The sequence below is a fragment of the Sesamum indicum genome, linkage group LG1 (assembly GCF_026168435.1).
Source record: "Sesamum indicum cultivar Baizhima isolate 11 linkage group LG1, ASM2616843v1, whole genome shotgun sequence".
Taxonomy (NCBI): domain Eukaryota; kingdom Viridiplantae; phylum Streptophyta; class Magnoliopsida; order Lamiales; family Pedaliaceae; genus Sesamum; species Sesamum indicum.
In genome coordinates, this window is record NC_142657.1 from 13,090,243 (window position 1) to 13,213,002 (window position 122,760).

Sequence of the window (122,760 nt, forward strand, 5' to 3'; positions counted from 1 at the left end):
GGGAAAATTGCCAATTAAGCCTAGTTCAATTGACGGAATTGAAGTCTTGTAAGATTATGAGTTCAACCCTATCAATTTGTGAAATGTTATTTTACTTTAATAAAAGTTGTTGATTAGATATAGTTTCTTGATATTGATAATCGTTAATGTACTCAAAAAATAATAATTCATCGCTTTCACCTCAAAAAATAAAAGAAAGTAAATCAATCCTCCTTATCTAAATTACATATCAAAATTTCATAATAAAATTCAAAATAATTAGATAGTTTTGTATTCTTAGATAAAGATGAGCCTAATTATTGTCAAATTAAGTAGAAAGTAGTTGGATTGCCTAGCTATCATCAAACATAATGTATTAATTAATTTCTTTGACTTGGAGGATTTAGGGACTAAATATAGATTATAAACACATTGATTTTCTATTTCAAATTTTTATTAAATTTTTTATTTTATTTAATATATACAAGTTACGTGTAAATTTTTTTTTTCTAAATAAAATATATGATGTCATCTTTATACATGTGATATTTACACACAACACAAGTTGTGCTCCGAATCGGATTTTTTTTTTTTTTTTATTTCAAACCATGTTGTATTTTCTATTTCATTTAATATATGCGCGCTACGTATATAAAGATACATAATTTCTTTTGCTAACGTCAGCATTTACCATCTAAACAGTGACGAAATGGGCTCAATGTAAATGAAGAATTTTTAAAGGGGTATAAGTGTAATTTTAAATTTTTTTGAAAAAACGTGTAATTTTTATATTTTCAATGAGGTGTTACACGTAAATAATTATTCATAATTATGACAAACCTGACAAGCCCCTTCTAAATCACGTTAAGACCTAAATTATGCTCACGTTACTGACAAACCATGTTCAAATCCAGACAAAGATGAGAACATATGATAGGTAACTGGCTAACAGGGTAACCTGGAACTTCTCTTTAGATTACACTGTGACTTAGAACAATGACAAAACAGACAACATCCATAAAATTCAAACGATTGGCTTATTGGTAATGACATTCATGCACACTATTGTCATCTCCAGGTGATGCATAACTGTTCACAGAGCAAGTACCGAACCAATGACTGACGATCAGGTCGCCTTCGATGAATTTATTGTGATGAAATTTTTAGTATCAAGTTAAGGTACTTACACTCATGCTGGATCGTTGCTTCGACTTTTCAGTAATCTCATGGTCAGACAAGTTTATGGTATTCCTGTTACCTCGTACTCATGAGATATTCCGAGGGGAGATTCCTTGGAGACCGGCCTGTCTTCGGACCATAGCTCTAAATTTACGGTACCTGTTCCCCAATGTATCAGACATTTGTACACCTGACTGATATTGAACCGGTTTACTAGCGCCACACCAACACATTTATCGACAAGCTTCCATTCACCTGAAAAGTAATTTTGAAAATTATTACAACTTCATTAACTTATGCAAGAATAGAACACTTCTTGTAAAAGCAACAGCTGAAGTTTTTATCTTATTTATGGTAAACAAGTCTGTAGTAAAACTTTGGTCATACGCATCCCATGAGAAATAGTCTGTGAATAACGAATGATGTAATGAGGATGTAAGAAGGATGGATACTGTAATAGCTATAGTGAAAATTACTAAAACTTACCGTTCGGGCGAAGATCCCCTTCCAAAACCCATTCACCGGATTCCGGCCAAACCTCATGTTTCGACCCGTCGACGGCAGTAAACGACACGTATGATTCAGTAGGGTGAAGCAAATTGAACATTGGGTGCACCCGCAAACAGACGAGCCTGAAAAACAAAATAACATGAACATATAGATGTCTAGGGACAATCATAAAAAGAAAAACACAAGTGAATTCGAATGTCCGTTTCATGGAACAAGCGCAGAAATATTTGTTAATGTCAGTAACAGGTCAATAGTAAGAGTTCATGAAGTATTTCTCAATGACAACCTTGAAAATCCTCCAGAGCCAGCACCAACTTTGCGAGCTACAATGCCAGAATCGATCCGGAAAATTTTTGGATTGTCTTTTGAGATATATATCTGGCGTTCAAGGACTAAACCACCTCCAATATCACCTTCTAATTGCAGTGACTCCACTTCTCCTGCCTGCTCCAGATCCCGTCTGTGAAGCAAAGGTAGCAGTACATATTGAGGATCGAGTCTTTGAGACAGTATTATATTTAAACTTATTAATATGTCTAAAGCTTATGCATGTAAATATTTATCAAGTTCACAAAAATAATGTTTAATTAGTAAGCGATTATCTCTAACATCTATGTACTTACCCAATGACAGAATACTCCTCCGAGCATCCAGCAGACCGATACTCCACGCCGCTGTATTCTTCATAGCCATTAACGTCAACTCGACTATGAAGCCACTGAGTTCCTGTTATACATTCAAGTACAGAAGAAAAAGACGGGATCAACTACCTTCGGTATATAGCATTGTACTATTCAGTGCTCGGATTTGAGTATGCATGGCCACAGAAAATTCTTTGCCCCAAGTCATGCCGTTTTAAATATAGCCAAACACACAGACACAGACTCAGACACCCCAAAAAAAAAAGAGAGAGGCAAACACACATAAAACACAACATATACATAATAGACACACGCACAAGCACACACAGACACACAACCATACACATCCACACAAAAACAGACGCCAATTGACGCACACAAGCATGCAAACATAGACATACAAAGACACAGACACAAGTAGGCACACACGCATAACACCCAAAAGCTACTTGCTTCAATAACTGTTTCTTTTATTTGATTTTCAGAACAGCGGTCTAGTTTTAATTTTTTTTAACTAATGTACACAATGCGGTTCTATTATTTGTTTCTTTCCAGAACTTGTTAAAGAACCAGGCTCTTTGCAAATAATAATGGTACAACTTCTAGCATCCTATTAGTTACCAAATAAAATATTGGAAATAATTCAGTTTAAACACAGAACAATAAACATCTTATATACTACTATTTAGAATGTGAATGTAAAGACAAATTCAAGTCGTATAAACCAATGTGGTAAAATCGGATGAACCCAACTTAAGGTCTATCTTGGAGAACCAAACTGAATTCAAGCACTCTTCCAAATTGCAAATTCTAAATTTCTCTGCTAGAGTGTCTGTGTTGACTTGTATCTATCTTTTCATCTTTGTTTGTAGTTATCACTTATCTTATTTATCACTTAATTCCATCTCTATACATTGGAAGGTGGAAGAATCAATAGCACACACTCCAAATCTCTTTGCTTTGTGTTAGAATATTTAGGATTTGTGCATATCTTTTCTTATTAGTTTTGGATAAATATCTTTGATTGTTATCCACTAAGTTGTAATTATCACTTAATTCCACGACTATATATAGAAGTGGAATAATGAGTAATAAACATAACATTCTCTTTTCGTTTTCTATTTTCTACATGGTATAAGAGCACGTTCAACAAAAAAGAGAAGTGAGAGAAATTATATATAAATATATACTTATTTATATATATTTCTTATTAAAAGAAAGAGAGACTTAAACCCTAAATTACACAAACCCCCATCTGACCCGCTTCCACACCCAACCTCAGCTGTCAACCCTTCTCCCCTCGCCCCGCTTCTTCCCACGGCACCTTTTGCTCGTTCCACTGCTCCCCATTCCTCTACTTGAGCTGCCGCCCCCATGACGCTTTTGTTTGTGCTCCCACCGTGAGCGCCGCTGCCAGTCAGCCATTCTTCAACAGGTCATGGCCAAAGTGCTCTATTCTCCATTGTTGTTTTTGTTCTCTGCCCTCATGATGTTCCCTTAAGATTTGTTCTCTATTCCCTCCGTGTGTGTGTGTGTGTGTGTTTCTTCCCTTTTTTTTCCTAACGGCTACTTCTGAACAAAAAAATGCTCTTGGCACCACTAACTTGACTCTGGTGGCAAGCCTTTAAATTATTTCTGGAACATATACTGACTTCTCCACCCACCCACCCGCTGATACTACTTTCTCTACCTGGCAACAAGCTGATTACTCAATCATGACTTAGCTTCTAAACAGTATGGAGGAATCTGTTAGTTCAAATGTTACGCTTCTAACTTTTGCTAAGGCAATGTGGGATGCGTTACATGATATGTATTCTTATGATAAGAACATATCTCGTGTTTGTGAACTATATGAGAGACTTTTCGCCCTCAAACAAGATGGTTGTACAGTTCCCCGACTATTTTACCTTGTTAAAGGGGCCAACTAATGAAATTTTGTTATACCACTCATTGAGTTGTGATGCTTAGACTCGTACGGCTCAAGGGGAAGAGTTTTTGGTGGCGAAATTCTTGTATGGCCTTGACAATAATCTGAAAGTAGTTTGTGATCATCTCCTAGCCAATTACTCAGTCCCCACATCATCCAATGCTCTGTCTTGTGTCCTTCGTGTTGCTGCTGATTCTTTTGAGTCTTCATTGAGTTCTCAGCCATGGCAGTGCATGATTGGGGTCGCGGCTCTTCCCGGGAGGCCGTGGTGGTCGTGGTCGAGGCTCCAATACCTCTACTACCTCTCGCTACACACCTATTGTGGTCGAACCAATCATGCAGCAGAAAAATGTTGGATCAAATATGGGAAACTAGAATGGGCTAATACAGTTAAATGTGGTGGTGAGCCGACAACGCCGAAGCTTTCTACAAATGAATCAAACTCAGTCACCCTAAATCGGCTATCGCCCTGTCGCTAATTCAGCCACCCGGCCAAAACTTCCTCTCTGATTGTTTTTGTTGCATCTCACGATGAGTCTTGGATGCTAGATTCAGGTGCCACTACCCACCTTACTGGTAATCGATCTCAATTTTCTTCTCTATCTACTTCTCATACCTCCCTCCCCAAAACATCTCACGACTACCACGCTTGCCGATCAGCCTGGTTTTCCTTTCACTGCAGCTCCGGGCACCCATTGCTACATTTGACAATGATCTCCCCATCAGGTGCGGTCGTTCTTGCAGTCTATGTTGATGATATTCTAATCACTGGTAGTGATGATGTTGGAATAGAAGAGGCCAAAGAGATACCTAGGGAAGCACTTCGTCATTAAAGATTTGGGAAGGCCAAGGTAATTATTGGGGATTGAAATCACTCATAGCAAGCATGGGATCTCTCATCTCAGGGAAAATATGCTTGTGATCTCCTTTAAGAAGTAGGCTTATTGGCACTAAACTGGTGGACACATCCATGGATACTAATCCTGATTTTCTGGAATGATGATTTGGAAGACAAGACAAAGTATAGAAGACTTGTTGTCAAACTAATCTACTGAACTGTGATTAGCCTGATATCTCTTTTGCCATCGGCTTGGTTAGTCTATTTATGGATAAGCCAGATCAGTTCATTGGGAAGCTGCTCTAAGGATCTTGGAGTATAAAGGCATCCCCTGGTAAAAGGTTATTATTCAAGCAACATGGACACGTAAAGATATAAGTTTAGTCTGATGCAGACTATGCTGGGTCATAGATGATAGGAAATACACTTTTGGATATTGCACCTATGTTGGTGTGAACCTTGTGACTTGGCGTAGTAAAAAATAAAAAAACTAAAGTTGCTAGTTGAGTGCAGAGGTTGAATATCGAGCTATGGCTACACCACTAGTGAAGTTTTCTGGTTAAATAATCTGCTGAAAGAGTTGGGTTTCACGTAACCTATGCATTGTGACAATCAAGCACCTATTTCATATTACCAATAATCCTATTTTCCATGAGAGGACAAAACATATTGAGGTCGATGATGTTCACAAATCCTAGATATTCTAACACTCCCCCTCAACCTGGAGCAAATATATCAATCATGTCTAGCTTGTTACAAAATATCAAACTGCTTTGCTCCCAAAGCCTTGGTAAAAATATGTGCTCTTTGCTATGAAGGAGTAAAGGGAGTGCAGATCTTCTGACTCATGAGAGCATCACAAACGAAGTGATTGTTAAGTTGTAGTTATCACTTAATTCCACCACTATATATAAAACACAACATTCTCTTTTCTTTTTCCTATTTTCTACAATCTTCTCCCATATTCGCGTCCAGTATAGTTCACCCTACTAAACATCTAACCCTCGCTAATGTTCTCTTTGATTTAAAATTTTTATTAGCTTGCTCTGTATTAGTTAACTTACTAAATCACATAACTGCTCCATTACATTCTTTTCTTCCTATTTTATCAACAAAGTGGTGGTCTCTACAATCTGAATACAACTATACATGTGGATGCTCGTGCTCTCTGTGTGTCTATCTCCCCTTTTCAGTGGCATTATCATATTGTTCATCCGTCCTTACCCAAATCAAAGAAAGTTTTACCATTTGAGTCCTCTACTTCTACTTTGGAGTATGAAAGTGGTGGTCTCTACTATGTGGTTACAACTACAACTGTGGATGCTCGTGCTCTCTCTGTGCCTATCTCCCCCCTTTGAGTGGCGTTGTCATTTTGTTCATCCATCCTTACACAACTTAAAGAAAGTTTTACCATTTGATTCCTCTATTTCTACTTTAGAGAGTGAATGTGGTCATGATTCATGCAAAGCTTTATTACTGCATTAGTCGAGACATGGCGTCTCGAGACATATACTTTTGTAGGCGACTGTTACACTTCACGATGTCGCCATCATATGGGCCCTTCTGCTTGAAGGTAATCATATTACAAGAATTACTTAATAGTGGCAAGCTTAATGCTATCAATGATTGGGATTCCACCCAGACGAAAATTTTTCTAAATATTCCAGAATACTCATTGTCTTCATGACTGGTTGCTTGGCAACACATGTGATGGTGATAGCGAATTTGGAAGAGGTATTGCAAGAGGCATGATGTATTTACGACACCGTCTAGCTGTTGTATTTACGACATATGGAGGACATTCATGAAGGTTGTACCTCAAATTGGGATACATCAGAGTTGGCATATCTATTCAATCTATTCAGAGAGTTGCATAGGGAAACCCAATGTAGATGGTAAATGCAGTTGTTACAAATCTGGGCATGGAGAATCTTCTATGAGGAGTCAAATTCAAGATGTGTTCAGGTGCTCTCTCTAATTGCAAATGGGCAGACTCGGCTCAATTTTTCAACATAAAATTTCAGAAGAACATGTATCATAGGCATTACCTGTAGGAAGGTGCTCCATGGAAATAATTCTACCACCAATCCACGGTACAACTTTGAGAGCCCAGTCCCCACTTTTTACTTCAACAGGTGTCCTTGATAGTTCTGTTCCCTTGTGTCCAGGAATGTTGTCCAAGTCTGGAATGGGTTTTGCATTTTCTGCAATCAACAGAAGATATTTTATGTCACAAAGGCAGTCTCCATTTGGTTTCAAAGACACTATAAATGTAATATGAAGAGAGAAATGTTATGGTCTAAAACTATAAATCAAATATTTTTGGGATGAAATAAAGAGATTCATTCCCCAGAGATGTGAGATAAAGAAATAATTAATAGGTAAGTTTCAAGTACTGTGTAATATTAGACATTTGCATCATTAAGGGGAAGAGAACAGAACTGGTATGGCAAATCACCTATACGAGTTTTGAGTTGCTTTTCACTGGCCAGCACTAAATCTGACACTTCAGTTTCTGAAGGCATTGGAATTGGCAGATCCTCTCCATCAACACCCCACGCATCAATCTATATAACATAGCCCACATATAAATAACAATTGAATCCATAGATCTGATATTCTACTGATGCGACATTTAGATGAAATAGTTACACACCTTAGCACCTTTGCCAAGCAGTAGTTGCACATGTAAGCAACGGTCTGGCCTCTTCCAAGATCCTTCTGTTTTTAGAACCTTCACAGTAACCACGGAATACTGCTTTTCAGCAACATATGTTGTCAAGAGATACCCTCCTTTAGTGTATTCATATCCATCACCATCATCTTCAAAGAGCATACCTTCAGCTTTACCTGCAATTTAAGAAATTCAATGTGCATCAGTTAACATTATGATGAAATCATGAATGGAATTAAATTACCATCATCAATTATTACTTTTGATCTTTAAAAATTAATTTCAGAAAATACTGAACATTTTTTGTAGTTTTTGGAGCATGTGCATGAATATAATTTGTTGCCTGCAAGTATGTATCTGTCATGCTAATTTGTGCCATTGTAAATTGTAGATGAGAAGAACAAATAGAAGAAATTGCAGAAGTGGTCAGTATTATTATCAGTAACAATGAGCATCACCCTTGCCTCCATCACATTTGACCTTGAGCAGAAAAGCTACCACCTTTGTTGTAATCAGCAACTACGCTAATTAGTCTTCTTTTTTACCATGAAAGCACAGAGTAGAAAACGTTTTCACTTAAAATACATAGCTCACTCAAGCTTTCATAATCGATACAACTTAATGGTGTGTGTGCATCTAATTTCTTTACTAGTGTCATACTGAATGACCTTTCATTACCCTGGTAGTCTTGTTCCTGTCGTTTACGCCAATTAAATCACAAGGTTTTTATCTGCAATTCACTCTAATAATCATCAGTTTTTTTAACAGTTCACAGACTATCCAAGTTTAAAGGATGGCGACAAGAACTCATTCCAAGAAGAATGGAGACTGTTGAAGTGAACAATCATCTTGAAGTGATAACTCTAGTGAAATGTGAAAGGATGTTACATCATGCAAACTGAAATGTTCCAAATGGAAAATAACATTTCGGTAAAGACAAATTGGAAATACCAAGTAAATGTTTGATTGCTTAGGCATCCATCCAACTAATGCCCTTCAAAACGTATTTAGCTGCATCAATAAATGCAAAGGCAGAAACATTACCCTTTTCATTTAGAGCCACTAGCAGCAACACATCGTCCGTAGGATTAGCCTCACCAACATGTTGATAAGGTGGGGCCACAGGAATAATGGATCCACCTTGAAGATATAATGCAGGCAAATCCTAGGTGAGATAAAAGGGGGACAATGTTGGAGAAGAGACAAATTAGTGAATGGTGTTGATTATTAAAGAAAAAACAGGGAAGTTGTATGGAAATCTTTAAGGAAATAGTACCGGATGACTGTCTTCAAAGTCAAAACTGAACCAGACGCCTTTTGGCAACTTGTGCTCCATTTGATATAACTCCTGATCTCGTCCTGTGCTGCAACATGATGGACATGCAATGTACAATTTAGGCAGGAGGAAAATATGCCGCTATAAGGGGATGGTGTCAAGTACTTCAAATGCAATGCACTAGAAAATCTATTAATCTGTTTTCAGGGAAGAGAATCAGAACCTTGCATATACGAGAAGTGGTCCCAAGAGAAATGAATTTTCATGCGTTCTTAACCCCAAATTTTTAGGATCTGAGAATATTTGAAATTTTATCACCTACAGATATTCGGAGAATGTAGTGTAATATCAATGCTAACACCAACTCATTCATTATGAGAACATACCAGCAAAAAATGTGGGAGTTGCCACTGGAATACCCCTTGTATGAGCCATGTAAAAGAGAGTATATATGTGAGGCAAAAACCGATATCGCCTCCTTAATGCCAGTCTGCAAACTTCTTCACACTGTAAAGGAGCAAGTGACGGTGTTAGAAGGACATGAATAATGTACATCTGGGAAAAGCGTCAAACCTTCAATCACTTGTCACCAGCAATATATTACTCACATAAAGATATAGCCACAAGATTAAGAAACCTGATTATCACCCAGCAAATACGAGAACTTCTTTGATCAGTTAAAAACTAGGTCTAGATACTATTAAAGATAGTAAACCAGTTAATGCATTACATAGAACGATAGGACTCCTCGTCACATATGGATTCTTCTTCAGGTCTCCAGTACAACACTTAGAGATATTAATTCAACTTGCATATTCATATATGGAACCCGATGTTTATGGGACATTTTCTCAAACTATTCGTTTTGCACCGAAAGTAAGTCCTTCAGGTTGATCTGACATTATTGATTATAGATACTTGCTCATGCCACACTCCTGAACCCTGAAGGATCTCCCTCCTTAATTCCTCTACAAGCATTTTGACCCAAAAAAGTGGCTAACCAGAAAATTCTCACGCCATCTCTGAGAGCAGCCAACTTTGGCTACATGTTTATCACTCTGCTTGGACCATGACCATTTGAGCTCAGCTTCTGCAGACGATATAAAGAAAAGACTAGTATATTTGTCCTCTTAACATTAAAAGAAAACACATCCTACAGTCTAAAAGAAAGAAAGTAAACATCATTGGTTCCTTCGAACTCTATGACACAGCAGCAGCCACCATGAAAAGCTTATAAGAAGCAATAATGTCAAAGGACTTGGTACCTGCAACTCAATTATCTGATGGCGAGCTATCAGAATGCTATTCTTCTACAGTGAATCTACCACAGGCTGGTACTCAACTACGGTGTCAATGTGAACTTGAGAACCTTACTACACTCAGGTGTGACATTGTTTCAGCATGCTCCCAAAATACAGCAACTTCTTGAGGGCTATGTTTTTTACTTTTCATATTTTTAGACATGAGGAAATGAAAAACTTCAGAAGCAAAGATCTAAACTCAGGTTGTTCTGGAATCATTTTACTTATCACAATTTTTTGGTGTTGCAAGAAAACGGCATGTCCGTGTTGTAGGTAAGAAAATAAGACACAACAGAAAAGGAAAGCTTCTCTCTACTCTCAGTTGTATCACTTAGGCTCCAAGCAGCTGTCATAATTAAAAAAAGACTGGTGCATTTCACATGTAGGCCACTTTTAGCAGATTCAAAATCTTTTGAGAGCATTCATTCAAGAAATTGTATATTATTTTACTATGACAAGAAACCAAACCTCTTCCCCGAAGGACCAGGGTTCATGATCAATAGTGTCAGTCTCAGAATGTCCACGGCAAAATGGAAACATTGAGCCCACTCCCATCCATCTTCCAAACAGCTTTGGTGTGGCATTACCAGCAAAACCACCAATATCTGGTCCAGAGAGCGGCTGACCACTGAGCCCCTAAAGAAAAGCACATCCCTCATCAAAGCACTCAATTGTGCAACAAAATGGTCAATATTATTAGCATAATTATATCAATGGCATTTAAGTGATATGTTCTTCTGAGAATCAAGACTCATAAATCTGGAAAGTGACACCACAGACAAATGCTGAATTCCCAAGTGCAGAATTTAGAAAAAATTATTTTGTGCTATCTGCAACTCTTACCAATTGAACAACCATGGAGATACTCATATGGAGGTGTTCCCAAGTGGAAAGATTATCTCCTGTCCATGTTGCAGCATACCTTTGACTACCCACAAATCCAGCTCGAGTCAGAACAAATGGTCGTTTTTGTTCATTTGCTAGTTTCATGCCTTCATATGTAGATCTAGCCATCAGCATGCCATAAACCTTAAGAAAACAAGATAATAATAATAAAAGTGATTATCATTGCCATACAGAAATTATAAGTTCAAAAAATTTACTAGCCCATATGAGGTTTCTGACAACAGTCTTATAGTACTGAACCAAACTTAATGACTACAATTGCAGCATCAAACGAACAGCAAAACCAACAAGTAGTACATTGTGATAGTGAGAATGGTTCTGACAGCCTCCAAGTTCTGAATCTCCTCTATGAATATTGCTCTCAGGCATCGTCTTTGTTACAGTCTGCGACAAAATAAGGTTAGAAAGATGAATGGAAATATATTATGGCCAAACAGTTGCGACTTTTTCCCATCTCACCTTGAAGACAGCTGGTTCATTCATATCATTCCATATACCATCCACACCATTAGAGATAAAGTCTTTAACTAGATTAGCCCACCATGAACGAGCACTTGATTGTGTGAAATCAGGAAATACACAAGGGCCCGGCCACACATCCCCTAAAGATTGCAGTAAATAATTAATGAAATGCATGAAATCAAACTTGAGTAAACTACAAGTGCAATAAAAATATGTTCTGTGCCCAAAGAATGTAAACAAGTCCATTTCTCTCTCTATGTTATCATCAACACTCTTTTTCCAATTTTTTTTCACTTGTGGTGACAGCATTAAGAATATAAGAGTAACATGTACCAACAAAAGGTTTTCCATCAGCAGTTTGAATCCAGATATCTCTTTTAGAACCACTATCATACACGAAATAGCCCTCTTCCTTTTTTATCCCTGGGTCAAGCATCCAGATTGCTTTGAAACCATGTTGATGAAGATCATCTGCCAGAGTCTTTGGATCTGGAAATCGCTCCTGTGAAAAAGAATCTTATCTGTTTGATCATTCATTAATGGAACAAATTATCATGGCAAGCTGTCAACAACTAGAAAGAAAAAATGAATATTATGTGGATATCTCAGAAAATAAATGAGGGCTTCCATCTTAGAAAGTGGAAGTAACATTGAATTATTTAATGAACCAAAGATTCGCAGACACCCAAAAGAAGGGAGAAAAGAAACCTAAACAAAAGGGAAAAGACAGAGAGAGAGAGAGAGAGAGAGAGAGAAACAGCAGAAAAAAATTATCAGACTTCATGCCTTCTTGATTATGTAAAAATAAACCCAAAAGGCAAAGGCAAGACAAGAAAGATTGACTTTTGAGGTCCACGTCAAATGAATGCAAGAATGCAGTTAACAAATTTCTGATGTCCATGGAAGTGGTGCAAAATTTATCAACAGAAGGCTGGAAAACTAAAATTGATAGAAATGGCTAAAAGTCATGTTCTTTTAAGATAATCACCTTTCATAACCTTTATATACCTATTTCTTATGAAATAGTAGTCTGCAACAAGCAACTATTTTCTTCTCTGCTATTTTTACAGAACATTTCTTGCAAGGCTAATAAACAAGCAAATAGGCATTGACCCCATATATCTTAAATGAACACATCAGCCACACTCATCTCTACAACAAAACTTCCTCCATAGGAAATAAATGGCTTATTGCATACAAGATACAACAATGAAAGAGTCACTGGCTATGGAAAAGAAAGGTTATAATATGAATGTGAAGAAATGGTGTTTGTTGAACGGGTGTGTTAGATATCACCGTAAGCCACGTAACATATTTATGATACCATTATGCACATAGTTTGTAAGAATTGACTGGGTGAAAAACTTGCCTGGTCAAAAGTGAAACAACGGAAACCATCCATGTAATCTATGTCCATCCATATGACATCACAAGGTATACCTTTTTCCCTAAATGTCTTTACAATCTGCAACAGTAAGAGAAACAAATAAAGCAGTCAAGCCAAATATTAGAAGTTGAGACAATATTATATTATGTTTCTGATCCATTGACAAACTAAGCTTCAAGTAACAAAAAAATAGGATAAAAATTTTAATATTCATGAGAGGAGTTAAGACAAACTTGCAAGCATACCTAAATTTCCTAATACATGAACATAACACCCACACACAAAGTACAATTCCTCAGCCCAAACAGATATGATTGAGAGGGAAATATAATTTGTGGTGTATGCATGAGCTACAGCCTCCATCTCAAATTGAATGAAGGCCTGATAGGAATTGTCAGAATAACAGGTGCCAAATTACTGTGATGCTTTTCTTATAGTGCTATAGTTTGTAATATATGGCCTATGATGACGTTATGTCTGGAAGCGCTGAGCTTATTTACAAGGATTGTTGGTGGAGAATTAGATAATTGTTTGAACATCAGCAGGAAATTCCAGACAGGAAAAAGGGGCTCAGATTTGCAAACAACAGAAGCATAGAAAAACAGATATAAGCAAATATGAAATTATAACAAAATAAATATCAACCTCACGAACTCGTGCATCAGAGTCATAGCTCCAACGGCACTGATGATAGCCCAAGGACCACTTTGGTGGCATAAAAACAGTTCCTGATGTCAAAACGTCATACAAGTAACCATCATGTGCAACCAACGAAGATAGGGAGAATATGAAGAAACAAGCAACTGTAGTAGCATAAGCTTAGTATTAATCTCCAATTGCGCAATGGCAAAGGAAAACTGGACCTATGCCAGTCATGAAGGAATCAATAAGCAAACATCCTTGGTTCACAAAGTCCATTTTGCAGTCTATAGTTCTTTACACCTAAAGCTTACAACATGAAACAGGCAACACTGAACATCTCTTGTATCTGCTAAACGCAAGAAAACGGAGTCATTTTTCTGAAAAACTCACTATCGCAGTGCTGTAAAAAGCAAGATGATCTCGAGATGTCAGATTGCAAATCTTCATGTGTTTCATGCCACACAGCATCTTAAAAATTTCAAAGGCTCTAAAAACATAGAAATACTTTATGTTATTAGCAAGGTACTTAACAACTAAACTTAAATAATCATTAACCTAAATTCATATCTGAGCAGAAACATAATCTAACTGTCCCTAGCTGTTTGTACCTTCTGATTTTGTTTAATTATTTCCCAAATGATAGAGCCAGGTATTTCATATTGCTTACTTCCAAATGATAGCAAGATAATCTAGGAGCAGATACCGGGGATGATCTCAAAATCTATTGAAATAAATTATAGCAAATGATGAGCAAAAGTTGCAGAATAGTGAAGGATTTCTTAGACAATGAATTTATTAGACTTCACAAACAAATTGTGAAGGATTTCTATTTGCAGAATAGTGAAGGATTTCTTAGAGGGTATGGGGAAGGATTTCTTAGACTTCACAAACAAATTTGATAGCTGGAGCTCCATTTGCAATTTCATCAATGTAAAGAGAGATATATCTAAGTATGCAGGAAGACAATGAATGCAAATAGCATATTACCAACTGCTCTTGAGAAAGAGGCAAGAACATCGACTGGTGAAGCAAATGGGCCAAATGTGATGACCGGATAGGGTGACGAAGAACTGAGCTTTACATTTGCTCCTTTCCGCAGATCAATCTGCTCAGACAATGCTATGTCACTGCAACAGCCAATTCATTTAAAGACAAACCTCATAGACCAAGAGATAACAAATACCTCACAACGTCGAGTTGTATCTGCAAGAACTCCTAATGCCTCTCCATTTGGAAGAACTGCTAGAACCCAGGGGTGTGATTGGTACAAGGAAGTAGTTCCAGCGCCATAGCCCCAGGCATCGGTATTCCAAGTAAATATCTATGACAAATCAAAAGTGTACGGATAAAAGTTTTTTCATGGATTTAGATAGCTTAACTATTAACCTTAAAAAAACAGACGCTAATAAGATAGCAGATCTAACGGGCTCACCCTCTTCCCTGTTCGCTCGAGCTGCCCGCTGACTTCTCCAGTTCCATAAAATGAGGTATTTAGTGGAAACTAAATTAAAGCCAGATTGAACCAGATTAATGAATTAGTTTCTGAAATTTGAAAACAAAAATGCAAGTGGTCTAAAAGCAAGGACGTAAGGAAATGTATATTGCTACTAGCTGGAGGCAATAGTACATACCTCTATAGTAACTATTTGTTGTCCCAGTGCACATTCAAACCTCGGAATGTAGGTTGGAACTTTATGGACATTCACTAATGGTGTGTCCCTAACTTCTGAATTTTCAAAAGAAATGCTTGGAAATGCAGCATTCCTATCATCCGCAGAACAATCAAAGCGGAACACTCCTTCCTCAAGAATCGGCTCAAAAATCATTTTCCCGGATCGCTTCTCTGTCCCGTCATATCCAGCCATCTTAGATACTACCAATGATCTTTGATCGCTCAACGTGTTTTTAACTTTCGTCTTTCTATATGCGAAACAATTATAATAATTAACTTCTCCAGATCATATAACTTGATAAATGATCAAGAACAGTCGAGAGTTAAACCAGTCATTTGAAAGGAATAAATACATTCAGAGACTTGAATGTAAGACCCTTTTCCACCGTATAATTAAGAAGTTAGGACTCAACCAATACATGAAAAAAATCAAGAAACACTGAAGATATTTCCTGCCACATGTTTCTTCACTTCAATACAGATATACTTATACCAGATGGAAAAACAATCAAGAAACTCTAAAGATATTCGACACTTCAGTTCGAAACAAAAAAATTACACCAAAGAGAAAAAATATCAAGAAACTCCAAAGATATTTCTTGATGTCGTTGGAGTTTCTTGGTACATATTTTGCAATTCAAAAAACTTACACCAATGAGGAAAGAAACAAAAGCACAAAACTATCGAGAAACTCTAAAGATATTTCTTGATGTGGTTAGAGTTTCTTGATACATATTTTGCAATTTAAAGCAAATATGTGATACCAATGAGGAAAAAAACAAGAGGATAAAGCCATCAAGAAACTCCAAAGATATTCTTGAAACAAACTTCTTGCATTCAAAACAAATAAAATCAAACGCAAGAGAAAAAGAAACCATCAAAAGATCTCTATACACTTTTCTTGAATCCAAAACACATAAAATTACACAAAGGGGAAAAACTCAAGAAACCAAGAAAACTTTCGGAAAATGTCACATGGAGCTAACCTGATCCAGTGAGGCAGAAGAGTTCTTGGAACACCCCTGCTACTGAGATGGGATTCCCAATAGGAAAAATACAAAGACGTGAGTTTTCTCAATGACCCATTTGAAGTCCTGGAAATACTACTGCAAGAAGAACTGCATTGTCGCCTGTGAGATACAAACGACGCCCTGCTTATATAATAATCCATTGGGGTTCGAGACAATGACATAATAATCCAACAGTCACTACACTCAATTTGATTATTTTAAATTACTGGAAAACTGTCAAGACAGATTTTTACTCGTGGGAATGGTAGGGATTCTCATCGGGTAGTGGGGCAACGAGGGATCATGGTTTTGTTATCATGATTGAACGGATGAATGATGACGGCCCACTTCTGTGCATGCGAAAAAGTGAAAAGTGCTAAAATATACGAGGTAATATTTCTGTCCTTTTGTGGCAAAAATAACTTTATTTTTAATCTTAATCTACAAATATTACAACAATATATTACATTTACAGCCCCACAATTAGACAAAATAAACGAGCATCTCATATTTTTTATAAAACTAGTAGTTTAAGTGTTGGAAATTTTCAGTTTTGTATAAAGAAACAATGTTGTTATTTACGACAAGATAATTAAATAGAAAACTTATCACGAGAATTGTATTTTAAATATTCTCAATCTCGAAATAATTATTTTAATCGCATCGTAAATTTCACTGGTTGTCTTGAAAAAAAATATATATCCCCTATCAATAATGCACTGTGTATTACGTAATTTTTCTTATAATAAGACGGTTGCAATTCTTTCGATTATAATACTATATTGAAAAACACCTCAATCAAACAGTCAAAATTTAAAATAATTATTTTTAAATAAAACACAACGAAAATCTAATATATTATTGGTCTTACCACGCCACTAATATGAGTTTAACTATGTCATCTATCAATTAAGATTTATTTTGATTCTCGATATCATATTTGAAGGAAATTTCATATTGTTTATTCGAATATTTTTAAATAAAAATATTGAATATGTTAAAGTAAAATATTTATAATTATTTAAGATGTCAAGTGGGTCGATCCGATCTAAAAGGATCGGATCCTGCAGGGTTGTCAATCCAATGGGCCCATTAAAAACTGGTCTGGGCCTGAGGGTATTTTTAAACACTTACATCTAGCCCAGACCACTGATCTAGTACTATTGGGCCGGCCCAAATCCGTAGCAGGCCCACAGGCTTGGCTGGTTGGGCTAGAAATTTTATTTCCTAAGTTTTTTCCAACATAAATAAAAAAAATCAATCATGGTCCGGTGATTTGGTTCTCATTTATATTAACTAATCGTTGTTGCACGTTGTTTTTATCGTGAGTATATAAAAAAGAATTTGTCATGGTGTGTGATAGAGAGAGAAAAAATTGTGATTTTGTGACAAAAATAAAAAATTTACAGATAGCGAAACATGGAGTAGTGGATGTAAGGAAAAAATTATAAAATTTCGAGATTATTAAAAAAACCCTGAAATTATTGTTTCTGATCAAATTTGTTTTAAAGGAAAAAATGAATTTAAGGGTAAATTTGAGTATTCAAAAATTGATACGACAAAAAATTTTCTTTTATAATAGTATAAATATATAAAAAAAAGGTCATCTGAACTCATAAACGATAAACTAGTGACATCGTCCGTATCAAATTTTAGATATAACAAATATACCCTTAATTAGATAGTTTTAAAGATTAATTGTAATTATTATTATTATTTTTTTGACAAAAATGATTCCACGTCATTTTAACACCACTACACCAATTCCTTTTTTTTTTTTTTCTGAAATCTAATTATTGAATTATATATTTTATTTTTATTTATAATATATCTTAAAATATAAAAAATTATTTATTCTATGCACGCAAGGACGTGGCTAATTTTAATTAACGTTTTAACATATTTTTTTACAAAAATATGTGAATATACAAAATAATAAAAACAAATAAATTCAAATAACAAAACAAGTATCTTATTGGACAGGCCTGCTAGTACTATGTGTGCGGTTAGTGGGCTTGTCCAGCCCACTTGAGATGGTGTCATCCTTCGATAGCCCATTAACAAACCCGAACAATAATTAATTAGCCCAATAAATTAATATTTTATATTTTTTCCGTGAATAGACTAAAATTACATAAAAAAAAAGTTGATATTAACAAATATAATAATTAATATATATTATCAATATTAACTTAATAATTTAAAAGAACTAAAAAAATATTGTCAAAATAGATAAATAATATAATTTCTTATCTTATATACAATTATATGAAAAAAACATAATATTATATGGAAAAAAAACGTGTGTATATTCGAGTCAAAAATAATGTCTACGAATATCATCAGTTTGCAAGAAAATGACAAGCAACCAATCTTGAAAGGCCTTTTGGTCTTTTTGGTTTGGATTTTCACAAGAGTTGTTCTCATTCCAGATTAAAAACAAAAATAATCCCATTCAGAGTGAGAGCGAAAGAATTAAACTCCTTTTAATAAATTTAAAAGATGATTACACTTTTTTTTTTTTTTTTTAAGGTTTGGTATAATTAGACGTAGGCCATTTGGGATTTGAGAAATTACATTTATTAGTCTTGAGGTTTGCGTTCGTCTAATAAATAAGTTCCTACATTAGTCAAAATTCATCGAATTTGTTGATACTAATAAAATAATTGAAAAACGAATCTGTATTTTTCTCTGATTGACTTATTACTGGTTTGTTGCAGGTCAATTAAATATTTTTATGACCAAATTGCCCTATACGTCTTCACATCTTAATGCATTTGATGAAGTATATTTTTCACCGTTATAAGGGTGGTTTAGTCGGAAAAAATTATTTGACCTGCAATAAATCAGTAATTAGTCAATAAAGGGTAAATATCAATTTTTATTTAGGTATTTAGTCAATATCTGCAAATTTGGTGAACTTTGACTAACGGAGGAATTTATTTATTAGACCAAAGCAAATTCCAAGGGTGTTAAATGTAATTTTCTAAAATTATGAGAAATTTACGTGTAATTACACCAAATTTCAATAAATAAAAGTGTAATATTCCTAAATTTAATTCTAAAATTTCAACTCTTTTCATTAATAAGAATCTGCTGTAAAATTCAACTGAGACTGATGTGGGAGTAGTAGCCTATATCCAGAGGTGTTCTCCCCTAAAGAAAAATGAAGAACATGTTGATCTCACTATTGTATCAGGAGAAAATGAGTGGTGACAAATGAGAGGTCAAGTCTTGGAATGTCAAATCGCAGTTTCATTTTGAAATGGAAGTGGGAATAGTATATATATACATATATATATATCTATTATATGATGTTTTTGCCAACCTTTTATGAACCTAAATTTTGATCCGATTATTAAATATTAGGATAATTATATTTTTTTTTTTGAGTTTTGATAAAATTATACGTACATTTTTTTATAGTTTGAAAAATCATATATAATATTTATGAGGTTTGCTTTCATTTAAAAATAAGTTTATTCTTTAGTTAAAATTCATCAAATTTGATAATATTAACAAAAAAAAGAATAAAAATTCATATTTATCTCGATTGATTTATTATACCTACAATAAATCTTTTTATGAGCAAATTGTCCTTGTACATCTTCACACATTAATGCTTGTGAGGAGGTATATCTTCTCCGTTATAAGTGCAGTTTAATCATAAAAGATTCATTTGACCTGCAATAAGTAAGTAATAAGTCAATCGATGGTAAATATCAATATTTATTCAGTTTTGTTGTTAATATCAATGAATTTAGACAGTGAATTCTGCCTAACGGAGGAATCTATTTGTTAGACGAAAGCAAATTTTAGGAGTGCTAGATATAATTTTCCAACCATAGGGATCTACATGTAATAATTACACTAAGCCTTAGAAAAGATGAGTATAATTATCCTTAAATATTTGTGATCCAGTGATTAAGGCTGTCATATCAATAATTTGGAATTAAATTCTTGTTAAGATGTTTGGTGAGATCAAATGTACGTTTTAATTTGCATTTTTCTTCTAACATATGTTCGATAGTTGATTTCTGACAGATGCGTATGCTTCCAGAGGTCTGTTATACTGATGGTATAATGCCTCCACGGATTATGTATGTATCATCTACTTATCATATATACAAATGTAAATGAGGTCTGAGAGGGTGTTTGGTTAAATTTATTTAAGAAAATAGTATAAGATGTAATTTTTTGAACTTATAAATAAAATTTATTTTAAAATAAACTCTTGAATCTTTCGAATAAATAAAATTATGAAATTTATATAATGTTAGTAATAATTATTAGAATAGGTGACTAAAAAATCAATTAGATTGATTATTTTGTAATCTATTTACGTAATTTCTTTTCATTTTGTAATATTGAATTTAAATGAATAAGAGTAAGTATTCATTTGGCCTTACTTTGTTGTTCTTACTCATATAATTTTCATACATTGCAACAAAGCTGGCAGATCACTAATCAACCAATGAAGTTGGATTGTGCATTTGACGATAATTATAAAACCAACTTCCAAGGTATTGCGTCTATAAGATGGGTGCCGTGTTTCTTAGACGACAGACGTATGACGTCTATGCAATTTTAATTGGTGGTTGACAAAGATTGTCAAGCCGACTGAACTGACTCGCGGGGAGTCGTTATATGGAAGCCCATAAGACTTGTCAGTATGATTTGAACTCATCAGCTTCGATAGTGTGGGATTTAGTCCTCAAACTTGAGGATCCACGCAGTCTCATATACAAGACGACTATATCTAGGGCCTGGTAAAAGATGACCATATTCTAATGTAGTTATTATAAGCCTTGTTCCAATGCAATTAGAACGTGTATGCAGATAGATGAATTCCAAGAGAGGATCCGTCCACTATCATGAGATGATAGCGATCTCCTATGCGTTATGATGTGTGTTGTACTCTCGGGAGTCTGTGGCCACAACGAGTGATCAAATAGAAAAGTGTTTTTCTATATTGATGAAGTGGAGAAACATAATCAGAATATTATGCATAAATGTCTAGTCCACGATGGGAATCAATGAATAATTCCATGCCCTAGACTAAGACCGGGAGATGACCGATGGAAGGACCGTACCCGTACGACACTCAATAGCCTTAAGGTTTACGCCATTTTCACCTATTCTCTGGTGTCATGGACCGTTGCTAGACAACCACCCATGGTGACGGGTGCTTTCGAATTAAGTGTTAATAGAAAGTGATTAATTAAATATAATTTAATTAATTTAGTGCAAATATATTTGCCAATTAAATTATATATCGACATAAGCCCAAGTCTATCTAAGGGTGAACCTATAGAATCACACAAAACACCACTCAAATAAGTAGTAGAATTAATTATGATTTAACTCTAGAAGGAGTGATTAATTTAAAGAGTTTAAATGATATGACCATTTAAATAGGAGAATCCATGTGATGGTAAACTCAAAGATTTAATTAAGTAGATAAAATTTTAATTGAATCGGATGAATTAATTGATAGGATCAATTAATAGAGTTTTGACTTGGTAATATTAAATAAATCCGGTTAGGCTCAATTATTTGATGAATTAATTAATTAGGCTATGGGCTAGGATTTATTTGATAAGATCAAATAAATTTTATTTGGGCTTTTAAGAATTGATTGGATTAATTCTATGAAGGCGCAAGCCTATGTGTTTAATTTATTTTTGAATTAAGTCTAATAGGGAATATATATGTGTAGCCCTAGCTTGAATATATATATATATATATATATATGTGATATACATATAGATGTGAAGTTGTAAGATGAGGGAGTTATTGTTTGAGTACTTATGATACTAGTAGGTTGTGTACTATGGGAACACACATTGTACCTATTTTTGAGTTGACATGCAATGTAGCTGTATACATACAACAAGTATATATGGGATGTCTCTTATGTGTGTGTATAGTGTATAGACTTGTGTATAAATTATTTTGTATATAATATAAAAGACAATACTACTCCTACACACTTATCATCTTGACTCTCTTCTCCCTCTTTTTCTCTCTATTTTGTTCTTCTTGAACTAATTTCAAGTTAGAGCAAGATTCTCTTGAGTCTGATATACTAAGTTAATGGTATAATCAAGTCTCTTATACTACATATACTTTACCTCTAGTAAGGTTTGGTGTAGACCATCTTGTGGTGTAATGTGTATTCCCCCTGGAGGAGATCTAAATTGATCTTTGCGTGAGCACACGGTTGGAGGAGAAAAGCTTGAAGAAAGTCTTTAAATCGAAAATGTAAATTTCGTGATTACATTTTCGTCATACTATATTGCAATAGCCACTTGTTTTATTTTAAACTTGTTTTATGCTTGTTGAGTGCCCATTGTCCGGGCTAAGAGACTAGTTCTTTTTCGGTTCAAAATTTAAATATGCTTATTTTCATGCTTCCGTTGCATTCTTGCCAAGTCGCGAGCTGTATTGATTCTTTCAATAATAAGATTATAGTACAACTAATATGATCAGAATTATAGAAACTTGTTAAAGATTGTTTTTCTTTCTTTTTTTTTTTTTAAAAAAAAAAGTTAAGAACTCCTTACTTTTTTTCAAATACGCTTATAGGCTTCTGAAATCTTATTTTTGAATTTTATAAATTTATTTTTAAAAAATTATCAAACACCTTTTAACATGTTATAAACTCTTAGAATTTGATTGGGTAGTTTCAAATTTAAAGAATTTTTCAAATCTTTCAATTCTAATTTAAATTACGTATTATTGAATATTTATGGATTTCAAATTCATTTCAAATGCAATTATTTTAATTTTTTTTCCCCAAATCCTTCCATTGAATCCAAATTCATCAAGCTAAATACACTCTTAAACATCTTATAAGATATTTTAAAAAGATTATAAGTTCACCTAAGCACACTCGAAATAACACTAAATTTCTTCTATATATTCTTTTATTTAAGCTGCATTTGAACGGAAGAATTTGAAATAAAACTTTCAAATGACTTTATATTTGATGGAAAAGAAATCCGTTACAAACCACCAAATATAGTTCAAAATGAAAGTTCAATGATTTGAAATTTTTTCTGGCGTGTATTTATCCAGTCAAGTTTGACGAATTTGTTATTATAAATTTAAAACCCTTAAACCAAATTCAACGATTCAAACACAATTAGCAATCTGGACACGTTAATTTTGTAATAGATCCATAAAAAAAATATCAACTTGATCCCACCATGAGCAAAAAAAGGGCAAAAAAAAAAAATGAATCACTACAGAACTATAAAAACATATGGAGCTAACCTCGGACACATAAATAAAGTTCATTAGGCATTACATGTGACATGCACATATTGCACCAAGAGTTAAAGGAAAATAATACAACCTAAACACATGTTTATGTACCTTAATCATGTGATCTAAGTTTGGCCTGTCCCTCTCCATCCAAATAATTTTGAGCTTAATTATGATTATTGATGTTATAATATAGGCATTGTTCCCCTTTGAACCAAGATTAATTGAATCTGGTCAGAGAAAAAATAAATAAATTATGCTTTATAAAATACTCCGACAAATTGTACAAATAAAAAAAAAGAGAAAAAAAAAATAAAATCAGCATAAGTGATCATTTGATAAGTGATCATTCATAAGTTAATAAGACGAGATCTCCAACATGGATAGCGAACCTTCCATGTAAGGTCATGTGAAATGTCGTATATGCATGCCCTTCTTCTATATACTCCCGAAATATGGATAGAATAATTGTGGATACTGATGAGGTAAAATTTATTCGTGTCGATTTAAATATGAACTCGTTTCGGATAATACGTAGATTTTGATCCACTCTGCATTTCAGAGGATCTATGTCCGACAAGCTTATTGTTCTGACAAAATTCATGATCCAAATCGATCATTTGATAATAATATTACGCCCCATAAAAATTAACATACTGGTCATCCCTTCTCCTGTATTAATAAAGTAAGATTTAATTAATTTTTATTATTAAATATCCTTATACTAAAAAAAGAAAAGAAAAGAAAAAGGGGGATGATCCCTCATGATGATGTGCCTCGAAAGAGTTGATCAAGCCATGGAATATTCTCTTGCATTCTCCCATAAAATCCTCACCGTGTATGAACAATTTCATATGTCATCATCTATATATATTCATGATATAGGTAAATATTCCATATTAATTATAAACGAGACGTTTAAACAGTTTATAAGTTTTACAGCCTCATCTCTCTAGCAAAGCACATTTTTAGGATAAAATCGTAAGATCCATTTGAAATCAGAGCGGCTAATATTCTCGTAACAAAACACCTATCGTGTTGCAAATCACGTCGATTCGTATTCGAGTCGATTCCTTAACTATAACTTTAAATTAAGAAACGTATGATGTGTGTATTCTTTTTGACAGAATAATTGTATATATTTAACTAAGGGTTGGTACGTTTTTGGTCTTGGTTTTCGGAGTTGTTTAACAACTATTATTATATTTGACTAAAAAACGTATCATGCCATCTCCATGCTGTTAGGCTAAAGCTAACATGTAACTAATTACATACTCAGCATAATTAATTTTTATAATAAAGCCTAGAAGTGCTGGCTAAATGAGTCAGCATATGACCTAACTTTTCTACTTAAAAACTCAAAATTTTTGATGAAAATACTTTACTTTTTGAGAATAAATTTTGAAAAAATAAATAATGATTCCAAATTTTAATAAATTTGGATTAATTAAATAACGAGTGTGTTGCACATTCTATGTGTTTAATGTGTAATTAAAAAAAGATTTAGATGTATTTTTTGATCCGTAACTGAGGTTATTTGGCTTATTCCTTCTTTACTTTTTTAGGGTAGTATTTTGATCCCGTAACTTATTAATTTGCACGATTTCAGTCCTTATTTTCCCGAAGTTCACCCTTCTCCTTGGAAAAATGCTTGTGTATCTCACATGATCTTTTAAAATTGGGGCTACTGTTTCTATTGGTTCATTTTTTGGTCTTTAACTTTCTACGGTAGCATTTTGATCTTACATCTTTTTAAGGGAAAAGTATTATTTTAGTCCGCTAAATATGCCTAATTTTAATTTTAGTCCGATAACTATGTTCATTTTTGTTGAGGTCCAGCAACTTACGAAATTGCTTACTTTTAGTCCTCTGGCTGATTTTCAGACAATTTTATCCCTATGCAACTTTTGAAAGGCAGTTTTAGTCCATATGCACTCATAGGGGTAAAATTGTTCGAAAATCAGCCAGAGGACTAAAAGTAAGCAATTTCGTAAGTTACTAGACTTAAATAAAAATGTACATAGTTATCAGACTAAAATTAAAATTAGACATACTTAGCGGACTAAAATAATACTTTTCCCTCTTTTTAATATTCACAAGTTCAATATTTGTTCTTCACGGGAGTTCACTCTTTCCTTCCGAGGAGGTGAACTCCGACGAAATAAAAAAAATTGAAATTGCTAAAATTAAAAATATGTAGAAATAAAATGTTACCCTAAAGAGTAAAAAGACGAGATCGCCAAATGAACTAAATTACATGACTAAAAGTGCATTTAATCCTTGAAAATATAAGCACATAGAAAGAGGTTGAATGTAACAGCTGAACAATACATTAGTTCGATCAATATAACTATAAACTATGAGATAAATACTAAAATAAAGAGATATTAATACTCTCACTTCTGTTGATACTCGAACTCATAACCTTAAACTTATTTATGGAATCTCAGCTTTAACCATTGAATTTAAACATTATTGATTTATCTTGTGTTTGTTTACTAATATAAAAACACAACATTTCAATTTGAAAGTCAAATTTGAGTTTACTGCAGTTAAATGTAAAAAAGAGTGATGTATATACAAGGACAGTTTTATCCTCATGAAAGTATAAAATACTTATATCAAGTAGCGAGGCGGTGAGCAATTTTTGAAAAAGCTAATGGGGCATGTTGTCATTTTAAAGGTTCTTTGGCCCATTAAAATTCTCGCGAGGGAAGAAAATGCTATTAACTTATGGAAAGTGTTAAACATTTACAGAAATAACGGATTCAGTTTGATCAAATTTAATTTGTTTATAAGAATTAAATAAAATCTACATAATACAATTGGATAAATTATAGCTACATCTCTCGACATTTATTATAATTATAAATACTCTCTTATTGTTTGGAAAATTATAAATACTCCATTCAAATGAAAAATAATTATGCAGTCCACCAGACGGTGAAATAAAAATTACTATTTTACCCTTATTGAATTTTTTAAAAAATATTTTTTTTTGAAAAAATATAAAAAAATTAGAGTGGAAAAATAAATATTTCCAACGAATGTTAGTTTATAAAATATATAAAATTTTAGTTTATAATGTAAAAGAATATTTTGGTCATATCAACACAAAATTTGGATGGAAACCTAACGGAATTGGCTTGCTGTTAAACTGAGGTTAAGATCAAGAGGGGGGATATTTGTAATTTTTCATACAATGAAAAAGCATTTGTAATTATACCAAACTTTAGGGAAGACGAGTGTAATTTACCCTAATAAAATTATAAGAGTGGTGAAGGTTGAAGTACTATTAACAATTTTGAGATTATAGATTTCAGTCTCACCAAATATATGAGTATTTTTTTCTTTAATTCAGTTTATTAAGATAAAGATGTAATAATGTAATCACTGCTTCAGAAAAAAAAAAAATTACAAGAATAGCATCAATAGGAAAACTTAAAACGGTTTCTATAATTTTACGCTGAACGGTACCTCAATTTAATAAATACTTTAATATGCTAACGGCGAGAATTAAATTACTATTACAGACAAATATTCACATAAAATGAGACAAATACCAATGCATTTTATGAAACTTAAATGCATATTCTCGAACTTATTTATGATACCTCAATTATAAACTTTAATTACCAGAATAAAACATATTTTGGGAAAAATATTTAGGTTGTGAAGTATAAATCCACTTGCTTTTTCTCTTTAATCCCTATGAGCAAATTGGGGAAAAGACAATTTAATGATCAAAATTAATGTCTTTTCTAGAAAACACACACACACACACACACACTCTTTCATTAACTGGACTCCAATTTCAGACATATGCACCTAGACAACATTTTGGCTACTATAGCAGTAAAAAACAGAAGAATTAGATAATAGAGGAGGAGAGCCCCTTTCCTTACCCCTGAAAAAGTATATACTATTCCTCCTCTACTGTATCAGCAACACATTTGTTTGTAGTATATACAGAGACCCCAGAAAGAGAGAGAGAGAGAGAGAGAGAGAGAGAGAGAGAGAGTAAAAAGTGGAGTGAGTTGGGGTTTGATTATATTTGCTGATGTTAGAATTGAGAACGTCCAATACTATGGATCTTGGGAATTTTAGCAGTATTAGTAGTGTCAGCTTCCACTATAATTCCTGTACTGGTTGCAGTTGCAGCTATTTCCATTCATCATCAGCACCCTTGTCTTTTGGGAGTTCCAATTCAATGCTCAAAATGGTGTCTTTCAACCCCTCCATTAATTCTCTCACCTGTTTAATTCCAAGGCTTTTCTCTTCACCTGTTTGTGAAGAAGAGAAAGCTTGATTCTTGAATTCTGGATCATCCCCCCTCCTCCCTCTTTAATTCAATTTTTCGCTTTGTTCCCCCCTTTAGCGGTGTGTTTTTCTTGCTGATTTTTGGCGGCTTTTGGGGGTGTACTGACAAAAGCTGTTGCCTCTTGGCCGGATTTCAGCGAACGTTTTGTTCTTTTCTTAGAAGTTTGGGAGCTTCTCATTCAATTCGCAACAACCATTTTGTGATATAGGCTGGAGTCTTGAACGATTCTTCATCATCTTTCAAGAGGGAAAAAAAAAAGAAAGAAAGAAATTCAAGAAAATGCTGTGTGTTTCATTGCCTGGGTTGAGTAATCAGCAGATGACAATGATGATGGCTGCTGGGATTGGTGCATCTTCCACAGCAATGGCGATGAAGCCTTTGGCAACTTGTGGGCGGTACCTTCATCTGCTTCAGTTCAAGAATTTCAATGGGCTTGCTTTCATTTCTTGTACAATTTCATGCAATTTGATATTCTTTGTGGATTAGCGGTTTGATGGATGCATATATGAATTTGAATTTAATTTACTTGTTCATGTAAAGTTAAAGTAAGTGGATTGGAGAAGCATATGTTCTACTACTAATAATTGATCATCAGGTATGATTTTGACGGTCGTGGTGGATGTTGGAGTGATTGTGGCAAAGGGAGGAGGAACTATGTTGTCGATGCAGCAACAGGAAATGCTTCCTCTGCTCTGACGGAATACTCTAAGAAGTCGAGAGCTGATTTTTACAAGGAGGTGGGAATTGATTTCTGATCCGGTCCTCTGTTATAATCCGTTTCTCTGTTGTTGTAGTGACAATTTTGGATTGTGCTTTTTACTGACGTATGAAATCTTCACTTTGTTTAAATAAGCTGTTCGTAACATTGATATTGATAGTTTACTGTGAATGTGGAGAATTCGTTGAGTTTGTGAAGTCTTGATCTTCATTCTTGTATGATCTGTCAGGTCCTTGAAGCTGCTAGAGATAAATTTACTAGGGAGATATCTTTTCAGTCGAAGGACAAAGATATCTCACTTGCAAAGGTAATTTTTAGTTCTTCATTTGAATGACTAATGTACCTTTCTTGATCGTGGAGACTGCACATTGAAAGTTATCGCAGTCTTCGTGATTTGGGTTTTGTGATAAATATGAATAGATGCAAAACTTAGGGAACCCTGTATGAAGCAGCATAAGTTGTTGGGTTTCCTTTTTGGTGATCCCGGCTGCTCTTTTTCCTAATTTGCTGCCACCAATAAGTGAATAGTTGTGTGAGTGGCAGTATCGCCGCAATATCTTTGATGATTACAAAAATATATGATTCTTGAAGTCAAAAGTTCTTCAGTTGTTTTGTTTTCGACTTAAAAGCTATGAGTTTGTCGGGATTGGTTATTATTTGTCGCCATTGCTTTAATCACTTTGTCGCGAATCCATTATGGCAGACTTTACTTTATGTTGCTGCTGAAGATGAAGCATTCTTGGCTTTCAACGGTGAGATGGATGCCCGTTCAATCCGGAACGAGAGGAAAGATACGTTATCATTGGAAGACGCCCAAGAGTGGGGCTGTGTGGAGACTATGCCAATGGCTGGAAAGAATATAAATGAGTGGTTGGCCGAGCTAGATGCCATAGCAAAAGAAGTTGAAGCTGAGCTAGTTCCAAGAGAGATAGGATGTGACTTGGTAGAAGTTCTCGATGCAGTGAACAAAGTCCTCTTTGAGACTAGGGGTTTTGAGAGGTTACCCGTTTTAGTAGATTCGAAATGTTCATATTTGCACTCAGTGTTAAGCTCTGGACGTGCCAGCGGTATATCTTCAACAGTCTTCATATTTACATATCAAAATCCCTTTTCCTTAGTTTCTTTGAGTTAATTTTCGTTGGATGTCGGCTGACTTTGTGCCTCAACTTTTGACAGCAATTTTGCTTAGCGTGATTTATATTGAGGTTTGCAGAAGACTTAATCTGACCATTGTGGGATCTCGAGTCGGGGAAGATTTTTTGATATGGCCCCTGACGGGGAACCCTGAAGTACGTTGATCTCCAAAGTCCAAACTGTTAAATAATGTCGCCACTCGCCAATCATGCTAGCTTTCTGATGTCTGATGTTGAAATTTTTGCCATCTTATAGGAGTTATTCAAGGTGACTTCTGGACACAGCTTGTTTGGTGTTGTTAACGGGAAGTGCGTGGATGATCCGCGATCTAGGGCCTCGGACATAACCAGCAACTCACTGTTAGGCCTAGACATCGCGACGAACAGAGATATCATTGGGATTGCTTTGGCCAATTTAATAGTGAGCTCCTGCCAAAATTTTACGCTTTCTTACATCTTGGAACTTTTACTTTTGCTTCTTGAAGAATCTTTTGCTTCCAACAATGGGAATAAAATGGAAACATATATTGCAGCGGCTTCATTGGAAACGTGCTTCGAGAACAAATTACGGGTTGATGCTGACTTCTCCACTCAGGTCCTTTAACAAATATGACGAGAAGTTCAACAAGAACAGTGGTTCAAATACGCCTTTGTTGCGGCGTCAGGAGCTTAGGTATATATCTCCTGCTCTCTTTGTGAATTGATTACAGCTACTTTGGCTTTTTGTCCTGATTTTTTAGGTGCCTATTTGTCTTGTCCTACAGGTTTGAGATGCTTATATTGCAAGATTGGCATGAGATTGAGGAAATTGTGAATTCGGACTCATAAATTATCTCCACATATATTCTAAATCTAGCCGAACGGCTTATTTCTAGATTATATAATCCTAACTTATATTTAATGAGTTGGGTTGCCTGCTTCTTACTTTATAAGTTGCGGGTATATAGTTCCCTACTTAATTACGGATCGTTACATGCCGTTGGGTAGTAGGGCTTGTTTTCTGCTCGAGGAATACCTACATTTGTACATTTCTATCTGTTATCAACGTCGGGACATGCATACATTCATGCATTTCAGTGACAAATGTAGCAAGCATCAAATGGTTTTACCATCCTTTGTTGTCGGTCCTAGGAGCATCATAATCTCCAATGAGTGGTTTAAATCTTTGTGTCACATTGTCCAAATCTTGAGAGACGGAACTGAGGCACGGGGTCTATGTTCCATAAAGGACTCGTAAGATTAGGATTTTGCCCATGAATAGTCGCTTCTCGTTGGCTGGATTACCCCTTAGTAGAGACCTTTGCTGTTATGTTTCATCTTAGGTTTGGCCGAAGCAGATATTGTCAGACTCATACAGCATCAGACCTTTGTTCAGGAACATAAGTTGCATGATTTATGCATAACTTTATATGTTGTATTTCCGCATTACTTTTCAGGCTCGCAATCATGGCTTCTGAGCGGCTACTGATCCTTCAGCCGCACAATTGGGCTTTGAGGAGAGACTATGGCATGATGTTGTACTATGACCGGTAACCATTTTTTAAGTCTATTTTGTACATATCTGCATCCAATCAAACTTGTCCTAAATCAGTCAGTTTTTCGTAAACTTGAACTGATTACAGAGAATACGAGGCTGCGGTCCAAGAGCTTAGCATCTGCATGGCCTTTGCACCTGAAGATGAGGCTGAAGTTTTAGAACCTTTTGTCGAGAAATTACACCTGATGCGGCTCGAGACGTCATGGAAATCATTCGGACAAAAGGGCCGGCTAACAGTTCCTTGACTTTTCAGGCCTGTATTAAGTCGTCGTCTTTTCTAGTTCTATAGTTTGTATTAAGTTTGTACTGAGTTGTTGTCTTACCTAGTTGTAGTCTAAGTTTTGTCCTAAGTTGTGTCTTACCCACTCATAGTCTGTGTAAGGAGACCTCTAAAACCTTTTCACCTGTAACTTCTGTGCCCGTACATATTTTTCTTCAACGCTATGTTCCAATTTCTTAGCTCATGCCTTGGAGATCGATATCGATGTCGTTTAAGTTCGTCAGGAGCAGAAGTGTTAATTATGGGAGGTGGGCTGCTGTATATGGAACGAACAGCATTGTTAGGGAGAGAGGAGACGTACTTGAGATATATGTGGTAAAGTTGAAGATTGTCTAGTAGAAAACTAGGGCGAGTGATTTAAAGTTAAAAAATTCTTGTTCGAACTAAGTAGTGAATATTAAGATTATGGCAATGGTCTATGATTTTTCGAGTGCCCGTTATGGCATGTTCTGTTATTATTTCCAATTTCATGTGGAATGACGATTATATCCTTGATCATTCTTGATTCTTCTCTATCATTGTCCGTTCTAAGGTGTTTATATAATTGACTGAATGAATGAACGTCATTCATCTCATGTGAAACTATGATTATATTTTTAATAGATTCAAATTATTTTTGATTTGACATGAAATGACGATTATATCCTGAATAATATGGATGGCCCTCAATCAATGCACGCGGTTGGGGGTGTTAATATAATTGATTCTGAATCATCAAATCATATTAAAAAAAAGTAAAATAGAGCAAAACAAGAGGCAAGACAACAAGTGGGCAGCCATCTCAATCAATCTTGTTCATATTTCTATCTTTATTTTATTGAGTAGAGTAGGAGTGAGTCATTTTAGCAACCTGCGTATGCGAAAGACAAAGTTGGTGAACTTTCTTGACCTAAATAATGGAGTTGGAGATGTGGACAGCAAGTGGATAAGGTTCCAACAGAGCAGTCCCACCAGCGGATTGGCTTTTTCAGTCCCAACAAGAAAGAAAGAACCTCTTTGATGAGGAAACTTTTTTTTTAAAATTAGGTAGTCTTAGCTTCAATCGTCGTAATGAGTTAGTTCGAGAGTCGGGACTATAAGGGTGTGATTGCTATGTAGGAACGAATTGCAGTTAGAATGAGTATTCTCAAATCTATTCCTACATCTTGATTGCTATGTTAGAAGTTTGGGAACTTATTCTAACAGGACTTTTTATTCCCTTAGGCCATGTTTACCAGCAAGGAATAACTCAGATATAAGCTCTTTTCCTGATTAGTATGTTTTTTACTTACAAATTGGGAGGCCTTTGAAAATTAGCCGAGGCCCGATTCTTTCCCCGATTGTGCACGCCACAAGGATCCCGCTCTGGCAGCCTGAATACATATCCCAACAGGCAAGATTTGTGAATTCCCCGAATGTGTTTGACAATAATGCCCCCTAATTTTGATTGTCAAATGTCCTATTTGACCTTCTGCACCTACGAAATTAATTGCATTGTCCCATCTTTTATTATTTTACATCTTTTTCTTCCTCTATTTAAAGTGAGAAGTAGAGACTTGCAGGGCACTACTTTCCGTTGTGGTTCTTAGTTGAGTCCTTCTTCACCAAGACATGGGTCTGCACTGCATAGTTTTCACTATGTTCTTGTTCCTAAATAACTTTTTTTTTCTTCTCAATCTCCACTTATCTGGTATAAAAACTGTAGTTAGGTAACTTGTTTCTTTTTAATTTTTAAAACTTCCTTATGCACGTCTGCATTATCATCCTTTTCTCAGATCTACTTTGCATTGCGGTGTGTCTTCGTTGAAAGTTTAGAAGAAGTCTGGATCTGAAGCTGAGGTATGGTAGACCCCTCTGTTCATTTCTTTCACTATTGCCGCATCCCTTTCAGTTGTTTGTTTCTATTAGTGTGGATTGTTGTATGCTATTGTATAATGTAGGCAGATTGTGGTCTGCTACTGGTTTTTTTTGTTCCAACTCTATTTATTGTCGCTGTTTCTATTAAAATTCCCTCCATTACCCAGATGTTGCATAGTTTATACCCACATTTGTAAATATCAAACTGTTACAATATATGTCGCTGGCATTTACTATTTACTACAAATTTTGGTAACACATATACTTGTTTAGTGTGTGAAAATTGTGGAAATGAAGTTGTCGAATATACCTGCTGTTATGTCTTGTGATTGTGCAAAATTTTTTAGCGTGGACATCTGTGTTTGTGTTATTTAGGATGAGGTCAATTCAAAGAGTTACATTGGTTTTAATAATTTTACAACAAGTTATGAAAGAAATTGCGGTTGCTCTGACTATATTTACTTTTGTAATATACCTTATCTCACATAACCGTACTCACCATCGGGCTCAGCGTCGGAGTTACACGATGAATAGTAGGATACCTAACCAGCTTAGACACTTGCATAGGCTTGTTTCTGCATCTGATGAGTCATGCTTGCGTAACTTACGTATAGACCGTAATGCCTTTGGACGGCTTTGCTATCTACTTGAATATGTCGGAGTTGTTTCATCAACAAAATATCTGATAGTACCAGAGCAAGTCATGATCTTCCTTAGTATGGTGGCCCATCATAAAAAAAATTATATGGTGAAACACATTTCTTATGTTCTGGAAGCACGATTAGCAAACGTTTTCATCAGGTGCTGAATGCAATAGTTAAGTTGTACAATGTTTAGCTAGTGCGGCCTACTCCGATTACAAAAGACTGCATGGACCCTTCTTGGCAATGGTTTAAGGTTCAACTTATAAAATATTTTTCTTTAATGTGTACACATACATTGTAATGTGATGCTGTGTTCCAAAATTTGCTAAATTATCCCTCTTCAATTTATTATTGGAATCCATACGATAGGGACTCAATGTTTTAAATGACACATTCATTGACGTTCGAGTTCTAGAGCATGAAAAGGGACACTACTAAACGCGGAAGGTCAAGTGGACTTGAATGTAATTGGGGTCTGCAACCCCATTATGCAATTCATATATGTCCTTACTTGTTGGGTGGGTAGCACAACGAATAACCGTGTTTTACATGATGCTGTCCATAGACTCGATGGTCTAAGAGTTCCTACAGGTATGCCACTAATCAGAGTCAAAGGACATATGTCAAAGACTATACATGGTATTTTCTGCGTGGGTTGCTAATTGCATTTTCATATCTTCTTTCATGTCGTGTATATTAATAAAAAAAATTGTTAGTATTTTCAACTAATCCTGACATTGTAATCTATGTTGAAACTTTGAGTAGGCAATTATTACTTATGTCACAACGGTTATGCAAATGTGGAAGGCTACTTGACTCCGTACAGAGGTGTTCGCTATTACCTACCAGAATGGAACCGTGGCTCTAGAGGACCGCAAAATCGTCAAGGAGCTGTTCAACCTCAAGCACTCCTTCACGCGTAACATTGTTGAGAGAATGTTTCATCTACTTAAAGTTTGAAAGGGTATTTTACGAAGTCAGTCATTCTACCGCATCAAGGTGCATAAGATAATCTTGGCTTGGTGCCTGTTGCACAATTTCTTAAGGAATGAAATGCGTGATGATCCATTAGAAAATGAGTTATCGAGTCATGCTGAGGGTGGGCGGATGCTGAGTATGAGTGTGTCTCAACAATTAACAGTAAAGAGTTGGAGGGATGCCTTGGAAACATCGATGTATAACGAGTGGATTAATTGCCCATGATCTCATTATGATTTTATCAACACAATTGTTGTTCTCCTAACTTATTATCAATCGTGTAATGATGTGTGTGTCATGTTGTATTTGGTGAGTTAACTGTTGTGACTGTATAATACAACATCTTTCTCGAAAAGAGTTTTTAAAGACATTCTGCTAATGGGTGTGACCTGATATTTTAGAATGAATGCTGATCTTTCTATCAATTTTGAAGTCCAAGTGTTGTAGCTGCTATTAATATGGTTCCACATTTTCCAGTTTTGTTTTACAGTAATTTTTCTGCATTACCTACATAATTTTTTCATTTTGTACCTATTGTATTTCATCGTGAATCATACTTTTGCATTCGAATAATTAACCATGCCACTAATATTTATTGCAGGTTTTACCAAAAAAACTTTAGCCAAACTCCAGGCTAAGATGGATCTCGGACATAATAAGGGGAGCAACAGATAGCGTCGGAGTGGAGGGGAACAAAGAAAGACCTTTTAGTTGGCGAACGTAGACGATAAAAGAAGAGGAATGTCTTATAGCTGGACTGAAGTCTCTAGTTGCTACTAGTTGGAAATGTGAGAATGGCTTTTAGAAATGGTTATCTAACTCAATTGGAGGTTCATATGGCTAGGATTTTTCCACAATGTGATATTAAAACCGAACCACATATCACCTCTAAATTGCACATTTGGATGAAACATTACTCTACACTGAGTAATATGATGACGAAATCTAACCTAGGTTGTAATGAAAGCCGTAATATGGTCACTGTTGAAGACGATAATGCATGGGATGATTACGTGAAGTTATGAATTAAAACAAGGTTTTGGAGAATACTTTCCCAATTACGAATTTCTTGTACAATATGATTTCATTTATTTCATTTGTGGTTTTAGAGGGACCTTACCGCAAAGCGGATGCGTTATAAGTCTTTATTTTTCTTCACAGCATGGAGAGAAATCTTTAGGAAGGACCATGCTAATGGAGATCGTGGGGTGGGCCCTTACAAGGATGCAAATGACAATCAAATTGAGGAGCTGGGCAACATGCAGGATTGTTATGTCTCGACCACTGAATGAAATCTAGAGATAGGTTTCATCGGTGTGGAGGAGGAGCCAACATCGTTATTCAATGTGAACGTGGATCCCACAGTGAACTCATCTAGTGCCACTAAACGGACGAGCAGCACTTCTAGGAAACATAAGGTACGTGAAACTACTGGCGATATTCCAAATTAGTTGAGATGGTCTCAATGTTCCAGAATCAGAATCAACCGGCTCAGTGAAAAGTTGACAAAGCTCCTTCCATATGTTTTTTGTAAGCGTTGACATAACATTTCTCGATCCGTGATTCCTATAAACACATATTAGTTCACCAGTGAAGACGTTGCAACACATTACTAGAATTTGAAATACAAGAAAAAGATAATATTTTGAGCGAAGAGCAGATTAGAAAAAATCACCTTAGAAAGTTCATTCCAAGTTGCATCTAGCGCCGTACGAATATAAGCCAGTTGTTCCAAACCACATCACGAAGACTCACTAGCTTACTAAAGACATCATACATTTCACGCATGAACTTGAGCACGTGTTTTCCGTACCCATAGTCGACTTTACCATCATGGCGCTTCATGACTTTTTCTATTAGAGTTAGAAATAATATTTTTGTTTTCACGGCCAGGGCGGAATTGGCCAATTTTAGCATGCTCCAACAATTTGTCAACAAATATTTTTTTCCAATCCACCTGTAGCAGTAGAACATATAGCGTTGATGGTAGTACCTATCAGGCCACATATTTTGGAATTATAGAAATAGGGGTGTGTGGCAGTAGTGTTGCTTCAGCTGATTTGGGCTTCAATGAAAGAAAACAAGGCAACAAGTCTTACATTTATAGGGCTAAGGAAATACAACTTGTTTGTTGGTTTGGCCAAGGAAAGGAATAAGCAGTACTGCTGGATTGATGTAAAGGCAGTAGTATATTGCCATTAATTGAGTCATTTGGGGTTTACTAATACAGGTTGGTTGCTACAATTAATCCATGTTTCAAGCGGTTAGTTAGGACTCGACATTTGTTAGTGCTAAATGAATTGGCTTAGTGGACAGAAATCGATGCCTCCATTTTCCCACTCTTGGAAAGATTTCTACAAATGCAACGGGTTGTTGATTAATGATAGTTGTTTTGTCAATATTAATGGAGTAGTGGGAGGTGTGGTGGTTGAAAATATTAATTGCTTCACATAAGAGAGCACCCTCTTGACAATGTCCTTAATTATTCTATTATGTATGTAGTTATCTATGAAATGGAGTTTCTACTAATACCTACCACTGTGCAAAATAAGGTCTTACATATAACACTTGTACTAGAAAGAGGTTGCCTAAAAAGATGGTGTAAACACAATTGTTGCTATAAACAAATGGTTTTGTTTCAACAGATCTTGAAAATTAATTTACACCAAAATTGGACATATTACTGAGTAATGTATTAATGTAATGAGTTGAAATGGAGTTTCATGTTGTGGTTGCCTTTAAGGGGAAGAACAAATAACATTAACATTGAATATATAAGAAACGTGCACGGTAACTACAAGATAACACCTGGTTATAGACATCAAGGTGAAAGAAATGGATATAAATTTACCAAAATATGACAATCTTGTATTAAGTCACATTTACAAGTTCACAAGTAACTTATCAAATATTTTGGCCATCACAAGGAGTACAAGTACATATAGCAGAATAGGGGACCTAGTGTATAGCAAGGAACAAAAGATCAAACATTCATATCTAATCCATTTTTTGTGGCTTTGCCTTGCATATGATATTAGCCCCTATAAAAGTTAAAATGAACTTTAGACACCCCGGACTTTCGAAGATAATCCTATGTATAATGATGCAAAACAACCAACCAACAACAACTTTAGCCCAGGAAACTCTTGATAGCAACTGAAAGGGTGATTACCCAAACAAAAACTAAAACGTAATAGTACATTTGTAACCTACGCCTTTGCGTCTGCTCAGCTTTGAGACATTCCTTGGCACGTTTGATAGCAGTATCATATTGTGAGAGCCGGTTAAGCAATTCGGGAATAATTTCTTTGGACCTACGACACATGGGTGTGTCCACCCAATTAGAATGTGGCACAATAACGTCCATGAATATAAACACTATGATGTGTCATGAGGACCTATCTTTAATTAAGACAAACACAACGAATGTATAGTACATTTGTTACCGCAGAGGCTAAGCGTTGACGCTTAGCGACCACTAGTGTTTTGATATCATGGAATTATAAAAAATGCACCTCGCCACTAGGACAACCGCGAAATTGTCTCCCTGGATTTATACTAATCAATGAAGTACGTACAACGACTTCCTTACCACAAGTGCAAATGCGCACAACATTGTCAGAGGACCATGATGAACGTTGCCTATCAATCGATTTACCAGATTGAAGTTAAATATATTGAGCGAACCAATCTTCACCAGGGAGACTTTCAATGAAATGTGGTCATAACTCCTACCCGAATTTAATCCCCATACCTATAAATTTCGCATACTAACTAACTAGGCTTGTAGTTAATAGCTAGAACATAAGATTTGCTTAAACAAATTTTTAGAAATGTGGTGTAAAAGGAGGTATTGACAATGCATAACGAGCTATAAGAATTTAAAACCAGAATAAATGGTATAATATTACCCATAAAATCGAAAAAGATAAAATAAATGGAGACCCAAAATATAGAGATGAATCTCATCAAATCTTAGCAATATAGAGTTAGAAAATATTTATCGCTAACTTACAGTGCTTCAAGAAGACGACGATTGACATCGAGCTGGAGTTGAATGGAGGAGCTACAACTGTGGATGAACAATGAAAATCGGTACGCAGCCGATCAAGAACATTAAGTCAAAGAATCCAAAAAAATGTAGTTTTGGAAAGATATGTGGGTTGGAGATAGACATATGTAAGAGTATGCAACTGACCTAAAATGTAAGAATGCTTCATTACAAGTCTCGGGATGGCAGATCAAAAGACGTATTGTCTTATTGAGGACCCAACATTGGAATTTCACCTTTCAATACATCATGTAATCTGTCCTGGTAAACAAGTTGCCATCTTAATACTTGGGACATTAGTGAATCATAGTAAACTTCTGAGAGTTGAGTCTCACTGAGGCAATACGGGAGATTGTCCTATGTCAATCCTGGTAATGGGATGTCCCAGCAAAGCTAGTAGTCATGGCCTTAGGGTTCGTTTGATTCAAATAAGAGGAAAAGAGAAGTGGAAGGGAAAGGGGAAGTGAAAGGGGGAGGGGAAGAATAATAGTCCTTTAAGTTGTTTGGTATAATTGAAAGGGGAGTAAATCTCAAATACTTTCCCTTGTTTGGTATGAGGAAAATAGATTGAGAAGAAAAGACTAACTCTTATAATTTTATTGAATTACCCTTCTCTTCACTTTGTATCAGAAAATAAATAAAATAATATTATACTAATATAATTTTAGTAAATCAAAAATTTAAAAATCTCATCAATAAAAATATTTATCAAATAAGAATAAGAATAGTTTTTATTAATATAAATATTCATCAAAATGAGTATTGTTCATTTATTCTAAATTATTTAGTTCAAATAAAATAAAAATTACTTACAAGATTGTTGACTTCGATGCAGTAGTTTTTCAGCAATTTTATTATTTTTTCTTTGGCAATTATGTACAGTATTATTAATGAGAAGGAGAAAAGAATTGAAGAAAAATTAGATATATAGATATATATATGTGTAATAGAGTAAATAAAAGTAAAAACTGTACTCTTTTGTCTTTTTGGCCTTATACTTCCACTTTTCCAACCCAATTTTGGACAGAACAAAATTAGACTGTGGAGTAGTTTCATATACATCGAGTTTTACTTCACCTCCATCTCTTCCTTTTAATCAAACACAAGATTATCTCTTATACATCCATTGTTACTTCCACTTCTCTTATGTTCTCCATTTTTCACCGCAACCAAACACACTCTTAGATAAAGGATTAACCATTGCTTCCCTTAAAATGGTATTAGCTATTTTCAATACCCTTTTTTTTTTTCTTGTATTAATTTAATATTTAGTTTTAATTATTATTAATTTTGATTATTTTTTTGGTTCTAGTACTAAAAAATAATTATATACGCATGGTAAGAAAAAAGTGATATTACTTTGATACTTAATTATTTTATTAATTTAAAAAATTTCTTTCATTGAATACTGAATAAATAATAATAGATGTAACGGTTAAGTATATTAGTCCATTTGATTGTTTGAATTACCCTTTTTTTTTTATTTTGTCAGAAAAAATTATCTATATATTTAACAAGTCTATAAATTATTTATTAAATAAATAAATAATATATATATATATATATATTTTCAATAAAATATGAGATGTTTTATAAATTGCTTATAATCTTTTGTAAGTAATTTTGGAAATAATTATTAAATAATTGAATTCAACATATTCAATAAAATATGAATAAATATTTTTTTAAAAAAAATATTAAAGAGCAAATCTATCGTAAAAATAATTTTATTTATTACTAATCATTATTTTTGAATTATCAATTATGTTAATGGAATCAATTGTGAACAAGGAAATGGCAATTCTGTTATTCTATTAAGATGTGATTCCTTTTTCTTCTTTATTTCAGCCCATTTTTACTTAATTCCATTCCTACAAACCAATTATGCCCTAAGTGGGTTACTCGGGTGATTATGATTTACTTGTCAATACAATTGTTACATTATAAGAAAAATGGACAAAAATGCTTAAAATCCCCCAGTATTTTAAAAAGTTGGTTAAAAGTCCCTTTTTATTTTAAAAATAGGCTAAAAAACCTCTCTGTGTTTTGTAAACTCAACAACAAACACTTTTTCCGTTAGTAATTAATGGAAAGTGCATTACATGAGCTCTTTATAAGTGTGAGGGTATTTCTTTAACTGTTTTTGACCTTTTTCTTTGGTGTTTTTTTTACTAAAATGCTATTTTTTTATTTTTATTTTGTTTTTGTATTTTTTTATAATTTAAATTGAATTAATTTATTTAATATTAAATATTAAATTAAAATTATATTTAAATTCAAATAATTTTATAATTATTAATTGTTAAATCTAAAATTATTTTTAATCAATTAAAATATATATTTAACTGCAATAAAATTATTATAATTGTTCTTAATTAGTTAAAATATTTAATTATTAAATTATTTAAAATCTTGTTAATTAACTAAATGATTTTTGCCCCTTTTTAGTTTCCGGCGCCATCGGGATGAGTTTACGACGGCCAATGGTACCACTCGAATCCTCTCTTCAAGACAAACATTTTCATACCTTCAATTTGAGTTTTCAACAATTGGAGAGACTGGGCTCAAGCCACGACCGCCGAGCATGTTTGCCGTTGATTCATCATCATCCGATCGAATCTCAGTATTAGACCACCACCACCAGACTCGTCTCTTCAAGACGATTCTAAAAGACCGATTTCACTCAATTTGGTAAAACATTTACAGAGATATTATGATTTTAAGAATTTGCGCCGCAGCGACGGAAATGGTGGTGGGGTGGTGGGGGTAAGGGAGTGGGGTGGGGTAGTTAGTTTTTTTTTAAATATATAATAATAATATATTTTTTAAATTTTAAATTATTTATATATAATATAAGTTAAATAATTTATTGAATCTAGATCTTTTATTTTTTTTTAAAATTTAACGTTTGAGATTAATCGATTAGATCTAACGATCAATATTTAATAAAAAAAGATCTAAACGATCATTAAAATAGAAAATAATATATATTAAGTAAAAGTATAATGATTATTTTATAAAAAAATTAACACCGTTAGTTAGATTTAACAGAGAGGGAGCGATTGAGTTGAGTTTTATAAAACATAGAGGAGTTTTGGCCTATGTTTAAGATAAAAAAGAGTTTTTAATCAATTTTTTAAAACACAGGAAGTTTTATGTATTTTTTCCTAAGAAAAATTGAACCTATAATTTAAGAGTGGTCCGTTCCTACAAACTAAATATTATTAATTTTAACGGTTATATAATAATTAGCTTAATTTGTTAAGTTTCCGTCCATAAAAAATGATGAACTGATCAAATATGTTATTGAGGATTAAAAATTATAATTTTATTTCTTTTTTATTTCTTTTTTTTATAAATTAAGTGGGTAATTATAAATTGTTATAAGTTTTTAATTTTTAAAAAAAATAAAAAATTACAGTAAGGATAAAATTAAAATTTCATATCTTCGTTCAAAAATTAATAATATCATCAAATATTTATAATTTTTTAAATAATGAGAATATTTATAATTATAATAAATTTTATAGAAGGTCTGTGTGATTTATCCTATAGATATATTTTTTCTGATTCTCATTCAAAATTTTCTTATAAAAAACATAAAATTATGATCAAATCATACAAAATTTGAAAGTACGCAGGAAGACTTGTAAGCCGACGAAATCATGGGCTGTTGCAAGAAATTCTCCCTTAATCCAACTTATATTGAAAATCTGTGCTATATTCTGATAAATTTAATGAATTGCTAAATATCTTAAAATGGGATATAATTATTTGATTCCAGCGAAATCGATTTCAGGGGAGCTGTGATTCTTGAAGTTTACTACAAGAACTTCAACAATCAGTAGGAATTCAATCACAGTGTTCATCAATGGCGGAAAGAATTGAATCCTCAGTTCAGAATCTATGGCAAGAAGTGAGAGAGCTAAGCCTGGGCACCCCACCCCACATAGACCACCTCCCCACCCCACCCACCCCACTCCAATTCCTCCGCCACTACGTTACCCCGAACAAGCCCTGCCTCATCTCCGCCGCCGTCCCCCACTGGCCTGCTCTTTCCTTATGGCGCTCCGCCGCCTATCTCCGTACCACCCTCTCCACTACTTCCGTTTCCCTCCACCTCACTCCCACCGGAAAAGCCGACTCTCTCGCTCCTCACCCCACTTCCCCCTCCGCTCTCTGCTTCGCCTCAGCACATGTCCAAAAGCTCCCTTTTCCTGAAGCGTTGGACTCGGTTCTGGCGTCGGGTGAAGAGAAAACCGTGGCGTATTTGCAGCAGCAGAATGACTGCTTCCGTAGCGAATATGGGGCGCTGGCGGGGGACTGCGAGGAGCATATTCCGTGGGCGACCGAGGCGCTGGGGTGCTCGCCGGAGGCTGTGAATCTGTGGGTCGGGAACCATTTCTCGGAGACTTCGTTTCACAAGGATCAATATGAGAATCTTTATGTTGTGATTACTGGGGAGAAGCGTTTTCTGCTGCTTCCCCCCACCGATGTTCATAGAATGTACATCCGTGAATATCCCGCTGCTCAGTATTGCTATGACCAGGTAGATTTTCTTTTCTGGGATTGAACAATGAGGGGCTCAAATTTATTGTTTTCACGACATTGATTGCTTGTGAGTTTGATTGTTTGGTTGTTATGTGTAATTGATTATATTAGTGGAGGAAATGTAATAGAGTGGTTTGTGCAAACAATCTTGGAGTTAATTACATTGCATCTATATTACACTGTTGTATAATCAGTTGGTAATTTAGAGAGTGTTCTTGCAATGTAAGTGGTTGAGGATGTTGATTCATCAGTGTTCTTTAGTAAGTAGGGACAGAACAAGAGGAACGAAGACACTTTGCTGAATGGACTTTGAAAATGTTTGGTTTTTATAGATTTGTAGAGGTGAGAAATATGCATACTGTTCGGATGTTGTGAGGAAATAATGTTCATTTATAAACGCCTGTTCTTTATATCAGTTATATAGGATCGGGCTTTTATAAATTTGAAGAATGATGATGCTCAAGACGTATCTGTGAACTAAACTCGAGAAGTTTGTGCCGTTGTTGGTGTATCATAGGATAGTGGAGAGTTTACACTGGAGCTAGAGGATCCAGTTGCATATGTACCGTGGTGCAGTGTGGATCCGTACCCTTTGCCTGAGGAGAAACAGAGAGAAGTGGAGAAGTTTCCCTTGTATTTCAATGGACCAAAGCCGTTTGAAGTTACAGTTAAGGCCGGGGAGATGCTTTATTTGTGAGCTTTTCGTTATCCTTGAAATCTTGAATTTTTTGTCTGTTGTTAGAGATTTTGATTTCCCCTATCTTGTGTTCGGATCATTGTATTTGTTATTAAGGATTTGAAATCTTTAAGAACAAATTTCAATGATCCGAACACATGGGGGAAATCAAAATTTGTAACAGACAAAAACTTCTTCAAACTTATTTGAATAAATTGCATCAAATCCTTGAACTTTCATTTTAAACTACGTTTGGTGGCATTGTGATGAACTTCACCACATCCATTTCATGTGGAGTCATTGAAATTCTTGCTTTAAATCCTTCCATCCAATCCAAATTTATCGGTCCAAACACAACATTGAAGAACTTAGTTATGCTTATAAAAACTGTCCATGCTGTTAATTTCTGTGTCATTTGAATGCTTATATTCACACTTCACAAAGAGGGTAGTTGGATTTTGGAGGTCGTGTTGGGGTCTTAATCTTTCATCTTGCTTAGAAGTGATCTTGGATTAAGAAAAAAACGGTGAGGAAATAAATGTTGCCGTAAGGAAAGGAGTATTACTGTAAGAAATAAGAATATTATTTGATGATCGGATGAAATTTGTTGTCAAATTTTTCATATCCTTTATGTGGTTGATTTATGACAAAGTAATATGGTTTTACAGTGGGTATATACAATAACATCGGCCAAACATGATATGACTGAGTTTTAACAATTTGCAAATACAATGGAGATTGGAGAGTATATGCCTTGTCTGTTCAATTTATATGCCTTTTCTGAATACTTAGACTGCATTAATGAATTAAGATTGTCCAAGTCTTGATATGCAGTGTAGTTTGGAATTTCAGCCGAGTCGCTGACGCAATCCACAAGCATCATAATGTACCTTAAACATCAGAGGATTCTACTAGGTTAAATACAAGTTCCTTGAGGTCTATGATATATTATGACATTCGAAATTAATCAGCGGACACTTATTTATCTGATGCATGGTTCAGTATTTTCCAGTTCTCAACTGTCTATATATATTGCTGTAAGAATGAAGTTGGGCCCTTAAACAGAAAACCTGAAACCTCATGTACAAAATTTTCGTGACATCCTTAAACTTTTCTTTCTCTTTTACTTATTTTTATTTTCCATTTTTAGGTTCTGGAATTTCGTCGATACTTTACAGTTGAAGTAACTCTTTTGCACGTCATTTGGTCGATTAGACTAGTTAACGACAGTTTCATTTCGAATATTATGCAGGCCTAGCATGTGGTTTCATCATGTTCTACAAAGCCCAGATGAAACGGGACTCACTATCGCGATAAACTACTGTACTAACATTTAAACCCTTCTTCTAGTTTTTACGCCCCGATTTCAAGATTTAAGTTCCAAAGTTACTTTTTATCTGACAGGGTATGATATGCAGTTCGATATTAAGTATGCGTACTTCAACTTCCTGCAATCTATACCTCATTCATTATCCAGTGATCTGGGATGGTGTGAAACGAGAAATGTGGAATCAAGTCGCAATAGATCTTTTTACAATTCAGGAGATGAATCAGATATTATTGTATCTCAGGCTGTTGGAGACACCAGGGACAATGAAGAGCAACCAGAAAACATGTCTCAGGATTAGGATTTGCCACGACATTTCTCAGGCTATTACACACTTGTCATTTTCTTACTTTGGGTTTGGATAAACCCAATTCAGGCCAAAGTTTCTCGGAGGACTAAATATGAATTTTGACTAGACCGTTGTTGTGGCTGCTGTGACGAGCAGCGGCAAGATTTTCAGAATACATAACAGATTCAAGAGCATATTCCCTATTTTGATGATTTACTGAGGCTGTCTCCCTGCTAGTTGGTCGACAAAGCAGACGTTAGCCCAGTGACACGACCACTACTAATAAAGACAGTAGAAGAGCATTTTTCATAGGAGCAGCAACAAGTGGTCGATGTCATTGGGACGCAACAGTATGGATCGGCTCTCGATTCCTTTTACAGACAGTATTGAGCTGTTGTAGGTCCTCTTTCTGGATACTGAGAAATCTTTGTAGTGCTTTTTTAAGTGAAAAAATAGATTAGATTTTAGTTGCAGTTGCGCTCAAACTGATATTTCGCCAGCGTTCTTCGTTGCTATGGTTATCTAACTATTCGGTATATAAATAGATGTTGCATTCGGTACTTTGTGCGATGGTTATCTAACTCTTTGGCATATACTAAACATCAAGGCAGGCAAGACATATGTTAGGGTCTGTTCAATTTGTCCTATCTGTTACGATTTTCTCGTATTTATAAATTAATTTTTTTTAATTTTAATTTTCACATGTATTTTTTGTTTGATGACTAAAATTTAAAAGAATTTCAACTCTTGCGTGCAATGTGAAAAAAGTTACAATAAATGGAACTATATTTAAAATAATTTTAACATATGTCACCAAAAATAAGATGGTTTTCAAAAACCAAACTACTATAGATCTAGACTTACACCCATATTCTTTCTTCCAATTGAAATTGGATGCTTGATTTTAAAAGCATTATGATTTTTATGGTCATATCAGGATTTGAACTGTAAAACTCAAACAATCAAATATTATTAGGGTTTATTTGGATTAATGAATTTGAATCAAAAAATTAAGTATTATTGGGTTTTAATTGAATTAATGAATTTGAATTTGAATGAAGGATCTGGACAAATAATTAGAAAGATTTTATATTAAATAAATTTGTCTTATATTAGTAAAAATAGTTAAAATGGGATCAAGGATTTCAAATCGTTTGTAAATTATCCATCAACCAAACATGAGATTGCGTAAAAGTGGATAAATCTACGTGCACTTGAACGTGACTTAGTTTTTCTTTATTCAATATACTTACATATTAAAAATTCGAAAATAATTATTAATACTTTAAATTAAGGATAAATTACAATGGCCTTCCCTAAAATATGGTATAATTATGAATATTTTCTTGTTATTTGAAAAATTACTTATATCTTCCTGATTTTAACAGTCGTCTAATAATTAGCCTATTCCCTTAGTTCCCGTTAGGTTTCCATCCATTGTTTGTGATGAACTAACCAAAATGCTCTTGTGAACTAAGAATTATAATTTTATTTATTTTTTAAAAGTTTTTTGTTTTTATTAAATAAGAAGAAAAACTTTTTAAAATTTTTCAAAAATTTTATCCGGCCCATCCGATTTACAAATTTTTTATTTTATTTAAGAAAAATAACAATAAGAGTATAGTTAACAATTTTATACCTTCATCCAAAGATGAAATAATTTAATCAAACATCAGAGGGGTATTTGTAGTTTTTTAAATAATGAGAGGGTATTCGTAATTATGTCAAAACTCATGAAAAATTATTATAATTTACCCTTAAATAATCTCGTAGTACTATAAAATTAGACTTCTGAACACATTCGTGAGATTGGAACTTTTCAATTTTTTTTTTCATTGCGATCTATTATAAATGAAGGGATAATTATATCTGGTTTATGGTTTATTTACACAAAATTTTTATATCTTTAAAAAATATTATACATACATCGATAAAAAAACGTCATAATATTTATACAAAGTACCAATATCTTTTAGAGAATTACATGTATACCCATGATAAACGTCAATATTATTTACATAAATTAGTTACACATACATCCTCCAAAAGCATCAATATGATTGAATGAATTATCTCTATTTTTTTGTTGCCAAAAATAATTTTTGTAATTACATAAAAAATTTGATTCTTCCCAAATTTTAAGTCAAAGTATCTCTCCAAAAATAGATACATGAATGCTACATAACAACTAGGGACGAATGATCATAGATGTCATGTCGCATAAACATGACCTTGAATATTTTCAGTACTACAGTTGTCTTTTAATTGTAATAAATTATGAGTATATATTTGTTCATATACCTTGTTGGAATATTTTGGCCCATAACTTGTTTTGGTATGCTCAGTCCAAGTTCATCTCTTACTTGGAGGACTCAAATTATTGCCTTAGCCCACCTTTGGCCCACTGGTCTGGCTTTGCCCGTCCAATCCTCTTGGCCCATCTACCTGACCGGTAACCTGTCTTATTTATATCTAAAAGCTGAAGCCCTAACCCTAAATTCTCAGTTGTCTTCTTCCCCCTCACCTCTCTGTCTTTCTCTGATTTTTCCCCATCGTTTTCCAATGGCCTCGAAATCCCTTCTCAACCGTCTCTCTCTCTCTCTCTCTCTCTCTCTCTCTCTCTCTCTCTCTCTTCATCTTTAATAGACTTCCTCTATAAAAGCCTCCATGGCTTCTGGTTATTCTCAACTGACTAAAAAGTTATCTTCTTCTCTTCTTCTGATATTGTTATCCTAGAACTGTGATCTGTAAAACTTAGTTGTTTCTTGAGTGGGTCTTCGTGACTAAGGGTTTTCTGTTGTTGGTTGTTTTTGAGCAACTGTGAGAGGTTGGCGGCCTTTTGTGGCCGTGGTCCTCATTCTCTCCGGATCTGGCTCTTTGAGCCTGAACATCTATTTCGGTTTCTTACTTTAGATCTATAAATTTATTTTAAGATCTGTATAATTATTTATATTCTTGTGTATATTTGGTTTGTAAACTAAGAGTTTTGTACGCACCATTATTCTGTAATAGTTTGTTAGGGTTTGAGAAATCCGGGCTCATTACTGGTGGAATTAACTCCCAACAGTGGTATCAGAGCTTAGGCTTTGTCTCCGACACCGACATGGTAACATCTTCTCTAACCCTCTTAGATCTGTTCTGATCTAGCTTTGTGCTATTTTTCTGTTTCTTGAACACTGCTTTGTGCATTCTTAATACTACTATGTGTTTTGGTTTTATTATTTAATTACTGCTTTCTGTTTCTTATAAACCAAGATTAAAACCCCTCGTTAATTCCTCACCTGAGCCCTTGAGGCTGTCGTGTATCTGGTCGAGTGTTAACTTGGGTTTTCCATTAATCTATTGCCTGCTTTGATAATTCTGTTGCTGATATTATTAAGTCTGTTAATATCTCTTGGACTTTTATTCCTGTAATATTTTTCAGCTTCTGTTATTGTAATATGGCTGGTTACAATTTGTAACCTTTTGATGATAAGTCTAATTTTTCAATATGGCAATAAAAATTGGAAGGCATATTAATCCATTATTGCTGGTAGATATGCTGAAAGTATTTGTAAAGAAAAGAAACTTGAAAATGATGAATATACCTATTCTTCTATAATACTAAATCTATCTGATATTGTTCTAAGAAAAGTAGAAAAGTAAGATTCTAGAAAAAAATTATGAAATAAATTAGAGGAACTTTATACTGAAACCTCCTTGCCTAGTAAATTGTTTCTACTTGAATTTTTTTTTTGTTATAAATTAGATTTGTCTAAAAATATTGAGAAAATTTTAGATGACTTTATAAAATTAATTCAGGATATAAAACTAATTGGTGATAAAATATAGATGATTATTCACTAATTGTTTTATTAAATGCTATCTCTGAAGCTTATAGTGTTGTGAAAGAAACAATAATATATGGTAGGGGTAAAGTGAATTTAGATACAGTTATTAATGATCTTAAAAGTAAGAAAATGGACCTTAAAATAAATAAACCTAGTCAAAGTCAAAATAAAGTAAACCATGTAAGAGGTAGGACTAAAAATCGAAATTCAAATTTAAAATATTGCAAAATATAGCAGAGGTAGGAGTAGAAGCAGAAGTAGGAGTAAATCTAAGTCTAAAACAAGAGATGATAAAAGTAGAGATGAAAAAACTAAATAAAGAAGATGTTACAATTGTGGAGAAAAAGGTCACTACATAAAAGACTACATGAAACCAAAAAAGAAAAAATAGGAATAAATAATAACAATAAAAAAAATGCTAATGTTATCACTGAAGAAAATTCTGGTGAAATTTTTATAGTATGTGATGCAAGTACTATTCAGTCTCCTCTTAAGATAAATGAATGGTTGATTGATTCAGGTTGTACTTTTCACTTAAGTCATTTTAAAGAATTTTTCACTAATTATAAAGCTGAAAATTCTAACTCTGTATCCATGGCTACTGAAAAACTTTACGAAATTAAAGGTCTTGGTGGCATTTGTTTAACTTTCAAAGATGGTTATAAATTAACCTAAAAAACTGTTAAGACAGGTTCTTGACTTGAGTCATAATCTGATTTCTCGTTCTGCCCTCAAGGAAGAAGGGCTTGAGGGGTAGATGGGGAAAGGGAATTATGAAAATTATGAAAGGTTACCTAACTGTTTTCAAAGCTAAAAAGAGAAGAAATTTATATATTTGCACTGTGAAGTATGATGTTCTTGCCGCATCTGTTCTGGAAAATGATAAAACTAGTCTGTGGATAAGGGTTAGGCCACATTAATAATAAAGGACTAGAATTACTTCAAAATGAAGGTGTACTAACTGATAAAATAGATAAAATGAAGTTTTGTGATGAATGTATCATGGGAAAACAACATAAAGTACATTTTCCTCCATCACCTTCCCCAATCCCATATCATCATCCTACATTCTTGATTATGTACATGCAGATGTTTGGGGACCAGCTAATATTACTACTCATGGTGGAAATAAATATTTTTTTTTTATCTATAATTGATAATTACTCTAGAAAGGTTTTTGTTTTCTTAATGAAACATAAGTCTGAAGTTTTTGATAAATTTAAGAAATGGTAAATTTTGATTGAAAACCAAACTGGAAAAAAACTGATAGCTTTACGAATTGACAATGATTTGGAATTCTGTAACCAAAATTTTTCTGATCTTTGTGATGAGTATGGCGTCAAAAGGCATAAAACAAATCCTTATACCCCTCAGCAAAATGGTGTTGCTGAACGCATGAATAGGACTTTATTAAACAAAGTTAGTTGCATGTTTGTAAGTTCTGGTCTACCCAAATATTTTTGGGGTGAGGCTATGTTAACTGCTACATACTTAATTAATAGATCTCATTCTGTTTCATGACTTGGTAAAATTCCTGAATCTTTATGGTCTGGTAAAGAGGTCGATATTTCTTCCTTACGGATTTTTGTGTGTTCTACTTTTGTGCTTCAAAATGCTGATAAACTTGATCCCCGCACCCAAAAATGTACTTTTATTGGTTATCTTGAAGGTGTAAAATGATATAGGTTGTGGCTTAGAAGTCAATCAGGTTTTAAAGTCATAATAAGTAGAGATGTTTTTTTTAATAAATCTGAAATGCTATGTCTTGCTAGCTCAACTAGGAAAGATAAAGAACTTGATATAGAATTCACCTTTAATGAGGTGGAGGGAGTACCTGAGGATAACCAATATGAAAAACAATTATTGGAAGAAAATCAACAAATCTCTAAACCTAATAATGAACTTTCAGAGACTCATGATTCAGAAAATAGTTTAGAACACTATCAATGAGCTAGGATAGGGATATACGTGAATCTAGGATTCCCTCTAGGTATAAGAATTTTCATGTTGCACTTAATATTGAAAACTGTTGTGAACCAAGTTTTGTTGAAGAAGCCTTAAATTCTGAAAATTCTAAACAATGGCATAATGCTATGAATGAATAAATAAAATCCTTATGTGATAACAAAATTTGGATTCTTGTACCTAAGCTTAAAACCTGTTCTATTCTGGTTGTAAATGGATTTTCAAAATTAAACAAGAAAACAATACCAATCATTTTAAGGCAAGACTTGTAGCAAAATGTTTCACTCAAAAAGAAGGAATTGATTATACCAAAATTTTTTTCACGAATTGTGAAATTTACTAATATGAGAATTATACTTGCTCTTACTGCTCATTATGATTGGGATCTTAAACAAATGGATGTCAAAACTGCTTTCTTACATGGTGATTTAGAAGAATAAATTTATATGCAGCAACCCACTAGCTTTATTAATAAATATAAACCTGATCATGTTTGCTTACTGAAAAAATCTTTATATGGTTTAAAACAATCACCTAGTCAGTGGAATAAAAAGTTTGACTTGTTCATGCATTCCTTAAATTCAAAAGAAGTATTATGATCATTGTCTTTATTTTAAATATGATCAAGATGTTCCTGTGTTTCTTCTTTTATATGTTAATTTCTAGTCCTGAGCATATTAAAGATAGGTTAGGTTGAGAAAAAACTTTGAAATGAAAGACTTTTCTATGGAAAATTCAAAACCTTCATCCGTGCCCCTAGTAACCTTAAGTGGTTACTTAGGTACTTGAATGGATCCGTTAATTCTGGCATATCTTTATTAAAATGTGCTAAAGGTGCTGATCTGGTTGGTTATGTGGATTCTAATTACGCAAATGATAGAGATAGTAGGAAGTCTACTACTTCTTGTGTTTTCACTTTGTGTAGTGCATGCATTAAATGAAAATCCCAACTATAACACATTATTGCATTACCAACTACTGAAGCGGAATATATAAAGCCACTACTTAGGCTTTTAAATAAGTTATTTGGCTTGAAAGTTTTGATAAAAGAAATCAGTTTTCTTCAACAAAAAGTCATTGTTTATTCTGATAGTCAATATGCTATCCAACTTTGCAAAAATCCAATTTTTCTTGACAGAACTAAGCATATTGATGTTAGATATCATTTCATTAGAGATATAGTTGGAAAGGAAATCATTAACCTTGAAAAGATTAAATCTGAGGAAAACAATGCAGATATGGGGACTAAGTGTCTTCCTATAAAAAAGTTCAAAATATGCCTTAAAATATTGAACTTAGGATAATCTCCAAGCATACATTATTCTTAACCCATTTATGCTTGTATCCTTTCTGTTTTGTAGGTACACTGAGGCATTCTAGCAATGATGAATGCCAGATCCGACTTTGGTCCTGGTTCCCTTTTATGGGTCTTGATCCAAAGTGGAGAATGTTGGAATATTTTAGCCCATGACCTTTTTTGGTATGTCCAACCCAAGCCGATCTATGACTTAGAGGGCTTGAATAATTGTCTTAGCCCACCTTTGGCCCATTGGTCAGGCTTTGCCCACACAATCTACCCCACTACCCCATCTACCCCACTCGGTAAACCATCCTATTTATATCTAAAGCTGAAACCCTAACCCTCATTTCTCAACCGACTTCTCTCCCTTTGTCTCTTCTTCTCCCTCATCTCTCTCTCTCTCTCTCTTCTCTCTCTCTCTCTCTCTCTCTTTCTCTGGTTTCTCTTCATCGTTCTTTGATGGGTTCGAAACCGTTTCTCAACCGTCTCTCACTCTCTCTCTCCATCTTTAATAGACCGCTTCTATAAAAACCTCCATGACTTCTGGTTCTTCTCAACTGACTAAAAAGCTATCTTCTTCTCTCCTTCTTATACTATCCTTAATGGTTTCTTGACTGGGTCTTTGTGACCAAGGGTTTTTTGGTTGTTGGCTGTTTTTCGAGCAACCGTGACCTTTTCGAATCTGACTCTCTGAGCCTGAACATCTATTGTTTATATTTCTTACTTTAGATCTGTAAATTTATTTTAAAATTTGTATAATTGTTTATATTCTTGTGAATATCTAGCTTGTAATCTAAGGATTTTGTACCCAACCATTATTCTGTAATAGTTGATTAGGGTTTGAGAAATCTGAGCTCATCACTGGTGGGAGTAACTTCCAACGTACCTCAAACAAATTATAATAATATATGCTCATGAAATTTAGCTAAAAAGAAAAATACTACGTAATCTCAATTTCATCCTTCAACTTCTCTTGTAGATAATCTTGAATGATGGTGATTCCTCCATCCTGAATTTTCTAAGAATAGACTCAATACGTTAACAAAGAAATAAAGAAGAAAAACCTCTAAGTACAAAATAGGAAAAAATGTGATTTACCATATGTGATATAATATTTGTGCATAATAGCCTTCTATAATAAAAAAAAAAGAAAAAATAAAAAGAAGAAGCAACATCAAAATACCCCTTCTTATTTTTCAAAATGAAACAAAGTACACCCTAACAATGAGTGGGGTAATTGATGTGGCCCTTGCGAATTTTTATGTTTTTTTATAAATAATATTATATATTATAATAATATTTATTGTTTATGATAATACTTAAACATAATTTTATTAAAAAATATTTACTTTATATTATATAAATAAAATTAACAAAATTCAAACCCACCTTGACCACCGCGGTCGCCACCGGCACTGCCGCCCCTCCCCTTCCTATAGTCGCTGCGTCCCCCTCCCCTTCCCCCAGGTTGCCACCCCCGCTTCCCCTTCCCCCTATTAAACATAAAGGCGTTAAACATAAGTATAATTCATTTTAGTCCCTAATATTTGGATTCAATTTTAAAATAGTCCCTATTTTTTGATTAACTTCAAATTAGTCATTTCGACGAGTGATTTTCCCATTTCCACTTATGAAAATTTTTCTTTTTTACAAAACATCATTTTGGTTCCTTACTTTTTATTTTGATTTGCAATTTAGTCCTGTGTACGTAAATTTTGAAAAATATAACTATTTTTAATTAAAAATATTTATTATTGAATAATTATTTAAATATTAAAAAATATAACTATTTTTTAATTAAAATATTTATTATTAAATAATTATTTAAATAATAACTTGATCAATGACATGAACTTCTTGCATTTCAAATAAAAAAAGCTTGACTAAATAAATTGACGAAAAAAATAAATAAATATAGAGCAAAAAATTTTAAACAAAAATAAAAAGATTAATATGTCAGCTACTTGAAAAAATTCCTAGCAAAGCCCTTGCAGTCAATATATATATATATATATATATATATATATAAAACATAGGATAATTTTATGAAGTAAATTTTTTAAAAAGTTATATTGTTTCAAAATCAAACGTTGTGTCATATATACACAATTATATATATATATATATATATATATTAAAGTGAAAAAAACTTTGCCTTCTTATTGAGTAAGCACGGAGTTTTATAGTACCCCATGCAACATTTTAATTTTTGACTGATATATTTATATTATAATTTTAGAAGATTTTTTGTGTAAATATTTTATGATGTTTTTTTTAATTTATATTTTTTTCCATTATTTTTTAAAAAATAAAATCGAGTAATTATTATTAATTGAAATAAATTGATTACAATTACAATCTATTACAATAATCATATCATGTTCAATAATACTTACTATTATAGTAGACAACAACTCCTATTATGCAATAGACAATATCCCATGTGCATGACGGGGTTCGGACTCATGACCTCTAAGATCATGGGGCTTTAGTTTCGGCAATTGAGCTAGGCTTTATTGTATTTTCTTTGTTATTCAAGTGTCCTTTTATTTAAAAAAATAAAAAAAATTTCACAATGAGTATATATTGGTTAAGTTAATATTTAAATAATTACCCAATGATAATTATATTTTTCAAAATTTATGTGCAATGAACCAATTTGCAAATTAAAAATGAGAAGTGAGGACTAAAATATAATGATCACTTACCGGAAGGATTGATAAGCTTGGGATTCTGATAAAAAAAAAAAAAAAAAGGCTTAGGGATTAAATATTTTTTTATTTTATTCAAAGTCTACGCCCAGCTGCTTTAATTCTTCACTCCAATCTATGGTACACATGTTGTTGTCAATTTTACATAAAATTTCAGGATTTAATTAATATACATATACACACAAATATTTATGCGTGAACACAAAATTTTAGCTCGGATTCGATTTGATTAAATGCAAAGTAATTATATGATAAATACAATATATTTGACCTGTGATTGGTATATTTCAGAAAAAGTAACCAATCACATAGTGAGTGTTATATACTTGTTGTGTGATTAATTTGATTTTGTCAAATTTAATTCGGACAAGAATTTTCCTTGAGTACGTATCTGTCCTATCATTAATTGGACTCTTGATAATTATTTTTATCTACCCTCGCAGATATCACGACCAATAATCGTTACATGACGGTGGTTAAAAACTATTTGCTACGATTATTTTATTTTTAATCGTGATAATTAGCTATAATTAAATATGACATTTTTTTAGTGGCATAAAGGAGTAAATTGATATTTTTTTTAATAAAATAATAGTTTGGTCATAGTAAACTATATTAAACCGTGTATTTATCTAGAGTCCAATATATGTGATAGTACAAAATAGCAATTGGAAACAAATACATGTGATAAGCAACTGGGATTAAATTATTTATGTATTTTATTCGAAGTCCACGCCCAACTTCAATCATTTATATATATATATATATATATATATATATACATACATACAGAGCTGAGTTGTAGGATCATGTCCCTGTTTTTTATTACACGTATCTTGAATTGTGTACGTCGCACATGTTTTTGGTCAACTTTACATAAAATTTCAGGATTTAATTAATACACATACACACACACAAATGCTTTTATTTGCACTGTCCTATCATTAAATAGATGTGTGATTAAAAAATCTTGATATTAAATTGTACATATTGTCCTATTCCATTGATTGAAAAATTAATTACTTTATATAAAAAAGATATGACTTTGCAAATGAGTGTAATGTTTGGTTAAACTATTGTACTATTTAGTTTAATATTTTCAAGTCTAGACATAGAAAGGGCTCAAATAGTTTCAAACACTTTGATTCAAATATTAATGTCGGGAGTGACTTGTAAGAAAATGTTTTAATTTGACCGAATTTGATGTTGTAAGCTCAAACCCGTGTCATAAATTCTGAGCTTGAGTTTGAAAAAATTTTAGAATCCTAGTTTGAATTAATTCGTGTAATAAACATCAACTTTGAGGTTAATTCGTCAGCAATTCGACTTATAGTATTCCAAGTTCAAACTCAAAATTGTGTCGAACAATGATCTAGTTTGTTTTTGAGATACACGAACTATAATCGGAAATAAAATTTAACAAACAAACGCAAACATCGTTCCAAACTTTGAAGTTGTCGAGTAATCAAATATACAGTCTTATTGGAGTTTGTTGAGGTCATCTTCCCTGACAAAGAGTCCATGGAAACCGTAGGGCACCCTTTGTGGCAACTTCACAGAAGCAACAATGTCTAGACTGGGGGATTTCGCATCCATCACCAAAAACTTTGATTCTTTCGTATTTTCGTTGTGTACGTAAGTCACTAAGTACCCGTCATCTTCCTCTGCCGCCGGATTGTCGGGCTCTCTTGCCACGAAAAATGGCTCGCTGCCGTAGCAGCCAGGACCATATAGTCGACTAGCCACCACACAATCGTCGGAGTTAGCCGTAGAAAGTGATAGGTCTACCTTCACTAACCCGTTGCTTGAAAATGAATAGCCTTCTGCGGCATATAAATATCTGTATACATGTGAAATTAAATTGGGAGAAGCTAAGCATGTAATATACATAAGATGGTTTGAGAAATATAATACTTAGAATTTTGTGTAAAATAATTAATAATGTTATTCATTAGTCATAGAAGAAAAGGTTATGAGTTTGAGTCTCTATTCATGTGAGTGTGTTTTTCATAATAAATATTTTGTCATAAATTTGAAGCAGTTGTAGTTAACAATGAAGGGACTAATTTCTTTTTTTTTTGGCAAGAATTGTATGAAAACACAAGAAACACACACACACACAGATATATATCAAACGGAATAATTTACTTAATTAATCATTAAATAAATGTTTTTATACTTAAAATTATAATTTTTTTATTTTTGTATTTTGTACTGCATAATTTATTTTTTGAACACGTTTTGAAATATAATAAGCAGTGTAATTTTCTTCAAGTAATATTAGTGCATCGTATGTATTTTTGAGAAAAATAGATTAGTATATTTAGTTCAAATATTATGGTAATTAGTCCTAAAGAAATACATACTTGGTCTTCTTCCCAACATAAGCCGGATTGATAACTGCAAAGTCCAGACTTCTGCCGGAGACCGGCCGCCGCGCCACCGTGTTCGCCTTCAAATTTATTTCAATTCTTTCCATGGATGAATGGACCAAATCCATACGCTCCAAAGCATTCTCCACCGGCAAAAGATTTGGCGCCACCACGACGACAGTGTCGCCACCGTCCTCCTCCCAAGCATTGGTCAGGTGTAACAGATTCAATCCCGGCACCTCAATCCACACCATCCCACTCTCATCCTCTGCGTATCGCGGGATCATCCCTAGCCTCGGCACTTTCGCCGCATCAACCAGCGCTGGCTGCTTCCCTTTGAGAATCTCCTTCGGGTTGATTACCACTTGAGTGTCGGGAAATATAGCGTAGTTTTTTGTAATTGCAAAATCATGGACCAGCGAAGCTTTGGCCATGGAGAAAATCGGCACTTCCGGTTGCTTGACTCCGTCTGCACTGATTCTGAAATACGTGAGGAATGGCCGGGAAATGCTGGGCCTGAACGCAAAGGCTTCGCCGGTTTCTTTGTCTACTTTCGGGTGTGCCGTCATCGACATTAGCGGCTCGCCGAAAGATTCATCGCGGCCCAAAGTGATTATATCCCCATTGGATGTTAGTTTTATTGCGTATGGAAGATCAGATTCGCATAGAGCAAAGAGTTTGCCGCCAAAGAGAGCGACGCTGGTATTCGCATTACCGGTGCCGCGGCGGACGTCGTATTGCCCAGATATCACGCGGCCAAAAGCGACCGTGTAGCGAGCCACGGTCGCCGGTAGGCTAGTGAAAGCGGAAAAGTAGTTGACTACAACGGGCGACCCAAAGTCTCGCTCCACGTTGTACTTATAAGTCTTGACAAAGCGGCTGCAGAACGTGGGTTTGCCTTTGGAGATTCTAATACAATGAAGCATCCCATCTCCGTCGAAGAGGTGGTGCGGGCCACGGGGGATGAACTGAGGATTCGGGCCATTGCGGATGTAAGCGCCGTCGAGGCACGGCGGAAGGGATCCCTCCTCCACCTCACAGACAGTGGGGGGCAGCTCGTCCACGGGAGCATAGTTCCCGGTGAGGACGAGTTTGGGGTCGATGGCGGGGCCAAGAGGAGGGTCGATGAAATCGCATATGAAGCCATCTAAGGACCTGAAAAGACTAGCAAGTAAATTAGAGTGCTTTTTGGTGCCTGTAAATTGTCTGGTTTTGGAGTCTTTTGTGGTGTGAAGTTCAGTTCTTGCGGGAGAAGACGACGAAGAAGAAGAAGAAGCGTTGGCTTTGATCGGACTGTTGAATTGACGGGGTAAAAATCGGAGGGAATGTGTGAGAAGTGAGGGACTTAGGGAATGATTATGAAGGAAAGATGACAAAAGACTATCCATTAATCTTTTCTCTGGAAAAACTAAACCTCTGTCATTGTTGTGGGAAAGGACCGGCCGACGACAGTTATTTATACATGGGCAGCAGCGGCGAGGGATTGATATTTCTGATTCTACAACAATTGATTATCGTAATTTAATCTTGTAATTTTATTATTTTTAATTGAATTCTCCAATTTAATTCTTTTTCTCGAAATATGTATATGTATTGTATTTATTCATCTATATCTATGTTATATATTAATGAATTAATTACACTTAGATTTTATTTGAAAATAAAAAAATTATAATTTTCTTAAGAAAAATTTAAAATTATATCTACATCCTCTTTGAGAATTTACTGTTTATACTTGACCCCATTCGTTAGGCGTTGGACGAAAATGCCAATATTAGTTAAAAAATTACATAAATTTTTAGTTTATCTCTCATTTAATATTTTCATTCATGAAAACGTTAAATGAATGATGAAATTAATAATTTATGTAACATTTTTTGTTAGCTTTAGTATTTTTCGTCAATATCCTCAGCGAAAGTGTTAGGAAAAATTTGTGGAAGAAGTGTAAGTGTAATTTCAAAATATTTTTAGAGAAAGCATAATTTTTTATTTTTTCAAAAAAATTAAATATAATTAGCCCTATATTAATTAAATAAAAGAAGTCTACAATAATTGCTAGGGTTAACATTCCACTTGAAAGAGATAGAAAACCCTTTTAATAAAATAATTTGATGTTGACAAAAATACTCATTCTATTTATCATTTATTTCCTTTTCATTTACCTAACTAAAATATGTTTATTATGAAATTTCTCCACGAACTCTTTTAATGATTTTGAACTTTTATATTAAAATTAAAATTAAAATTAACACAGTTTGTTTGGACCAAAATCAAAGCTATGACAGATGGCTCTATTTTTTTCTTTTTTAACATTTTACGTAATTGATGCGTACAAAAATTTTGGCCACACCTAAGGGTCGAAGGAATTTAAAAGAAGTCTTAGGATTATCAGAGGACTAACCTGCAAAATAGATGCTAGCACTCCAATGCTTAAGTCAGTAATGATTTATGAAGAAATAAAAGGAAAAACTTGAATTAAAATGAAAATAATGGTATAAAATGGTGATAAGATATATGTATTCGTGTGGAGTGCAAAATATAAGTTTAGAATAACTCAAAAACTGAGAGAAAATAATCCAAGGATTAGTGAGGGTTTGAGAGTGAGGAATGACGTCACAAAATGATTGCATAAGACCTCTATTTATAGGCATGTATAAAACAGGATATGGGGTTTGTTGTGGAGTGCCATACGACGTTGGAAAGTCCTTCGAGTTGCTATCATCCAGAACAAACTGTTTGAGATTTGTACTAGATTTGATTGAAATACATTAGGTGGATTGAGTATTGCCATGTATGCTTGAAAATTTGGAAATTGGTTACCTGTTGATTCGTAGCTCATTTGTCATCCATTTACTTCGAACCACCTGAAGATATTTTAGGGTGATGTGGCTAAATGTGTTGGCAGTTATATGATGTGTCTACCCAACTGTATGATGACGTGTCCTATTGGAATGGGCTTGCTTCTTGGTTTGCCAGTTCAATAAAGTACCAGGTAAGCGTAAGGGCTTTATCTGTCCTGCTGATGAGTCAGTTGGACTAGTATGTCTAGATTGTGAGCTTGACCCAATAATTTTAGGGGGCATCATCACTCCCCCCCCCCCCAATCTAGGTGTGCAAATCGTAGAGTTGGACTGCTGGAGTAGATGACTGCTCTGCAAAAAAGAGAAGAATTTTTCTGCTCATAAGCAAGACGAATCCTGCTGAGCTTCTTGAGTAATGCCGACCGGCTGAAGGACTCCAGTTGGAGAGTCCTTTCTACTATGCTTTGTTGTTCCTATAGGTTAATATAAATACTTTGCTGAAAATACTCAATTTATTTGCTATGTAACAATGTTCCCTGTAGGTGTTAGAACAATGCTAAGTAGAATAAGAGTACTAATAATTACTAATATTTTTTTAAAAAAAAAATATTTCTTGATTAAAAGTACTAATAATTTTGTTTGTTTTACAAGAGAAATTTCAGAAGCTGACCTCAGCCTATTGTCGATGACCACCATATCCCTACCGAATCGGAGGCTTCGGTGGGAATGACCGAGCAGCAGACGTGGCTTGCTGCAGTTGGGGGGCAAGAATAAGGACCAAGTATTCGGCCTTGGTTATGAGGCCCATGTCTCTAGCCAAACCTTCACATCACAATCGCCACCCCTACCGACACCGACACAGGCCACCCCAGCAACCAAACGCGACATGGAGGACTACATCGACCGCTTCGAGATGGTGATGACCGAGATGATGGTCATGAAAAGGGAGATGGGCCCAGCACGAGATCGTCACAACCGACTGCCTCCACTAGCACCCCAGCACCGCCTCCGACAGAACCCCCGACCCGAACAAGGACGATGTGGACGTTGCCAATGAAGAGGGTTTAGATTAGGTTTTAATGTTTTTTTTTTAAATTTTGTAATCATATAATATTTTATATTAATATAATATTTTTCTTAATTTCATTTTTCATAATGTTTATTACATTTCTTATTTATTCAATTAATTAAATATATAAGTTAATTAATTAAAAATTTATTAAAATAATTTAATTATATATTAAATTTGATTAAAATTTATAAATTAAATTATTTATTAAAATTTATTAAATATATAAAGAAAATTATTTATTATAATTTAATACATAAATTAAGTTATTTTTTATAATTTATTTTATATTAAATAATTTATAAAAATTTTATTATAAAATAAAAAATTAGGAATGATTTTAGTAATTCTAAAGAAAACGTCACATTTAAATAAATAACCGTTCCTAATACCATTGCTAAAACAGTTCTAAATACGTGTTCCTAAATTACAATGACCGTTCCTAATACTATTGCTAAAATTATTTTAAATACGTGTTCCAAATTAAAGATGACCATTACGTGGTCCTAAATAAAACAACCGTTCCTAACACCATTGCTAAAACAGTTTTATAGTGTTTCTAAATATGTTTGAACGTTCCTAAAACAGTTACAAAAGACTGTTCCAAACAAAAATTTGACCATGCCTAATACTATTGCAAAGATTGACAATCAAACCATTCCAATGACCTTTCTTAATTATATCACCAATACAAATTAATAAAATTTTAAAATTCAGACATAAGTATTACAAAGACGGTTCTAAAAGTAACTCAAAATAAATAATATACCCGTTCCAAATTTCATCCTAACCATTCCAATTAAAAAAAAGAAACTTTTTTTTTTTTTTACACAAATTCGATATTAGGAACGGTCAACAACAATGTGTTACAATGACCGTGCCAATTTGGAACGGTCCATCATTAACTGTTCCTAAATATTTGTAACACCGTCTATAAAGACGGAAGGCGAACCATTCTAAAATTTGGTTCAAATTAATACCATCAATTCCAAACGATAATAATAATAAAAAAACTTTTCTAAACCCATCCTAAGTCCGCTTTTTTTTTTTTTTTTTTTTTTGTAGTGTATGTAAGTACAAAGAAATTCATAATTTTAAGTATAAAAAAAAATTTATATAATGATATATTCTTAACTGAGTACATTATTTCGCTTGATATGTTTCTTTTTTTATATACAATTATTTCCAGAGAAAAGAATTAGTCTTAAAATACTATTACTTAAAAAAAATGACAAAACATTTACCTTGATTTTCATTTATAATTAATATTTTGACTTTTTTGCCCCCAAAAACAAAATTATTCTACAATCATAAATAAATAAATAATATTCATCATCTTTTTTTTTATTTTTTATATGGTAATTAACCCAAAAAAAATTCTAGTGATATATAAAATTATTTATTTTACACAAAATTCTAACTATTATATTCTCAAATCATCTTATGTTATAATGTGTGTGTATATATATAGGGTTAAATGCAAATTACTTATTGTGTTATACGAAATGAGTAAATTACCCCCTGTGAAAAAATAAATAGCAAATTTTCCACTCGTGAAAAGAAAAATAGAGCAATTACACCCCTCACGCGAGTTCGTGTAATTCATGCATTCCTTTAATTTTATATTATGAAACTATATTTTTAGCCTTATTTAATAACCATTGGATCTAATTTGAATCTAAGGTCCAAATTAAACTAGTAAAATACGGTCTATATTTCGATTTATTTCAACCGACGGTTAATAGTTAAACAAATATATAAACTTGAACCATATAAATGAAATATATATAAAAATATCTATTATAGATAACTATAATAGATATGCATTTTTTAAAGTATACATACATACATATATATATATATATTACATGCCCTTTTTCTGATTAATTTCACACTTATACACACATATACATATACAGCAGAGGTTCAAGTAGAGGAAGGTTGGCGAAGATCTATCTAATTGACTATACGGTCCGGGCTGCATGCTACGGCAGTGAGCCATTTTTTGTGGTAAGAGAGCCCGACAATCCGGTTGCCGAGGAAGACGATGAGTACTTGGTAACTTACGAACATAACAAAAATACCAAAGAATCAAAATTTATGGTGATGGATGCGAAATCCTCCAGTCTGAGTGTGAGTGTGAATTAGAGTTTGGTCCGAACAGACCTAATATAAAAATATTTTTTACAAAAAAACCCCTGCATCGATGATTATCTAAGTTTTTTAAAAGTATTTAAGCTGTTTTATATCTAGAGTTGAAAATATTAAAATTAATTAAGTCAAATTAATGATGGGACAGTGCAAATAGAAAACAGAGTCACGATCCTACAACTCACCTCTCTCTATACATACAAATGATGATATAGATTAAGTCAAAAATTAAAGCTGGACTTTGAATAAAATGCAAATAATTTAATCCCATTTGCTTATCATGTATGTGTTTTTAATTCCTATTTTGTGCTTCACGCCTTTATTGTTAATTATGCACGATCACACACACACGCATATATATATATATATATATATATATATTAAAAAAATATATTAAAGTATATAAATTTAAAATGATCTTACTTACTAAAACAAATAAGAATAAGGCAAAAATGAAGACTTTGATCAAATAAGTTATAAGAAAGACAATTGAAAAGGAAAAAATAAAAAATAAAAAAACCACTTTTCTGAATTATTAGATGAATAGAGTGATGATGAGGGTTAGTATGTCATTTATGTAATATAACTTGACTAATTGGTTTTAATATATTCGATGATGGTTAAAACACTTTGATATACATTAATAAAAAATACACATAAAATGGTAAGGGTAAAAAAGTAATTGGACAGGTAAGAGACACACCACAAGCAAATACAACCTATCACATCGTATAATTGCCAATACCACTATAAATACCAAAATACTAATTTTTTAATCCAAGTTACTATTTATTGACAAGACCCCTCATTCTTGAGAATTACACATTTTTGCGGAAATTATATTTCACCTGGTATAAAATTCCGTCGTGGTAAAATCCCGATTTATTCCCTAGCAAAAAAATCTCGACCACATCACACTTATTCTTTAAAACCCAATATATAAGTTTGATTTCTGTCCAAGCCAGCAACCCCAACACCATTTGGTCAGCCCAAGTCCAAATTGTTAGTTGGCCGTTTTAAGATGTGTTCCAAATTTTTACGGTTTTTATTTTACAAAAGATTTATAATGAAAATGAGTATTTGTAACACATAGCCCGATATGAAAAACCCCAAATTCACTAGAAGGACTAGATGACATGAGCATTGAAGATCCATTCAAAAAATATTACAAAAATCGCTATTTTTTGTATGGTAATAACATAGACTTCGGTCTAAACAAACTTAGTCTAACTATGCTGGATGAGAGTAGGGGTGGGCGTCGGGTCGGGTACCCGACCCTGAACCCCAGTAGGGCGGGTACCCGACAGTCGGGTTCGGGTAATTGTACTCAAGTTTAATTTTTTTTTATTATTATTATGAAGCAATGAAATTTTATTCATAAAATAAATTACAATGACAAAGAATCACAAGAAACATTCAGTTTTTGCAAACATCATTAGCAAACAACATGAATAAAATAATCCATCAAGTCATTACATTCTAATCATCAATTTACAATCACAAATTTATAATTTACATGTGAAGTACTAGATCTAAAATAGTCCAAACTCCAAAGTAGTCAAGTCAAATATCAATTATGGTTGAATCGACTCCCAATTTCGTCAGCTCTACAAGAAAACAAAAAAAAATTGAGATTAATATAAATAAAAATATATAGAATTTTATATAAAATAAAGTAAAAAAAATAAAAAATAAAAAGTACCTTGCTCAAACATTTCAATTTCACTTAAATCTTCTTCTATGCTTATTGGCTTGGAATCTTTACGGATCCAATCTTAAGCACAAATAATAGCTTGAACAATTTTAGGAGATAGTGAGCTCCTAAATGCATCAAGAACACGTCCACCAGTGCTAAATGCGGCCTCTAAAGCAACAGTCGAGACAGGAACTGCCAATATATCTCGAGCCATCTTTGGGAGAATCGAAAACCTCTGAGTATTCACTTTCCACCATTTTAATATATCAAACTTTTTTCCCTATACTCCTCGACATTCTCACTGAGATACTTCTCTAACTCTGATTTCACGTAATGTTTTCCCCCTGCCATGTACATCATGTACTCTCGTTGTAAAGAAAATCTGCGAGTCTCGTTCTCTTCATCATGCATAAATATTTCCTTTGATGAGGAAGAAGATGAAGAAACACGACTAGATAATAAACCGGGCTTTCTAAAGTTTCTTGAAGAGCGTGTCCATATCTTAACTTGTAATCATTGAACAACTCATGAAGACCATCCCGTACTCTCTCTTTAATTACATCACTTTGTCCAATACCACCATATAAGTTATCAAAGAAAAATTCTACAAACCCCAATTTGTGATGTGGATCAAATATCACACCATAATACAAAACCATATTCATCTTTTCAATTGATCCCCAATACTTATCAAAATTTTCTTTCATTTTTCTTGCCATATCACTTAATTCAACATCATCACTATTCAACCATCTTCGGAGAAGCAAATCAACTTCACATATTTTATGAAATATAATATTAGATGTGACATATGAAGAACCGGAAATGCACAATGTGAAATTATAAAAATGCTTCAAAAACTTCAATAGCATCTTTGCCCTATCCCAGTCGGATTCAATAGGAACCCCATCAAATGGTTTCTTTGAAAGATCAGTCTTATAAGCAAGATCTATATCTTCATAAGCATCAAATACCCTTTTAAGACATATCGCAGCTTCTAACATCAAGTAGGTGGAGTTCCATCTGGTAGGTACATCAAGAGACAATAACTTTTTTGTTTCTATAAATTCAGTGCATTTTTGAAATTTTTTGTACCTAGCCGGAAGTTTCTCACGTGCCTAACTGCCCCTCTAATACGAGATATTGCCTCATGCTCATCATTCCCTTTCAAACCATCCTGAACCACAAGGTTGATTATATGTGCTATACACCTCATGTGCACATATATTCCACCTAAAATATTTTGACCCAAGTTTTCAAGTTTCTTTTTCAAGTAAACCATAGCTCCATCATTAGAAGATGCATTATTAACAGTAATCGTAAAAATCCTATCGATACCCCATTCAAGCAAACATTTCTCAACATCTCTACTAACTTCTTCACTTTTGTGTCCGATAATTGAACAAAAATTCAAAATTCTCTTATGTAAATTCCAATCATCATCAATAAAATGAGCAGTGAGACACATGTAATTGACTTTTTGAATAGATGTCCAAGTGTTTGTTGTAATGCAAACCCTTTGAGCATGATTTTTAATAAATGACTTCAATTTTGCTCTTTCATTGACATACATATGGAAAATGTCTTTTTTATTGTCCTTCTTGATGGAATAGCAAACATTGGACAAGCCACCGACATAAAATGTCTAAATGCAGAATTCTCAAGCGTTTTAAATGGGAGCTCATCTACAACCAACATATAAGACAAAGCATCTCTAATTTTCTCTTGATCAAATCTCCAATTGACAAGAGGGGCCTCTTTTTCACCTAAACGAATTGATTGAAGACAATCTCGTCTGATTGGTGGAAACATCATGAGGTTTATTCTTGCAAGATTCAAAATGGTTCTTTAGAGGCCTAGTTCCATGTACTTTTGGATCGGCTTTGATTTTCCTACTACAATATTTGCATCTAGCCTTTTGCACTTTATCTTTTTCACACTAAAATTTATGAAAATGATCCCACCAAGGTGATCTCGAAGTCACTACCCTCTTTTTTCTTTTCTTAGAATCAAGTGGAATATCGTCCTCATCCTCTGACATATTCATACCCTTATCAACATCAAAGTCAACATAATCACCACTGACCTGATTATGAACCATGTTCATATTTATACCTTGATCTTGAGCATCTGATAAGTCTATAGTAGGTGAAGATTGAGATTTCCAGCCTGTTAGGCATCAATATCATTAAGTCTAACTTGTTGATTTTCTAGCTTAAATTAATACATCTTGAGGAATTATTCATGCAGCACAATACCAGTGAATCTAAGACTTCTTGTCAACTTAAATATGCTCTCAAGTCTCAATACAAACTGCCTTCATTCATCTTATCTCTTTATTCTCACTATTTTTTTTTTACTTAGTCAAAATTGGCACAGATTTTCCATCACATATAACAAGTGAAGGGGGAATAGACATGAATTTCAATGTCGACACACCCCGAATTTTCAGGCCTTAAAATGGAATCCGGAACTAATTTTGTCTTCAAGAATTGTTCACGTACAAGAACTTTGCATAATCTTAGCACATAAAATGGAATTCATGTGTGCCTGACTACTTTAGCAAAACAGCAGCAGCAAACAGAGAAGCAACTTCATCACTATTGAAGTTAAGGAAGAAGCTATTGGTTTACAGCAAAATTCTAGAAACACTATATCATATAAAGATTCCATTATCGTGCGACAGCGACAGGCAACGAATGGTGGCTAGCAGGCTACAGCAGAAACTCGTAAGGGTGAAGACTGCGAGTCTCGTGCGACGGCGATGGCGAGAAGGGTCAGCAGTGAGAGAGAGGGAAAACGCAGGCAGTGACTGTGAGAGAAAGGAAGAAGTGAAACGTAGGAGAGTGTGAGAGAGAGATGGAGACGGGATAAACCTTATAAAAATTTCCTCCCTTTTTAAATCAGGTACCTGATCGGGTTAATCTTAAAACCCGAACCCGATCCGATTAAAAATAGTCGGGTTTCGGTTTATCCGAACCCACCATAAAAACCCAAACAAACCGACTTGTTTTACCCGAACCCGATCGGGTCGGGTCGGGACCTGATGAACCCGACCCGATTGCCCACCCCTAGATGAGAGCATCTGATCACGTGTTGCTTTAGGGAAAATTACAACTTTCGCCCTATATATAACTTATGAATTAAATTTTGGTTCTAAACAAATTGATTTTTTCAACAAATAGATTGTTTCATCTGGTCTGGAAGTCCCAATTTTAAAGGTCATTGCATGCATTTTTTTCACAGAAAAGGATCTATATTGCCAAATTTTCAAAATTATAGAATTAAATTGTAAAAATCAATTCGTAAAGAATCAAAATTGTCAAAGTTACAGAATTAAAATTATATATTTTTTATTTTTTTAATCTATTTGTTGTGCTGTCGATTTTTTGCTTGAAAAGATCTACCAATGTGTGCACGAGCAAAGATTACGATCACTTGATTGCTCGTAATATGTTCCTGGTAACATAATCCCGAATTTGAAATATGCATTCACCTTTCAATCTATAATCATGTATTCTTCATGAATAATCTTTGTCAAAGCATTTTGCACGCACTCTCTTTTTGCCATTTTTGGCAAACTTTATGTTCCTTTTGGTTTCAATTGCATGTGACTGGATTGCGATCCTAAATTCTTCTACTAACTCCTGCCCCTCAAACGTCCATTCATTATTTTCAGTTTTCACATCACCCTCATCATCATTATATTCCTGTATTTTATATTCATACTCACTGTCTGAATCATCAAATGATTCACCCCCTGAAGACAACTTATAATCGTTCAAATTATTCACCACCTCAAACTCTTCACCCTCCTCAGCCACTAACTGCCCATTTATATATATTTCAACCTCCCGCAGATGTTCAAACTTTACAAATATAGCTTGCAAAGTCGGATATGTTGTAATTTCTTTAATGGAGTTTTCTTCTTTTATGAAATAAGTCTTCTCCCCTCTAATCCCCACATAGTTACTCAAATTATTTAAAGTCCCAAGTCCTACAAATTTGTACACACATAGTAAAATTTATAGGTTTGGCCTCCCACATATTCAGTCTTTTTCATTATCCCTGTGAACTGTCATTGTTAGGAGCCCGCTATTTATGATTGGGATAAAAATGAAAAAAAAAAAACAGACAAACAACAGAAAAGAAAAAAATTTGTTAAAACTCAATAAAGAAACAAACTAAAACAGTCGGTCAATAGACTTTATGCAACCACACATGAACTACATGCTTAATTTTTGCCCAACATAAAGTATATTCCAAACAAAACAAAACAAAATACACATTTTTTCAACATGCGCAAAACTACCATTCCAACACAAGGGACCACAAATTTTTGTCTTAGAGAAAAAAAACTAAACAAAGCATTACACGACGATTCCAACACAAGGAACCACAAAGCAATCAAGTAGCATTCCAACACAGAAAACCATAAATTTATTCAGAGAAAAAACTCAACAAAGCAGTGTGTCATCGCAACACCGACACCAGAGTAAAGGAGAAAAAAAACTTACCGTAATCAAGGGGAGGCTGCCCATTGCAAGAAGGGTCTCGCATCACCACCATTTTCTCACCAAGTGCCTCTTCTCACAACGACGCAGTGAAATCGGGGGAAAGGGGAGAGATATTAGGGCAGGGGATTTTGGGGGAATTTGGGAAAATTCATTTTTTGCCACATAAGCGGATTAGTAAAAGAAGAATTCCACATCAATGCTTACTTGGATAGGTCGGCCGTGTTTTTTACCAAATCAGATTTTTTCAGCATAAATCTCCCAATTCGATGAAAAATTGGAAAGAAGATCCTAATTCGGATGACATTTACACAATTTTGCATATTAATGACTTTAAATTAATAAGTACTAAAGTTACAGGACTAAAAATAATCGATAGTAAAGTTAAAAGACTATAAAAAAAAAAATTCCCTATTTTTTAAGATCAGCAAAAAACTAAATGAATAAAGTTCATAATTCAAAAAACTAATGCCATGAAAATATTAGTGAGAAGATCATAGTTTTGTTGGGTCAACATCAAAGTATTATATTAAAAAAGTTTTGTATCCTAGAAATTATTGTGGAGCTCTTCTTATTTAATTAATACATATTTAAAAAAAAAAAAAAAAAAGAAAACTAAACTAGGATATGGGCATTTGTTTAATTCATACATATCCCAAGTATAAATAACTCTTATGGGCATTTCCTTTGGTCGAACAATAATTGGTGTTTTTATAGTTTCTTGAGAGAAAAGATTAATGGATACACTTTCTTCATCTTTCCTTCAGAATTATTCCTTAAGTCCATTTCTTCCCTTTCAATTCAAGACTCCGATCAGAGCCGACGCTTCTTCTTCTCCCCCCGCAAGAACTCAGCTTCACACCACAAAACAGTCCAAAACCAGCCAAATTACAGGCACCAAAAAGCACTCTAATTTACTTGCAAATCTTTTCAAGTCCTTGGATGGTTTCATATGCAATTTTGTCGACCCTCCTCTTGGCCCCGCCATCGACCCCAAACTCGTCCTCACCGGGAACTATGCTCCAGTGGACGAGCTGCCCCCCACCGTTTGTGAGGTGGAGGAGGGATCCCTTCCGCCATGCCTCGACGGAGCTTACATCCGCAACGGCCCGAATCCTCAGTTCATCCCTCGCGGCCCCTACCACTTCTTCGACGGAGATGGGATGCTTCATTGTATTAGAATCTCCAAAGGCAAACCCACGTTCTGCAGCCGCTATGTCAAGACTTACAAGTACAACATGGAGCGAGAATTTGGGTCGCCCGTTGTAATAAACTACTTTTCCGCCTTCACTAGCCTGCCAGCTTCCGTGGCTCGCTGCGCTGTCTACTTTAGCCGCGTGGTATCTGGGCAATACGACATCCGCCGCGGCACCGGCAATGCGAATACGAGCTTGGCTCACTTCGGCGGAAAACTCTTTGCTCTATGTGAGTCTGATCTTCCATACGCAATAAAAATAACATCCGATGGGGATATAATCACTTTGGGCCGCGATGAACCTTTCAGTTTGCCGCTAATGTCGATGACGGCACATCCAAAAGTCGACAAAGAAACCGGCGATGTCTTTGCGTTCAGGCAAAGCGTTTTCCGACCATACCTAACATACTTCAGAATCAACGCCGATGGAATCAAGCAAACGGAAGTGCCGATTCTCTCCATGCCCGAAGCTTCGTTGACCCATGATTTTGTTATTACGAAAAACTACGCTATATTTCCTAATACTCAAATGGAAATCAACCCGAAGGGGATTCTCAAAGGGAAGCAGCTGGCGCTGGTTGATGGAGCGAAAGTGCCGAGGCTGGGGATCATCCCGCGAAACGCGGAGGATGACAGTGGGATGATGTGGATTGAGGTGCCTGGATTGAATCTGTTACACGCGACCAATGCGTGGGAGGACGACGACGGCGACACTGTTGTGGTGGTGGGCCCAAATCTTTTGCAGGTGGAGCATTTTTTGGACCGGATGGATTTGGTTCATTCATCCATGGAAAGAATAGAAATCAATTTGAAGGCGAAGACGGTGGAGAGGCGGCCGGTTTCCCCCAGATGTCTGGAGTTTGCAGTTATCAATCCGGCTTGTGTTGGGAAGAAGACAAAGTACGTGCTGATTTTTAATAAGGATAACATTTGAACTTAATTTCTGTTTTTCTCAGAAATATACATATGATGCACTAATATTTCAAAATGTGCTCAAAGAATTTGTGAAAAAGAATCTATTAGGGTTAAATACATGTAAAATGATCAAATATCCTCATAAAAAAACAATTTAGCAAACTCTCTTCCTACGTTTCAAAAAATGAAGCAAATTATACTCCTATCAATAATTTTGATAGGGGGTAATTTGTTCTATTTTACAAAATATATGGGATAATTTATTATTTTATTTTTCATAAGGGGTTTCAATGGTTTTGATAGGAGGTAATTTGTTGTTTTCCAAAACACAGGAGATAATTGCTATTTTTTTTTTAGCTCATTTTTTATAAATTGCATTTTTTTCCGAATCTTTTAAACCGAAAACTTATATTTGTAATTTATGTAGTACAAAATACAAAAGATTAAAAAAAAAAACTCGTAATATTAAGTATGAAACAATTTATATAACGACATATTCTAAATGAATTAAGTATGTTATTTCGTTTCGTATGTTCTTTGTTTTACATAATTAAGTCCATTTGTAAATTTTTTCTTTTTTTTTTTTTACAATTATTGACAGAAAAATGAATCAATATTTATATTATAAACGACCTAAATATTATGACAATAAATCTATCATGGTTTTCATCTATGATTAACGTTTTAACTTTCCGTCAGATCTAAATAATGTCACTGCCCAACCATAGTTAATTAATTAATGAATAAATATTCATTATAATTTTTTATTTTTAATTGCGGTAATTAACGATATTTAAAAAAAATTCTATTTATGTCTGTTTTTCGATTTAATTTCACACGTATACAGATATTTATATGCGGCGGATGGGTGGCCATTTGCAAGCTCAGGGTTGGTGAAGATAGACCTATCACTTTCTACGGCTAACTCCGATGACTGCGTGGTGGCTAGTCGACTATACGGTCCCAACTGCTACGGCAGTGAGCCATTTTTCGTGGCAAGAGAGCCCAACAATCCGGCGGCGGAGGAAGACGACGGGTACTTAGTAACTTACGTACATAACGAAAATACGAAAGAATCAAAGTTTTTGGTGATGGATGCGAAATCCCCTAATCTTGAAATCGTTGCTTCTGTAAAGCTGCCACAAAGGGTGCCCTACGGTTTTCATGGACTCTTTGTGAGGGAAGATGAGCTCCAAAAACTCCAATAAAAATGTGTATTTGTGTGTGAAATTTTACTTTCAGTTACAGTTTGTGTATCTTAGGAACATACTAGATTAGGGTTTGATTCGATTCTAAGTTTGAGTTTGAATAAGCTGAATTACTGATGAGCTGAGTTCAAAATTGATGTTTATTATATGAGTTAATTCAAACGTCAATATTAATTTTTTTCCAAACTCGAGCTTAGAGTTTGTAACACGAGTTCGAGTTTAAATCTGGTTCATCAAGTTTGGTCCGATTAAATCTGACATAAACAAAAGCACCCCTGACATGAATGATTATCAAATTCTAGATCTAAGTTTCTTTAAAGAATTTAAGCTATTCTATATCTAGAGTTGAAAAATACTAAAACTACTTAAATTAGTATATAGTTAAACCAAACATTAGGAAAAAGTATTATTCTAGTTCGTTAAGTATGTCTAATTTTAATTTTAGTTCGATAACTATGTCCATTTTTGTTTAGGTCCAGTAACTTACGAAATTGTTTATGTTTAATCCTCTTGTAGATTTTCGGATAATTTTACCCCTAGGAGTGCATATGGACTAAAACTGCCTTTCAAAAGTTGCATAGAGGTAAAATTGTCCGAAAATCTGCCAGAGGACTAAAAGTAAGCAATTTCGTAAGTTACTGGACCTAAACAAAAATAGACATAGTTATTGGATTAAAATTAAAATTAGGCAATATTTAGCGGACTAAAATAATACTTTTCCCCCAAACATTATACTATTTGCAAAGTCATATTTCTTAATCTCATGGCTAAATTATTTTTTTAGTCTTATAAAATAAGATAAAATATGTTTTGGTATCATAACTATGACAGATAATATTTTCAGTCCCATAAAACTTAAAATCACGTTTCTTTAGTTTAAAAAAAATGTGATTTTGGACCTTTTCGGTTCCAAAATTACAATGTCTTTTAGTTCTAAATAATATTTTTTTAGTCTCAAACCACAAGGTACGTGACTTTTTTGGGACTAAAAAGATATGATTATGAATTTTATGAGACTAAAAGCGATACATATCATAGTTGTGGTACTAAAATAAATTCAACACTTATTTTATGGGACTAAAAAAATATTTTGCCCGCAAAATCATGTATTAGAAAATTAATTCTTTAAATCAATTTATTTATTTGTTGCATCAATGAATATATAGTTTCTTTTTATCAAAAATGGAATATTTTTTATCTTCGGAGCCCTCAATTAATGCACAATTTAATATCAAGATTTTTTAATCACACATCTATTATCAAGAGTCAATTTAATGATGGGACATACAAATAAAAGTTCATAATATACGTACACACACACATGAATATCTGTTAATTTATATGTATATTAAATTTCTGAAATTTTATGTTTCATTGACCTAAAACATGTGCTACGTACATAATCCAAGACGCGTGTAATAGAAAACAACGGCACGATCATACAACTCAGCTCTCTCTATATATATAAATGATGATATAGATTAAGTAAAAAATTAAAGCTGGACTTTGAATAAAATACAAAAATAATTTAATCCCAACTGCTTATCACATGTATGTGTTTCTAATTGCTACTTTGTGCTTCACGCTTTTATTTTTAACTATGCACGATTATATATATATATATATATAGGATAAATATCAGTTTCAGTCCCTCAAGTATGTCAGTACTTATTCAAACTTCATCCTCATATTTTTTCCTCGTCAAATTTAGTTCTTTAAGTTTAAAGATTTCATCAACTTTTATCCTTCCGTTACAAATTCATTAATTTTAATGGATTTGCTTAAAAAAAAATGGGTAGTACATATATTGATGGCTACGGCCTAGTAGATTATCAGTCCCTGCAGGTTGTTGTAGGGGCCTCCCTAACACCAGTAGGAGGGTCCACCCAGCCTTCCCAACTTCGATGTTGTCTCCTAAAGTGACGAGGCCGTTAGCTAATCCTCCAAGGCGAAGCACCTCCTCTGACACCACATCAGGCGAACTTTCTGCAGCCTTCCTAGGTGCGATCCAACAAGTGGTTGCAGCGGCCGTGCGGGAGCAGATGGCGATACTAGTTCCTGCCCGTTTAGCCCCCACGCTGGAAGCAGGCACCCTTTAAGGAGGAACGGAAGGAAGTCTCCTAGGAGAAGGCGCTGCTGCAGCAGGGGCCCCGCCTACCATGGTATAGGGGCTCCTTCCAGTAAATCCACCAGAGGTCCCCCCCAACAGTGGCTAGCTCGCTTGGAGTGCCTTCAAAAAGGCCTCCAAGATGTACAACACCAGATAGCGGGAATTCCAGGAGAAGAATTGCAGGATATCTGCTTCATAGACGTTGTGATGGCGGACGAATTTTCTAAAATATGTATACAATTTTTTTATTTTTGTTCAAATTTTGTATGTATCTTACGCAATTTAGTATGAAATTTTATGCAATTTTCTGAAAAATATGTGTGTAATTTTCTGAAATTGTTTTTCAATTTTTTAAAATATTTATGCATTAAACTTTTATGTATTTTTATGTTTTTTTTAATAAAATATGTTTGTATTTTCTGAAAAATGTGTGTGTCTTTATGAAATATGTATGTATTTTTTTGAAATTTAAAAAAAAAAAAGATAATTCAGAGAAAAAAGAAAATTAAGAAAAGTGTTGGGTTGTAGTTTTATTTTAGGAAAAATATCAGGATTTAGGTGCATATTTTTATAAAAATTATTGGATTTAGTGTATTCAATTATAGTATAATTAATTGTTAACATTTGCAGTAAAGAAAACTTGATTACTGGAAGAAAGAAGTGTAGAGATGTACATCAACGTCTTCTAACTAACTCATCAAATAATAAGAAAAATATCATCTAATTATCTAAAATAACAGAGTACAACGGATAGTGAGAATCGCATGCTCAAAAACATGACTTTAGCCTTAGCCTACTCACTCTGTTATTATTCCTTTCTTCATGCTCTGTTTCTCTGCTACTTCGCCTGTCATAACTCTTCTGCCGCTTTGTGCCCAGCAATTAATTCTTCAACTAGTTATCATTAATAATATATTTTAAGATAATTTAAAATAAATAAAATTTTAATATTATATATTTATATCATTAAAGTAATTAAAGTTTTGAATAATATACAATTAATTTAATATACTTTATAATAAGTTAATATATATATAATATAAATATAACATAAAATATCAGAAATATAATCAAAATAATATACAATACAAGAAACTATTATCAGGGCACATATTTTATGAACATTATACTATTATATATATATATTTATAATGTAGATATATAATAGTATAATTTTTCAATAATTTTTAATACCGTAATTTTTTACGTTATAGATCCATGACGATCAATTATTAACCCTTTTTGGGACATGGACAAGGACCTGATTGTAGCCACGGTCATGGCCCCGCCCAGTCCTGCTCCCAATGTTGATGCAGAAGCACTGTTGCAACCACCCTCACCACCCCTGCCATCGAAGCTTGCATCGGTGCCATAGACCATGGCCCATCGACCGTGGACAGAACCACCACCACTACCAATACCATCACTTTCTGCCCGTCACTATATCAGCCTCACGATGCGAGGTAACGAAAATAATTTTGCTTAAATTATTTTCATTGCATGTTTCTACATGTACTTTTAATACTTACTTATATTTTCAAGTTGGGGGGAGATTTCCACATGGCCACCATGCTACAGTGTGCAACCATTATCCTCATCCCTAGCGATGTATACCACAAATTCCACAGCAGCACCAACTCTTCTAGTTCGATAATATGAAGGTAATAATTATACAAACTTTTCAATTATATTTTCAAATGTAAACCTAAACATGTTTATTAATTACCGATTTGTTTTTGACTATGTGAATTTTCAGCTAACTTACTGGTGGGACTTATATTTTTTAACTATATATTAATATCACAAATAAACATAGAAAATTTTTCATCACAGTAAAGAAATCCTTCTTTCGAGGCTCCAAGATAAAGAAAAAATTCTTTCCTTACGAATTTTGCATTAAAAAAAGGGGGATTCTTGTTTGCAAAAACGATTCCCTTCTATTTATACTCTTTCGAATAACGGGAAGACTCAATCGTGTTGCGAAAGGAGACGCGGCTGTGGTGAGAAGACAATTATCTCGCTTGCAATCATATCTGGTCGGAATTAAATATATGTACAGTGTTACCCGATATTGTAATCAATAATCATCGTTGATCAACATGAAGAATATACGACCCTATTAGAGTGTGTCACTTGGGAATTCCAAAAATTTATTTAATCGATACAAATTGTGACCATAATCATGCAGAGAAGACAGATCCATGTTCAAGATGTTCAAGATGCAAGGCGATAAGTTCCTATAGAAGCAATTCACGGACCTTAGAGTTCAATAGTCTTGGTAGTCGTAGTTGGCCCGATCAAATTTGGTGCCAGTTATTGGAGTATTGGGTGAGTCCAGACTTTAAGGCCGTCGTAGCTAAAATTAAGGCCAATTGGGTGGCGACATCTACCATCCATCGTAGGGAATCGTCCTCCTTTGGGATACACAGAAGATGCTAAGTGTCTTCTTTTTCTTTTGTTAGTTTTGAAGCTATTAAGATTAACTAATCACTTACATATATTTTCAATTTTTGAACAAAAACTAGGTCGACATGTCAAGCAGATTGAAATGTTCTCCAGATTATACATGAAAAGGACGACAGGCATTGAAGTTGCCCGAGGGCAGAGGAAGTTGTTGTAAGTAATTTATAGATTTATTTTTTCAATACTAGTTAAATCTTTTTTTTACTAATTACCTAACCCGTTTCACATGAGATGTTTCTGGAGATGCTGAAGGAGCAACGGGCCAAGGCACCTACCAATGCACAAGAGCCTCCGACCTCTTTCCAGAGCTCAACGGCCATGATTGAGCAGCAGTTGTGGATATCGACAGTGGACAGTCGAAAGAGGGATCGTGTCTTTGGTCTAGTTTCGAGGTCCACAACACTCTTGCTAAACCATCACAACCCAACAACTTGCGTACGGCTACACCATTTGCACCACCGCTACCAAGTATCGATAATTGGGCCACGAGGCTCAAGGAAGTGTTGGACCGTATTATGCACACCAGGACGTCCAGGCTCCAACTAATATCTGGACTGTGACGCCCCAAAGATTATAATACATAATTGTGGGATTAATTGATAAATCTTTATGAAATTTAGTTAATAGTAAATAAAGTATAGATTGAAAATGAAATATAATAAAACTTGAACGGAGTAAATTAGAGTTCGTTATAGTATTTGAGAGCATATATATATATATATATATATATATGCTATGGACTATTTGTGTGTGTGTGTGTGTGTGGGACATAATCCAACATATAGTCCATAGCAGATGCGTCCTTTTTAAGATTAGTTGATGAGATAAATATGCACTAAAATATCTTATCGTCAGTTGATAAGATGACAGACTTAAAAAGAGAATTTGGAGTGGATTACAAGTCCCGGTGACTCTACTATAAATCAAGAACCCACAAACTTAATTGATACATCAATTTATTACATTTCCCCAGTCATATACATTATCCGACATCCCAAAATACTATTAGTAGTTGAGAACCACCAAACAGGTCCAACAATTTAAACTGCGGATATTGAAAAAGATACTAGTTGCCTTCTCTTGACAGACGAAAAATCACTGAAACGAAGAGTCGGTGAGACCCGCTCGTGAAAGCCAAATCCGATCACGTTACAAGGCACAACCTGAAAAGAAAGTCCAATCGTAATGCAAACCATACAAATTTTATAAAATTGATATTCTGATCCCAGAATTAAAAAACATGTGTTTTTTTAAATAATTTGCCTAGAAAGTCAATAAAGAATTTAATTAAAATGTTGTTAGATTCATTTCATAATCATCATCATGATCACTACCATCATCATTTAGTAGATGATCCAGCAGAGTAGAACAGATAGTCACGGATTTGATAATCAAAACCAAAAAGTTTAAATTATACAGTTGACTCGGGAGGGGCTTAATTACCATGTTACGCCAACTCATTTACTATTAATTAACTCATGATTAATTAAGAGTGAGATCCGATAAGTACGATCCTTAATCCACTTATATTAATGGACTACATAAAAATAAAGGAGAAGACGATTTTGGGATCCAAATTTACTGTGAATAAATTTAAAATTATGAGTTTTAATTGAGTCTTATCAAATTTGTGAGTATTTATTTTTTAAATTCTTTATTATATGAATGTATCACGTTGCATCGAGAAGATTTGGAGTTTCTCACCAGTTGGTACTATTTTTTTGAGTCTTACGTTAATATTGGACTATGAAGCATCACACTTCAAAACTTTTCCAAAGCACCCATAATGTTATAAAATATCCTAACACGTTTGAAAAAGAAAAAATTAGTGATAAAACAATTTTTTTAAAATTTTTGTTATAATAATAAATGGGATAATTATATTTTCCTCCCCAAAATTTAGTGCAATTATACATAGATCCCATGTGGTTTGGAGAATTACATCTAACACCTCTGAGATCTGTTTTTTTCTAACAAATAAGTCTTTTTACTAGTCAAAATTCACCGAATTTGCTTATATTAACAAATAAAAAAAATTATGTTTACCCCTAGTTGGTTTATTACTGATTTATTGCAGGTTAAATAAATATCATTACACGTTAATTCATGTGAGGAGGTACATCTTCACCGTTATAACAGTAGTTTAGTCAGAAAAAAATTATTTGACCTCGTATGAATTCGTAATAAGTCAATCATAGATAAATATCAAATTTTGTTCACTTTTTCTGTTAATATCTTTGACAGGCAGATGGACTTATTTGTTATGCGGAAACAAACTCAGAGGTGCTAGATGTAATTTCTCAAACCACAGAGGGTCTACGTGTAATTACGTCAAACTTTAGAGGTGAAAGTGTAATTATCCATAATAAATTGTATATATAGTTCAAGACTTAAATACATTTTTGGTCTTGTAAATTAGGTTGTTTGGTGTTTTCATTCTGAACTTTTTGTGGTAGTATTTTTGTTCTTCATATTTTTAGTTTTCTCAATTTTTGTCGTTTTCTTCATCAGACTTCATCTCCACCGATAAGAAGAATGAAATCTGGCGAAAAGAAGTACTGGAATTATGAAAATTATAAAGATGCAAGATCGAAATTAATGCTACATGAAAGTTAAGATACAAAAATACTAGCAAAAATGAGCTAAGAGGAACAGTTGTTCCAATTTTTAAATGTCATGTGAGTTGCACATGAATTTTTCCAGTGAGAAGGGTGACTCCGATTAGAGAGAAAGAGACTGAAATAGCGAAAATTAAAAAAAATATATAGAACCAAAATACTACCTTAAAAAATTAAGGACGAAAACATCAAATAATATAATTAAAGCAGAAGACCAAATGCATTTCAGGCAATAGTCCTAATAATCATAATTATTTTGTGAAAATTATCATTAACAAGAAGAAATGAGCATCACAAATTCCATATATTTTTGGACGTTACAAATATCAAAAAATTCTTATATCACAAATAATCATTGACAAGCCAGCCAACTTAGTATTATATATTGTATAATGGGAATGAAACCTTGCAAAAGATGCTACCTAGCAGCAACATCTCTTTTTGTGTTTTTTGAAGTTCACATCAAAACATCATACAAATCTTAGGTTTTATGTCTCAAAGAACAAAACCACACATGTTATAATTAAAATCGATGATTCTTAAAGTCTTTGGAGGTCAGATTCGGACACAAACATCCCATGGAAGCCAAAAGGAACCCGACGTGGTAGCTTAACAGCGGCAACGATTTCAAGAGTAGGGGACTTGGCGTCCATCACCAGGAACTTGGCTTCCTTGCCATTTTCATCATGTAAATAGCTTACTAAATAACCATCATCCTCGTCGGCTGCTGGATTATTTGGCTCCCTCGCCACGAAAAACGGTTCGCCTCCAAACCAGCCGAGCTCATAGAAGCGGCTGGCCACCGTGCAGTCGCCACCATCAACAACGGTTAGTGATAGGTCGAGCTTCACGATCCCAACCCACATCCCCGACTCTATTACTACAGCATATACATACCTGCACTACGTGTATATGTCATGAAAATTCATCCCACGGTTATATAATATGTAACTCAACTATATTTGTGTAATTACTCAAATAATGGGGTGATTTTTACAATTAAACCATAGTTGAGGGCTATAAACGTAACTATCACAAATTTATTTGCAACAAATTAATGATTGCCCATATGCATGGTTAAAAGAAACATAAAGTGCAAATTAATGAAGCAAAATAAACCCTTATAGGGGGTGGTATAGTGCAACAACCTTCTTCATTATTCATAATTTTTTAGAATAAAATATTATTTTAAAAAAATAAATGTGATATAATGTTAGATAAATTACAACGGGTTTCCCTAAAATTTGTCATAATGAGGAGATATTTATTATTATAACAAATATTGAAGTGGGACTTTAATATATATATTAGTTATAATATATTTTTTTTACAATAATCTATATATATTATTAAAAGATACAATATTATTTTCTATATAAACATATTATAATATAATATTATCATCATATATATTTTAATTAAACAAAACAAAAAATAGCAATTTACCTCCTTAGATAGAAAGATGAATTGCTTAACTTTAAAAAACATAGAAAAGTAAATTATTATTTTATTTTTATAAAAAGATAATTTACTAATTTGTAAGATCAAAGGGGTAAATTGCTATTCACCCATTTTAGTTCTGTACATTGATTTGCATCAAGTAAAATTTAAGTCATTAATTTGGTAGTTAAATTTGGATTGGAGATTCAAATCAGATTGAACAATTTTCAAACAAAAGTATAAACATCATTTTATAATTAATTAAAAACATAAAAAAATAAAGAAAAAGTGCATGAAACATGTGAAATCACATAAGGGGTGGTTTTGCTTCATTTTGAAAAAGACACGAAAGTAATTTTTTTTTTCTTTTATGAGTGTGTAATGTCAAGTTGAATTCCGACAGTACTTTAATTCCCATCCCTATATATAGTTTTGAGACTAAAATTGTGATTATTCTTATGTGCTTGACTACGACTTTAGGTTGATTTAGTCATAGGATATTGAAATTTTAGTCTCGTACCTATAGAAGGTAGCAATATCAACTCTAGCTCCTATTGTTATGAGATCAAAATTACAATTTTCCCTTAATTTTAACAGCAATAGAAAATGAACCATGCATGTTTCATGAACAACTCCAACAAATAGAAAATGAGATCAGCAATATATATATAAAAATTGAATCAAAATGAAGTTCATGCAAAGTCACCTGTTCTTCTTTGCAGCATAAGCTGGATTTATGACTCCAAAATCAAGAACTCTGTGGGACAAGGGCTGCCTCTGCAAAGTCTTGCTCTTCACGTTTATTGTCAATTTCTCCACTATCAGTTGCGCTGATTGAACATTCTCCAAGGCTTGCTGATCAACTGATACCAGATTTGAAGCCACTATCACAATCGTATCACCCCCATCTTCTTCCCAAGCATTGAAACAGTGCAACATGTTGAATCCCGGCGCATCCATCCACCACATTTCACTCTCGTCCTCTGCATATCTGGGGATAACTCCGAGTCGTGGCACCTTACCGGAATCAATTCCGACTGGGGATCTTCCCCTCAGGATCCACAACAGGTTCATAACTATCTGCACATCAGCAAATATAGCGTAACTTTTGGTAACAGCAAAGTCATGTGTAAGTGTTGGTCCGGCCGCAGAGTATATTGGAACATCCTTGTGTTTCCTTCCCTCTGAGTCGAATCTGAAAAACGTCAGGAACGGCCATAAAGGGTGGCATCGGTAGGCAAAGGCTTCCCCGGTCTCTTGGTCGATTTTCGGGTGTGCTGTCATCCTGAAGAACCACTCCCTGCTGCTTCTCTGGAAGCCGTGGCGGCCCATGGTGATTATATCTCCATCTGGTGTCACTTTTATTGCATAGGGAATATCGGACTCGCAGAGAGCAAAAAGGTGGCCAGCAAAGAGAGCAAGGCTAGTATTTGCGACGCCAAAGCCCCGTCTTATTGGGTCGAACTGCGCTGTTAGCATTTTTGCAAGGGTTAAGAAAGAACGAGCGATGGAAGCTCCGAAGCCATTGAAGGAGGAGAAAACACTCGGGAAAATCGGGTACCCGATCTCTTGCTCCACCATGTACTTGTAGGTCTTGACGTAGCGGCTGCAAAACGTGGCTTCGCCTCGTGAGATTCTGATCATGTGAAGCATCCCATCACCGTCGAAGAGATGGTAAGGGCCTGGAGGGATGACGCGAGGGTTGGGGCCATTGCGAATGTACGCTCCATCTAAGCAACTAGGGAGGGAGCCCTCCACCACCTCACAGGGGGTGGGGGGGAGTTCGTCCACCGGTGCAAAGTTGCCCGAGAGAACATGCTTGGGATCGATACAAGGGCGAAGGGGCAAATCGAGGAAGTTGCATACAAGATCATCTAGTGTTTTGAAGATACTGGCAAGTGAGGAGAATTGCTTTCTGTTGATGATCATCTGGGCTGCTGGTTGTTTGTTCTTGAGTGTTTGAGCAGTGTGATTTATCAACTTATTTATGGGATTGAAGATTAATGTAAAAGAAGAGTTGGGATTGAAATAGTTAGGTTGATGGTTCCGGCCCTTTGCACTAAACCTAAATGAGGAGGAAACATAATTAAGATGAGATGAGTGATTAGGAAATGGTGTTGCAAGGAAAGAGGAAGAAAGGGTTTCCATGATTGCGATCACGAGGGAGAGGGATTCAAATGAATTGAAAGTGTTTGGTGTGGCTTATTTGGTGGGTTATGATGTGACTGTTATTTATAGGCAAAGACGAAGCTTGCATTACGATGATATTTATCTGAATGATGGGTGTCCTAGATTTGCAGGTCAACTCCAATAGATTCTAATAGAACTTATTCACATGCTCTAAACCCAAAACAAGTAAGCTTCTTGCATTGTAACTTGTAATAAAAAATTCTATATACGACTTTTTCACATGCTTAAACCCAAAAGAAGTAAGCTCATTTTATTTATAATTAATGATTATTGATTCTTGCATTGTAAGTTGTAATAAAAGACAAAAATGCAATTCATTCCTGCGATACGAGAAGTGGACAAAAAAACTTTATATGAAAAATAAAAGAGAAAAATGCAATTTATCCCCCTGTTTTAAGTGAAATGAGCAATTTATCTCCCTATAAAAAATAAAACAACAATTTACCTTCATGTGTTGTTAGAAATAGAGCAAAATACCCTCCAAATCCAGTGGTGCACTACATACGCCCAATGTGCATTTGGACATAAATTTTAATCAATAAAAATATTATTTTATTTATATAGAGATTTAATTGAATATATTAATACATATATATTTAAAAAAATAATAATTAATTTATTAAACATTATATATTAGTTATACAATAATAATATATATTTCCTTTCTCCTTCCTTTTTCTATGGTCGTCACGCGCCGCCCCCTCCTGTTTCCCCTTCCTTCTCCCTTGTCGCCACCCCCTCCCCTCCCGCACCCAAATGCATGCACCATCCCCTCATGCCTAGATCCCCCTCCCTCGTCGGTCTCTCTCTCTCACTCTTTATATATGTATATATATATATAATAGTTTTGATTACAATAGTATAAATTCAAAGTTAATTATATATAATATATAATTTTAATTTTATTTATTCAAATTTAAAATTTATATGACTTAAATTTGAACCGTAGATTGATCAAGCTCCAATGGTTATTAAATAATGACATAAATGTTATTTTAAATTAAATAATTAAAAAAATAAAAAAGGGCGTGTGTGTTTCATGAAACACGTCAGGATGGGTAAATTGCGTTTAACCCAAAAATAAAATAGCAAATTATCTCCAGTGTTTTGAAAAATCAAACAAATTATAGTTTAATAGGAGGCTAATTTGCTTCATTTTTTAAAATACATAAAAATTTATTTATTCATTTCACATATCATACGACTATTTAATCTAGTAGTAAAATAACGCCTTATTACATGATTGAAGTGCATGTTCGGACTTACTGCTAATAGCGGTGTCAACGGATTCAGATTCAGAAAAATTCATCTCCGACCCACTCTTAATGGGACAGGTTCAAGTTTAAAAACTGGAAATTGAGACGGTACGCCGCTTCTAAAAGTCAATAGCCGCCCCACTAGAATTGTTGTATATTATTTTATTTTTTGTCTTTTTCTGTCCCTTACCCACACCCCGTTCCAAATTTGCGGTCACTCATCTCTATCATCTTTTACGGCTTCTCTCTCACCTCGCTCTCCTCTCTGCTCGCCACGCCTATCCCCTCGCTTCGTCGTTGCCCTCTCGTTCCGTCCGTTTTGCTACCTCGCATCTCCTCCTCTCCTATCTCTCTTCTTCATCGGATGTGTCGGGTCAGACTCGCCCGGCGGGGTTGGTCGGGGCACTGATCAACCAAAACGCACACCATACCTGTCCGCTTGTCACCCCTAACTATTAAGCTGATCAAATCCATAACATTTCATGACTAATAATTAAGTTCGAACAAATTTTTTTTTTCGTTCTATAAAATAAGAGTAATATTTGTTTTAGTACTACAATTATGACAGGTGAAACTTTTAGCCCTATAAAACTCAAAATCACATCTTTTTAATATCAAAATTGTGATTTTGGGCCTTTTAGTCCCAAAATCACAATGTATGTGACCTTTTTTAGACTAAAAATACGTGATTATGAGTTTTATGAAACTAAAAGCGATACCTGTCATAGTTGTGATATCAAAATAAATTTTACCCTTATTTTATGGGATTAAAAAAGCATTTTGCCCACTAAATTCTCAAAATTCATTAATACACTCTACATTTATGAAGTGTGTCTACAATCACATTTAATTTGTCAACCCAAAAATATAAAAAAACAATAATACCAACCATAAATATATTTTGATGGAGGGATATAGATTTGAAGAGAGTGATATAGGAAAATGATTCCATATCAAAGTAATTTTAAAGTTTATAAATATTTCATAAAGTATTATTAATCCAAAATAATAGAGTCTGGAGATTTGAAATCTTTTGTCATATAAAATTATTCAAATAAATTTAAATAATTTGTTATTAGGAATTTAATAATTTTAAATTATTATTTAGGGTAAATATTATATTTGGTTCCTTACGTTTATTTTTTAATTGTAGCATCCTTAAATTTTAGTTTTTGTCTCAATTTGTCTTTCTGACTATTTTTCAACAAAAATATGGCTGGATTTTGACTCTTTAAAGGTTAAAATGGTCAATAAATTTAATTTTATCACTTTAGTCCCTTAAGTTTGTAAAAATATCATATTAATCATTTCCTACATGAAGAAAATAACTTTTTTATATTCTTTTATGCTGATATGTTGTTATTATCTTACGTGAGTAATGAAATTTTGTACTCTTGTAAATATAATAATAATATATTGCTTAATTTAAAATAAACAGTCTCTTTTTCCAATAGTTAAAAAAAACTAAAATTATGAATAAATTTCATAAAACTTATCTAATATGAATATAATAGAAAAAATCTAAGTCGGTAATTTTTTGTTTAAGAGTTAATAAGTCTAAAAAAGTTAAACTTTAAAAATATTTACTAAATGTTTGGATTTTCAAATAAATATATGTATAAAATTCATTTTAAGATGTTTTTCAAATATATTGTCACATTTTATAGAAAAAGATTTACAAAAACCTTTTAAAATGAATTTATAAATATTTAAAATCCACCAAATAATATAATTAAAAGTACATTCCACCAACTTTTCCTTCAAAAACTATTAATATTTAATAACATTGTTAAGATTTAATAGACTAAAAAATCAACTTAATTTTTTTATTATATTTTTAGATTAGATAAATTTTATAAAATTTATTTATAATTTTGATTTTTTTGGTTACTTTTGAAAGTGAAAAAAAAAAAAGAACTATTTTATTTTGAGTTAAGCAATATGTTAACATTATGTTTACAAGAGTTCAAAGTTTTTATTTTTTATACAAAATAATTACATCATATTCACCATATAAAAATATAATAAAATAATTTTCTTTCTAAAAAAGGACTAATTTGATAATTTTATAAACTTAAGAAATTAAAGTGATAAAATCACACTTAAATTGACCATTTTACCATGCAAAAAGTCAAGTTCCGACCATATTTTTGATAGAAAATAATCAAAGGGATCAAACTGATATAAAAATTTAACGCCACAAGTGGGTTTGTTTTGAAGCAGAGGAAAATAAATAAATCAATAAACTGTACGGCCGATCGTGACCGTCCGGTAATTAAAACCAAAAAATTGAAAAATTACAGTTGACTCTGCATAGTTCATATGCTTACCATGCACACGTTGTGCCAACTCTCACTACTCGGTTACGAATTTACTATTTACTCATCTATTTTAATTTCTATACTATTTATTAATGGTGAGTATTTTTTGGCATCTCCCTTCTTTCGATTTGTATTTTTCTTTAATATTTAATTTATTTTTCTCTTCAACTGTATTTGAATAGTTGTGATTTTCATGCATCTTTTTGCGAATTTTTTTTTATAAATATAATATTAATTTATTAAATTTATATGTATTTTTATTAAATAATAAAAAGTTTATAAATATTTTAAATAATATTAAAAAATTATGCATACACGTAAAATATGTCATAAATATTCATACTTGCATGCACGATATGTTCCCATGCAAGAAAATACTAGAGATCACAATCAACAAAGACTAACTTAACTAATCCCAGAAGTCCAGTTAACCCTAATTCGAGAGTGCCCAAGATCCAAAAAAGCCTCACGAGCCCCTGGATAAAAAAGCTTAAGGATTTGAAATCCTCCAACTGAAGTCAAAGGTCCTCTGACAAGGAGTTAAAGGGAAATCTAGATGGTATCCACGCAAGATCTCTTGAGGCTACCCTTAGGAGTCAAGTAAGGACCACATCCCTTTTGAAGACATGTGGTGTCCTATAGGGAAGTACTATAAAACCCTAAGAAGCTTGGGCTCCAGCTTGGCGAAGTCTCATCAACCACCTCCCTAAAGAATAGGACAAATTGCATAAAATCCCTCTGTTATGAAAATAGGTTAAAAGTCTCCCTGTGTTTTGTAAAGCTCAGCTCAATCGCCCCCTTTTCGTTAAATCCAACTAACGGTGTTATTTTTTTAGAAAATGACCGTTATACCCTTACTTAATATATATTATTTTTTATTTTAATGACCGTTGGATCTTTTTTAATCGAATATTGATCGTTAGATCTAATTAATTAATCTCAATCATTAAATTTTTAAAAAATAAAAGGTCTAGATTCAATAAATTATTTAACTTATATTATATATAAATAATTTTAAATTTAAAAAATATATTATTATTATATATTTGATCGGATGGCGATGAATCAATGGCAAACATGTTCGAGGGTCGTGACTTGAGCCCAATCTCTACGATTGACGAAAATTTAAATTGAAGGTATGAAAATGTTCATCTTGAAGAGAGGATTCGAATGGTACCATTGGCAGTCGGAAACTCGTCCAGACGGTGCATTTCCAACGAAAATCGTTTAGTTTTTCTTTTTTAATTAATTTTAATTATATTAATTAAAATATATTTTAGTTAATTAAGAATATTTTAAATAATTATAATAATTACTTACAATATATATTTTAATATTGCAAATAGTAAATTAAATCAAGGGAAAAAAGAACTCAAAACCCAAATTTAAATCCAAACCCGTTTTTAATTGATTGAGCACTTTTAGAAGGAGATATGATGAAATATTGACGTTTGTATTTAGATGAAAATCGCAAAAAGAATAAATGGGGTAATTAATTAATTAACTAATTTTGTGAAATTTGGATTTGGAGTATCAGAAATAACGAAATTGTTGACCGTGAGAGGGGTTTTTCCCTTGTGAAATTCTTCCTCAGTTTGGGAAAAGAAAACAAACAACACGCACACGCACCCTTTCTACTCTCCAGTCTCCTCCTCTAATCCCCGACTCTCCCCACTCCTTCCACCGCCACTTCCTCCGCCGCGGCCGTCCTCTTCCACTGCCGACCACAGTTTTTTTCTCTCCATCAAAGTCTTCAATTGCACTTCTATTTGACCTAGCCGCCTCTTCTCCCTCTCTGACTTTTTCGGTCGACACATCGGCTTGGTCTGACTAGTTGGGAATTCCACCGTCGAAGCCGCAGGGGGAGGTAATTATTCCGTGATTTCTTAGTCTTTTTCTTTTTAATTTCCTCTTGATTTGTCTCTGCCGGGCTGGCACGTTCAATCGCGATCATATGGTCTGGCACTTTTGTTTGCCTGATTATTTTCTTTATTGCGGTGCTCTTGCTCTTGCGGACGTGTATAGACTTAAAGACTATTTAGTGACTCGAACGATTATGCTTCGTCCGCGCTTCTGAATTTTTATTGCTATCTGCTTGAGTTATTGCAATTTCGTATCTAGATTTCAGTTTCCTCACTTTTTGTCAATCGCGTTTTGCTGGTGCTTCGATTTTGTAAATTAATGCGATTTAGTGTGCTCTTTTGCCCCCAGCACTCTGGCTCTCGCTCAATTGCCTCTCTGGGCTATCATTTGCAGGTAATGGTTAATTTGTTATGGAATCTCGTTTTAAATCCAGGAACTTGCAGTTTCTAATATGCCTAGATTATCTTTTCCTAGTCAAGAAATTCATACTCTGGGAATTATTGAATATGAATATTTGGATTGTTTTTAAGGATGAGTTTCTTTCTTCGTTCCTCCACTTGTAAGCCTGATTAGAAGCACATTAAGCACTTTTTTAGTTGCGTAGTTGGAGCTCATCTAAGAAAATGTCTAGATAAGTGCAAAAATCACAAAAAGAAATGAGGTCAAAGGAAGCACACTTTTTAAAACTCTTGGCTTTTCCAGGCCTTTTCAGTTTTATCAGTGTCATGGATTCTATTTGTTTTAATTTTTTCCTACTGAAAACAATGCAAGAAACCTTATCTTAAGATTTCCACATTTATCATTAATAATTAATTTTTTTTTTCATTTGATGTTATTATGGAATAACTTTTGGTAAAAATCTATGGATGGCTGCTTCAGTATTTGAGTGTTGGTCTGTGTTATTTCTTGCTTGAAGGTTTTGAAGTACAGATACAAATGGTGTTTTCTTTAATGAGTCTTTCCAACCCATAACCATTACAATCCCTTGTAACAAGTAATTATGCCATCTGTGCATGTTCCACAATTGAGTGTTTGTAACTGAATTGGTACACTTTGTGGAGTTGCGGATATGGGAGCTTATAATCTTTAGTTTTGACTTTTACCTTTCAAAGTAATGGTTATGAAACCATGCCAGTTGCATCATATATCCTTTTGAGAGTAACTCATTATTTGCACCCCCCCCCCCCCCCCAAAAAAAAAAAAATTAATAGAAAAGGAGGGAAAAGGAAGCAATTGAGGTAATTGGAGAGGTTTATGGTTTTGTTGTGTTGGTATGATACAAAGACAACCAATTACGATAAGAGCTGTGGAGATAATGACTTGAAGTAAGGAATTGAAAATATGTTGAGATATATGGAATCTGATTTGATATGGTAGAAGATAAGATGGAAGCTTTTGAAATTAAAAAAAACTGATACATGTTAGTGTCTGTTGGATAGTAGGGGTTAAGGTTACAATCCTAAAACTGAGTCACCTTTAGTTGACTGTTATAAAGTATATGCTATGACTTGGCATAGGAATTAAGGAAATAATTTACTTGTTCCTACTTCCTAGTTCCTACCATTAAGGAAATGCCTGCTCTTACTTCTAGGTACCTAAATCTGGTTCAATATCATCCTATCTCAAAGATAGATTGACAGTGAAAACTAGAAGTATATTTAGGAATATATACTCTGTATTATGTTTGTCCATTGTCCTTGTTATTCTTTTGTCGAAGTTACATATAACTTAATCCATGAGATAATAGTCGAAGTTGGACGTTTTTAGTGTTTCCGTAGTGTTTATAATCTTTCTCTATTATCTTCAGGTTCTCGCGATGCACCGTGTTGGCAGTGCAGGAAATTCATCTAATTCAGCTCGTAAAAGCAAGGAAAAGAAGTTAACATATGTATTAAACGATGCAGACAATACAAAGGTGATGCTTGGTTTTAGTTCAAATGTAATTTGTCACTAATTCAAATAAGGTGATGGAGAACTTGTAAGCTGAACTTGGTTTTATATGCTGTTTGACCACTATAGAGTACTAGATCTATAGGCATACCCTTCTTTGGTTCTTGCTGCTTGTTGCACTATTCAACAGGAGAGCACTACTGAAGAATAAATTCATCTTTCTCCTGCCAATAGGCTTGACAATTTGCAAATCCGGATTGGATCTGAAGAATTTGCTATTAGGGCTAAGCAAATTGTTTACTGTTTTTGATTAGAATGTAGTGAATGACATTTCAGTGCTACAGTTGTGTTTCTTGGATAGGCCTAAAGATGAGTTTTGAGTTTATCTGGCTGCAGTAATTATCACTAAATTACTGTTTATAACTGAAACTTTCTTGCCTTGAATAAAAAAGATTTTGACATAGAGGGGGAGGTTCATTGCATGCCCATGCTTTAGGAGATGACATGTGATCTTACTCTTTTTGCCAATTATGGATTTCCAATCAACTGTATTTTTTTTACTGGTGATTTGATTCTTATCACAAAGTTCGCAGTCAAACTGGCTCAATTACTCTATTTTGTTTACACGATTAATAAAAAGAATAAATCTTACATCACTCACTGAGTTTACTTTTGTTATGCCATAAAAGATTACTTAACATCATTACCAAACAATATGAAGTACTCACCATCACTTAGTAGTATATATTAGTTCTTTATATCATATTTTCTTTATTTGCAGCATTGTGCTGGCGTAAACTGCTTGGCTGTGTTGAAATCACCTGGACCAGATGGATGTGATTACCTCTTCACGGGTAGTCGTGACGGAACATTAAAGAGATGGGGATTATCTGAAGATCGTGCTACTTTCTCTGCGACATTCGAGTCTCATGTTGATTGGGTACAAATTACTTCATCCTTGGTTAAGTCTGTTGTGTACTTAGTTTTTTTTATCTTCTGTTGATGATGCCTACTTACTGACTGCAAAGGAAACTTCAGTTTGTAGGGCAAGCATATTTTTGGCTAAAGGTCTTTGGTACCATCTCAGTATTTTATGCATTACATGATTGAATGGTTATTAAGATGTGGCATAGTGAGCTTGTTATAGTAGTGATTAATGGAAGGATGCCCTGGGTATCATCAGATACCAAGATTGGCTGACTGTTTCTACAAGAAGCTCTTGTAGGGTTCTGATAACCACAGCAATGCTTTTCTAGGTTAGGGTTTTAAATTTGTTTGAATATTGAGGTGTAAGTATATATTCATGGATCTGGAACTTTTTCTATATAATATATGTTTCTTAGATAATTATTTTGAAATGGTTTTCTGGGCAGGTCAATGATGTTGTTCTGACAGGTGGTAACACATTGGTTTCTTGCTCCTCAGATGCCAGTGTTAAGGTTCACGCGCTTTGCATTTGTGCCTCGATGTGTATCTCTCATGAATAGATTTTTTCTTATATTTGGTGATAATTTTAGGTATGGAATTGCTTGTCCGATGGAACATGTGCTAGGACGTTTCGTCAACACTCAGATTACGTCACTTGCCTTGCTGCAGCAGAGAAAAATGTAATCTTCTTTTCACATGCATATTCAGATGCTTTTATATTCCTGGATGTTGATCGTGTGAACAGGCTAATGTTATGTCTGATCTTCTATATTTATGCACTGCAGAGCAATGTCGTGGCTTCTGGTGGCCTTGGTGGAGAGGTTTTCATATGGGATCTTGAAGCCGCTCTTGCTCCCGTTTCTAAATCAAATGATGCAAATATAGATGATTGTTCAACTAGTACCAATGGTTTGGGATCTTCATTGCAGAATACAAGTCTTCGACCTATCAGCTCGAGCAATAACATCTCTGGGCATGCTAATCAATGTCAGGGCTATGTTCCAATTGCCGCAAAAGGCCATAAAGAGTCAGTTTATGCCTTAGCCACAAATGACCAGGGAACACTCCTTGTTTCTGGTGGAACTGAAAAGGTAAATTGTGGTGGTTTTAATGGTGGCTTGGTCAACTAGGTTCTATTTGGTTTATCTGATGCTAAAGAATCTGAACGCAGATTCTTTCTTTGCTTTTTCTGTTGTTCATCCATGATGTATTATTATATTTCCTATGTTACTGTTTCCCTCATACAACAATTTGCAACTGTTCCAATGTCGCATGGTGAATTGTTTTATAGGTTGTGCGAGTTTGGGACCCAAGAACTGGTTCCAAAACCATGAAGCTTAGAGGACACACAGATAATATTAGGGCACTACTGTTGGATTCTAGTGGCAGGTTTGTTGGACTGGTTTCTGCTACGTTTATTTTTCTCAATGGGCTTATGACTTTGGAGTTTCCATTTTATCTACAAATATTTATTTGGACAGAAGTTACTCATGCTAAAGATAGTAATTCTGAAAAGTAACAGTTCTGGATGGATTTGGATGCTTTGCCTAAGTTAATATCAGTTACAAAAGGATCCATGTTTACCCAGAAAACCTCAAAGTTGTTGATTATTTCAGTTAGGTAAATAATTTGATGCTAATCTGCTGAGTGCCATGAGAAAACATAGATATTATGTGCATAATGCTAGTCTTGATTTCTGCATTTTGTGTTTATCTAGGTGCTAGATAGTGATTATTCTGCAACTACTTCTCCTTGTTTTAATTGATAAGAGTAAGCGAGTAGTAATTGGAGAATTGTCTGTAAGCTGTTCTTTGTTCCAGTTACGCCAGGAGATGTTGTCTTCCAACACTGTAGTACCTCTGAATACTTTTTATGTTTTCAATTCGACATGATGTAATGCACAACTTATAGTTCCATCTTAAAATGTGCAGATATTGCTTGTCTGGGTCCTCTGATTCTATGATCAGGTACGTTCACTGTTTGCTTGTGCCAATTACTCTACAAGCATCAATGATGAGCTAAAGTATTATAGACCTGTGTTGTTCCTATGCGACCTTTAGGTGTTCCCTAGAAGTTTCTACTGTGTAACATCATTATGATTGTACTCCAGTTTTGGAATCACACTTTTTTTTCCTTTAATCGAGGCTAGGTCTTCAAGAGTTTGGAGCTCCGAGCTTGTGATTTGAGGCAGATTATGTACTCCTTTTGAGTTTTTAACATTAAATAAAACAAATAAGCATGAAATGCCAATTTTTGGCCAGACTTGGACCTTGAATTGATTTTGTAACTACATCAGAAATCTATTTGTTTATGTGGTCTTTGTTGCTTGTGGCCTTTTCAATTTATTAGTTGTTAGAATGTTCTTGTCCACTATTTTAGAATTGAAATTTTGGTTTCAGGGTCTTTTTCTGTTGTCAAATGTTTCGTGGTGAAATAGTATTTAAATCAAAGCACTAAGCTTATATTTTTTTTCTATGAATGTTGCATTATGGAATACATTCTTTCATATTATTCATGGTTTTGATTATTTACGTGAAATAGGTTGTGGGATCTTGCTCAGCAACGATGCATTCATTCCTATGCTGTGCACACAGACTCTGTCTGGGCTCTGGCCAGCACTCCAACATTTAGTCATGTTTATAGTGGTGGCAGGGATCTTTCTGTGAGTACAGCTCTAAAACCGTGTCAATTCAGTCCCCCCCCCCCCCCCCCCCCCGGCCCCGGGAATACTGCGTTAGCTCATGGAAAACTAACCTTTATTTGTACTTCCAGTTGTATTTGACAGACTTAGCAACAAGAGAGAGTGTATTGCTTTGTACAAATGAACATCCTATATTGCAATTAGCCTTGCATGATGATGGTATATGGGTTGCCACATCAGATTCTTCTGTGCATAGGTGGCCAGCTGAAGCACATAATCCGCTGAAAGTATTCCAAAGAGGTGGTTCATTTTTAGCTGGCAACTTGTCATTTTCAAGGGCAAGGGTATCACTGGAAGGCTCTACACCTGTGAGTCGCATATTCTTTTTGTTTTGGTTTTATATGAATTTTCAGCTAAAAAGGACAACTTCTGTTGAATGCCTAGTGTTGAGCTCCTTTTTTGGTTGAATTAAGCGTGAGCAAATTGGCAGTTCCTGCATGTACTTTTCTTAGTAATCCTTGACTAATATATACTTGAGATGGTAAGTTTTACAATAGGCCATTCTTTCTGATTTCTCTCGCTTGAGAAGAAAGCAGGAAATCACGGTCAGGATAATCTGCAAATGATGGACCTTGCGCCAAAATCATCTGCTTTTCATTATTTGTTCGGCATTTTTAGGACTCGTGTAGTAGTGGTCATTTTCTATTGAACCTTTAATGATTAAATTCCATGAAACAAATAAAAATTGGCATTATTAGTGAGTTTAGTAATATAGTTGCATCATGTTCCTCTTGATCAAAGAACTTCATGTTCTGGAGTCTGTTTGATGTTATGATGTGTACTTGTTTCTTTATGGAATTAATTAAGTGTTAATTACACTTAAACCCCATCTGAAAATGCATAATTACACTTTCCCCGAAAAAAAATTAAAATTACACTTACACCCCTTTTGGAAATTCTCCATTCACAACTCACTTACACCCCTTTTGAAAATTCCCCATTTACAACCCTTTTCCTTAGGGATTGGACGGAAAATGCGTATTTCAACAGAACAAATACATAAATTTCCAATTTCAACCCTCATTTAACATTTCCCTAGTGTAAATGTGATTTATATAAATTCAAAAAGGTCTCTAATTGAATAAAATATTGTTCCCGAATTATAGCCATTGGATAGAAAGCAACTGTTGATGAATGGAAAAGCCTAGTTATCTTTTGGTTCTTTTTTTAATTCCTATATATGGGGTGAGGTTACGTTATTGTTGCATATATTTCTTGAATATGTCTTATTCAAGTACTTCGTCTAGTGCTTTAAGAAATAGATGCAACAATGGTGTACACTTCACCCCATATATTAAGAAAAAGTACAAAAAATGGCTCTGGTTTTCCATTCATAAACTGCTACTTTGTATACAATGGCTGTAATCATTACAATTACACCCTTTTGACTTTATATATATTACATTTACCCCTTTACAAGTATAAAAATATTTCTAGGGGAATGTTGAATGATGGGTAAATTGGAAGTTTATGTAATTTACTTTTGGCTACATTTTCTGTTCAAACCCTAATGGGAGGGTTCAGTTGTAAACGGAGAATTCTCAGAGGGGGTCTAAGTGTAACTAAACTTGGAAGCTCTACTATATAAATATTGGAGTTATTTCTGTATTGATGGATGCTTTGTGATACCAGTCTGCCGGGCCTCTTATGAAATTCAGTTGATAATTTGGGAAAAGCAATTGACAATTGAAATTCCTTTAGGTCCCTGTTTATAGAGAACCGTCTGTTAGCATCGATGGAACTTCAGCTATAGTGCAGCACGAGATTTTAAATAATAGAAGACACGTCTTGACTAAGGTAACTTGAATCTGATTCACTTTGTTGGCCCATCTGTAGTGTGCATTCAATTTTAAACTGACAGCTCAATTCTTCATTTTCAAGGACACTGCTGGTGTAGTGAAGTTGTGGGAAATTACAAGAGGCGTGGTTATTGAGAACTATGGAGAGGTCAGTGATGTGCTTTGGACTTAATTATTTATATGGCAGTTCTCTGGGAGGAGAGGACAGGGTATCTGCTGATAATATGGGATCATTCCTTTGGTATTCTATACTATTATAGGACCGTTTTTTTTTATAGTTTCCATACTTTATAATCCGTTCCTTTTTTTTGCAGATTTCTTTTGAGAAGAAGAAAGAAGAATTGTTCGAAATGGTACGTATCACTATGTTGTATTAGTATTTCCGATTGTGTCATCAGCATCCTTTGACTTATTCTGCTATTTTAGGTGAGTATTCCTGCATGGTTCACGGCAGATACAAGGCTTGGGAGTTTGTCAGTGCACTTGGAGACACCACAATGCTTTTCTGCTGAGATGTACTCTGCTGACCTAAGCATTGCAGGCAAACCTGAGGATGACAAGGTATTTACTATCATAATTTTTTCATTTACTTCCTCTTTACAGGATCTGCTCTCTGTGGGCTTGTTCGCATTTGCCTTTTATTTTATAATTGCAAATATTTATATATTTTTCATTAATATAATTATTTCAATCAGGATTTGTTTTTCCTTGTGCCTACTTCGTTTTAATATCTTCATGTTTAAATCAAGTTCATGTGGTCTATTTCTCTCCTGGCTGGTTATTGCATTTAGTTCAGTTGCACCTTCTATTTGCAGTTGGAGCATTTTTATTTTGCAAAGAGGACCTTTGTGCAACTTTTGTTTTAGTTTTAATATCAACTTATATGCACAAAAGGCTTGTCTGAGCTCTTTCCTTCTCATTATAGATCAAGTATATTGACCTTTACAAATGTGTAGGTTAATTTGGCGAGAGAAACCCTCAAAGGGCTGTTGGCACATTGGGTAAGTAGGAGGAGGCAGAGATTTGGATCTCAAACTTCAGTAAATGGGGAAATTCCATCTGGAAAGGATTTGTCTTCAAGGACATTAACCCTATCTCGAGTAGAAGGAGATGGTAATTTGGAAAATGATTCTGCAGTATATCCACCCTTTGAATTTTCAGCAGCATCCCCTCCTTCCATTGTTACTGAAGGCTCTCAGGGAGGCCCATGGAGAAAGAAAACTACTGACCTAGATGGAACTGAAGATGAGAAAGATTTTCCTTGGTGGGTTCTTGATTGTGTGCTGAATAATCGCCTGCCTCCAAGGGAAAATACCAAGTAATGTGCAAAGCTAACTTATTTTTCTTGCTTGAATTTGGTATTCTTCTTGCATTTTCTTGATCTTTCCTTTTTGGAACTTGTTTGGTGTTATGTTAGTCCTATGCAAGTTGAAATCTATTAGAAAATGTTAAAGAGCTCTCTGAAGCTGTGTGGCCCTTGGTCATAAACTTCGTCCTGATTGTGGTACATCCACATTTGTCTGAAACAAAAGAAACTGTAACAGATTGGGTTGCTAATCTGGTTTTCCCTCTAAAGATCTCTAACTGAAATTCCGTCTCATAGTTTAGTTTTGTGTTATGGTAATTGAAACATTTTGAAATATCTCTAGTTTTAGTCCTTTTTCTCCTTGTCTTCTTGCCGTTATTACTTTTGGTATGTTAATTCCGTGCAAATTTTTTATATTGCAGATGTAGCTTCTATTTGCACCCATGTGAAGGTTCTACTGTGCAGATCCTTACACAAGGAAAACTCAGTGCTCCTCGCATCTTGAGAATACACAAAGTAAGAATTTTCACATTCTAGCTTAAGACTCGTTCGAGAAAATCAAAATGTCAGCTTGTTGGTTGGCCACTTCTTCATCTTAAAATTAACAAAGACACTGAGTTTAGGCCCTGCATGCTCATCTGGTTTAGTATCTCATTGCTGGCAATCAAATATCTACATTTTATGCTGATGATCATATGCATATGTGATGAACCCAGTGCTTATTGCCCGAACTTCGCCTCAATTTCAGGCAAATTTGTGGATTCTTTGCAGATCTTTTGATAACGTCAATATTCCTTATAGATATAATCAGTGATGTGGCTGATGAGAACATCATCCTCTATTTTAAGTTTTAAGATATCTAAAAACACACCTAAGAATATTCTTGAACACTCATCTTCAGGTATTTGATAGCATCCTCTGAATATACTTACTAGATTAAGTATCAAAGCACACGAGATGCCAAATCAATCCCTAGTCTATTGGACCACCACCTATGCTTGAAGAAGAAAATAAATGTTCGAAATGTTTTTTTTTGAATAATCTAGATTACCTAAAGCAATTCAAAATTGATTTTCGAATTAAACTGGAAGAGTTAGTTTAAGGTGGAGGAACTTCCTTGGTAGACTAGCTATGGCAAAAGAAAAGAAGGTTAACAAGGGCAATCAGCATTTTTTCACTTGATTTCCTGCTGCATAACTTTTTTCAATGAACTTTATCTCAACTAGAAATGCTGCAGCAGGCTCATCAATTTTATGGTTTGCATGTTTTTTGTTTGTATAGGTTGTCAACTATGTGATAGAAAAGATGGTTCTTGATAAGCCAGTGGATACTTTGAGCGCTGATGGAACTTTTGCTCCGAATATGCCTGGGGGTCAGCATCCAGTTGTTGGAGATGGCTCTCTTCGTTCCGGACTTAAACCTTGGCAAAAGCTGAAGCCTAGTATAGAGATCCTGTGTAATAACCAGGCAAGTATAATTGATATATGGAAGTTTTCGGACGAAACCACTCATACCTAAAAAATTAATCATTTATATTTCTGGTTTTAGTGGGAGGAAAGGAGTCGTAAATATAGAAACAGAATAAGCTTGGACCATGTTTTTGTTTGTAAATGCTATACAGTTGAAAGGCTGTTACTCATCGCCTTTCTTTGATGTACTTGGGAATGAATCCCTAAGTGAATTTATACTAAATGTGAGAAAAGCTCAGAGACTTGGAAGTCATTTTTCTCTCATTTGTTAGTTTTTTATCCTTTTTGTCAGCTACTATTGAACGCATTTTGAGAGTTCCGAAAAGCTCCTCAACTTTTTTCTGTTTCCTGTCCATAGTGAATTTCTCACAAATTTATAAAGTGGTTCTATAAATAATTTGCCACCACCACTGCAGTTTTTCTTTCTCATTTCACTTTCTCCTTTATTGTTTAGATCATTACTAGTGTTTTCTGTGCACCAAAAACTTTTTTGGATTGTATTTACTATTATGTTGAATGTCTATTAAGAGTGGGATGTCCTTTCTTTCTGAGTTGAACTTTTCTTGTTCCAGGTATTACCTCCAGATATGAGCTTAGCCACTGTCAGGGCGTACATATGGAAGAAGCCTGAAGACCTTATCCTTAACTACAGAGTGGTCCAAGGAAGGTGATGGAAGACATTTTAAAGGTGATACTGCATTCTTGGATTTAGCTGCTTACCAATAATTCATTCTCTAGGGTGTTTCAAAGCTTTTTCCTTTCCATTTCAGATCGTGTTGTGCCATCTCCAAGTTGTTTAAAATTGGCGATTCTAGTCAAATCCCAGATTGTTCAGGTTCTGAAGTTCGAGGGAATTCTTTTTTGCTTCAATTTCCTAATGTGTCCCAAACCCATCAGAAACCCAACTGCCCAATTACCTGCTACAGTGTGAAAATAGCCATTTTTCTTTTCAATGCATATATTAAGGAAAATCTCATTTGCAATTTTCTTGTTCTTACAAATTAGTGATGACATGGTGGAGTGTTTGTTATTTGGGTGATTACAAGGTAATAATTGGTCCAGTTATAAGCATGGGTCCTCGAGACTTTCATAATAGCTCCACCTGTTCTTTAATGTTGGGAAATAGTCATGAGCTCGGAGGACATGTAGTTATTTTGAAGTGTTTGTGTATGAATTCATTAATCTTTTCTTGATCACGTATTGAGCATTTGAGACAATTTCTGTTTCTCATTCTGTGCAGGGGTGACGTGGTCTATGGTTATCAAGTTACTTATGCATGTAAATAGTCCGGAGCTGTGCATCTTCAGAGGCTGATTGCTGCAACTGTAAAACTCTCTGTTCCTATCCATTAAATCTGGGAAAACTGAGCAGTTGCTGAAAGATAATGCAGCATATAGAGTTCGTAGAGAGTACTGACGGGCTGGTTGGCTGACGTTTGCAAAATCGGACTTGGGGTGCCAGCATTGGTTGGTGAGACTTCTAGAATTGTGGCAACTTGCAGAAAAGCTACTGTGCGTGGCGAAGAGATGTAGTTTTGAGGAGAGCTTGCATGAGCGGACTTTTCCAGGAGTAACCAATCAAGAGGATGCCTGTGGATTTGTAGTTAACAATACACTTTTTGTGAGGGTGAATAATTTTTTCCTTTTTAAGTTAAGAAATAATAGCCCTTCACTGATCCAGTCATCTAATTGTTATTTTTATTTATTATTTGAATTTCAATTTTGTAATTTATGCTGTTACTTCATTAGATGAAGTCCTGTCCGATTCGTTGATAAGGTGGCATAGCAGGGCTGAGTTTGCTGCTATTTATTTAGTTTTGATTATGTAGAATTCCCCGTAGTTGATGGATTAATGATTCAGAATTTGAGCTAGGGTGCCTTTTCTTTTTTTATAAAAGAATAATAGTTTTTTAACCTCTGATTTTTAACTATCTATTGCACCGTGCAGTGAAGGTATTAAAAACTGGTGTTAACGCGCGTTCTTTGTCGGTAAATTTTATGAAAATTTTGGTTTAATATTAGAAAAAATATAAAGGTAAGAGACAATTTGAGTTTTTAAATAATATATATTATATATTAAGGGTTATACAGTTCACCCCTATAGATTGGTACCTTTATCAATTGTGGTCATGAGCTAGAAAATTTTTGACTTACCTTAAACCAATAAAATTTAAAATAAATAGACGAAATACCCTGTTTTTTCAGGAAAATTTATTAAATTTCTTTTGAAAGGAAGTAGATTTGCATTATAGAGTCTAAATCAGGGACCAGAAGTTGGGCAGTAGCAGACTCAGGAACAGTCGAAGAGTCCACAATAAAGGCTCCGGCAGAACGAGCAAGAACCAAAATGCCAAAGACGTCGCTTACAATCGCTTCCACCAATTTTAGGAACGCCGGTTTAAGGTAGCAGTGTGAAGCCCACGCAATCCCAATTGCCCCCGGCGAGCATGCCACGACCCCAAAGTCACCCTCTTGCCCGTCCACAAACACTGCGCCGTCAAAGTTTATTCACAAGCCCTGTAGTAGGAGGCCTCCACCGCGTGGCCACAGTCACCATTTGAGACCATAGTCCCTTACAAGTAATTCTGGAATTCCCTCGATTAGCGTGGAAGGCTGCTAGTGTTTCCCTTCTATTAGTACCCCATTCTTCTTCCATAACCCCAACTGATAGTTAAAATGCTCCTTGTGCTACATTGCAAAATTTGCTTATAAGAGATTGATGGAATGAAAAAGGAAGAAAAATGCACAATCAACATTTTGACAGATTGGAATGACCAGTTAGGCGTAACCACGCTTAAACCTACGGGTAAGCAATTGAAAAAGAAACTCTAACAACGAATTTTTTGGAAGAATTGTGGCTGATTGGGTTATTTATGGCTGATTGAAAATTCACCTTGTTGGAAGAAACTCTTTAGGATTTTAATTCCTTATGTCTTTTTGTTTTATTAGAAATCTACCTTTTTTTAGTTATAATAGGATTATGTAACTAGTTTGTATAAATAAGCGATGTAATTCACGGTATGAACGACTTTTGATCTTTGGATATTTTATTTTTTGGGTTTTCTTTTATGTGTTCTTTCATTAGTATGCTAGGTCAGTTCTTTTATTTCTAGTTAAATATATGTTGAATTCTTGATTCCATTATGTTGTAAGATCTAATTTGTGCTTTCGACTTTCATTCATATGAGTATTTGTGTTGTTCTCTGTACTTTTATCACAAATAATCTGATTTATGAATGAAAAGTACAATTATTTATTGTTAAGAAAATTTTCATAGTTAATTGAACTTGCAAATCCGTAATTGATTGTTTAATTCAATAACTAGTGGTAATACAACATAATTGATTATGTCATAGTTTTCAATTATGCTGTGGGGAATGCACAATCTAACTTAAATAAATCTTGGTAGAAATTTATTGGTTAGAATTGGGCCTTTCTAGTTTTGAATGTTGTTGGTAGATTAAATTTTAAAAATGTTCCCAAGGTTGTTTACTGATTAGAGAATTAGTCAACGGACAAGGTAAGAAAATATGAGGTTATTAGGTGGTACCAATGATCATAATCAATTTATTAATCATGAATGATTGTTATCTTTGCATCTATGATCAATAGTTGAATCAAACATGATTCTGTCTTTAACTAAAAATTCTTTTTCTCATATTTATTTATTTTATTTTCTAGATTTAGACTTTATACAAACTCCCCATCTTTTTTATTTGAATGAATTAATTTAAAATCAATTTATGTGGATTCGACCCTACTCACTACTTTCACAAATTTTAGTAGAAAAACATTTTTGATGGATTCAACACTCATGACCAACAAATCATAAAAAAACAGACAAAATTTGTCACCTTCCAGGTTCTTCCAAACATATTTAAATAGCCTTCCACATAAGCCTATTCACACCCCATAATGTCCCGACTCAATTGCGACAGTGCCCAACATTAGCGGGCAAAGTGACAATACATCTAGACATGAAATACATTCTCCGCAAGTGAACAACAGATTGTGCATCCCCCTATTGGGTGGCCGATGCGCTGCTGCAAATTAAACTTGGTAGGAAGTGTATTTCTACAACCTTTTCTAAGCAAAGAGGCATGCCTTCGGAGGAGCTGCACCAGCCCATATGGTGGAGTTACCTCTCCACATTCAAAGTGCATTTAAGATGTTTGAGAGTTTGTAAGCTCTTGAAAATCGTTTGTATCTTATTTTGGGATCTTATCAGTTATTATAAAAAAGTTAATTTCACCCATTTTTTCCTTTAAAATATTTATAAGCTCTTTAATATAAATATTCAATAAACAAAATTACACTCATAATTAATATTCGCCTCCCTCAAAGCGAAATGATTTATTTATATAATTTTAAATTTTAATAATTTAATAACGTTTTCGGTCATTATTACAGTACAAAGAGCTTATTATTTCAAACACTTTAACATCTCATAAGTTCTAGTATCTTATTTATTCAAACACTGTAAAAACTTATTTTTAAAATAAGATCAAATGTTTTTAAAATTTTAAAATAAATCTTACCCAAACACCTTCTGAGAGGCTGTTGGCTAAACTTATTTAAAAATAATTTATAAAATATTTTAAAAGATAAAAAATATACGTTTAAAATATTTGGAAACAACAAAATAAAACCCTCTTAATCCGACCTAATCTTCTATCCATTAACACCCCTAACTAACAACCAAAAAAGAATTAAAAAAAAAAAAAAGGAAATAAAAGGAAAAGGTTGGTGAGCTGAAACTGAAAATGAAGAACAGGAACAGATCCTCTGAGGAAGGGGCTTTAATTGCTAGGCGACAAGCAGATTATTACAAGGGAATATATGTAAACAGCAGCAGATGAACCTAGGATGTAAGTAGAGTAGAGGCCCATGGATCATCAGGCCTGCAAGTACAAACATCTGCCAAACTCACATTGGCCCAACTTAAGACGACCAGTCCTTGTCCACTTCCCCAACCATCACGACATCTCATGTTGCCATCCAAAGATGTCACTCCAACCCGCCCCCTTTCATTTTCTACTTATTATTATATTATATTTTCCCCATCTTTTCTTGAAATTTCATTTCTTAGGTATCTTCGATTAAGAGATTGAATTACATTTATTCGTTTCATTGTGTTCAGTTTTTTTAATTTTATAAAGCAAAAAATTTAATATGTCGAGTTTTATCAATTTTTATAAAATAAAGGACTAAAAATGTTCAAGTCATGGTCTATGGGATTAAAAGTATAATTTTGGGTAAAGAGTCTTTCCTTGATGCTCTAAATGGATAAAGGTCTCTTTCCAGAATTTTCATTTTGAGTGGTTTGGTGGAAGTGATAAAATGAAGCTGGTACGTACTTTAACATTCTTCAGTCCGCCCACTCATTTTCTGAGGTTTGATTATGATTGAGGTTGAAGCCCACGTTGTGTTGTCTATAATGTCACTTTATATGATTGCCCACTTGAGATTTCCAGACCTCGCTCTCACACTCACAGGTTACCACCACTTCGGACATTTTACTGCTCAACACCCAACATTAATGTTTCAACTCCATCTCATTCTTACATACATATGTGCTCTCTCTCTCTCTCTCTCTCTCTCTTCTTTCATGTACTATCTTTGTTTTGTTCTTTGGTTGTTATCAATGTGTAGTGGTCCTTACACCTCACGATCAAGCCTGTCGTTATTACAGCATTATGTGCGTGTTTGTGATATAGCTTCTCATTTTGTGGTGAGAATAAATCGTACAAAAAATTGTGTGTTACGTAATAGCAACCACGTAAAAAAAGGCAAACCACCTAAACACTATCAGATGAATAGAAGTCATCCAAGTGAAAATGAAGCCTTATGACTCATGATCACACGCAAGTAATTAGGAGACACATAATATGGAATGAGATGATTTAAAACACACATATATAATACAGAATCAAAGGTAAATTATATTGATACTTTCTCAAGTTAGTCTAAAATATACAAATACCTCTCGTTTTTTATAAAATTACAACTCCATCTCTCCATGCTATAGTGGTAATTACAACTACATCTTTATTCAAACGCAAACTTACACAAAACCCCACCTGAAAAATAAGCAAAATATCACTTTTGATCCCACTAGATAGGACCCTTTTCACTTGCAGTTCCACGTTTTACGTGTTCAACACCTTTAGTCCAAAATCTTATTTTTTTAACAGAAATGATCCTGTTCCGTTAACAACTAACAGAAACGGGTCACGTTTCGTTAGTCAACTGACAGCTGGCGAAAAAAACAAAAGACCAAGCTTGTGTTCAGTTTTTTGAGGAAAAAAAAGGCGCCAAAAAAATATTTTTTGCTATTTATATATGTAAATAACTCACAAACACCACACAACATTTTCATCTTTTTTTTTATCACTTAATCTTGAGAGCAATAGGCCAAAAGATGTCACAAAAATCTCAAAATAATTCAAATATTGAATGCTATTGTCACAAAACTGCTCATTTGAAGACCTCGTGGATAAGTGACAATTCAGGTAGAAGGTTTTATAGTTGTTCTTCGAGGAGAGGCAGAGGTGGATGTGGATTTTTTATGTGGTTTGATCCACCAGTGTGCATAAGAGCTACCGTAATAATTTCTGATTTGTTGTGCCGATTGAATTTGCAAGAAGAAGAAATTCAAAAATTGCGTTGAAGAAATCAAATTTTGATCTCTATAATGGTTGGATTTTTTTTGTTGTTATGTATGTTGGTAGTTTGAACAATTAGGTTATTATGCATTATTTTATGTTCTTATATATTACTAGATAATCTTTTAGTAATGGTCAATTATGTGTAAAAGGACTAATGGATATACCTTTTTTGCAAGTAATTGTACTTTATGTTGTGTTTAAATGTGTAAGCATAAATCCTGAAAGCAATAAAAATGGAAATTAAAATTGCACAAAAGCACTAAATTACAAAAAAATAGAAAATATACTGAAATGCATTGATTTTGATCATTAATGAAATGTGCTGCAAAGTGCAACTTTACATGCTTAAAATCTGCCAAATGCTACCACTTTAGAAACCCAAAATGTGTCAAAACATCCCCCAAAAGTCTTAGAGTACCTAGCAACATTTTATTTCTTAAAACATCACACGATATTTGAAGTACTTTGAGATGTTTATGACATCTTTTGACCTATTACTCTCAACATTAAGTGATGACAAAAAAAAATAAAAATGTTGTGGTGGTGTTTGTGGGTTATTTGCATATATAAATAGAAAAAAAAAAAAATACTTTTTTGGCGCCATTTTTTCCTCCAAAAACTGAACACAAGCCTGGTCTTCTGTTTTTTTGTCAGCTGCCAGTTGACTAACGGCACGTGACTTTCCATTAGTTGTTAACGGAATATGACCATTTCTGTTAAAAAAATTGGATTTTGGGACTACAGGTGTTGAACACGTAAAGCATAAGACTGCAAGTGAGAAGGGTCGTATCCAGTGGAACTAGTGATATTTTGCCTGAAAAATATGATACTAATACTACTGGGGTGGGGGTGGGGGTGGGTGGGGGGTGGGGTGGGGGGAGGATGTAGGCATGTAGCTGTAATTTTACAAAAAAGTAATACGTCTTAGTATATTTTAATATAATTTCAAGAGATATCAATATAATTTATTTTAAAATAAATATTTAGGATCAAGAAATAAAAACAGTGTATATATATATATATATAGAGAGAGAGAGAGAGAGAGAGAGAGAGAGAGTTAGAGGGGTAGTAGTTTAATAGGAGAGAAGAGGAGAGGAAGAAGCATATGAAAGTGAAAAGGGGGTAGAGGGAATTGGTGAAAGGGGCACATGTTTGATGGTCCTCAAAGAGTACAACTTTTTCTCACACTCTTTTCCAAATTAGGGTTAGGCGTTAATTTATCTTTCTCTAACTTATATATATATATGGACCACCTAATCTATATATAATGTCAAACCAAACTTTATTCTATATCCCATGTGCTTTACCTTGCCCAACCCCACCCCACCCCACCCCACCCCACAAAAGCTTCTTTTCTTTTCCCTTTTTTGTTTTTTTTATTTGAAAAAAAGATAAAAAATATAATGTATACTGTCTAATTTATTGTCTATTTAATTACAATAAGCATATCAGACTATAATTTTCTATTGTAAACCCTATTCGATCTCTGACTTGCCATATTCAATATATGTACACTAAGTATATAAAGATGGCATCATGTACTTTATTTATGAAGCTAACATTTTAGTAATTAAATCTTAATCTCTATTGGATCAACCATTATTATAAACTGACAACTGGCAACCAGTAATACAGAATACGCTCACATAAAGTGGCATATGTTGTATGTTCTCATGAGGTTCAAATCCATGAGATTAGCTCAAGTAATGTAGACGGTGTTTGACTAAAAATATTCTATAGATTCATACATCTTGTAACATATTTTTAAACTCAAGAATATGTTAGATTTTACTGTAAAAATAAGATAATCAATTGTTTGAATCAAATGAACTCAGGGTGTATTTGAATTGATAAATTTGAAAAAATGATTTCAAATGATTTTGAAATCCATCCATATTCATCAAAAAACTTAGTTCAAAATAAAAATGAAAGAATTTGAAATCTCTACATTTAGAATTATCCAAACATATCCACAGAGTTTGTTACGAAGGATTTGAAATCCATGATTTCAAATACTTCAATCCAAACGCAACCTCATAGAACTTATAAAATATTAAAAATGACTTACAATGTTTGCAATTGATACAATTAAAATTAAAAGAGCGTATTAAAATCTTAAAGATAAGATAGAAATTCTTTAATTTTTAAAAAGAGATTATATATAATTCCTATATTCTCATTTATGGAATTCACAAATATCGAACCCTTTATAACATCTTATAAACTCTAAATTATTGAAACGATATATACTTGAAACACAAAGTGTGAACTAATGGCGAAGAAGCGCAATTGTTCCAGCAAAGAAGTTGTCAGTTGGGAAAGGCGAAAAGATGAGATTTGCAGAAAAGTAAAAGAATAACGCTTTTAACAAGCGAATGGTCCACGGAAAGGACTGTAAATGGAGAACATGTCTCGGACATGGAAATGAAATCCAACTCCAAAGCTCTGAATCTCTTTTCTCTTTGTTTGGAAACCTCATTTTCATGTCTGCAATATTTAAGATTCCTTCCCTCGCCTCGCACTTAGCTTTATCACTTTATGCAGCGCCCGTTTACCTTTAATTTTCCCTCCCCTTCCTTTCCCTTTTTCTCCTATATATCATCAATCTTTCTGAAACTTGAATTCACCGTTATCTTACAATTCTTTATGATGTTCAGACAACTTTGGTGGGGAGTGAAAAGACAGCAAAAGATGATCTTTTAGCCCTTTTTTTTTGACCCAATGCAATAGTATATTCCATGTCTTTATGTCAATTGGTTGTCTATATGTGTTGGATCCACCACCATTTTTAAAGTTTGACCTGTAACACCCCCCCAAAGAAAACAAGAAACCTTGTGGGAAGAGGTGATACATACACATCAATCCTTATATAATTTATAGGAAATTTTAGCTCAATTTTAATCAGATTCGAAATGAATAGTGTAATTTGTCATGTATTTGATTCGATCCGGAGTTATGTTACTTCTTATGAATAAATATGTCTTAATTACATTTAAACCCTTTTAAAATAATATAATCACAGTTTATCCCCAGCAAATTGAAGAAATTATAGCTTGACACCCTTTAAACTAAACAATCTTATACTCTTACCACAACCTACAGGGATCTTGGATGTACTTTTTCAAAATTTGAAGGAGTAAAATGTAATTATGATGTTTGAAAAGAGGTCTACATCTATACTAATATTTAAGAGAAGGTATTTTTCTTTCACAAACAGCAGTTATGACACCACGGCACTAATTTTACTGTTATGCCGATAATACCCCTAAGTTTTTTTTTTTTTTTTTTATTGTTGCTGCTTTTCTTTCTTTCTTTCTTTTATTTTTTTCGAAATATGATGTGTTGATTTATATATACATATATTTTATTCATAATATTTTTTAGAAAATAAAATATTATTTATTATATATACACACAGAAACGAGTGTCACAATGGCTAGTGTCGCGAGTTTCTCTCTCTTTTTTGGTTTGATGAATGTTCCACGAGTTTCATATACTATACATTAAATATTTTCAAAGCAAAAATTATAAAAAAATTAACAGCAAGAAGCATGAGATGACCACGTAACCATTAAGTAGGGCGTTGGAGGAAAACACTCACATGAGTTCCTAATATCTTATTTTTTTAATCTGTTAAAATTTTTATTCTAAAAATTCTACTAAACACTTTAAATTATTTTAAAAAAATATTTAAAAAACTTATAAACTCGTAAAAACCCGCAAAATTTCCTTACAGGTCCACTTAAACTGGGAAGCGTGCAATAGTATTGAATTAAAGTTGTGTGCTTGTATTTTAGCCACGAAAGGGCACAACAGCCTACTATTCTTACACATGACATGACACCCCTAATTTTCTTTCTTTATGTTTTTCGAAAAAAATAATAATGACACAATCCGATCTAAGTTTCCGTGCCCCAGTCTAAGGTCCAGTCCATGTGCTTTTATCAATCAATTTCTCTCCTCTGGATTAATAAGGAATCTCACTTTATTTTCCCTTTCGATCTTCGCATAATAATCATGTCCATGTATGTTTGGCAACGTACCTTTAATTTGAAATAAAATTTTGAAATAGCATAGTTTGTTTAATTAGTAACTAGGCAATGATTAAAGTTTGCTACTTGCTTTAATTTCCCTTTATCGTACGAGAATCTCATCATTTTCAACATTTCACTACTTATCTAAGAATACGTACCACCATTAATGAATTAAAATTTCAAATTCTAATGTATACATAAATATTAAAAGTGTACATGGTTTAGTGAAATGTTTGTGCTACGTTCTATAAAATTCACTTAAATAAATTTAAATTTATTAATTGAAATATGTTTCATATGTAGGGAATTTGATTATCCATTCATAATTAATTATGAGTTGACATCGTGTGTACGTGATGGAAATAGCTTATAAATAAAAATATGGACATAACTTTCCTTCCACATTGGAAAAATAAATAAATTTAAAATGATTATTTATTTATTTTAATATTAATTAGGAAAAATTGAATTTCGAATTTCGAATTTCTCGGCAAAAATTGAAGAAATGTGACTGCAACATTTCTCTAGAATCGTTATGCAGCCTTTCTGCATAATGTGAAACATTGCAATGGTTGAAAAGTTATGTAAATTTTCTGCATAAAACCATGGCAATGGTTATGAACCAATCTGCAACTTAAACATTGCAATAATTCGAAAAAATGTCAGAAATACCAATAAATACTACGTGTCAAATGATAGATTTCATCTCCAAAATTCTGTGTAAATCTATTTTTATTTGTTTCTTGAGGAAAATTTTGAAAATTGCTATTTGCAGACTTTGAGGGCTTATTGTATCATAGAAGTAAATTGTTATATCAATCTGATAGCAAATCATAGTGGGGACAATTATCATTTTAAGAAAAGTGCGTGTTGTCCATGCATCAAATCTAAATTCATTTTGCCTTTTCTTGTCCTTTTTTTCCCAGTACAGTATGTATATATATATATATTGATTTAGATCGAAGTCTACTTCAGATGTGGGTTTCTCTGGTGGAATGCTCCGACCAGACCTGTGGGAGTTGTATGCTTGATAAAATAATCGAAAATTTGAGAATAAGGCACATAAAAAAAAAATTGTGTTGGCTTTTAGGTCTTCTATTTTTTGTTATTTTGACATTTTGAATAGGAAAGGGGACGAAGAGCTAAATTTCAGTGCAAGAAATATTTCTACTTCAGATTAGTAAGTGGCTATAGAGGGTCATATGCGTCAAGATAGATGTACTAATTCATGTGGCCTAATTTAGATTTCTCGATGATCTTTTGATCAGTAGCTGCCATTTTGGATCGTCAAGTGGATCGGACTTGATTCAAGTACAAATGCACTGATTCTTTCATTTTCTTCCCATTTCTCTAACATTTCATTTCTTAAACACTGTCTAATAATAATTTGAAATAACTAAAAAAATAAAATTATTATATAATTTGGGAGAATTTAAGAACTCATCCTCGTTCTTTACATCCTTATAATGATATCAGTAGTCTCAAGTGGATTTTGTTAGAATGGGGAAAAATGCATTTATTGTCTTATAATTGTGGGATGTCACTTTTGATTCACTACGAATTTAATTCTGTAATTGAGGATAATAATTTTTAATAAATAGAATATTTGATTCAATTTGTGTAAGAAAATACCAAGTTTTTTCTGAGAAAGGCACATGCTTGATACGTGACAATCCTGTATTAAGATAAAATTAGTATTTTTTAACAGAAATTAGATCAAATATGCGTTGTGGGTGTTTTAATTATTGTCTTTGATTGCAAAATTGAAATCAAAATTGATAAAAATTTCCATATAAATATATTTTTCCGTGATAATTAGAATGCAGCAGTTGGTAGTATGTACTAATTACTCGAAATCTTACTAGTACAATTGTTTTGAAACTTGGGCGGAGTTATTACATATAAAAACAATATAAGTTCAAAGATCTAAATTATCACATCAACATTAATTATTACATGGTAAAAGCATTAATGTGAAAGACATAGACACACGAACGTATGTGTGAATGACTTGAAATTGGAATATCCAACCTCATGATTCACGTACACCGGCCCCATAAAAAGCTGATTATCATGCCCTTCTGCTTCCACTTAAATTATTATATATTTTTTTATTGCAATTTCTTATTTTATTTTATTTTATTTTCATATACACAATCAATGCAAATTAATAAATATCACAACAGCTGTTTGAGTGAAATCCTCTTCATGGCCAGTTTACAGTATGAAAACAAATAAGATGCGTCGGGTTTGTTTCTGTCAATAACCCTATGATATAAATATTGTAGCTTGTGAATGAGAATTGTGTTAATTATTAATTAATTTTAGAAATATTATTGTATTGTGTATTTGTGTAATTGTATATTGGTACATCGATGTAGTTTTAAAAAAAGAACGAGAATTGTGTACTTTTGTAATAGACCTAAGGGCTTATAACCAAAAGTTATGGATTTGAGTCTGGAAGCGAGAAGAGGGTTCTTGTGGAATATTTGGGAAAAGACGTGCTTGTAGATCTACGAGATCGTATGAAAGCTTGTAGATGAATGTGTACTCTTAAATCCGTAGAAGTACCCTATTTATAGGTGTGACAAGAGACGTCTTGATTCTACATAAATTTAGGAGGCTGTAAATACTGTATCAGATAAAGGATCATCCAAAAAGAGTTCTCCCAACCGCAAATTCGAGAGATTGCAAAACTCTATTAAATCCAATAGTATATTTGCTGACGTAGTTTCTTGTCTTTTTTTTTTTTTAATATATTCACTAATTTGAAAGTATCAATATATCAAACTAATTTTTGAATTTAAATATATTAAATGATACAATAAATCGAATCATATAAAATATAGGCGCAGGTTATCATGCAATGTAAATGAATAATAAATTTTTAATTTTAAATATATTAAATAATATAATGAATTGAAAGTCATAAAAAATGGGCTAGTTATCATGTGGTGAAAATGCACAGCGAAAAATTGCAAATTTTTTTTGAAGCAATTAATTGGATTAGTTTCATGTCCCTAATGTTATGGCCCTAGATTAAATTCATGTCTCCAGTTTCAACATCACATCTCACATGCATGTCTTCGGTCTTCCCCACTTAAAAGCGTAATTCCCGAAGGATCCTGCTCTTCACCCATATGTGTTGTTAATGCGATTTTCTTTTTTTCACAACTTACAAAAGCTTCATTACTGTTCAATGTATTTCTTGGTTGGACGCATCCAATTTCTTCTACTGTCAGTAGAAATCTGGGTCAATTTCATTTAGGGGTGAGTTTAACCGTAGATAAATGTCCAAATAGGATAAGAAGTCGCGACTTTTATTGGAAAAATCACCAACCCTTCCCCTTATTTTAACCACCCTCTAACAATTAATTAGCTCAATTCATTAGTTTTTGTTAGGTTTTCGTCTATTTTTATGGTGAATCGATAATGTATTTGTCGATTATGAATTATAATTTTACTGTATTCTTAAAATTTTTTATGAATTAAGTGGGTAATTTTTTATAATTTGTAAAATTTTTCCATCCGTCAGGTCTGATTTTTTTTGTAATTTATTAATAAAATAAAAAATATAGTAAGGATAAAATTGAATAATTCTCCATCTGAGAATTACATAATTTTATCAAACGTCAGGGTACTTATAATTTTCAAACAACGAAGAGATATTTGTAATTACGTCAAATCTCAATAGAGATTTGTAATTTATCATGTACTTAGAGTTCGTTTGGTTCAAGTGAGAGAAAAATGAAAGTGGAAGCGAGAGAGAAAGAATAATAGTATTCCTTCAAATTGTTTGGTATGATTAGAAGGGCTGTAAATCTAGGGGTGTCCATTTCGGTTAACCAAACCGAACCGAACCGAATTTTCAGTTAACCGAAATTCGGTTCGGCCGTTTGGAAAACCGAAAACCGAACCGAATTTTCAGTTAACCGAAAATTCGGTTCGGCCGTTTGGAAAACCAAATCGGTTTCCGTTCGGTTTTTTTGATTTTAAAACCGAAAAAAATTATTTTTTTATTTTTTATTTTTTAAAATAATATATTTTGATATTTTAAGCCGAAATTGTGATAATGTTGCAATTTTATCCAAAAATGCAAATACCAAAATACCAAAATTAAATTCTAATTTAAGAGTACAAGTCACAAGTGTAGAACAACTTCAATATGTTAATATTCAATATCTAAAGATAGTACACTTTTCTTTAGTTTTACTAATATAAATTATATAATATTAATATTATAATATATATATATAATTATATAATTTTTATATGTATAAAAAATATATTTTTTTTTTATTATTTACAAAATTTCGGTTTTCGGTTCGGTTCGGTTACCGAATTGGTGACCAAAAAACCGAACCGAAAACCGATTTTTTTTTTTTAAAAAAACCAAAAACCGAACCGAAATTTCGGTTCGATTTTCGGTTCGAACCGAATTTTCGGTTTCGGTTCGGTTCGGCCGGTTTTCGGTTTTTTTGCACACCCCTATGTGAATCTCAATACTTCTCCTTATTTGGTACAAGAAAAAGAGATTGACAAGAAAAGACTATTTTTTGTTATTTTACTGAATAACCTTTCTCTTCATTTTGTATTTAAAAAATAAATAAATTAATGTTATACTAATATAATTTTAGTGTATAAAAAATTTAAAAATTTTAGTAATATAAATATTCATAAAATAAGAACAAGAATATTTTTATTAATAAAAATCACTACAAAAGAACGTGGAATTTGTAATTGACTTTTGGCATGCACAACTTTTGTTATGTCTTTGTAATGGTTAGAATGTTATGACGTCATGTCAGGGCTGATAATAATTTAAGTTATTTGTAGCAGCCAAAACCATTTAAAAAGCCACTACAATATTTACGTATCGGTAAAAACCGTTACAAGATGATGGTTGTTACAATGTGTAATGACTTTTGTAAATGTTACTAAAGTTAGGGCCGACCATCGTATCGTATAATGCTAGCCGTTATTAATGTTGTACAAAAAATCGCTACAAATTTATAAACATGAAAAACCGCTACAAAACTCATTAAGTGTATTTGGTCGTTAGCCTTTTCATATAGTTTTTATCATGGTCTGCCAAATTTGTAATGGCCTGTGAAAAAAATGTGAAGACGTTACAAGGACCGTGTAAAAAACTGGGAGAAAGTGTATGTTGAAACGGTGCTAGAAAATCGTGTGAATGTGGACGGCTTCTTTTACCAAATAGTATTACAGAAACCGTTCTAAACGCGAGCATTATAATGGCTATATTTTTCGTTCCAAAAGCTTGTACAAAGTAGCTTATATATATTGTATTGCAATTTGTTTTTATTTTATTTCATTTATTGTAGATTGCTTATTAACCACACACACTATCAATAGCTCTCTTATTTTCGTGCATATACACTTGATTAGGCAGATTATTGCTTAATTTTTGGACCGGTAACTGTTGACTACTTAAGTTGGTTGACCTAGTAACAACGACTAATTTAACCCTTCTTCTTAATTAAATTGTAGTTTACTTATTTTAGTTTTATGATTTTTTTGATCTTATATGTTATGTATTCTTAATTAGTGTAATGCAATATTTATAAATTTATAGGTCGAGTTATATAATTATATATACGTGTGAATATGCAATGATATATCATCATTTTACAACAACTGAAGATATGGATGTATGATAAGAACCTCCCGAGGAAGGAAGGTCTTACACCAGAGTTTGAGGATGGGGTTAAGACTTTCGTAAAATGGGTCAAGTGTTAGCATGGACATATGGATGGAGACAAAATTAGGTACCATTATCGAAAGTGCAAAAACACAAAGTTCAGAACACCCAACGATGTCAGTTATCACTTGTGTATGCGAGGGTTTATGCCAGATATTATAATTGGACTTCGCATAGCGAGGAGATGTGCAAGAGTACTTTGATGCTGTGACTGCCGCCTAGTGGCGAGAGGAGCAAACCTCAGCTGCTCATGAGGAGGGTAATTATTCACACTGGGTTGATGAATAACAGATGGACTGGGCGTAAATGATGGTTTTTTATACAATCAGGCCGTGTTATTTTTCTTCTTGTCACATGGTGCTTGATGATGGTACAAGGTCCTGCCCTTCTGATGTCGTTCCTAATTCATATTATTACGATGATGGCTCCTAAGATTATGTGGGTTGGAAAATTGATTTTACGATGTAGTGCATGTTGCCGACTAGCTATCGTGGAACAGTTGCATTCAATCTCAATTGGCATCTGTTGCTGAGTTGGTGAATATCAAGGCGAACGATCATATTTCTGAGCAATCTTATGATCGAATATCTTAGTAGGCTAATAAAATAATTACCCCTGTCACACCCTGTCGAGAGATTACTATAGAACAAAAAAGTTGATAAAGGATTTGGGTTTACCCGTTGAGAAGATTGATGTGTGTAAGAATGGTTGCATGTTGTACTGGAAGGACGACGTCAATTTAAAATATTATAAGTTTTGTGGAGATGCTAGGTACAAGCTGACGCAGGAACAAGACCCTTGCCGCAAGAAGCCCCCCTATGGTACCCGTCGCTTACTCCCCATTTGCAGTGGTTGTATGCTTTGAGAGCAACTGCAAAGCACATGACATGGCATGCCATACATCAGCGGAGAAGGGCTCTATGTGTCATCCTTTCAATGCAGAGACTTAAAAGCATTTTGACCGGACGTATCCCGATTTTGCAGAAGAGATGCGTAATGTTTGGCTGAGTCTTTGCACAACCGATTTTGCATGGTACAATCTTCCCCAGTATATGTGCATAAGTTCTGAGTACATGTTTCTAATAATGGTGATCCTTGACCTTTCTAATCAGAAGAGTCTGATCGATGTGTACTTGGAACTGTTGATCGAAGAGCTGTTGCAGTTGTGGTATGTGGGTGTTCGAACGTACGATAATGCCACGGACAAAACATTCATTATGCGGGCGGCGTTGATGTGGACTGTGAACAACCTTCCCGCCTTTGAGATAGCGACTGGGTGGAGTACCGTTGGTATTATGGGGTGTCCAGTTTGTATGGATGATACAGGCATTCCATCTATAGCACGGTAGGAACGCATACTACTTTGATTCTCACATACAGTTTCTCCCTGAGGACTATCCCTACCGAATGAACAAGAAAACATTCACAAAGAATCGTGTGAAATATAAGGTTGCACACTAGAGGCTGACAGGAGAGCAGATCCGCGATTGGGTTGCAGACATTAGTCCTACAGTTGAATAGCCATTGATACTTCCTTCTGACTATGGTAGCGATCACAAGTGGAATCATCTTCTGGAGTCTTTCATACTGGCAATGATTTGATCCGACACAACCTTGATGTCATGCATATTGAGAAAATTGTGTTTTTATAATATATTCAATACCGTGATGGACATAAAGGGAAAGACGAAGGATAATTTAAATGCACAGAAGGACTAGAAGATCATCTGTAATTGCCCGGAGCTTGAGTTGGATGAATATAGACCAAACGCTATGCCTAAAGTAGTCTATACCTTGAGGAAGGAGCAGAAGAAGACGATATGTGAATGAATTCGTGGTTTAAGTTTTTCGATGACTACGCGTCTAACATTGCCCGCTGCGTCGACATGAAGGAGTTGAGGATGCATGGCATGAAGAGCCACGACAGTCACGTATTCACATAGAAATTGATTCTGATTGCCTTTCGTGAGATGCTTCCCTAGCAAGTATGAAGCGCATTAATGGAGGTGGGTCTTTTATTTTTCAAACCATATGCTTGACCACACTTGATGTCATTAAGCTACATGAGTTGGAACACAGTGTTGTCATCATCACGTGCAACCTTGAGAAAATATTTTCTCTAGCTTTTTTCGATGAATGGGACACCCCATTGTTCACCTGCCATATGAGGCTCGCGCAAGGGGGCCTCAGTAAACAAGTGGATGTACCATTTTGTAAGGTTTCTACGTGACTTGAAGAAAAAAATGAAGAACAAAGCACATGTCAAGGCATCCATTGTCAAGGCATACATTGTCGAAGAAATCGGCTTATTCTCGTTGCACTACTTTGAGCCGGGCGTTTTATCCAACCGAAGCATGCCTCGGAGAACCGATGATCTCAAGAGCTAAAAAGATGGAATCTGACTGTCTATTTCAATTATACTGGTCGAGCTAGTGGTACCTTAAAAAAGAGATGGCTCAATAGATCAGAACGCCACATAATCGAGACATATATATTATACAATTGTGAACTAGTCACACAATATTATGAATAAGTTGTTATTTTCCAACTTTGCAATTTTAATATACATGTTAACTGTATATACATATACTTTTAATTTAACTGAATTTTCAAATAGATCATTCTTGAAAGAACTGTACCAACATCACCATTCAGACGATCCAATTATTGATTGAGTTGTATCGACTAATTTCAAGGATTAGTTCAAACAATGTGTAAGTTTATAGATTTTTTTAATAATTAATGTGATTAAAACTATATTTTTGTGTCACATACAAAAAGTATTCCAACAATCTATCCAACATTCAAGCACAACCATAGCTAAAAGTGTTACAAATATCATTTCAATAATAATTAAATCAAATTTAATTTGATTATTTCAAAAATAGGTCCAAATGCATTTTTTGCAATTGAACTTCCCTTGTAACAGTCTATCATGGCCGTTAGTAAGACCGTTACAAATTGTAACGGTTGTCAAGCAAGCCGTGATAAATATTTTGTAATGCTCAAAAAAGCCGCGGTAGGAGTGCCGTTACAAGACTGTTACAACTTTCAAAAGTTGTTCCAAATTAATAACTTGGCTAACAAAAGCCGTTACTATAAAATAACTTTTTTGTAGTGATTATTTATCAAAATGAGTATTGTTCATTTAATCAAAATTATTTAATTTAAATAAAATAAAAATTATTAACAATGCTTCGACTAACAAATTTGAATTCAAACATCAGCGCCTTTCTTGGTACAAAAAACAACTTTGTATATCATGTCCAAAAACAATAATTTTGTTATTCTTTTCTGATAATTATGTACAGTATTATCAGTGGAAAGGAGAAAGAGTTGGAGAAAAAATATATATAGATATATGGGTAACAGAGTAAATAAAAATAAAAACTATATTTTTTTATCTTTTTGGTCTTATACTTTCACTTTTCTGCTCAATTTCGAAAAGAAACAAAATTGTACTCTGGAGGGGTTTCATATAAATTGAGTTCTACTTCACCTCCATCTCTTCCTCCCAACCAAATTGTCTCTTGTACATTCATTTTTACTTTCACTTTTCACCCCAACCAAACACACTCTTAATCTATACCTTTATATAATTGAAAAGCACCTTTTTGGTCTCTTCAATTTATTTTGGTCTGTCAATTTATTTTAATTATTTTAAAGTAAATTATATCTTATCATTCAAATTATATCTATTTTTACACTTCGCTACTGAAACTTTATTTTATTTCAACTTACTATCTTAACTTTGTAAAATTTGCACTTTGTCATAAATGATGGTCTTTTTGTTGATTTTTCTGCCTGAAAAACATCATATGCTGTGCATATGCAAAATATACCACATTTCATAACCTTTAAATATCACATATGCACTGCATGTGGTGGTTTTTCGTCAAAAATCTTAGTTGAAAAATAATAGTAAATGACAAAGTGCAAAATTTCGAAAAATTAAGATGATAAATTGACGCACAAAAAAATTAGATGTCAAAATATAAAAATGATCATAATTCAGATGGCAAGACCACCCCCCCCCCCTCAACTTCCCATTTTCTTTATTCTTAACTTCCACATTCCTATTTAAAGGGGAAAACAAAACTTCCACATTCATTTTTCTTCTCTAATTTTTTCCATTAAATTTTCATAATTTTTTAATATTCTTTTAGTAATTTTTTATTTATTTAATTAATATATATTTTAGATTTATTATATTTTTTAAAAAAATTTATACTTTATTATGCACACACATTTGAGTGTGCAATATATACTAATCTATACTATATTATTAAGGGAGCACCTCTTTGATGTCTCTCCCTTTTTTGTCTGCTATTTTTTATTTTTTTTAATTATTTAAACAACTTTTTTCTTTTTTCTCAACCTCCATTTTTTGTTCTCTCTCTCAACTTCCATATTTTTTCTTCTACCACTTTTTTCTAAATAACTACACACACCTCAATTTTTTAATATTTTATTTATTTAACTAAAATATATAATTTTAAAATATCATAAACATATTTTAATATTTTAAATTAATTTTTAGTTTATTGATTGTCCATACTCAATTGACTGTGCGTTACACACTACACTACAAAAAAATTATTATTAACTACAATATTAAACTATAGCTAAAATTTACGATAAATAACTATTATTAACTATAATTAGATAAAATCAACGTACAAAAAACCTAACTTTTCCATCATGAAAAAATTATTTTGCACAAAAAATCATATAGTAAAAGCATGACACCTCGGAAAACCACATCAACTAACGGTTGAATTGTTGCAGTTAATGACTATTTACTATGATTATTTATTATTAATTATGATAATTAATTATAATTAAATATTATACTTTGTTGCAGTGCTAGTTACTAATTCTTACTCGATATGTTTCGTATAGACATCGTTGTTCTCCATACTCATTTAACTATCTAGGCGTCGAATAATCTCAGCAATTTGTAGACTTAGTTATGATTTTCGGATATTTACCTTAAGTTGTCGTCACTTCACGACCACAAGATCGTGACTTGTACGAGATCCCGACAGCTACAACCTCAATCAATATTGGATCAAACTAAGATCTTGTCTTGATTACTCGTAATTTATGCAGTAATGTCAAAATTTATATTTTGAAATGACCAAATACAATTAAAATGAGCTGTTATATATAACAGAGTTGAGTACAAGTCGAGCTCGAATTACTTAATTTTTTTCAAATATATCTAATTATTCTTTTCATGAACAACGAAAAATTAAGTTAAAAAAAAAGTAGTGGAAAAAGTTGGCTTTAGTTTTGCTTTGTTGTTTGTTTCCTAATTGCCTTTGCCGCCAGAAAGAAGTAAACAAACAAAACAAGGTAAAAAGGGGGTGACGGTTACTTGTAGTTTAGCTTCAACTCTCTGCCTTTCCCTATATGAAATCACCAAAAGAGAAGAGTTTCAACAGAGAACGTGAAGGGAATTCCAGCTTATAGAAAACGGCATTACATGTCGACGTCGTATTCTGACTTCTTCTGAGATTTTGGGTTTTATGCATCTATATCTTCCCGGAGGTTTTGAGTTTTGGTTAAGACCTCTTCAAGTTTTTGGTCGAGATTCTATTCAAATTTTAATTAAAAATTAAAATAATATATATATATATATATATATATATAAACTATAAAAGGTATGCATGCGTTAATTTCCATCCTAAAAAATAATCGTAAATATATAATTAAGAATAGTCCTCAATTTTTGTAATTTCATTTAAAATATTAATTTGTTAAAAATAATATATTTTGTTGAGTTAGGGGTATTTAGCCTTTAAGTAAAATATGAATAGAATTTTTGACCAAAAAATACAAGAGAGGAGGTTTTTGCAAAATATTAAAACCTCAAGAGTCTGCTAGCTAGCTTAGATGCTAAAGACCAAATTTTCAGGGGAGAGGAATGCAAATAACCCAATAAACGGTACATAAAGGTTATTTTTATTAAATTAGATGTTGAATATAATTCTAACTTTTTAAAGTAAAGAGTAGAATTCGTCATTTTTTTTTTGTTCCGGATGCATTACAAATTAATATATACTGACTGATTTATAATATTTGATTTAATGATGTGGTGCATGATCAAATTGGATAATGTTTGACTGAGTTTTTACAAAAGGAAGATTTCATAGTGGTCAAATATTTTTTTAATTGGGATAATCACAATAAATTTAAAAAGATATTTGGTCATTTATGCAGACAAGATATTTTAAAATT

The 122,760-nt window shown here is 33.7% G+C and overlaps 7 protein-coding genes and 1 pseudogene across 34 annotated transcripts; 4 read left to right on the plus strand and 4 right to left on the minus strand.

Annotated features, from left to right (window-relative positions):
- Nucleotides 1–933: 933 nt before the first annotated feature.
- HGL1 (heteroglycan glucosidase 1) lies at nucleotides 934–16,699 on the minus strand. 2 transcript variants are annotated; one of them, XR_847621.3, is made up of 24 exons: nucleotides 16,381–16,699; nucleotides 15,354–15,642; nucleotides 15,155–15,223; nucleotides 14,906–15,043; nucleotides 14,710–14,827; nucleotides 13,726–13,808; nucleotides 13,063–13,158; nucleotides 12,027–12,195; nucleotides 11,691–11,833; nucleotides 11,529–11,615; nucleotides 11,169–11,354; nucleotides 10,794–10,961; nucleotides 9,411–9,531; nucleotides 9,248–9,317; nucleotides 9,025–9,112; nucleotides 8,793–8,913; nucleotides 7,731–7,924; nucleotides 7,533–7,641; nucleotides 7,123–7,278; nucleotides 2,292–2,394; nucleotides 1,955–2,128; nucleotides 1,645–1,790; nucleotides 1,167–1,413; nucleotides 934–1,068 (listed from the first exon to the last, which is right to left on the minus strand). XR_847621.3 is itself a non-coding variant. In XM_011076905.3 (23 exons), exons 1-23 carry the CDS (start codon nucleotides 16,584–16,586, stop codon nucleotides 1,220–1,222), a joined length of 3,228 nt encoding a protein of 1,075 aa, XP_011075207.1. In that variant the 5' UTR covers nucleotides 16,587–16,698; the 3' UTR covers nucleotides 934–1,219. The 2 variants fall into 2 exon arrangements, 1 of the variants encoding a protein (XP_011075207.1); XM_011076905.3 differs by having other exon boundaries at nucleotides 934–1,413; nucleotides 16,381–16,698.
- A 10,881-nt stretch (nucleotides 16,700–27,580) lies between these two features.
- On the plus strand, nucleotides 27,581–31,841 carry LOC105159738 (transglutaminase family protein). 2 transcript variants are annotated; one of them, XM_011076922.3, is made up of 9 exons: nucleotides 27,581–28,389; nucleotides 28,590–28,731; nucleotides 28,942–29,019; nucleotides 29,416–29,779; nucleotides 29,889–30,001; nucleotides 30,102–30,266; nucleotides 30,379–30,518; nucleotides 31,282–31,374; nucleotides 31,468–31,841. In XM_011076922.3, the coding sequence occupies exons 1-9, from the start codon at nucleotides 28,274–28,276 to the stop codon at nucleotides 31,625–31,627; spliced, it is 1,371 nt and encodes a 456-aa protein (XP_011075224.1). In that variant the 5' UTR covers nucleotides 27,581–28,273; the 3' UTR covers nucleotides 31,628–31,841. The 2 variants fall into 2 exon arrangements, with proteins under 2 accessions (XP_011075224.1, XP_088741057.1); XM_088884931.1 differs by lacking the exons at nucleotides 31,282–31,374; nucleotides 31,468–31,841 and adding an exon at nucleotides 30,610–30,877.
- A 747-nt stretch (nucleotides 31,842–32,588) lies between these two features.
- LOC105159751 (2-oxoglutarate (2OG) and Fe(II)-dependent oxygenase superfamily protein) lies at nucleotides 32,589–46,701 on the plus strand. Of its 22 annotated transcripts, none has more exons than XM_088881089.1 (11): nucleotides 32,629–32,782; nucleotides 32,866–33,034; nucleotides 33,417–33,480; nucleotides 34,908–35,141; nucleotides 35,722–35,908; nucleotides 36,282–36,538; nucleotides 41,620–41,862; nucleotides 42,971–43,720; nucleotides 44,240–44,415; nucleotides 45,651–45,721; nucleotides 45,803–46,701. In XM_088881089.1, exons 8-11 carry the CDS (start codon nucleotides 43,043–43,045, stop codon nucleotides 46,024–46,026), a joined length of 1,149 nt encoding a protein of 382 aa, XP_088737215.1. In that variant the 5' UTR covers nucleotides 32,629–32,782; nucleotides 32,866–33,034; nucleotides 33,417–33,480; nucleotides 34,908–35,141; nucleotides 35,722–35,908; nucleotides 36,282–36,538; nucleotides 41,620–41,862; nucleotides 42,971–43,042; the 3' UTR covers nucleotides 46,027–46,701. The 22 variants fall into 22 exon arrangements, 20 of the variants coding, with proteins under 20 accessions (XP_088737230.1, XP_088737219.1, XP_088737215.1 ...); XM_088881091.1 differs by having other exon boundaries at nucleotides 32,641–32,743; XM_088881086.1 differs by adding an exon at nucleotides 34,512–34,781 and having other exon boundaries at nucleotides 32,648–33,034.
- A 10,517-nt stretch (nucleotides 46,702–57,218) lies between these two features.
- On the minus strand, nucleotides 57,219–59,697 carry LOC105159761 (putative carotenoid cleavage dioxygenase 4, chloroplastic). Its single transcript, XM_088886035.1, has 2 exons — nucleotides 58,187–59,697; nucleotides 57,219–57,660 (listed from the first exon to the last, which is right to left on the minus strand). Exons 1-2 carry the CDS (start codon nucleotides 59,578–59,580, stop codon nucleotides 57,300–57,302), a joined length of 1,755 nt encoding a protein of 584 aa, XP_088742161.1. The 5' UTR covers nucleotides 59,581–59,697; the 3' UTR covers nucleotides 57,219–57,299.
- Nucleotides 59,698–65,776: 6,079 nt separating this feature from the next.
- On the minus strand, nucleotides 65,777–66,913 carry LOC148789471 (zinc finger BED domain-containing protein RICESLEEPER 1-like; annotated as a pseudogene).
- Nucleotides 66,914–71,044: 4,131 nt separating this feature from the next.
- LOC105161870 (putative carotenoid cleavage dioxygenase 4, chloroplastic) lies at nucleotides 71,045–73,884 on the plus strand. Its single transcript, XM_011079712.3, has 2 exons — nucleotides 71,045–72,518; nucleotides 73,381–73,884. Exons 1-2 carry the CDS (start codon nucleotides 71,161–71,163, stop codon nucleotides 73,739–73,741), a joined length of 1,719 nt encoding a protein of 572 aa, XP_011078014.2. The 5' UTR covers nucleotides 71,045–71,160; the 3' UTR covers nucleotides 73,742–73,884.
- Nucleotides 73,885–81,217: 7,333 nt separating this feature from the next.
- LOC105161876 (putative carotenoid cleavage dioxygenase 4, chloroplastic) lies at nucleotides 81,218–84,588 on the minus strand. Its single transcript, XM_088878337.1, has 2 exons — nucleotides 83,079–84,588; nucleotides 81,218–81,829 (listed from the first exon to the last, which is right to left on the minus strand). The coding sequence occupies exons 1-2, from the start codon at nucleotides 84,518–84,520 to the stop codon at nucleotides 81,472–81,474; spliced, it is 1,800 nt and encodes a 599-aa protein (XP_088734463.1). The 5' UTR covers nucleotides 84,521–84,588; the 3' UTR covers nucleotides 81,218–81,471.
- A 5,123-nt stretch (nucleotides 84,589–89,711) lies between these two features.
- On the plus strand, nucleotides 89,712–101,907 carry LOC105159771 (uncharacterized). 5 transcript variants are annotated; one of them, XR_016064486.1, is made up of 21 exons: nucleotides 89,712–90,006; nucleotides 90,351–90,395; nucleotides 91,810–91,917; nucleotides 92,674–92,832; nucleotides 93,266–93,331; nucleotides 93,410–93,499; nucleotides 93,605–93,910; nucleotides 94,111–94,208; nucleotides 94,751–94,786; nucleotides 95,361–95,481; nucleotides 95,592–95,828; nucleotides 97,222–97,317; nucleotides 97,402–97,467; nucleotides 97,634–97,672; nucleotides 97,746–97,880; nucleotides 98,276–98,637; nucleotides 99,048–99,141; nucleotides 99,907–100,092; nucleotides 100,667–100,782; nucleotides 100,865–101,140; nucleotides 101,335–101,907. XR_016064486.1 is itself a non-coding variant. In XM_011076969.3 (20 exons), exons 3-19 carry the CDS (start codon nucleotides 91,819–91,821, stop codon nucleotides 100,763–100,765), a joined length of 2,289 nt encoding a protein of 762 aa, XP_011075271.1. In that variant the 5' UTR covers nucleotides 89,712–90,006; nucleotides 90,332–90,395; nucleotides 91,810–91,818; the 3' UTR covers nucleotides 100,766–100,782; nucleotides 101,335–101,907. The 5 variants fall into 5 exon arrangements, 3 of the variants coding, with proteins under 3 accessions (XP_011075271.1, XP_011075261.1, XP_011075276.1); XR_016064487.1 differs by having other exon boundaries at nucleotides 100,865–100,929; XM_011076969.3 differs by lacking the exon at nucleotides 100,865–101,140 and having other exon boundaries at nucleotides 90,332–90,395.
- Nucleotides 101,908–122,760: the final 20,853 nt, after the last annotated feature.

Coding starts and splice junctions, on each gene's coding strand:
- LOC105159738 (XM_011076922.3), top strand. CDS start 28,274: ATGCTGTGTGTTTCATTGCCTGGGTTGAGTAATCAGCAGATGACAATG. Junction 30,267..30,378: donor TTGCTTTGGCCAATTTAATA/GTGAGCTCCTGC, acceptor CATATATTGCAG/CGGCTTCATTGGAAACGTGC. Junction 30,519..31,281: donor TTGCGGCGTCAGGAGCTTAG/GTATATATCTCC, acceptor ATTACTTTTCAG/GCTCGCAATCATGGCTTCTG.
- LOC105159751 (XM_088881104.1), top strand. CDS start 43,043: ATGGCGGAAAGAATTGAATCCTCAGTTCAGAATCTATGGCAAGAAGTG. Junction 43,721..44,239: donor CTCAGTATTGCTATGACCAG/GTAGATTTTCTT, acceptor GGTGTATCATAG/GATAGTGGAGAGTTTACACT. Junction 45,722..45,802: donor CACTATCGCGATAAACTACT/GTACTAACATTT, acceptor TTTATCTGACAG/GGTATGATATGCAGTTCGAT.
- LOC105159771 (XM_011076969.3), top strand. CDS start 91,819: ATGCACCGTGTTGGCAGTGCAGGAAATTCATCTAATTCAGCTCGTAAA. Junction 98,638..99,047: donor CCTCCAAGGGAAAATACCAA/GTAATGTGCAAA, acceptor TTTATATTGCAG/ATGTAGCTTCTATTTGCACC. Junction 100,093..100,666: donor AGATCCTGTGTAATAACCAG/GCAAGTATAATT, acceptor TTCTTGTTCCAG/GTATTACCTCCAGATATGAG.
- LOC105161870 (XM_011079712.3), top strand. CDS start 71,161: ATGGATACACTTTCTTCATCTTTCCTTCAGAATTATTCCTTAAGTCCA. Junction 72,519..73,380: donor TGTGTTGGGAAGAAGACAAA/GTACGTGCTGAT, acceptor ACACGTATACAG/ATATTTATATGCGGCGGATG.
- HGL1 (XM_011076905.3), bottom strand. CDS start 16,586: ATGTCATTGTCTCGAACCCCAATGGATTATTATATAAGCAGGGCGTCG. Junction 14,828..14,905: donor ATACAACTCGACGTTGTGAG/GTATTTGTTATC, acceptor TTGTCTGAGCAG/ATTGATCTGCGGAAAGGAGC. Junction 2,395..7,122: donor CATGGAGCACCTTCCTACAG/GTAATGCCTATG, acceptor AATGTATAACAG/GAACTCAGTGGCTTCATAGT.
- LOC105161876 (XM_088878337.1), bottom strand. CDS start 84,520: ATGGAAACCCTTTCTTCCTCTTTCCTTGCAACACCATTTCCTAATCAC. Junction 81,830..83,078: donor TATGCTGCAAAGAAGAACAG/GTGACTTTGCAT, acceptor CACGTAGTGCAG/GTATGTATATGCTGTAGTAA.
- LOC105159761 (XM_088886035.1), bottom strand. CDS start 59,580: ATGGATAGTCTTTTGTCATCTTTCCTTCATAATCATTCCCTAAGTCCC. Junction 57,661..58,186: donor TATGTTGGGAAGAAGACCAA/GTATGTATTTCT, acceptor ACATGTATACAG/ATATTTATATGCCGCAGAAG.